Genomic DNA, 125632 nt, shown 5'->3' on the forward strand with positions numbered 1-125632 from the left:
GGTCTGTGTGTCACACAGTCTGTGTGTGGATAGTAAGCTACCCCACTTCTACTTTTCTAACCATCAGGCAAAGAGATAAAGCTCAAAGGTGTCTCGTCCTGGGACGTATTCATGTGGAGAAGATGGAAAACCCACCCTAGTAGGCAGTGGTTAAGACCACACAACTGTGTAAGAAAATCCTTAGATGAAAAGGCTTAGGACTCCTGAAGTAGCTCAGTGGCTAGAGGTACCTACCCCTGCCAAGCTAGACAATGTGAATTCCATCCCTAGGACCCACACAATAGGAGAAGAGAACTGACTTCTGAACGTTGTACACACAAACACACACACACACACACACACACACACAGAATAGGCTGTATTCATAATACAAAATACATCTTCGTCAATGGAGATCAAAATACTGAGTCAGTGTGGTTGAACCTCTACCAACAAGACAGAGCCAGCTGATGATGCACAAGGATGCATGAGGAATATGTTGACCATTAAAATACTGTCATCAGGCAACGCTAGATCATCTTTATAGAGCATGATTTTATAAAGCACGTTATTTTTCCCCTCCCATTTGCTCCTCATAACAGTCCTGTGAGGCACGCAAATGGGATGCCAGTCTTAGACTAAGGAACCAAGGCTCACGGCATCTCTTCTGTTTGCCTAAGCCTCATAGACAGTTAATGAGTGGTTTCTCCCAGAGAAGCGCTCTGGTCCATATGATAATTCGTTTCAACCTTGGCCTCATTATCCAAAAACTCTTGCCAGCTACTCACCTGATGCCGAGATAAATATTGTTAATTCACCTTTCAAAGGCCTTTTGTCTTCTAATAGATTAAGTTCCAGTTAGCCTTCCCTGCACCCCCCTCTACTGCGCCTGCTTTCTCTCATCATGTAACTCCCTCGAAGGTGTAAATGCCTTTGCCTCTGGCAAGGACGCCTTTTCTCCAGCTCCCCACATTGAGCAAGCTCGCCACAGTTTTGAATTGGGAACCATGCTTTTCTGCTGTCTGCGTGGGGATAATTTGCAAAGTCACTCAGAGAGTCCTGGGAGGGTTTTTTGAGCAGGAAAGGGATAAGAGGGTGCATGGGGCAGATGAAGCAGAAAGAATCTAAAGTTAAAAAAGAAGGGCTGGTGAGAGGGCGCAGTGGATTAGAGGCGCTTGCTGTGCAAGTTTGGTCTCCAGAGTTTAATCCCCAAAATCCTCCTAAAGGTTGAAGGAAAGAACTGACTTCCTCACAGTCTTCCTTTGACTGCCACATGTGCACCTTCCTCACCCCCCCCCCACACACACATAACGATAAAAAAAAAGTTGTAAAAATTAAGGTTAAAAACAATAAACAACACAGCAATGGTCAGCACGGTATCTGCTCTTCTTGTAGCTCAGCGCACACTGATTGTAGCCATGACTTCGCTTTCAAATCACCACCCCTTTATTTCTGCGTAGCATCTATCACTCGGGTGTCTTTATTTACCTGTCCCCACCCTGAATGTCCGCTCTATAAATGCACAAACCCTGTCTGTCTCGTTTACTTTTCTGCCCACAGCCATTAAGCCCTCCCCTGGGCAGCCTCCCTCCCCTTCCCCTCCCTCTCCCCGCCTCCTTGCACTAAACACTCATAAATATCAGTTTCATGAATGAGTGTTTTACTCTGTGTTGGGGACTAAGCCAAGTACTTAACAAAGCTTAGGGTTGTGTTGCCGAATTCAACCCCTAGATTGAGTTTTACACTGTGCATTTTATCCGTTCCCACAATCCTGTGTGAGGTACTGAATTAAAACCTTATCAACAAAAGGCTAAAATGTCAGATTCCAAAGAAATCCTGGACAAGTCTAACTCAGTACCTGTGGCTCCTCCCAGCACTTCTCAGCCCCGCCCCCTACTCTAAACCTCTGGAGCCCAGGGGCTGGGCTTCCCTTCCCCCAGCTTCTGATCCCCACATAACCTCAGTCATTTTGGCTACAGATTCTCTTGGCTCCTGGCTGGCTTGCTCTTGGCCTTTTTGCCCTCTCTCATCTTTCCTTCCTCTTGTTCTCCCGCTCTCTCCCCTCTCATGGCCTGGTCCATTCTGCTAGCCATGTTCAGTTTAGACTCTTCCAGACGTCTCTGGCTGTTCTTTCCCTCATCTCTACAATAAAAACCCTCTCCTCAACTCTTCCTAGGAGCAGTCATGGCTTCAGTTTCATCCTGTGAGGTCACTAGTAATTCCATTAGCCTGAAATTCAAAACCCTTTTCTCAGAGAAACCCTCTTTCATTCGTTCAAAGTCCAGGTCAATATTGGAGACTGTTTATCATTACCTTCTAAAGAAAGAAAAAAAAATGCATACAGGACTTGTGCTCATTGCTCTAACCAACCCCCTGATGTAAGTGAAGCAAGGTAAGGAAGACGAGTTTATTATGGCTCACAGTTCCAGGTTATATAGCCCATCATGGCTAGGAGTGGGGCCAGCGGTGGGAGAGGGCGTAAGGAAGTGACTGGTCATATAGCATCCACTCTCAGAAAGCATAGAGTGGTTAGGTGCTACTGGTGATACCATTTTCTCCTTATTCAGTCCAGAACTTTAGCCTATGGAATAGCACCACCCACAGTGGAGGTGTCTCTTCCTATGTCAATTAACCCAATGTAGGTAATTCCTCAAAAGCATGGCCAAAGATTACCCTTATCCAGATGATCCTTCACAAGTGTGCCTTGAGGCTTGCTCCTAAGTGAGTGCAGGTGCTGTAAATTTATCATCAGTATTAACTATCACAGCCTTCATTTCATTTTTCAATAAAAGCTTGTTGAGCGCCAATTATGCGTCAGGTTGATGGCAGAGTGTACACAGTCAGGCAGAACCTGAGGAGTTCAATATACCAGGGCTATTTTTCTCATCAATTCTTTCCAGCCTCCTCTATTGGCTTGCCACAATTTTCCTTCACTCCCCCAAATGGAAGTGTTCTTCAGGTCCTGATGTAGTATCTCTGTTGATTTCCACCTGGAAGGCTTCATATGCCTTCTTAGACATGAGACATGTCTCACATGAGGATGTCTTGTTAACCCACATGGCTGATGCTGACCTTTTCCCAAGTGTCCAACCTGTATCTCTTTCCACCAGAGCACGCTATCTCAAGTCAGCATGAGGATGCTTGCCAGTCAACTCAAGTGTCTGGTCATGGCAATGGGGTTCCCTTTGTGTCAGGAAAGGAAAACTTAATTTACTGAGCAGTGCCATTAATTTTTTTTTAAGTGGCAGGGAGCTGGGGAAACAGCTCAGTGAGTTAGGCACTTGACATACAAGCATGAGGACCCAGGTTCAAATCCCCAAAACTCACACAAATCAGAGCACGGCTACATAGATAATCTCAGTGCTCTTACAGCAATACAGGTGTTGGAGAGAGCAAGAAGGGATCATCAGGAATTCAAGAGCCACTAGCCCACTAGAAGTAACTGCAAATAACTAAGTGACCCTATCTAGGTAGAAAATGGAGACTGATAACCTGAAAGTATGACAGGTTTATGTAAAACATCTCTGCTATCCCCAGGTGCCTTTCAATTCTTAAATACTATCTACCAACCAGAGACAGTAACATCTCCAATTGTTGTTGTTTGTGTGTGTGTGTGTGTGTGTGTGTGTGTCTGTGTGTATCTGTGTGTCTATGTCTGTATGTGTGTGTGCTATGAAAAACTATGACTTAATTTAGAACAAAACCAATTCTGTCTGGATGGAGTTAAGGAGCTGCTGCTTCGATGCTGTGTTGCTGAGGTTGGAGGTGGTCTGAGGTGATTGGCTGCCGAGGGATACCAGAATGCATCCCTTATCAACATGGTACATTTATACAGAAATAAATGTGCACTATTCTATTGTATAAAGATCAAATCAAAATGAAGTGAACTTCCAGTAGAAAGATGTCAGTGTTCACCAGGAGTAGGGGTGTATGACTGCACTCCTAGCACTTAGAAGGCTGAGTCAGGAGGATTGCTAGAAGTTCAAGGCCAATCTCGTCTACATAGTTAAGATCCCGTCTCAAAACAAAAGTTCTCTCTCAGATTCCTCAAGGGGAGCAGCATAAGTCCTTTTAAGATCCAGAATTCTTTATAGAAATTGACATGTTAGTGTTGCACTGTATACAGAATTGGATACATAACATTGCTTTAAAAAGAAAACAAACAAACAAACAAGCAAACAAACAAATCAGAACCAAGGTTGGGAATGTGGCTCAGAGTAAAGCACTTGCCAGGCAGGCACAAGGTCCTGGGTCCAATCCCTAGAACTACCAAAAAAGGGGGGGGGGTATTTTTTTAAAAAACAATTTAAGGGGATTCACATTGCTATTATCCAGTAGTTATTATAAAGCTATTATCAACAAGAGAATACTATGGGTGAAGGCCGCCATTATCAATAAAGGAACAAAGTAGGAGGTGCCAGAGCCAAATTCACATACACACTCAGTCTCTTAAAATGAAGCTTCTGAGGCAGATGAGGGGGGGTGGGGGGTGAGGATTATCTTTCCCACAAATGGTAGAGATAAAACGTCATCCTAGGTTTATACCATATTTAAAACAAAAACAAAAGAACAAAAACTCGCTGGACGTGGTGGCACACGCCTTTAATTCAGGCACTCGGGAGGCAGAGGCAGGCAGATTTCTGAGTTCGAGGCCAACCTAATCTACAAAGTGAGTTCCAGGACAGCCAGGGCTATACAGAGAATCCTTGTCTCAAAAACCAAAACAAACAAACAAGCAAAAAGAACAAAAACTCAAAATTAAACCCAGTGAGGTAGAACTGTGATCCCAGCACTCGAGACAAGGAGGCCTGTCTGTAAACAAACAAACAAACAAACAAACAAGCAAACAGAGAAAGAGGAAACTTATTCTCTATAAAAAAACTAGCCAAGCAGTGGTGGCACATGCCTTTAATCCCAGCACTCAGGAAGCAGAAACAAGCAGATCTCTGTGACTTCGAGCCCAGCCTGGTCTACAGAGCTAGTTCCAGGACAACCCTGACTCCCCAGAGAAACACTGTCTCAAATAAAAGAAAAAGAAATAAAACTAAACCTAATTTTAAAATATGCCAAATAGGGATGGAAAGCTGGCTTAGTCAATAACATGAGACCCATCCCAGCATCCATGAAATAGATAGGCATAATAATACAGGCTGATCCTAGTGCTGGGGAGGCAAAAATGAGGGAACACCTGAAGTTATTGCTAGCTCCGAGCTTAGCGGGAAGCCTTATTTCAAACAGATAGGGAGATAGATAGGTAGGTAGGTAGGTAGGTAGATACATACATACATACATACATACATACATACATACATATACATGGATATAGATACATTGATAGATACATAGATACATAGATTAAATGGTTAAATAAAAAGTCATACTTGTACTCACACACACTCGTATACCACACACAAAATATAATAGTTTTTAAAAATGAAAACATTTCATTTTTTAAAAGATGACAGCAAATAAGCACACAAAAATGTTCTTCAAAGTCACAAAAGAAGAGTAATCAGACCATTCAAAACAGGCCCTCAGAACAGCCAGGGTGGCAATGCCAAGTGCCAGTGAGCACGCTTAGCACCTGAAACACGAGTATCACGTCCGAGGACGTGCAAATGGTAATGGCTGGCAAACTTTGTAAAAAGTCAAAGACACATCTGTCATACAATTAGCCATTCCTCTCTTAATACCCCAACAGTGAAAGCTTACATTCACACAAACACTTGTATACAGTGTTTACAGTCGCTCTCCTTGGACTATCTCAGCACTGGAAATAATCCCATTTGCTGTCAACAGGTAGTCAAACTGGAAACCCATCTAATGGACAACCACTCAGTAATGAGAAGAAACCACTGCCCATGCATACGACACGAATGAGTCTGGAAATAAGTACAATGAAGAAAAGAAGCCACCTGGGGCTGCGTGGTTCTGTTTATATGAAACTTTCTATTCTCTTTGACTTTACAAGTTCATCTCCTGGGTAACTTCTAGGTAAATATTAACAAGCGTTTTCACATGGCTACAGCTTTCCCTTTAACTTGGTTTATAATGTTTGTGTGGTTTTAATTGCTTTTTATGATATCATCCCATTTTGTAATAAAAAAATTAATGTATATTATTACAATGTAAGGCCTTAGAGGTAATGTCAATCTCTGAACATAAGGGTTCCTTATATGTGCCTTATGCCTGCAATCACAGCACTCAGGAGGCAGGAGGAAGAAAAGAAAAGAAAAGAAAAGAAAAGAAAAGAAAAGGAAAGGAAAGGAAAGGAAAGGAAAGGAAAGGAAAGGAAAGGAAAGGAAAGGAAAGATGAGGAAGGAAGGAAGGAAGGAAGGAAGGACAGAAGGACCGGAGATTCAAGTCATCCTTGACTGTATAATGAGTTGGAAGCCAGCCTGGGGGATATGTGACAACTTGTCTCAAAAATAATTCTTTAAAAGGCAAATATAAAAGGAGGGCAGCATTGAGTAAGCAATAGGAACAACAGTAATCCATAAAGCACACCCAAACAAAACAATGAATGCAAGAAACTGTCTAGGGGAAAGTAACATAGGAAATTAAAAAAAAAAAAAAAAAGTTTGCAGAGGCTATGGAGGATAAAGGTCAGCACATGTAGCAGGCCCAGCACCAGCACACAGACGTTCATACTAAAGAAAACATATTGAAATAGGGGCTGGAAACATGGCTCAGCAGTTAAGATCACTGACTGTTCTTCTAGAGGTCCTGAGTTCAATTCCCAACAACCACATGGTGGCTCACAACCATCTGTAATAGGATCCAATGCACACTCTTCTGGTATGTCTGAAGACAGCTACAGTGTACTCATAGAAATAAAAATAAGTAATATTTTGTAAAAAGATTTCCTATAAAAATAAAATAAGTAAAAAATTTTAAAATTAAAAAATTGAGATGGGATCAGTCTATGTATCCCAGGCTAGCCTAGAACTCAGGCTTCTCATGTATCAACCTCCACAGTGCTAAGACTTGGAGCACGCATCAACACACTAGGCCCTGACATGTCATCTTTAAGGTATTTGTCTTGCTATTGGATCCTAGGCCAGAGGCCCGACTCTGTGGGTTCAACAGTAGATCAGGCTCGGTTAGTCACCACCACTCAGCTGACCAAATAATAACCCGCCCCAGTGAAGCAAGCAAAGACTGTGTTCAGGGCAGTCACACTTGGGAGGAACAGAGAGTTCCCTGCTGCAGTCTTCTGCGAGCTGATAAGAAGCCAGGCTTCTGAACAGAGGAACAGCTTCTGTACAGAGGTCAGGTAAGCATGCACACAGTCAAGCAGTCTTTCAAACTGTGGGCTGGTCCATCCTTATCTCAGCATGCGGCTACTGCCTGGGGACAGTTTCCTCCGTGTCACAAGATGTGTACTGATGAGACCTGTTTTTCCTGGAATCCAAGAGAACTACAGGGAAGAATGACTCAGAGAAGGGACAAGTCAGACCAGCAAGACCAGCAAGAAGTCAGACCGGCAAGATGGAGTCAGTTAGGCCTTCAGATTAAGGTAATTTATTCTTCAGATTAAGGTAATTTAAGACTGGCAACTTCTAGGTACCATTCAGGTAATCTGGAAAAAGGCTTAAACACTAAAGGTTGATAATTTACTGAGTCAGCCTTCGGGTGGATTTGGGGGGAGAGGCATTGCCACTTTTACATCAAACACACCCTAGTGAAGTGTCAAGAAGGACTCTAACCCAAAGTTCAAGTCAGCCAAGGGCACAGATGCAAAATAAAGACAGAATAGCCTAGATTTTAGTTACCCATTAGACACCTACGGGACTAAATAAAGAGTCAGCACTTTTTGGCAAAAGCAGCCTAAGTCCCTGTTTCAGTCCAATTAAACTGTTTGCAGAGTGGAGTGTAATAGATTGTTGGGAATATTCCCTTTGTTATTATTATTTGTTTGTTTCTGGTTTACTAGGACAGGGCTTCTCTGTGTAGCCCTGGCTGTCCTGGACCATGCTCTGTAGCTCAGGCTGACTTTGAACTCAGAGATGGACCTGCCTCTGTCTCCTAAGTGCTAGGATTAAAGGTGGGCATCACCACTGGCCCAGCTGCAAGCTTCCTTCTTGAACTTTCCCCTAAGCATGCTCCACTTCTCTAAACAGACAGAAAACAAATATGAAGGACTGTGGATGGAAAGGGTCATCACACCACCACGCTGCTTTGAACAGCCAATTATTAATCTTCACCAGCACTCACCGGCCACAACCAGCCCAAACTCTACCCTTCCTTCCAACCTCCTATCTGATTACAAAGCCTTTCAGCCTCCCACTCTGCCCATGGTCACTTGGTTCTGTTTGTTCCTGGACAGCCCCTGGGGATATGCCACCTGTTATCAGCAAGCATCTCTTTATGGAGGTACAATGTGCTTCTGACAATCACAGGATGGAGTTTTTTTCCTTATTACTGTGCCAGCCCCTGGCTACCATAGCCACTACCCAGAAATATCTGCTAACCAACTGGCAAGGTGAGGACCTTGTGTTAAGTTCTGGGCCTGACTTTTTGTGGAGATCTTGGAGGAGCAGAGTGTCTCCGATGCCTAGCTGGCTCGGTCCTTCATCATTTGTGGAAGGACAGTGCTTGCATAGACATCATCCTGAGTTGCCTTGCCTGGTTTTGGTTTGTGACTAAGTCTCACTTCATCTTCTTATACTTTAAGTAGTTCTACTTCCTCTTGTGCCCAAGGCCAATAATGCTCATTGGTAAGTACCATGAGGACTGACTGAGGGACATAGTTGAATTGGAAAGTACACGAGGACTTGAATAGCCAAGAGTGGGGCAAAATCACAAGCATGAAGTGGTTAATAATATGAGATCACTGGTGCATGCAAATTTTTATCTAGAAGAACCATTAAGAAACATGGGGGTGGGGGGGAATTTGCACACACTTCATCCCAGTAGACTGCCTGAGCCTGTAGAGTCCATCCAGCTGAATTTATACTTATAAAAATTGTTTGCTGTTTCCTTAGTTAAATTCTATTTTAACTAGACAGTCTCTATTTGTATTTGCTAAATTGGCAACCTCACCCCTAAGGGACATGTGACAATATCTGGGCAGATATTTCACTATTGAAAATACTAACTGGTATCTAGTAAATAAAGGCCAGGGACACACAGGGCAGAGTCAGCCCACAGTAATCTGGCCCCAAATATTAATAATGCCACCATCAAGGGAGCCTGATCTAAGTGAGAGATTAGTACTGATGTATCTAACCCAAGCATTCAGGAAAGTAGGGCAGGGAGTGGGGCAAGGACATAGTTCAGTGCTAAGGTACTTGGTTTACATGTGTGAGGTCCTGGGTTCTAACCTCAGCAGTGCAAACACACAATACCCCAATTAGATCATAAAATAAACTCATTATATTGAAGGTGGGTGTGGTGGTAACACATGCCTGTACTCTCAACACTTGTGTGGCTGGAAAGAAGAGCCTAGAGTCTGAAACATTAAAATGAACATCCAAAGAAGATGTTCAGAGTGAAGGAAGTCTTTCCCCACCCTGGGGATCGCAGGAGAAACAAAGCATGCTCCAGACCACTATGCTGGAAGACTGGAAACCCTTCCAAACCTGGACTTCTTCCCATGAAGAAAGCGTGCTGGAGAAAAGCATAGAAATGCCGTGTAATCGGCTCTGCACCTCGCCCTGCTGTGGCTTGTTCTCTCCACTCACAAGCCCACTTCTGTTCTGGGCAGTGGTTTCCCTTCCTTAATAAACTATATTTCTGTCTCTAACCACGTGTCCTCGGCCCAATCATTCTGGTGCCCTAGACCACAAGAGCCCGAAATAAGATGGCCTCTAAACTTGGATCTGCAGCCCTGCGCCAAGTGTGTTTCTTCTTTTATCTCTGTCGATGCTGGCCAAAAGCCTGGGTGAGCTTGCTTGCCCTCGAGCTCGGTGCAAGACTACTTCTCTGAAGCCCCCACCCCACCCCCCCATCTACCATGCAGTTTTATACAGCCCTCCCTCCATCGCTGATCACCCAGCTGTCTCGGACCCTAACTCAAAAAGGTATGACTTTCTCTGCTCCCCTCTCTCTCCTTCCTCTCAGTAGCTGCTTGACATTTACCCTTGACTACTCAGCCACTTTTCTCCGGATCTCTAACTGTCCTCTAACTCCCTTCTGAGTCTGTTTTTAAATCTTTGTATGAGTGAGACTGAGAACTTGAAAGGAACCCAAATTCCCTTCACATTGGGGGGGCGGGGGGGGTGGAGGAAGGAAGATCAGCAACTGCGGGTCATCCTTGACTACAGAGCAAGCTGAGGCCAGCCTGTGCTACATTAGATCTCGCTTCAAAAATAAATAAATAAATAAAAGGAGAGGGGGGAGGGTAAAAGCTGAAGTTGGGGAGAAAGAACAGCAGTGAGGGTGCAGAAAGGTTTGAAGAGAGCCTGGGCTATATAGCAAAACACTGTGTCCTAGAAAGACAATGTCACTCACTGCAAAGTATCCAGTATCCAGTTAGGTGTGTAAGGTAGCAATAGGACACTTGTCCCAACCCCTACTGACAAAAACGCAGTGCCATTAAAATACCACAGTAGGATAGCATCCCCTTAAACACCTATAAGTCTCTTAACCACTCCACTCCCATCTCCTTTGAAAAGGTGTTTGTGAAGTTTATTGTGAATCTCTAAGCTACTAAAAACTAGAACTTTTCGGGGGAGGGAGAATTTGGGGGAGGGCATTCTTTTGTACTTGTTATTTGTTTTTGCAGTGTGGGGGTGGAACACGGGGGGGGGGGGGGGGAGGGCTTGCCCATGCAGCACTAAACTGCCCCATTGCCCTCTTTGAAATGGGTATTTTATCGTGGAGAAACACACAAAATCCTCACTGCATTTGGTAGAGGGAACTCAAATATTACTGGATATTCCAGGCTCTCACTGAGCCCTACAAGGAATGAAAACAACTGCTAAACGAAACCAGTGCACTTCCAGCAAAGCCACCTTCCCCTTTCCAACTCTCTGAAGAGGTCCATTGCAAAGGGTGTGTTTCTGCGTGTGTGTGTGTGTGTGTGTGTGTGTGTGTCTCTGTCTGTCTGTCTGTCTGTGACTGTGTGTCTGTGTCTGTGTGTGTTTTCCAGAGAAGATCAAAAGTTTTCACAGCTGATTAGCATCCAGAAAGCAACAGCCTGCTTTAACCTTGAGATGCAAATAGTCAAAGATTGTCAAGGGATCTAAAGGGCTGGCAAATTTGATGGAAGATCAAATTCCCGACATTTCTAGGGCAATTAATTTCACATGCAAAGTCACCAGAATGGGCTGCCCACTCTCCACCTGCAGTAAAGCCCTGATAAGACTGGGGAGGTTTACAGACTTTGGACTAATTGGCCTGCACCCACCCAGACGAGTTCATTATCCTTATCCCCAGTTCTTAGAACAGAGAACGTGAACGGGGATTTTTTTTTTTTTTTTTTTTTGCTCTACCTCTAAAGGACCCTCCTCTTAAATATCTCTCCACTTCAGATCACTATACTTAGACTCCAGGTACCACGGGTAGGTATTGTGCTGCTAACTATTCACAGGACTGGAAAGAAAAGGTCTACACTGAAGTCAAGTCTTTTTGCAGGCTTCTCTTAACAGTCTACCTGAAACGGGAATCTTAGCCTCAGAAAGGCTTAATGGCTCAGCACTATTATTTGACCGTTACAGAAACCAGGGAGGAAGTGGCTGTCAGTTCCAGCCCAGGACTTTGGAGCATGAAGTAAATGGATTTTGAAAGCTCTGATTGCTAAGCTTCTTTCCTCGTGCCTATACTGACTTCTTCCGACGTGCAATGCTGACTTCTCCAGATGTGCAATGCTACCTGTGATGGACAAGTTCCAGCCACGTGGCCAAGGGCATGGGGTGACTCAAAAGTAGTTCATTGTCAGGATACATTTTTCTACTCAGCTATCTGGTTCTATGTGCCACTACCATGGCTCTCTAAAGGACCGCCCATCAGCAGCCTCTGGGGCCCTTGGATGACTAGAGGTCTTCTGTAGGGAGGTTCTGCATGCCTGACAGGTATACAATCACCCTGGATGCTACTCTCAGGGGCATTTCCACTCTCTTACACTGATGAGACTGTACCATATTAGAGATGGCAGCCTGCTCTCTCAGATTAGCCAGAGGACACTTGTGAAGACCTCGCCTAAGGGAATATGGCCAATAGGAGATGCTTGTGGCTGGTGGGATCACAGCCCAACAGCACAGATTGCTACTGGCACCTCTACCGTTTTGGGGTTCTTCTCATGTTTCGTGAGGAAAGTGATGTCTCGGGAGATGGAGACTAGAGAGGTGGACAATGAAATTCACAACTAAAAAAGCCATCTGGCTAAAAGCCTGCAAACCCTTCCCTACCTGGGCTACATGCTTGGGACAAAAGGAAAAAAAAAAAAAAAGCTTGTAATGTGAAATGTGGCACAGAGGAGCAGATTCTATGTAAATGACCTATGGGAAGGGTCATGAGTGTCCCTGGGCCAGTGATTTGGGGCCTGTTAGCTCACTACAATTCTCAGGAATGCTTTCGTCTTGTTAATACACCATCTCTATGTCTGTTTCTAGCTTGGTATCCCAGGGTGTCTACCTGGGATTCTTTTTCAAGACACAGAAAAGTCTGGATGTCCTCCAAACTCCCAGCTCTGTCCTCAGTAACAACAGGACAGATCAGGTTCTGTAAGGGGTGCGCGGTGCCCGATAAGCTTCCTGGAGTGCAACATTCAGGTGTGGCCATTAAGAACAAGGCTCTTATCTCTGTCACTGTGCTAACTTGGTGACCTTCTAGAAAGTTATTTTTTAACTGTAGTTTCCTCGTGGATCTGTGTGAGATAATATGTTTTGAGCTGGAGTGGGCAATAAATGAACCACTAATGTGTGGTGCGCCCCAAGTCAGTGCGAGCTTGAGGAGAGCCGGTAGCAGTGTGAGCCAGACTTCTCCTTTGCTTCCACTCCACGACATTCACAAACATGAGCAGCAGAACAACAAAGCCCCATGATGTCTCACTCTCTTGCTGGCCCTTTTTTTCTATTTCTAAAACCATAACCTTGGCCTACTGCCTCCTGTCCCACTTTCATTTTTGATTGTTATTAAATTTCTTATTTTGGGCGTATGGATGTTTTTGTCTGTGCACCATCAGTGTGCCATGCCGCAGAGGCCGCAAGAGGGTGGGTAGATCCTCTTGAATTGGAGTTACAATAGGCAGCTGCCTTGTGGGTGCTGGGAACTGAACCTGGGTCCTCTTCTGCAAGAACAGCTGGTGCTTTAAAATGCTGGGCCACCTCTCTGGTCCTATTTCTTAATTTTTGCTCTTGGACAGTTTGGTACATATAATGAATTTCAGTCATTGCCACCCCATTATCCTTTCCCATGTCCGCCTTGCTTCTCCTGCTCCCAAATCTCCTTCTTACATTCACGATTTTTCTTTGGGGTTGAGCTAAGATGCTCACATGAACACAGCGGGGGTTTTTTACTAGGCCAAGGGTAACTTACACGAGTAGCTTCAGCCTGAATAAGTGACAGCCCTTTCCCGGCCACCATGAACTCTCAATGTCCCACAGGGAAGGCTGGTTTCTTTTGGGCCCTCTCCCTTTCAGAGATGAAGTGTTGATGGGCCCAATCTTGAGCAAGCTTGTGCAGTTGACCACAGCTCTGGTGAGTTAATAGCGCAATGGCCAATGTCCTGTCCAGATGGCTTTTCGCTACACACCCTCTGTTCTCCAGCTCTTTTCCGTTTTTTCCATTCCTTCTCGACTTTACTTTGCTCTCTGAGCCTTTTAATTTTTTTAAACAATCAAAAAAGTTTGTTTTGTTTTGTTTTGTTTTAAATCAGGATCTTGTATAATTCCTGCTGGCTTGACCTTGCTTTGTAGTCAAGCATGACCTTAAACTTCTAACACTCCTGATACATCTACCTCCCAATCCTGTTTCTTTATCAGAAAGCCACCCCACCCTCGCCAACCTTTAGCTCTCCTGCCTGTTCTGTTAGCATCCCACCTCCACTGCAAAAGGAATCCTCACTGGGTTTGGTTACTCTGCTGTCTTCTCAATGACAGCATCCACGGTGGACCAGCCCTGGGCACTGCGGATCACAGGAGGATGGCGTCCAAGGCCCTCGCTGCCCTGCTCTGCTGCAGAGCCTTTCTTTTGTCCTCATCAGTCCAAACCCTCCAGTTTAAGCAACACTGTCCCTCCACAGGCTGTTTGAAAGGTGGCCATTTATGACAGGGCAGAAAAGAAAATTCCCATCCCGTCCTTTTCTAAAAACTTGAGTAAAGCTGCCAGCGAGCAAAACACATCAGCACACTAAAGTAGGGAGAGCTGCCGGGCGGTGGTGGCACATGCCTTTAATACCAGCGCTTGGGAAGCAGAGGCAGGTGGATTTCTGAGTTCGAGGCCAGCCTCGTCTACAAAGTGAGTTCCAGGACAGCCAGGGCTATACAGAGAAACCCCTGTCTCAAAAACAAAAAACAAACAAACAAAAAAAGTAGGGAGAACTCAGGACCTTCCAGTGGGAAACTGTGTTTCTTCCGAGACAGGGTCCTATGTGTCCCCAAACTACATATACCAGGCTAGCCCCAAACTCACAGAGAACCTGCCAGTGACTGAACTTGCCTTCTCTTGCCTCTACATCCCAAACGTTGAGATTATAAAGTTCTGGGGATGGAACCCAAGGCCTCATGCATACCAGGCAAGCACTGTTCTTGAGCGACATCTGGGATAGAAACATTTTGATGAGACCATAGGGAGGAAACATGTCACTACGTGAAAAGCCAGCACCTCTGAGAGCCGTAGGTCCCTGGGAACAACTGAGGGCTCAACATCTAGGAACCGAGAAGGTAAACCAGCCAGGGGTATGGGTCAGACACAGATCGGTCAGCTTCTCCCACCTGTCACCACGCAGCCTGGGACCTGCCTCCCTGAAGCAGCCAGTGGCAGCTGTTTGCCTGGATATGCATATTCATGACCTGCTCTGCTGCTGCTGACAGAGGCGTGAAAATTTTAAATCAGCGTTTTCTGTACCTGTCATGAGCTGGAAAACTTTGGCAATCAAATTGTAGATGGCAGCATGTCTGAGGTGAGAACACTCACATTCTTCAACTTAAAGAAGAAACTTTTCCTTCTGCAGGGACTGCCAAGTAACCGAAATCAGTGACAAAGGGATGAGGCATTCGGAGCTTTTATTCTCCCCTGGGGTGGGTCACTTTCGGTGGGAGAAGAACACACAGGCAACAAGTGAGCAATAATAAATGCACGCAAAAACACCACAGGCACATTCAACCGGTGGTTCCGGGAGATACCTTCCTCCTTGGCCATGGCCAAGTTCATTCGCAACTTCATGGAGAAGGCCCTGATGCTGATGACCGCTGCCGCGACTTACCCGAAGCCTCGATTGGCCACATTTTGGCTATGCCAAGGTTGAGCTAGTTCTCCCCGAGCCCTGCTGAAATCCCTATAGCTATTCAGAGCATGAAAAAAAATATCAAAGTGCTAAAACTGGTAGCTTCAAACACCTTTCGGTTAAGGAAGCTGTGCTGGACAGTTTGGTGGCCACTGAGGTGTGGATGTGGTTTTATATCTGAGAGATCATAGGCAAACACGGCATTGTTGGCTATGAGGTTTGAAGACCAATCTTTAACTTCTGATTTGAGTTTTTATTTGAATGTTCTTGGACCATGTATAATGAGACTGCTGTCTGAATAAAACACTAGCTGCTGGGGGGTGGGGGTGGGGGAACACCACCGGATTCTACAGTCGTGACTCTGTTACCTAAAACACTGGAAATATCTAAATGTAATTTTCCATGTGGGTAGTAGCTGGGGTGGGTGTGTTGCACACATACATGCACACTTGGGTGCATGGGAAGGCCATGACAACTTCTGTCATCTTCTCTCTTTTGAGATGAGTCTCTCAGGGGCCTTGGACATAGCTCAGTGGTTGAAGGAACTACCACACAAGCCCGACAACCAGTGGAGGTCGGTCCCTGGAGCACTCACAAGCAACTGAATGAGGTAACACGCATCTATAATCTCAGCTCTCCTCTAGTAAGATAGGAGATGAGACAGGAAAAGCATCTGGAGACTCATGGGCTCCTGGACCAGCAGCAGAAACAAGAGAATTTACCGCGTAGGTAAAAGGCAAGATTCCCAGTAAATAAGGGGCTGGCGAGGTGGCTGAGAGGCCCACAGTACTGACTGCTCTTGCATATGACCAGCACTCACATAGGAAGAGATGACTCACAATTCTCTGGAACTCAGGTTCTCGGAGAATCCATTACCCACTTCTGGCTTCAGAAGCACAAATCCACACAGACAAAATATAGATGATTAGAAGTAAACATAAAATCTTAAAGTATTTTCTTTAAAGCAAGAGTGTCTCTCGTTGGTCTAAGGATTTATCTAGTTGGCGGAATTTCTGACCAGCAAGCCCCAGGATTACACCTGCCTCAGTCTCCCCAAATACCACCAGAGTGACTTATTTACCAATGCATCGGCTTTTTTTCTTTCTCTCTTTTTTTGACATGAACTCGGGAGCTAGAAGAATCTGAGGATCCTTCAGTTTGAAAGATAAACACCATGCTGACTGTACTGGCTAGTTTTGTGTCAACTTGACACAGCTGGAGTTATAGAGAAAGGGGCTTCAGTTGAGGAAATGCCTCCATGAGATCCAGCTGTAAGGCATTTTCTCAATTAGTGATCAAGGGGGAAAGGCCCCTTGTGGGTGGGAACATCTCTGGGCTGGTAGTCTTGGTTCTATAAGAGAGCAGGCTGAGCAAGCCAGGTGAGGCAAGCCAGTAAAGAACATCCCTCCATGGCCTCTGCATCAGCTCCTGCTTCCTGACCTGCTTGAGTTCCAGTCCTGACTTCCTTGGTGATGAACAGCAGTATGGAAGTGTAAGCTGAATAAACCCTTTCCTCCCCAACTTGCTTTGGTCATGATGTATGTGCAGGAATAGAAACCCTGACTAAGACACTGATTGAACCATTTCACCACCTCCTTAGATGTGTAATTTGTATTGGTATCCATAGACACCATTCATTACCAATGCTTCCATGGAGGAGGAAGAGGATAAAGAGGAAGAAGATGAAGAGGAAGAGGAATAAAAGGAAGAGAGTAAGTCAGGAAAATATTTCTGGATAACCCTTCCAGAAAAATCTCAGTGGCTTCAGAGGAAAAAAAGAAAAAAGGCGTTTTCTTCATTGCTGGTCAAATCCACTGTGGGTATTGTTTCTCAGGTGCCAGGATCCATCCTGTGCATCCTCTGTGTGGAACCCATCATGGGACGGGAAGGATTTGCACAGAGGGCTCTGCTGCTCCTAGCCAGAGGGGATTCTTTCACTTCTGCTTACATTGCTGAGTCGGAGTGAACTGGTCTTTGGCACAAATTCAATGGTCTGGGTCTGGAAAACAACAGTCCAGCTCTCGAGCATGCCCACGGGGGAGGAGAGACGGATTCGTAAGCACCTGGTCTCTACTACAGCAAGCACCATTAACGCTGGCGCCTAGTCAGCTCCACATTTGGTTTTGCCCTTCATTGGCACAACGTGCAATGCAGACATGGCTGGGTTGAGCAAGATTGATTGATAGCCACAGGAGGCAGAGCAATCATCTTTCCCTAGATTGGTCCATTTCTGGCAGGTCGGCTGTCATCTCCCATTTCCTGATCATGGCAAACATCGCTAATTAATCATGACATTCCTTCCCTGTAACTCCAGTCACAACCAGGCAGTCTTCATCAGAAAAGAACTGCAAACACTCAGGGCCAGTGGATTGTTGGAGTTGGCACACAAAACAACACTTATCTGCATCCCAGAAACCTGTCCATCCCACATATTCTAGATGCAGGAAAGATGAAACCCGGAGAAAGAATAATTTTGTCCACCCATGGACCCTTCCACTGACAAAGGTGCATTGTGTTCTTACTATTCTCTAACTACTCTGGTAGGCTCAGACTATGAGTGTTACCTACGACAAAAATCCAGGCCTGCCTTCAAAGCCTCGTGGAGGAATAGAAGGTGAACAGAATAAACCAGTGATTACTACTCAGTGGAACAACTGTCTAGCAAAGATGGGTTGTTAAGAAGAATACGACTGTGAAGAAGAAAAAGTAATTAAGTCATAGATAGATGCTTCCCACCTGCAATCCTGACACTTGAGAGGAGGCAGGAGGATCGTGAGTTCAAGGTCAATGTCTTAGCTATGTGGCAAGTCAAGGCCAGCCAAGGCTACATAAGACCCTGCCAAAGAAGAGAAAAGAGGGACTGGGAGATGACTCCGTGGTTAAAAGCACTTGTTACTCTTGGCAGAGGTTCTGGGTTTGGTTCCAGTGACCCACATGGTGGCTCACAACCATCCGTAACACCGATTCCAGGGGATCTGATGCTCTCTTCTGACCTCCGTGGGCACCAGGCAGGCACATAAAGCACACAGGAAAAAGAAATCATACACATGAAATAAAACAAGTAAACCTAATCCTTTCCATTAAAAGGGAGGGGGAGAGAAGGAAAGGGAGCAAAGGGAAAAGAGAGAAGGAAGGAGGAAGAAAGGGATTTATTCTGCCAGTTGCTACTGCACAGGCTTTTGCAATAGGTAAGAGAGATTGGGCACAGCTCCAAATACAATAGGGAAGACTGGAGGTTTAGAGCAGAGAGACAGGGTGCAGGTCCCAGGAGATGGATGACTAAGCATTCAGAAGACGTCTAGCTGAGCTCACTTACCTGGATTCTTGCTAAAAGCAGAAGAGGGTGACCTCCAAGTTGGGAATTCTTTCTAACCTCACTTAACCATATTCTTATTAAATTTGGGAGGTGCAGATCTAACTAGAACACATGCTGAAGGTCCAGGCCTAGGGCACTTAGAAGCATTTGGTCAGAGTAAGGTCAAGAAGTTTTTGTCAATAGTGACAGCAAATCTAGCCTGTGAGGGTTAAAGAGATGAAAGCCATTTATACCAAGACTTAAAATATGAATATTCTTAAGACAGGAGCCTGTCAGGCAGAGGAACTAATCTGAGCTCATATTTATGTAAAACAAAAGTTGAGAATTAAGATGACATGTAACAGCAACGTATGGATGTATTAACTAGCTATTGCTGTGTAACAAGCTGCACCAAGTCCTTATGACTTAAAGTCATAAAAGCAGTAGCTGGGGAGATGAAAAGTGCTTGCTGTCTGAGCTGAGGACCTGAGTGTGGGTCCTTAACACACATGTAAAAAGCCATGTGTGGCAGCACACATCTGTAATCTGTAAAGTGATTGGAGGCAGAGGATCTGTGGAGCTCACTGGCTGGCTAGTGTATCTGAATTGGTGTGCTGAGAATTTAATGAAGGGCCCTGTCTCAAAAAACAAGCTTGAAGAGCCTCAAAAGAGGCTCAGCCAATAAAAGGGCCTGCTGGAAAACCTGGTCACTTGAGCTTGATTCCCAGGACATTCACAGCAGAAGGAAAGGACAACTCCCAAAAGTTATCTCCACACATTCACCATGGCCTGCATGCATGAATGCATACACACACACACACACACACACACACACACACACACACACAAAACTAAAAAGGACAAAAAGGGCAAGAGCAATTGAGGAAGGCACCCCCAAATCCACACACCTGGACACACTCATGAATACATATGCATACACATATACACATACATACACACACACACATAATATACTAGGCACACACTGTCTTAACAGCATTATTTTGCTCATGAGTCCAGGATCAAATGAACTGTTCTGATCTGAGCTAAGCTCATCTAAGCACTGACAGTCAGCAGACATTACACAGACAGCTCTCTCTCTCTTGCAGGTCTGGGCATTAGCTAGACGGAGATTGGCCTAAGGCAGCCTTGGATGTAATAACCAATCTGTCTTCCAAATAGGTCTCTGTCATCTGGCAGGTTAGCCTGGCCCTGTATACACAGCAGTGTCAGGTTCCAAGAGCCGGCAGACATACTCCATTTCTCTAAGTCTAGGTTCCAAATCAATACAATACCATGTCAAGTACTCTTAATGAATGAAACAAGTCATAAGGCCATCCCATAGTCAAGGGTCAAGAAACAGAACAACCCCCTCGTGGCAGAGGCTACATAATCTTTTTGTAAGTCATACAAACACACAAAGAGAAGCTTGTGTTTTCTCTTGCTGGCTCACTCCCATCCCTTGCTCTTGGCACCTGTATTCTTGCCATTGGGCAGACAAGCAGACAAACAAGGAGGAAGACTGGAGAGAAGTTAAAAGTTCAGTCATGAAGTTTTGTTTGTAATATGCTCAGAAGCCCAAACGTGCTATAGCAGGATGGCGGCTGGAGGGATGGCTCAGTGGCTGCGAGCTCTCACTACTCCATCAGAGGACCCGTGTTCAGATCCCAGCATCAACACTGAGCAGCTCACAAACACCTGTAACTCCATTCAAAGGGACCTGACATCTCTCCGGCATCTGTGGGTACACGTGTACACACACACACACACACACACACACACACACACACACACCAATGGCATGTCATTAAAAAGGAGAAGTGACATGATCAAAATGAACATTAGAAGAACTGTATCTTTACCCTAATTGACAGTTGATAAGGCCAATCTACGAGCAGGATGGATGGAGCACAGTGGTTTGATTCAAGCAGCTCCTCCCTATGGCGGGGGAGAAGTGTGAGAGGGCCCCTTGCTGGAATGGGGAAAGCCAGGCTGATTCCAATGTGATGCCGCTCTTGCTTTACACGTAACGAGCTCTGAGATTGTTTTTCCTTCCTATCCTGCTGTTACTGAGTCATTAGAGTCAGAGGCCTAACAAAGTAAGAACCTTGTGAAAGCTAGGCTCAGCAGCCCATCCCTAAAACGCCAGCTGAATGAATACAGAACAGTGAAGAAGGGCATTTATCCAATGTGGCCACATCAGAAAGAACAAAGAGGTCTAGTGAGCACCCCTCCACTATCCACCCACGTCTGTCTTCCAGGGACTGACACAAGATTTGGGTTTAAGTAGAAGGCAATAGGTATATGTGAGTAAGCAGACCTGGATCAAGGTGTGGTACCACCCATCACTGGCCTATCAATGTCTAGGGCCCAGTTGGTCCTGCCATGTTGTCTGGCAAGTTACCGGAACTACATAAAGCCTTTTCCTAGAAGACAAGTTCCTCCCTGCCTGGCTCCAGGCTTCAGCCTTTCCTTTCTTCCAGCAGGAGATCCCAGTATCTTGGGGACCATTGTTTTAGTAATCTGATGGGCAAACAGAGGGGCTCAGGTGTCTCTTTAGAATACTTTCTTCCAGCCAGCATAGCTAACTACCAGCCATGATGCTTCCTTGGCTGTATTTCTGAAGCCATCCACAGGAAACAAGAACACCCAGGTCATTCCGAAAGGTAAACCTCCTGGAAAGGTAAAGTCTGGCGCATCCCACACATACACACTGTCAGAGAACTAAATAACACCTTTAGAGACTGGGAAATAGCCACAGACACTCCTGGCTAATATGTCTACTTGGTGCCGTCTGGAGAATCGTTAACCATTGTTAGATAAATGAGCCATGGCTGTTGCCAGTGCAGATGGCAAGAAGCTTAGCGGTGTGGCGGCCTCTGCCATTGGGAAGTCCATCCCTTTGGCTTTCTTTGTGCTTTTTATAGACACTTGAGCTCCTCTGTTTGCCTCTCAGATTATTGCCACGATGGTCCCCAAGCTACTGGGCTCTCAAACTGGGAGAAGGGAAACCTGGTCCCCAATAGGGAAGAACTTGTCTCCTAGGAAGAGGTTTTATGTAGTGTATGTATGTTATATGTGTGTGGGTGCTTATTCCAGCTAGTTCTATGTCAACCTAACACAAACCATAGTCATTATGGGAGATGGAACCTTAGTTGAGAAGATTGCCCCCACTAGATTGGCTCATAGGCAAGCCTGTGGTATGTTTTATCAGCTGATTAGTGATATGGTAGTGCCATCCCTGGGCTGGTTGGTCCTGGATCCTATAAGAAAGCAGGCTGAGTAAACCATGATAGGCAAGCTAGTAAGCATCACCCCTCTATGGCCTCTGCATCAGCTCCTGCCTCCAGGTCCCTGCCTTGAGTCCCTGATCACCATCATTGACAGACTGCAATTTGGAACTGTAAACTACAGTAAACCCTTTTCTCCCCAAGTTGCTTTTGGTCACGTTGTTCTATCGAAGCAATAGGTTAACTAAGGCAGTGCCCAAAGAAGCCAGCAGAATGTGTTAGATCCTCTGAAGCTGGAGTTACAGGTGTTGTTAGCCACCCAACATGGGTGCTGGGAACCAAGCTGGGGTTCTATACAAGAGCAACCAGTGCTCTTAACTACTGAGCCATCTGTCTCTAGCCCTGTGTTTATGAATTTTAAGAAAGATCTAAAAGAATAGCAAGTATTCTTAAGTACCAGGCCATGTCTCTAGCTCCTCTTGCCACCCCACATGCCTTTTAAATCTGTGTGTGTGTGTGTGTGTGTGTGTGTCCCACATGTGCTGTGTGGAGGGAGGAGGTCAACCTTTAATGCCAGTCTTCTGCTTCCTCCTTGTTTGAGACAGTCTCTGTTCCTTTGCTGCTGCATATGTAGAGCTAGCTGGCCTGTGAGCTTCTGGGGATGCTCTGGTCTCCATCTTCCATTCATCCAAGAAGCACTGAGATTTCAGCAGGCACTACTGTGTCCAGCTCTCCATAGGTTCTAGGAACTGGGACTCAGGTCCTCGCGCTTGCCCAACCAGCACTTTCCCCACTGACCCATGAATCCAGAACCTTTCAGCTAGGAGTTCACAACTGAAACCAGTTTGTTTTCTCCATCCTTTGGCACACCCTCCCAGTCAGCAGTCAATGGGCCACTGTTGATAGTAAATGACTTCCCTCAAGCTTTCCTCAGTGAGTCACAAGCACACCAAAGATTTTGTCTGTGCTGTTTGACCGTTGCAACCACACCCTCTGACCATGATGAAATGGACGTAGTTCATTTTGCCTGCCATGCTGGCCCACAGAAACCTGTGCTGTTCGTAGTGAAGAAGCCACACCTCTGTGTTGTCCATGCACCGCAAGGCTCAGACCATTTTGTGTCATCTAATACTATTCCTTTTAGCTGGGTGTAGAGGCACATGCCTATAACACTCAGGCTGAAGCAGGAGAATAGAAAGTTCACAGTCAGGCTGCGTGACACAGTGGAGTCCTGTCACTCTATCAATACAAACATGCGCACGCACCGGGGATGTTAGATTCCCAGTACCTTACAAACCAAATGAGACAGTACATGGCTGTAATCTTAGAACTTGGGAGGTAGAAGAAATGTAAATGTAAACAGTAATTCAATAGCAAGTTCAAGGCCAACCTAGGCTCAAAAAAAAAACATTAAGACAAAATATATATTATTGTTTGAAACTGGGGACAGGCCATTTCTCATTACTCCCCTTGATTCATGTCTCCTACTTGATTCATGTCTCCTACTGAAGGGATAACCTCAGTAGATGTGGCCAGCCTTTGTACACACATAGATGGGCGCTACTTCCCCAACTCTGGAATCTGGTTTTGTCTTAGCAATTGCTTAAAGCAACACAATAGGGAGGAAGCCATCCAGGATAACTCAATAACTGGACTTCCCATCATGGCTTTCCTTGAGCTACCACCATGTTAATTAGTGAGAGCCTGCCAGACACCAAGGGCCATTTGTCCCAGCCAGCCTGCTGAGAGGTTAAACTTTCTCTCTCTCTCTCTCTCTCTCTCTCTCTCTCTCTCTCTCTCTCTCTCTCTCTCCCTCTCCCTCTCTCTCTCTTCTCTCTCTCTCTCTCTTTCTGTGTGTGTGTGTGTGTGTGTGTGTTATACAGTTGGTTGATGTTGCTTTCTTCCTAATGTTGCTTTCTTATCTCCATTCTACCACAATTGGCTCCTGACTGGAGAGGGCTAAATTTAATGAATAATGTTTGTATACTTTTAAGAGCAAGAGGGTAAGTTTTTCCTTTTCCTCCCTCAGAAATGGACTTAGAAGCGGCTGGGATGACGGTCAGTTCAAGTGCACCAAATCTGCTTGTCATCTAAAGGAAGGCAGCAAGGTTCTTCAAAAAGCCCTGCCCCTTACTGGGAGAAAGGGTTCACTCTCAAGCAGGGAGAACAGAGAGCGCTTTGAGCTCTGAATACTAAGTATAGTTCAAAACCTCAACTCATTGGAAAGGAGAAAGGAAAATCACAGGTTTTACAACAAAGTCACTTTTCAGGTTCCCAGAATCACTTGAAAAGACCTATTTTACTGTTTGCCTGGCAAACTTGAAGGATTTTTTTTTTGGTCCTGTCTGCTAACCACGCAGGCCACTGTGGGTCATCACTCCTGAAGGGAGTGGGCTGTCTCGGCAGGACAAACCAGTCAAACTAGTGAAGGGCAGTGCAGGTGGCAACCCTGTCCCGACCATGGAGACTTTTATGAAGAGACTAGGGTGTGGGTGGGTGGGAGTGGTGGAGAGGACAGAAAGATAGTTTCTTGCCTAGACTCTGGGTGTGAAGGAAGCAGTGGGGAAACTCAACCCAAAGCAGAAGACAGGAGGCCCACGGAAACATCCTGACCATCGTAAGAAATACAGCCACAGGGCGCTGGCAGCCTTTCAGGGGAGGCCATTCAGGACTCAGAGGCATGCTCTTCCGTGCTTGGAGACTGTGCCAATGAACAAGGGACCTTAGGGACTGACAGAAGAGAAGGAAGGGTGTTGGAAAGTCAACAGTGACTACAACCAGGCAGTTCCAGGCTAGGGTGGTTTGCAGCGGAGATGGTTCTCGGTGGCACACTTCCAAATCAGCTTGTGATTTGGAGCCTGACGTCTGTACTGAAGTTGGGTTCTTGAGAGAAATTGTGACTTGGTACTCCAGACTTAAGTCATTTCCCAAGCTTTCCAAGTCCACCTTCCAGCTGCATACACTGAGGTCGGTGAGAGGCCCCACCACTGCCATTATGGTGTCTCCTGCTCTCAGGATGTGAATTCTGATACAGTCGTGGGAAAATGGAAGCAAGGCTTGTGCCAGGCAGCCCACCACAGTATCACTGTTCCAGGGTTCCTTCTGTTCCTCTGCTCCATCCACGACAGGCAGTGGGTGAGAGCTAGCCCTTCAAATGTTGGTGCTGGCTGTGGTCTCCCATTCCTAAGGTCCCTGGGCTATAAGAAGCCGTTCATTCTTCCTAAGAGTGCTCAGCAACAAAACCACTCCCTGGGTAAGGACCTGACATCTTTAAAGTGCATTGTACAAGAAGCATCGAGACTTGAGGCACTCTATACAGGTCAATTATTCTATCCCTTTCTTATCTCAACAATGAAGACAGATCTGATGGTGCCTATTGATTGTCAATATGACCGGACGAGTGTCGTCATCAAAGAGACTAGCCCCTCTGACTACTCAGGACAGATTTCCAACATTACAGGAGAAGACTCAACCTAAATGTAAGAAGTCCCGTTCCATAGGTTGGGGTGGTACACTGTATCTAAAGAGGAAGTGAGGTGAGCATCAGTGCTCATCTTTCTCTGTTTCCTGATACATGAGCAGGGGACTCGAGCTCCTGCCACCATGACATCTCCACCACAAGAGAAAGTACCACCAAACTGAATTAAAATAAGCCTTTCTTTCCTTTGTGGCATCTGTCCGGTGTTTGATTGCAGTGCCAAGGAAAGCAAACTGATACAGCAGATGCTGATGTGTCTTTAGGTCAGAAGAATCCACAGCTCCAGAGAGCTTGACTTCCCTGGCTTCTGAATGGGAAAGCTGTCTGCTCATTCTTGGGCCCTGTGATGGTTTGTATAGACTTGGCCTAGGGATTGGCATTATTTGGAGGTGTGGCCTTGCTGGTTGGTGTAGGTGTAGCTTGCCAGAGTAGGCTTTAAGACCCTTGCCCTAGCTGCCTGGAAGCCAGTCTTCTCCTGTTTACCTTTGGATCAAGATATAGAACTCTTAGCTCCTCCTGCACCATACCTGCCTGGGTGTTGCCATGCTCCTTGCCTTGATAATGGACTGAACCTCTGAACCTGCAAGTCAGCCCCCAATTAAGTGTTGTCCTTTATAAGAGTTGCCTTGGTCATGGTGTCTGTTCACAGCAGTGAAACCCTTACTAAGATCCACTTCTACCATAACAGAGGGAGCAAAGCACAAGCTGCTGGATACAGAGCAGGGGCTGTTTCTCCCTTCTCAACTTTGGTAAGCATTTCAGCACAGGCACAGAACCGAAAAGTTGTGGAGGTACGTTTTCCCAAGTCCACACAGACAGTAAATTCCCCGGGAGTTGTCACCCTGTGCTTACTTTGCCACCCACATTATACACTGTGAGGTTACCTCTGATGGTGATTTCCCCCATCTGCATTATCATATGCTGTTATTTATTGGAAGTTTCTTTTGTGGTCAATGTAGGGGCCACCCTTCATGAAGGGTCAACACAGCCAATTCAAAGGACGGGTCAGCGAGGAAAATGCAAAGAGTATTTGGCTTCAGCTCGTCATGACACAGGAATCTTGAGACTGAAGACTCTAAGAGCCAGAGGGAGTTATCTGATTTATGTTTAGGTTTCATGAAACGAGAACAGCCTTGTTAGAAATGTGATTTGGACGAAACAGGAAGATCTAAAGGAGATAGACAGAGGGGGAAAACCCAGCCAGGGCTATATCTGTTCACCTGTCTCAAATCCTCGCTTACAGCATTCCTTCGCAGATGGGTCATACAACCTAGTACCACACAAAGTCAGTAGAAGGTCTTCCTTGGTTATTTGTTTGTTTGTTTGTTTGTTTGCCTTTCTTTGGAGACAGGTCACTATAGCCCAGCCTGGTCTTGTACTCACTTTATAGCCAAGGGTGCCCCTGAACTCTTGATCCTTCTGCCTTTACTCCCCGACTGCTAGGATTACAAGTGTGCACCATCATGCCTGGTGTTTGCAGTACTGGGTTTTTATCTGTGTTAAGCTAACATTTGACCAACTGAGCTGCATCTCTGGCCCAATATGTAAGTTCATGGTGATAGTTTCTTTTTTTAAAAAAAAATTTCTTTTAAGATTTATTTATTATAAGTACACTGTAGCTGTCTTCAGACACACCAGAAGAGGGCATCCAATCTCATTACAGATGGATGTGAGCCACCATGTGGCTGCTGGGAATTGAACTCAGGACCTCTGGAAGAGCAGTCAGTGCTTTTAACCACTGAGCCATCTCTCTAGCCCCCCTTTTAAAACTTTTCATTGGTTCTTTGTGAATTTCACAACATGTACCCCAATCCCCCTTATCTTTCTCCTCCCCTCATACCCACTCTCCACCCTTTCAACTTCTCCACAACACACACACACACACAGAGAGAGAGAGAGAGAGAGAGAGAGAGAGAGAGAGAGAGAGAGAGAGAGAAAGTCTCATCATGGAATCTGTAGTGTGTCACAGTATGCCCTTACAGTACACCCTTTTGTCCACACTTCTTTGCTTGCAAATGTCCATTGCAATGACTCCTCGGTCTGGTACGAGGCCTCTGGCTTCTGCTACACTATCAGTACTGGAACCTCACTGAGACTCTTCTCAGATACCTTGTTCTTGTCCTGCGTCATGGAGACCCTGTAGTTTTGGATCTGTAGGACCGGCCACTTCATGCACTCCAGCAGTTCATCAGTGGGGTAGATGTTGGGGTAGATCAATTCAAAGCCCTGGACCTGGGCCTGAGAGATATCTGAGCTGGTCAACCTGATGGATCTCCTGCTTTCCAGATCTCAGGGCAGCTCATCTGCAACCCCCATCCCCTCATCGCTCCATCTCCCCATCCCCCCATTCCCCCACCCACCCCCACAACCAGAGCCAACTCTACTCTGTTGCCCAGCTGAGGTGCAGGGCCCACTGTTCCACTCTCCAGAATGTTGCAGCCAGTGAAGGACATGGCCAGTTCTCCCCCCTCACAACCTCAGGGCCAGCTCTCCAGCCTGCCGTAGATCACAAGGGACGAGGGAGGGGAGGAATGCACCTCTCCCTGTCCACAGGAAGGCAAGACAGAGGTCAGAATAGCAATTGAGTTAGAGAAGAGGAGTTTTCTGATTTCTGTGAACTGTCTCGGGGAAGAGGAATTCCAGTATCAATGGCTTCCCATGAGGGACGACGGTGGAGGATGAGACAGGACAGAAGCACAGAAAGACACCCTAAGAGGAGTACTCTCTCCTGAGCCTCAACTTAAGCACTGTGTCAAGAGCTATGTACGCATCCATAACCTCACTTGGGTCTCACAACAGCCTACTGCAGTCACTATTATCATCCCCAATTCAATCACACCCACAGAGATTAAATTGCCCAAGATCACTGACTAATACTAATACGTGAAAGAACAATGTCCAAGGACACGGTGACCCCACAGCTGAAGCTTTGACCTTCTAGGATATAATCTTCCCCGCACATACAGCTTCTATCCAAATGGGCCTTTCTAGCACATCCTAGGTCCAGCCCGCACGCCTCGCAAGATTTCTTCAGTGAGCCAATCCGAAACATAAACCTCCTAGAGACACCCTACTCCCATAGGTCTGAGTCTCCTTAGCAGAATCACTCCCTCTCTGCCCTACGCAAATCATTCACTTCACACAAAAGCAATGAACCCTGAGCACTCTTGGGAAACAGTCTCCTGTCGTTTCTGCAGACTGGGTTTGTCTCCTCACTGTTATCCCTGAGTACCTCAGGCATTCTGTGATCACTGTCATAGTGTAGGACTGTATTTTCTGCTCATTTGTGAGAGCAAATAGGTAAACTGCCCAAGAGTCCCTTTGGTCTATAATCTCCTCGACATAAACTTTTTTCACTGTCTCTAGCTCCAAACACACTGCCTGGCCCGAGGCAGGTAGCCCATGAATGTTTGCGGGAGGAAGAAAGGGATGGAAGGAGGAAGGTCTCACAACAGGAATGGATTTAAAGCTGGGCATGCTGACCCTCTGTCTTTCCTATGATTTATGATGGTGGCACTAGGTGCTGTCAGTTACTGGGTGTCATGGGGTAACCCTTTGTCAACAGCAGCTAACTTTGGAGAGCTACAGACTCTCAATACAATTCTTCTGTAATGTCTATTTCAAAAGAGTTGCAAGAGGCTGAGTATCATGGCACATGCCATTAATCCCAGCACAAGAGAGACAGAGTCATGTTGGATCTCTATGGGTTCAAGGCCAGCCTGTTGGCATAGCAAGTTCTAGAACAGCCAAAGCTACATGGAAAGACCCTGCCCACCCCACCCCCAAAAAAGGAAAGAAAAAAAAAGGTTACAAGAGGATTTCAAATGTATTCATGATAAGGAAATGATAAATAGTGGATGGCAATTGATATGTTAATCATGTTGATTTGATTATTCTACAAAGCACATGTTTAACTGCATGTTTTTAAAATGATCACATGGCCAGCAAATAATAAAAATAAAAGCTTGAGTCACAGGCTCCAGTTAAGAGTCAGAAAGGTTAATCGTACACTACCTAGTGACACTCTAGTTCAAAAAATAAATCACCCATAACAGATAAGAATTAATTTTTATGCCGGGCATAGTGGCACACACCTTTTAATCCCAGCACTCGGGAGGCAGAGGCAGAGGCAGGCAGATTTCTGAATTCGAGGCCAGTCTGGTCTACAGAGTGAGTTCCAGGACAGCCAGGGCTATACAGAGAAACCCTGTCTTGAAAAACAAAAACAAAAAATAGAATTAATTTTTACAGAGAATTTCATATTTTCTTCCAAGTAGTCAACATGCACATATACTTGTATATAAGTATATAAGTATATAAGTATATATACAAGCATAAAAGATTAGTCAACACATTGAAATTTATTTACATGTAAATAATTTTCTTACTGTTTTACATTTTAAACATTTAAAATGTATTTATATTTTTGGTATTGAAAGGAAATAAAACTTGAGACATGTGATTTATGTAATTTATGTCAAATAGCCCAAAAAGTTGTTTGTGAGCTTTAAAACCTGGGGCTGAGAACATAGTAGAACAGGCCGGGACATGCCCGGGCAGGCCCATCGTTACTTGTCCTGACTGGCCTGGTACCTCCCTATCTCCCGCCCTTCTGACAGTCTGTTGATGTTTAAATGGACCAATCATGTAAAACCGCGCCAATTCCTCCCCCAGCCCCACCCCTTTTCTATAAAAACCCCTAGCTTCCAAGCGTTGGGGTCGAAACCACTGTCTCCTGTTTGAGATATGTTTCAAACCGGAGCTCTGCCATTATGGCTCCACCATGTGGTCTACACCTCTGTCTCCTGCGAGAGATATGTGTCGGCCTGGAGCTCCGTCATTAAACTACCTCATGCTTTTACATCAAGATGGTCGTCTGTTCGTGATTCTTGGATGCGAGCCGAACGGAAATTGAGTGGGGGTTTCCCCACTAGGTTCTTTCAGTATCTTTTGTTTCTCTAAGACGCGCTGTAGCCCAGGCTGCCCTGGAACTCACTGTGAGGCCCAGGGGCCTTCAAACTCATGGCATCTCTCATTCCTCAGACTCCTGGGTGATAGCTTTACAGGCTTAATACACTACATCTTGCCCCATTTATGTTTTTTTTAAATTGGATCATATACTGCTAAAACCTAATTCTTTTATATCAGTATTTTCAACCTTCTTAATGCTGAGACCCTTTAATACAGTTACTTATGTTGTGGTGACCTCCAGCCATAAAATTATTCTCATTGCTACTTCGCAAGTGTAATTTTTCTATAGTTATGAATCATAATGCAAACATTTGTTTTCCAATGTTCTTCAGGGACCCCTGTGACAGGATAGTTCAACCCCAAAGGTGCCAAGACCCACAGGCTGAAAAATCACTGTTTTATATATAATAATAGAGTATAAACAGAGTCTAATATGAAAATTCTAGAGAGCAGCGCCTTGGAGGTCCCGTGGATCTGTGTCTTGCTTCAACAGTGTTTGAACGGAACAGACCCGGGGATTCCCACTGTACTCGCTTCCAGCCGCCTTTACAAGTCTCTCCAGTCGCAGCCTCCGGGACCATCTCCTCGCTGCCTTCGGCTCCTAGGACCAGTCTGCACCGTCTCTTCGCGGTTAGCTCCTACTCCGGATCAGCCATGACCTCTCAGATTCATCAGAATTATTCCACCGAGGTGGAAGCTGCCCTGAACCGCCTGGTCAACTTGCACCTTCGGGCCTCCTACACCTACCTCTCTCTGGGCTTCTTTTTTGATCGGGATGACGTGGCTCTGGAGGGCATAGGCCACTTCTTCTGCGAATTGGCCGAGGAGAAGCGCCAGGGCCTGGAAACTCCTGGAGTTTCAGAACGATCGCGGGGGGCCGTGCACTCTTCCAGGATGTGCAGAAGCCATCTCAAGATGAATGGGGGTAAAACCCAGGAGGCATGGAAGCTGCCTTGGCCCTGGAGAAGAACCTGAATCAGGCCCTCTTGGATCTGCATGCCCTGGGTTCTGCCCGCGCGGACCCTCATCTCTGTGACTTCCTGGAAAGCCACTTCCTGGATAAGGAGGTGAAACTCATCAAGAAGATGGGCAACCATCTGACCAACCTCCGCAGGGTGGCAGGGCCACAACCAGCGCAGACTGGCGCGCCCCAGGGATCTCTGGGCGAGTATCTCTTTGAGCGCCTCACTCTCAAGCATGACTAGGAGGCCTCTGTGCCTTCCAAGGGGCTCCCCCCTCTGCTCTGCACCAGCCCGCCCTGGGACCTCCACCTGAATGAACCTCTCAAGCCACTAGGCAGCTTTGTAACCGCCCTGGAGCCTCTGTCAAGTCTTGGACCAAGTAAAAATAAAGCTTTTTGAGACAGCAAAAAAAAAAAAAAATTCTAAAATTATTTTAGTGGCTATACTAAAATTATTCTAAATTTCATTATCTAATCAATTCTTTTCTGTTGTCCAACTAGACCACATTCAATGATTTTAGCTGTACTCATTGTCCCTGAACTTGAACAGATATGCTTATTTTCTGCTTTTAATCTCCACACTTACTTTTCTTTATGAGAGAGATGCTCTCACATAGCTCAGACTGGCCCTGAATTCTCTGTATGATCAGGGTTGACAACTGACTCCTGACTCACTGGCCTGCATCCAAGAACTGAGCTTACAGGCTTGCACCACCACACCCAGCCTCTAATTGTTCCTTGCCATGAGTCCACATAATGAAAAGTAGCCCTCCAGCAGTACCTGCAGCCTATAAAAGGTCTCCCTCTCATACTTTAAGATGGGAAAACCAAATTATACCATGCTGCCCAGTTTCCACTCTACCTGATGATTGCATGGGCCACTTAAAAGCTCTCTAAGTAATAATTTTATTAGCTTTAAATTAAGAAAACCACTGGTATCAGGTCACGAGTGACTCAGATGCAGGGCTGGAAAGATGGAGAAGGAGCCCTAGATTGAAATATCTATAGGAAAAAAAAAAAAAAAAAAGCTCTCCCTGAATGTAGATTTATCCTGGGTCCAGATGTTAGACATTACACAGACAACAAGTGAAAGTCTTTCTAGATTCTAGACATTATACAGGTTCAAGGAAGCGAATGAATTTCAAGATCCAGTGAACAGCTAGCTGTGTAAGAAACTAGACAGGAAAGGGGGGGCGGGACTCCTAGGGAAAACAAAAAAGCTTCCCTGAAAAAGGCCATTCACGGCACTATGGTAAACTGCTTGAATAGGGTTCTCACACCAATTATAGAGTAAGAAATACAAACAGCCAGGACTGCACATCATCACCACAATACTGGAGCAGCCACGATTCTGGAGCAGCCTTCTTGGGCTTTTGGCATGTCTGGAATGGACCTGGATGTCTCCCAAATACATCTTCAAGGAACTTGGGGGAAACCAAAATATGTAAGCTACACTAGAGGGGCCTATCGTATGTGCTATAAGCTAAAAATAACAGGGACTGCATGTCTGCACTTCACTGCAGTGGAAAGGGGGGTGTGACTTGGCAAATCCAGATCAACTCGGAGTCCTTTCTGAGCCAAGTGTTTTAGGGAGGAGATAGATGTTTATAGACAACTCCTTTTCCCCCCCCCCCCCCGTTGAGGGGCGAGGAGGGCAATTTAGAGGATGTTTCATGCAACGGTTTCTAAAGTCAAAGTGTATAAGCAGCACATGAGGCCTTCCATCCTGAGTAAATAAACATTAAGTAGGCAACTAGGGAGTAAAATTGTTAAAATAGATGTACAGCACCAGCAGGCCCTATTGGTGTCTGAATGCGAGGAGACCTTTTCCGTCATAATTATTGCATTTCTGTTCTTGCCAACGCAGGATTTTGGAAGGTGGAGACAGGTTATACCGGCGTAGCTGATCTTTGGGATCTTGTAATGAAACTCTCCGGCATGCCAACTGTTGAGTCAAACACCTGACGATCCTGAAATGGGGCAAGTGGAAAGCCTTACTCAGCAACAAATCCCAGTGTAGTGTTTCACAGAAGAGGAAATGAAAACCCAAGAAGACGATACGCCTTTTTGAGAGTGGCAAAGCGGCCCTCTGGCAGAGCCAGGGTGTGAACCCAGCCTGGCCTTGGCGTTCACGTTCACCCGGTGAGATCGTCCATCCAGTTAACCCTGTTTTCTCGCATGGCCCTGCCATGTCTATGACCTCATCTGTAGTAAGATCTTCTCAGCAAGGACAGCATCAAGAATATGTTCCTTTACTGACTCTGTTTGTTTGGTGTGAGTGTGTGAACATGCTTGAGTCATGGCTTGTAAGTGGCATGGTGAGAGTTGGCTCTCTACTTCCTTGTGGGTCACAGAATCAAGACTGTCAGCCTTGGCAGTGAGTGACTTACCCACTGAGCTATTGTATACATTCTTTTAATCAGTGCTGCTTACGGCCCGTCCAGGCCTTTGCCAAGCATGCACTTGTAAATGTGTTCTGCATGTCCATGTCTATTTCTAAATACAGGTAAACAGATGCTTCATAGAGAATAGGCAAGCTGGTAAAGACACCCAAAGGGATCCCACAGCAAGTGCCACTGAAGGCAACATTACTGTAATAGGAGAAGGGTGTCTGGGTATGGGGGACGAGGCTCAGGAGCAGAGCATTCATCTACTATATAGGAAGCTCCAGTCCACAGCTAGAACAATTTCAATCACGGAAGAAAATAAGTACAAAATCCCCAAGCCAATGATTCCATGTCTAGACTCTCTTCTGTCTCCTCATTGGCAGCATCTATAAAACCTGGCTAGAAAAGATGGAGGTTGTACATTTAAACAGTAGAAGGCTAATTAGAGAAGATTATAGTCAGAGGTGCCACCAAGCCAGGACCCTGGATGACTAGCAAGCATCAGAAGGGAGGAGCCAAGAAGGCACAGATCCAGCTGTATAGGAAGATACCTATCTGACCATCACATGAAAAGAGCTAAGTAGAGAAAAGCAGGTCAACTATATTTTTTAAAAAGTGCATGGGAACGTACAATGGGCAACTTTAAAAGAAATGCAAATGACTTCTAAACACACTGTATGTCAATCTTAAAGCACAGGTTGTGACACACATCTGTAATCTCCGCACAGAAGAAGATAATGAATTCAAGGCCAGCTTGGATTACCCAAAGAATCTGAGGACAGCCTGAATTTCATGAGATATGGGGGTCGGGGGCAAAGAGAAAATGAGAATTATTAACAAAACAGTCAAAGAACTAACATATTTCATAAGACTGTGCAGAAATAGATCCTTCTCCTTTAATCCCAGCACTTGGGAGGCAGAGGCAGGCGGATTTCTGAGTTCGAGTCCAGCCTGGTCTACAGAGTGAGTTCCAGGACAGCCAGGGCTACACAGAGAAACCCTGTCTTGAAAAAAAGAAAGGAAGAGAGAAAGGAAGAAAGAAGGAAAGAAAGAGAGAGAGAGAGAGAGAGAGAGAGAGAGAAGAGAAGAGAAGAGAAGAGAAGAGAAGAGAAGAGAAGAGAAGAGAAGAGAAGAAAAGAAAAGAAGAGAAAAGAAAAAGAAAGAAATAGATCCTTGTACTCGTCAATGGTGAGAAGGCAAATAATACACCAGAGAGAAGAACCGGGCCCTGATACAGAATTTTTTTTTTTTTTAAGATTTATTTATTTATTTTCTGTCTGTGAGTACACTGTTGCTGTCTTCAGATGCACCAGAAGAGTGCATTGGATCCCATTACAGATGGTTGTAAGCCCATCATGTGGTTGCTAGGATTCAACTCAGGGCCTCTGGAAGAGCAGTCGGTGCTCTTAACTGCTGAACCATCTCCCCAGCCTCCTGAGACATCTCTCCAGCACCCAGAGGTCTTATTGATATTTTTTCCTTGACCCCAAAATCTCACTCCAAATACCTATTCCAAACCCGCACACACAAGAACAGGAAAGCTTGTCAGTGCTGTGCCGAGTGTTCCAGGGCTGTTCTGAAACACTAACCAAAAGCCTCATGGGGAGAAAGGCGTTTATTCCACTCAGGCAGAAACTCAAGCAGGAACCTAGAAGCAGGCACTGAGCAGGGAGAAGGGCTACTGACCAGCTTGCTGACTGGCCTGCTCAGCCTGCTTTCTTATAAACTCAGGACCAACTGCCCTAGGGGTAGCGCCACCCACCATGGCTTGGGCCCTCACACACCTGTCACTAATCAACAAAAGGCCTCACAGACTTGCCTCCAGGCCAATCTGATAGAAGCACTTTCTCAACTGAGGTTCCCTCTTCCCAGATGACCCTGGCTTGTGTCTCCTTGATAAAAGCAAAGAGAGTGGCAAACCAGGGCACTAGGAATAGTATAAGAATAGAAACAATCAAAATGTTTATTAGTAGGGAGCTGGCATAACTAATGTATGTATACATGAAGAGTCCTTGGGATGCTATGAGTACTCAAGTCACAACAGGAAAGCAAGACAGAGAAAGGTGGTTTCATTCAGCTGGTTCAAACATATTTGCACTTCCATGTACAGTACATTCATGAATGCATGTTGTCTGGCTACATATAGTGTGATTATGAATACCTAAAAATAGAATGCTGTTTGTTAGAAGGGAGGGACCAGGGTAGAAGGGATAAGATCTAGAGTTGTGACTATAACTTGAGATTTACCTTTCAGACACACAAACATTTTGCTGTTGTCTTTTGTCTTTCTGTGTGTGTGTGTGTGTGTGTGTGTGTGTGTGTCTGTGTGTGTGTTTCCAGGCTACCCTGGAATTCATCATGATCCTCCTGCCTCAGCCTCCGACATGAGATTGCAAGCATGAACCACCACACCCAGTTTTGTTTTGTTTTGTTTTGTTTTGTTTTGTTTTCTCAAGGACAGTGTTTCTCTATGTAGCCCTGGCTGCCCTGAAACTCCGTAGACCAGGCTGACCTCCAACTCAAGATATCTGCCTGCCTTTGCCTCCTGAGTGATGCGATTAAAGGAATGCCCACCACCACTCAGCCCAGTTTAATTTTTTTAAAGATAAAATAATGGCATTTTGGTACCTTTGTAGATCACTTATTTTTGAGATGCATATGGACAATATTTACAGGCACACAATGTGACTTAGGATTCATTTAAAGTCACTTAGTTAGGAGATGGTAGTATCTTAGCTAGGAGATGGTAGTATCTCTGAAACAAGAGCGGGAGTTCACTAAGCTTTATTATGTTTGAAAGTTTCCACAAATGAAAGCTTGTATGGGGCTGTTAGGTGACTCAGTGGAGAAAGGCGCTTGCTGCTAAGCCTAACAACCTAAATTTGAATCTTGGAAAACACATGGTAAATTTCTACAAGTTAGCCTCTGACCCCCATACATGTCTCAATTCTCTCTCTCTCTCTCTCTCTCTCTCTCTCTCTAATGAATGTAACTTAAAAAAAAACTAAGTTTATGAATACTTGAATGAATGAAAGAATGAATGAATGATTAAGCCATGCATCCCAGGGAGCTAGATTAGCAGATAGAGAAGAGTAACATACTGAAGGATCACAGTGAGAACTAGATTGTTAGAGAATGCTGGCAGCCCTGTATCGAGTGCCAGGCAGCTCTTAGGACAGGCACCTGGCAACATTATCCATCTCTCTTTACAGTCACTGAATGAAAATAAAGAAATAAAAAAGAGGACATGGCTGCTCCTAGATATGGTGGAGATAGTTAGTTTAGTGGAGATATGAGGGAGAGCATAGCCAGATGTGGAGACATCCGGGAAAGTGCAGACTGGACATGACCAGCAGTCTGAGCCAGGCCATGTGAGGAGAGTGGGAAGGGGATAGCCAGGAGACCAGGAGAACAAAAAGATAAAAGAGGGTAAAAAGGACCAGTGTGCCCCCAAACGACTGGATTATGTAGTGAATAGCAAGCAGTTAAAGGAAGGACAGCTCAGTTTCTGGGCTGGAGAGTTCAAGGTAGAGGGCTGGGGTATACTAGCCATACATTTTAGCAGAGAGGGACTGAGGGATACTGGCAGGACCTGGTGGCCAGAGTCTGCTTTGATATGTTAATAGGACCTCAGCTCTTTGTTCCTGGTTTGAGACCTAACAGTAACTAAATATCTATTGCCAGTTCACCTTTATTCAGTCAGGAGGCAGGGAGGAAATTAAGACTGCCACATTTACAACAAAGGAATCTAATAGTTGCCAAAACCCACAAGCAGGAAAAGAACTGAGGCAGACCTTGTATGCCCTTTACCTTACCCCAGGCTGACTGTTAAAAGGCAGGAACTGATAAAGGAGAGTAAATTGAAGGCAGACCTTTGAATCAAGGGAGAAGGGCCTCACTGGCTAACTAAGGTCAGCTTAGAGGAAGAGTGGTGGCCTGATGTGCCTAAATCCTTAGGTTGATCCTCAGCCTCACAGAAAGGGGGAGGGTGAAGACAGAGGCAAGGAAAGGGGAGGGGCTGGTGAATGAGATGTTCCGGGTAGCCCAGACTAAGCTCTAACAAATGTTGCTAAGGGTAACCTGAAATTCTTGGTCGTCCTATGTCTGCTGCTCAAGTGCTAGGATTACACGGGCGGCACCTGCTTCAGTTCAGCAAAACTGTTTGTTTTTAAGACAAAAAGCACTTAACAAGGCCCTCCTCCAATGGTGTGCTTGTGGTCACATTTGTTCTGAGCACTCTCTCTTCATCACTGAGATGTGCTATAACGATGGCAGGAAACTAAAAGAAATAATAAGTGTATGAGAAGTGTGTGTGTGCATGTGTGTATGCTGTGTGTGCTTGTGTGTATACTGTATATGTTGTGTTGTGTACGTGTGTATATGTTGTATGCATGTATATATACCATGTGTGTATATGTGTATGCATGTATGCTATTTATGCATGTGTGTATGCCATTTGTTCGTGTGTGTATGCATGTATGCTATGTTTGCACGTGTGTATGCTGTAGTGCATGTGTGTACGCATGTATGCTATGTGCACATGCATGGATGCTGTGTGTGCATGTGCATGTGGAGATCAGAAGACAACCTTGGGTGCCTATCCTCAAACGTATTTAAGGCCGGATCTCTTGCATGTGTCACTCAAGCTGGTCTTCGAGCTTCTAGAGAAAAGCTCTTACCCACTTAATATAGGAGTCAGGAATTGCAGATTTGTCACCACTCTGCTTTCCAAAGGGCTCCAGGGATTCTATCTTGGGTCCTGTGCTTGCCATGGCAGGCCATCTCCCCAGCCCATGCTCTTGTCTTCAGTTCTAAGATCCAAGGTTCTCTTCTACAGCAAAAGGACACTTCTCAGGCAGGACTCCAATGCACTGTGCATCTCAAGGTAACACAGGGCTTCTTTGTCTGTAGAGCATGTTTTAGTGCTGCTATAGTTTTCACTGATGTTTTTCATAACATAGGGAAGTACACTCCATATCAGGATTCCATCATGACACATAAAAGTTTCAGCTCATGGGGCTGAAGCCCTTGGCCCCTGTGACACTCTCCAGGTACTCATTAAGCAAGCTACTGGAATGTCACTTCTCGGGCTAGATTTTACCTCCCTCTCCAACATACGGGAAAGAGCTTGTCCCTTCCAGAAACATCTTGATTTTGCTTCTTTGAGCTGTTTATTCTCTGGCAACAGATCGCTCTGAAGATCTGGAGAGGGAGGAAGGTGAAGAGAGGGGTCTGACAAGAGAAACAGTTCTTCCTTCTTTCTTTCCTTCCTTCCTTCCTTCCTTCCTTCCTTCCTTCCTTCCTTCCTTCCTTCCCAGAGTCCATATAGTTAACCCTCACCACAACCCTAGGTGGTAAAATTATCTCCATTTCACGGGTAAGGAAGCTACAGCTGATAAGAAGCTGTATGTGTGCATAGTTGTGTTGTTTTCAACAGTCAGGGAAGGGCTGGATATGTAGCCCTGACTGACTTGGCTCTTGATATGTGGAACCTACTGGCCTCAGCTTGCTGAGTGCTGAGACAACCGGCACATGCCACCCCATCAGGCTATGTTTACACTTTGCTGAAGGGAGATGCTAAAGGCAGTTTCAGAATCTGGGATAAATCAGGTCAAAGTCTATACCAAGTGTGACTCTTTGTGGTTAAAGGGGAAAGCACCTAAGAAGAAAATGTTCCCAAAGGACGTTCCTGTTTGGAACTCTCCAGATCCTAACCTTGTTACTCTAGCACGGTTCTCATGGCGTTCTGCCTTCTTTATCACTTTCTGGAAAGATCCCATCCTCTGTGCAGTGATTATGCTTGCCCACAGTCATCTCTCTTCTTATACCAGGCAAAATATCTGTGGATTAAAAAAAAAATTCTCAAAGCTTGAATTACACAAATTAAAATAACACCCAGACATGGCAGAGGGGTTAGTATTCCAGCTGCTTGGCCTCTTTGGTGCTACTGTAACACATTTAGCAACAATTAATGAGGTTTTTTTTTTCCCATTAGATCATATTTGTATCTCCCAGAGATGAACATTTTCAGAGTCCAGTGAATCTAAAACGACCTGTCCAGGTGGGGAGAAACATCGCGAAAAGCCGCATGATGTAAGTCTTTGTCAATGAGGCAGCGAGTTCTTAGGGCTGCAACTATTTTTCAGCTCAGTGCTTCTTCCCTACAAATCAAGTTCCCTGGGGCAGACCATTTTTCCTCCCCTTAACTCCACAAGGTGGTAAATGGAGCTGATAAACGCTTAGGTCCTAAGCTTGTCACAATGTAAATTAAGGTTTTCCAGATCTTTGCTTGTTTGAGATAGGGTCTCTTGAGTTAGGGCTCACCTCAAACTCCTCACTATGAAGCCAAGAATGACCTTGGACTTCTGATCCTGCTGTGTCCACTTCCAAGTGCTAAGACTACAGGCATGCCCCACCAGGTCAAGTTTATGTGATGTCGGGGATCAAACCCAGGGCTTTATGAATGTCAGGTTAGCACTCTATCAGTTAAGCTCTTTATCCTGCCCCAGGACTCTTCCTTTTTTGTAAAGCACACTCCCTACACAGTCTAAGCAATCAATAAAGGCTGTGGGTGAGGTGCTCCGTAGTTACATTCTAATCCAGACACCAAAAGCATTTATTGAGGGTTGCCCAAGGGCCTGGTTGCTATTAAACAATGTATAACTACCTTCTTTGAGTCAAATACCAGGCCTTGGCCTTTGCCCAGATAAGTGGTAAGAAACCTCATGTTAATGTTTTATTGGGGTAAACATTGCTTGTGGTTGGTCCCCAACAGGGATAAATCACTTACTGTAAACGAGTCAAAGACCATTTTTTTTTCCTTGAATGAAAGTAACTCGTAAATTGTTCAGAGTGGCTGGAACAACAAGTGTTCTGATGCACACTTACACACACTCACTCCCCAGTTACATTCTAATAATTCTGAATAGTGATTAGAGTTGGCGTTGTTACCTGCATTTAGCAGACCAGGAAATTGAGAAGCTATGTGAGAGCCAGGTGACTGGGCAAGATCATTCAGCCAGTTAACCAAAGAGCAACACTTGCTTTCTGGCATCCTAGTCCAAATCTTGCCAGAGCATTAAGTTTGCTTTCTTTATGTTGTAAAATATTTTACAATTGTCCCCCTTTTAAACCCTACTCCATCCTCATAAACACACTATGTGTAAGTACTCTTATTTCCCTACCCAACAGATAAGGGAAATTTGAAGTTATTTACCCACATGCCCTATAGAAGCTTACCCTTCTGGTGTTTCAGTGTGTTTGGTACAGTATTACTCAAGATTACAAGTCCCAGAACCACTTCTGAAACAAATGGCCTTAGAGTAGGAAAGGACAACGGTTTTTGAGATAACCTACAAGCTGGCAATCACTCATGTTATTATCATTGATACTGGGAATCGTTTCTGAGCAGGATCGATTCATTTTCAGCAAGGCACCAAAACAGATCATCCAAGGAAAGAATAATCTATTCAGTAAATGGTGCTGGGACACCTGGCTATCTCCCAGCAAAAAGAATACAAGTTTGGAGCCCCCTCTTCTACTGAAATCTAGTAAGTAGCAGTGCATGCTTATAAACCTCATACTCTAGAGGCAGAGGCAGGCGAATTGCAAGTTTGAGACCGATCTAGACTATATAGCAAGATATTTTCCAAAGAAAAAAGAAGAGGAAAAGGAGAAGGAAAAATAGAAAAGTCACTGAAATGGATCATCTGAATGTAAGAACTAAATCTATGAAACTCTGGAAAGAAAATGTAGGCCTTAGATAAGACAACAGATTTTTACATATGTCATCAAGAACATAAATACCTGGGGGATCAACATGGCTCGATGGTGCAGCGTGTGCCTAGGAAGCACAACACCCTGGCTTTGATTCCTAACACTGCATCAAATAAGCATGGTGCCACATGCCTATCTATAATCCCAGCATTCCTAGCATTCAGAAGGTAGAAGCAGGAAGATAAGACATTCAAGCCATCCTTGAGAATTGGAGCTAGCTTAGGCTAACGACTTAGACGAGACAGACGAGAATCAGTTCTATCCTTCTGTCCTTCTGTCATGGGAATCTTAAAGATCAGACGTAGACTGGTGATAGGCACCTTTACCTGCTAAGCCATCTTGCCAGCCCGGTGTTAGTTTTTAGAACAAGAAACTTACACGGCATGATCTCAGACCAACTTATGTGCAGACATGTTTTTTACACCTGTGCAGACAGCATAAAGGGTGGGAAAATCCAATGAGTTTTAAACAAAATTGCTAAAGAAGGAGAAAAGATGAACTTCTCTTTTATGAGGTTTTTGGATCATTCTGATTTTTAAAGTGACTGCACGGGTACTTTTCCTTTTAATTCTCCTATTCCCACAATTCTTTCTACCTCACTTCAGGAAACCACAGTTTTTTCACCTCATCTTTTCCTGTTCTAGCATTTCAAAAGAATAGAATCATGTTTAGTGCACAAGGGCTTTTGCTCACTGTTAGCCCAGGATGTTGCCCATCTTAGTAATTATTCATTTCTCTTGCTGAGTCAGAATTCACGCAAATGATGTAAGCCAGGCAGTTCATTGAAACCCTGTTGCTGCACATTTCGGGTTTCTGCTATTATGAGTAAAGCTGCTAAGAACATTTTTTTCCACAATATTTTTATGTATCTTTTTGATCTTTTGGCTAAATACTAAGAGTTGAATCTCTGAGTTAAAGGATAGATGGAGGACACATGAGTTTGTTATAGTTACTATTAAGATAATGAATAGACTCTTTTATAGAGGGAAAAGGGCTAAGGCCTCAGGTTGTAGTTTAGTTTGTTAAGTGCTCATCCAGCATGCAGGAAACCCTGGGTTCCATTCACAACAGAGCAGAAACTGACTGTCATAGCACCTGCCTATAAGCATAGCACTCAGGTGACAGGCAGGGATATTAAAAGTTCAAGGTCCTCAGCTCCATAGAGAGTTCTAGGCCAGCCTGGGCTACATGCTACCCTGTCTCAAAAACCAATTTTTGTGAAGGGAAAGAGTCTGCATTAAGGCTGTCGACTATTGTAATGTGTAATAAAATAATCCATCCGTTTCTCCATTTGGTTTTCTCCCATTAGGTATTTGGTTCTCTCAGATCTTCACTTTCCTGGCCAAGTCCATGTCTCAACAGTCTCTGGGGTGAATCATGGAAAAAGGACATTCCCACTGGTAATCTTGCCTGAGAGAAATTAAGTTTCACTAAAAGATTCAACTCATGGTTGGAAACACTGCCAGCACACCAGAAAAGCAGCTTCACTGCAGAGACCAAGGCAAGTTGAACAATGCACAAATGCTTAAATTCTATAATCATGGGGTGTCGCCAGAACGCATACTTAGCATTAACAAGAAAGAACAAAGGAATAGGTTCTGGGACCAGTGAAATCAACGCATTAAGAAGCAGCCTCACCTCTGGGAGGGTCTGTATATACAGTGTGAACCAAGCCTTGGCAGCTCTCCCCATCCAAAGAGCTACAAAAATCCAGCTGACGGCATGAAGACACATTCTAAAGAAGTACTGAGTTAGGAAATTAAAAAAGAAAAAAAAAAAAGAAAGAAAGAAAAAAGAAGGACTGCGACTGCATGAAGATAAATGTGATGTAAGTGAAAGCAAAAAAGAAAATGGATACCACAGACAATGGGGGAAAGGATGTGGATGGTGACAGGCTACAGTGGTGCCTGTTGAGTGGGTGACCCACACCATCACCGCTTGTCCCAGTAGCTGGCCTTGAGTCCTGACCCGGAGCAAAACCACAGAAGCATTCGTCCATCCAGAGGTGGGGACTAGGAAGGAACACCTGAAGGGTTAAGGTTGGACTCTGTCATGGAAAACAACTTTAGGTTTTCTGCTGCTAGTAACATGACCCCGTTTACAACCCAGGAAAGGTTATGGGTGCCCAGACCAAGAGGCGCTTGCAAATCCTTCAAAAACTCTAGAGAGATGACTCTGGTTAATATCTGCATCAGAGAAGAAAAGCCAGACATCTCTCCCTACCCACATCTAGAAGCAGGAGAGGAATACAAGTTTTCCAAGGAGCCTGAAATATGTGAGGTAGGGGGTGGGGCAGAGGGGACTCTTAGAACTGTAGATCCATGAAAGCTATGAGAAGCCTTCTGAAAGGGAATGTAGGCTCCACGGCAGTTCAAGAAGTAATGACAGAGAGAGGTGTTAAAAGAAACAGGAGACTCAGTTGGTAGAATGCTTGCCTAGTATGCATGATACCCTGGGTTTGAACCCCAGCCCTTCACAACAGGGCAGATTGATGCATATCTATAATCCCAATACTTGGGTGGTAGAGTTGGAGGGTTCACAAGTTCAAAGGCATCTTTGGCTACATACCTATAATCCTAGCATTCGGGAGTCTGTGGCAGGAGGATTTGGGTCTTAGGGCCAGCTGGGACTACAAAAAAAAAAATTATTAAAAACAGCAAGTCCTTAATTTGACATGCAAAGCCCTCCATGCCAGGATAAAGGCAACAAGGCTCACTGGGCGAAATGTGTGCTTGTCAAGGCTGACAATCTGTGTTAAATTCCTGGAACCCATGCGAAGGTTGAAGTAGAGAGCCCACCCCACAGAGTTATCCTCTGACTTCTACATGTATGGCAGGGCATTGCATGGCATGCACCCACTCATACACATACAAAAAAGTTTTTAAATGCCCTTTTAAAAAGTCTCCAGGACTGGAGATATGGATTAGCAGTTAAGAGTGTGTACTGTTGTTCTTCCAATGGACCCAGGTTTAAATCCTAGCACCCACATCAGGCAACTTACAACTATCTGTGACTTCAGCTCATCTGGCCTCTGTGGGTACCACACTAGTGGGCACATACAACTTAACAAACAAAAGAAAGACTTTTCAAAAATATACCAAGTTGTGATTCTTATATTCAGAGTATGAGAAGAGTTTGGAAGCATGGCTAAAACCCTAAGAAGAGGCAACTCACAGTAAGGTGGGCAGAGTGAGTGTGGTGGTTTGAATATGCTTGGCCCATAGGGAGTAGCACTATTTGGAGGTGTGGCCTTGTTGGAGAAGTGTGTCACTGTGGGGGTGGGCTTTGAAAAGCCTTCCTCCTAGCTGCCTGGAAATCAGTCTTTCTGGTTGTCTTGGGAACAGGATGAGGAACTTTCAGCTCCTTCTTCTCCAGTACCATCTCTGCAGGACACTGCCTTGACTCCTGCCTTGGTGACAGTGGAGTGAAGCTCTGAACCTGTTAGCCAGGCCCAGTGAAAGGTCGTCCTTTATAAGAGTTGCTTTAGTCATGGTGTCTCTTCACGGCAAGGGAAACCCAACATTTAGAAACTTAGAAACTAAGATGACAGTGAGAAAACCCAACATTTAGAAAAGCAGGCATAGTTCCCATCAGAGTAAAAACATTGTCCCCCAAAGCCTAAAGACTCAGGGAGAGCTAGAACCATAAGGAGCGCCACCTGTCATAATATTCCCAAAGCAGTGACAGTGTCAAACCACTCCCTCCCTTTCCCAATCTTCTGCTCTCCCTCCCCAAAATGGCAGAACCTTTGTAAGTCAGAAGCCATAATACTGTGGGCCATGAAGTCCACATAAGTCAGATGGACTCGAAACACAACCAAGGATGAGTTGAGCAAGCTAAGACCTCTCAGGTTCCCTCTCACCTCCCAAGCTCGTCTATGCCCTTCTCTCTCTCTCTTTCCACCCCTTCTCTCAGGCCCCAGCACAAACTAAGTGCCGTCCTGCCTGAGGCCTTGACATAGACTGATCTCTCCACCTAGACAGCTCTTTCTTTCTCTCCCCTTAAAATTATCTTTCCATTCCTATTTGAAGTGTCACCCTGCCAAAAGGCCTTTTCTGGGCCTCGCCCATAGCCAATCTAAATGAAGTGCCACACAGCATTCTCACTCTGTCCTGTCCTTCATGGTCTTCACCAGAGCTTGGTGAGACAAATTGATTATGGCATTGGTTATTTAGTATGTAAATTCTCCCTGAGACTGAAAACTCCCTGAGAACAGGAAGTGGGCCTGGTTTTTACAGTACATTTCTTTTTTCAATGAGGTACCCAAATAAATATTTATTGCAAGAGTTAATGAGCCTCCTCCACTACTCACTCTCCCACATCAACTGAGATATCTGTCTGGATATAAACAGTAATAGACCTTGTATTTAAGTGATGCCAAGTGCTTTGGTAGAATTTTTTTAAAAGATTTTTAGGGGTCTCTGTGTATGCATGTGTGAGTATAGATTCCTAGGAAGGCCAAAAGAGGGCATAGACAATTGTGAGCTTCCTAAATGGAGTTGGAAGCTAGGAACCCAACTTGAGATCTCTGGACTATTCAACCATCTTTTCATCCCCTATGGTAGAAATTTAATATATTTCAACCCATCAACTACTCACAACAACCCAGTAAGACTGAGACTCAATTTGACAATGAGGGTGCTTAGACCTGAGGGGTCTCAGATGAATTCACACAGTTCTGTGGTAGAGACCAGGTTTGACACAGGCTCATGCAGATACCACAGCTGATACTTCTGATCTTGGCACACAGCCCTGGATCATCTATCTCTCTTCAGCTTTTGTTTCTACATCTGTCACCCATATTAGACAATGTGGAGGCCCAGCAGTACCCCAAAGTTAGCTAACTAATTAAGCTAAAGACATTTGAGATTCGGTGACATTTGAGTACAGAGAGAAGCCTTCTGGAAGTCCCCCTTACCTGACTTCATTTCAGAAGACTCTGAGGAGGACGACCATAAATTCCCTTTTCAGAAAGCACAGAGACCAAGAGTACATTGACCATGAAGGTCCTTCCCTAGCTGGGGTTTTATGACCCTGGAGACAACACTAAGATCAGTCACAACTGTATAGAAAAGTATCGTCATAGACGTCCCTTCCTTAGCTCTTCTAAAAGTCCACTTATCCTGCCCACGGGTGGCTTTTCTCCCTGCTCTCTTCCCCTACTGAGTTAGAAATATGAGCCCAGATTTCTAACTGCCTCCCCCCATGTTTCTCATTGCCAGCACTCCTGTGTGTATGTGCTTGGCACATATGAACTCTTCCTGGCCAGTCTGTCCTCTCTCGGTCTCATTCACATGTCCCTGTGTAGAAAGTTGACAGTGTACAGGACAAGGGTTCCCTCCTGGACACCAAGTTTTTCAGGTGACATCTAGTACTTAATTCTACTGTGTATTACAGATGACCCACAAGTGATAGACATTGGCTATCCCAGAAAGACAACACACCTGGTGCCGATTATTTCTACCACATTCAATAGAGATGCAATCTTTGGTCACATTCATTGTTCACTAAAGGCAAGCAGTCCATCCTTTAGTCATCCTTCCATCAGACACTGCTCCACAGTGCTGAGCTCTTACCCCAGAGCATCATTCTCAAGAGGACTTGAGAGAATTCAGAAACTGGTGAAACCTCAGTTGGTTTTCTCAAGATACTTGGCCTTTTTCAGAAATCCCCTTCTTTAAAAATGAATTAGCTGGGGCTAGAGAGTTGGCTCCATGGTCAGAGGACATGGGTTCAATTCCCAATACCCACATGGCAACTCCCAACTGTCTGTAACTCTAGTCTCAGGGGATCCAACACCCTCTTCTATCTCCATAGGCATCAGACACACACACAGTACGCACATATATTCATGCAGATAAAACATTCAAACACATAAAAATGCTAATGTAAATAGATCTAGAAAAGAAAAAGAGGGCTGGAGAGATGGCTCAGTGGTTAAGAGCACTGACTGTTCTTCCAAAGGTCATGAGTTCAAATCCTAGCAACCACATGGTGGCTCACAACCATCCTTAATAAGATCTGACGCCCTTTTCTGGTGTGTCTGAAGACAGCTACAGTGTACTTAGATATAATAATAAATAAATCTTTAAAAGAAAAGAAAGAAAAAGAAACGAGCTAGCCCATGGTTTCTGATAACCACCCAAAGTCTGAGTTTGATTTGGCTGTGTAGAACAAGTTCCCATAGTCATGCTGATGCCATCCTGGCCTTCTAGAAATAAAGTTTTTGAGAAGGTAGCTTGTCCACCCTGGACTCTTCTGTTTAAGGAGGAAAAAGACATGGGGCAGCAGGAGGGAGGCACACAGGCAGCAGGCACACTGCCTCATCTATACTCCTATTCAGGCCTGCCTTCTCCCTGCAGCATACCATCTTGCTTTCTAAGGAGACCCATCTGAGCCCCACTGAGCGCCTGAGTGCACCAAAGGGGATTGAGTTTCAGCCAGGAAGAGCTCATATCAGCAGAACAGGCAGTTAGCGAGAGCAAGTCTGAGTAGTCAATTTGCCTGCTGTCTACATGGCAACGGGCAGTGGGCACAGGCATTCACATCTTTCTTGAAGTCTCTTACTATTATTCCTCCTGCCTTTCTTTTTATTTTTGCTCTTCCTGCCCTGGCTGTCTTTAGAAGTCACACAGCTAGGAAGAATGAAACAGTAAAACCTAGTCTAGGGCATTCCCAGCTCTGGCAAAAACAAACAAACAAAGAAAAGAAAATTACTTAGGTTTTGTTTTGCTTGGTCTGAAAAAGCAGAGTCCCTAACTTCAACTTCAGTGGCTGCCTTTGTCAGCATCAGAGTTCCCCAGTGGTATGGCTCTATTAGAGTTGCCCCCTCCTTAAATTCAGCTGTGAGAAGGAGGGAAGTATGCGAGCCACACCAAAACCATCAGTTATCCCTGGAGGTGATTAGCCTTGATGGATACATGGTCCAAACTGGGCTGGTCAGAATCATCATCCCTAAAGTTGCCCTCCTGGATGAGACAAAGTTACCTGCTTCCACCAAGTGTGATTAATGGGAAACAAATGCTAACTACCCCTCACAAGGAGCTAAGCCATCTTCTTCTCAACTATGAGATGCCTATTTGCATCCAGGTAAAATGAAAATCAGAATGAGAAAATTTTGACAATACTTATTACGTGTCCAAAGCTTGTGTCTCAGTTCCTAATGATTTTTGTTTGTTTGTTTGTTTTTTGGTTTTTGGAGACAGGGTTTCTCTGTGTAGCCCTGGCTGTCCTGGAACTCACTCTGTAGACCAGGGTGGCCTGGAACTCAGGAATCTGCCTGCCTCTGCCTCCCAAGTGCTGGGATCAAAGGTGTGCGCCACCATGCCCGGTACGATTCTAATTTTAAATCCAGCCAACCTGACTCCAAGTCTCAGAATTTCAGTCAATAACTATTTTATTTTATTTTTTAAATTATTTTGAGACAGAAACTCTCTATGCAGCCCTGGCAGAGATCCACCCAGTTCAACCTCCCAAGAGCTGGGTCTGAAGGTGCATACCACAATACCCAGCTATTTAGTTCACAACTCTTCTGCCACACTTTTAACCAAATTCTTCCTAGTTGATTATATAGCCACTCATGATAGTCTATATAAATGGTGCCCCAGGGGTTGCACAATCTGTAATCCACCTGGCTTCTTGTGGCAGCCCACACAGCACATTTAGAAAGAAAGTATTCTTCCTTCTAAAGAGGACGACAACTCAGCTGTCATCGAAATCAAGAGTCAGGACCCAAATACAGAAAGCCGAGATGTGCAATTTTACTTTCTGGGTCAGTCTGGGAACTATAAACAAGAAGCTAAGAGGGAACTAGTGATGTAGACGTTTATGAGGTGGGTAGGAAAGAAAATAAGAATTCAGAGTAGGAACAGGTGGCTAGAGTTTCAAGCCCCAAGGCAGTCCTGCCAGCTGTGAAGGAAGAGAAGGAAGCGAGTGGGCACGTGAACAGGCATTGCAACCAAGCTCGGATTGCCCGGGAGTGGGGGAAGTGGGTGGGACACTGGGCGAAACCACTTTCTGCACACTTTGAACATGAACATAGTTGGTCCTAGAAGAGAGGCCATTAGAAGGTGTCAGTAGTGACAATTTTGGAATTTTGGTTTCTTTTACAGAAATGTTATAAAAATGGGCTTTCGTGTTACTCCCAGGTGTGGGGATGAGGGGCTGCTTCGGACTGTCTGCAGCAGCTGGCCGATTTGCCTCATCAAAGTCAGAGGCATGACTCCGCCAGCTGCATATAGTTTTTGTTATTGTGTGACGTTTTACATTCTGGGAACTTTTCAGATGATATATAAATGCTAGGCTCCCAAGAGGTGGGGTTGTTGGTTGTTGGCCGGTCATGGGGTGTGTGTGTGGTTGGGTTGGGGATTAGTTGTGGTTCATTAGTAGTTTGTGCTCAAAGAAGAAACAAAGGAAAGAAGTTAGATTCAGGGATTCGCTCTCACTCTCGATCTGTGTGTGTGTGTGTGTGTGTGTGTGTGTGTGTGTGTGTGTGCGCGTGTGCGCGCGCGCGTGTGTGTGTGTGTGTCCCCTATGTCTTTGTTTCTCTTCCATCTAATGATAGGCAGTGAAACCAGGGGTGATAAAGAGTAGGAAATAGAAGAACCCACAGTCTAGCAAAGGCCGACTAGAAGTGTCAGCTGACCACACACCTTGCAATTGGTCCTTTTTTTTTTTTTTTTTTTTTTTTGCGTGGTTTGTTGTTGTTTGCTTTTTGGTCTGTTTATTTGCTTGCTTTGTTTACTTTTTGTTTTCATTTCGAATTACCATACCATCCGTTTCTCTTTCTTTTCTGAGTGTTCTGCCCAAATGTATATTTATGCACCACTTGTGTGCATAGCGCCCAGGGGAGCCAGAAAACAGCATTAGAACCCAATGAACTGAAGTTATAGAGTGTTGTAAGCTAGCCTGGTCCTCTGGAAGAGCAGCCAGTGCTCTTAGCTGCTGAAAACCCTCCTTTTTTTTTTTTTTTGAGGCAGCATGTCTTTCTGTAGCTCAGGTTGTCCTGAAACACAGTATATAGTGGTCCTCCTGATTGAGTCCCCAGATGTAGCATTACAAGTGTGAGCCACCATGCTCCACCCACCCGGTCCTCTTGGAAGTCTGGATAGTGCTGAAGCAGGCAAGCATGCAAGAGTCTAGGAACCTGGGAGTCTTCTAAATTTGAGTTATGCACACACCGCTCTTCAAATAATTCACTTGGCTGCCTATCTCCCTTACCTGCATGTACCACAAACACAAACCCCTCTCTGAACAATGCACCTAGAAACCTTAAGATCCCACCTACATCTAACCACTCATATCCTCCCCGGAACAATGGAGTGAATTTCTCTTCACTTAACAACAATTGAACCCAGACAATTTTCTGTCCAACTATAATCCCAATGTGTAAAAACCAGAAATGCTAATCCAGCCTGAAGTGTGTTTGGGTGTGTGAACAATAAGGCAAAATTATGTCTTCAAATGACCTTTGGGGGACAGTCACCTATTTATCATCTTATGCCTATGCATAATTGGGAAGGAACATGTGCAGCATAACGATGATCCTAAGACTTCATCTATTAATCAGAACAGGCCACTGCTCCCATTACTTTCTTTAGCCACCAAACCCCGCCTCCTAAACTCCCTGAGAGGGAGTGTCAAGCATGAATCAGAGTCCTGAAGTCCTTCACTCTCATAGCCCGCTGCTGCCTAGCAGTGTATTCTAATCTTTTCTATCACTTTGCTTTAAATGAAGTTTTCTTGATGCTTTGAAAATCAGTGTAAGCCCTTATTTTACTTATTTGAATAAGAAGCTAGGAACCTGGGAATCCGAGATCCCAACTGTGATCTTTGGTAAAAGTGTTGTCCCATGGCTGCCATATTGGGCTCCGTGAATAGAACCTCTCCTAGGAACCATTTGAGAGCCAACCACCTGGACTAGGCAGTAGGTGTCCATTGTCTGTGACTGCTCATGGCATGCAACAGAGCTGAGTATGTTGGCTTTCAAAGCACATAATAGTTTAGTCTTACTTCAAAGCGTTGGTTCAGTTAGTGAAAAATATATTTTCCTGAGGAGGGATGGGCAAGGCACCTTCTCATTTATTTTTCTATCCTGGACATTTAAGTCGCTATAAAGAAGTTACTGTGGAAACTGCTCCCAAACTTGCATGATAAAAAGGTAAAAATGGAGCACTCAGCTGATATGCAAATGATTAATCTCAGGAGACCACCTTTTAAACAAACTCCCTTTGGGGAGCTCTCTCGAGTGACAGCTGGGCAGGAAGGGTTCTAGATGGCCCCAGTGGGCTGTAAACATGCCACAGGTGACACCTCAGATGAAGTCTGATTGAGAGTATCAGATGCTCACATTGTGCTTGGTGGTTAAATGTTGAGGCCAGCTGTGCACTGCCCAGGGTATGGACACTGCTTGTTTTGTGCCGAGTTCATTCTGCAGGTGTCCTCATGACTGGCCTGTCTGAAAGTTAACTTGTTGAGCTCTTATTGATGCAAAGCAGTTTCTCTTATCTGCCCTGGCCGCATTCCTGCCTTTGAACCTTGGGCTGGACAATACTTTCAAGAGGAAAATTACACTTTTTTTTTTTTTTTTGAAAGCTCTGGTTCTCCAATTACCTCTGCACCCCTTTGCCTCCTTTCCCAACCTATGGCTCCAACTGACTTAGCTTGATCTCTAGAGCCCCTATCTTAAGGAATATGTGAGTCAGCTTTGTTTTGGTTTCTGCACTCTGAGGTTCTCAGTTTTGTTTGCTTCTTTTTCGGGACCATACTGGAGTGCTTTCAAAGCTGCTTCCAATAACCAAGTAAATGCAAACTGACGTCTTGACTAAAGGATCTGGAATAAGAGGGCCTGGGTCTTGGCTATTTACAGCCACTGTTTGCCCTTCGTTGTGAATCTTACTTGTCTTGTGTTCCCTCCCCCAATCATTCTTTTCTTGATCTTCTTAGGGCCAGTTCCTTTGTATTGTTCCAGTTTTAGCATACATTCAATCTCCTCAAAGAGCCCTGAATATTCTGCTGTTTTTCCTCTGACATTGTTGTCTGTAACATTATGTTCTTGGTTTTGACAAGCACTTATTCTCTCTAATTAAATATTTTCTTGATTGTTATGTCCCTCCTCCAGTGACCTTTAAGCTCCCAGGGAACTTGAGCCCCAGCTGTAGTCCTCGCTTGTAACACCCTGAAGATGCTCAGTAAATAGTGGCAGAATTATTTTTTAATTAAAAAAATGTATATGTATAAATACATATATATTTACATATATAACTTTATTTTAACATTTAAGTAATTTTTATTTTATTTCTTTACAAATAAATAACATTTAATTAAAGGTTTTAATTATAACTTAAAAATTAAGGTCTTATTGTGTAACCCTGGCTGACCTGGAACTTCTGATGTAAACTAGACTGTCCTCAAACGCATTGAGATTCGCCTGCCTCTGCCTTCTGAGTGCTAGGATTAAAGCAGTCTGCAACCAGGGCAGGTAAAACTTATAAAAATTAAGGAATTGCCTAAAACAAAATGTAGTATTACTTCAAGTTTTATCACAAGTTTTGACTGACATATTAAGTGAAAAACCTGATCAGTGGAAATTACTTTAGCAGATCTCAAAAATTATGTATGCTTTTAGAAACCAAAGCCACAGAGTTCTTGGGTATATCACATAAAACACATATAGGTATGCTGTGTATGAGTACTGGTGGCTTTCTGGTTTCCCAACTAATGTGAACTAAGTTTCTGAGGCTTGTTACAAACTATCTTAACGAGGGTACTAGGTAGCTGTCTACAGATAAAATCATTGTATCATAAAACTAGAGTGGGGAAGGATTTAGAATAAAATTCTACACTGGTCAGGGCTGGAATCCCAGGTTCAGTGATGTATAGACGCCTATATGTTTGGAAGCAAATGCAGAAACACGTGCGTAGATGAAGAACACGCACGCCAATCACACTCTGTAATCGTGCTTAGCATCAATGTGTACATCTGAAGAAGGTGAGCGCGAGTAAGTCTTGCAACTGTTGTGATGGCAATCACGCGGAGGCTGTGTCAGAGGTCCCCAAACCGCAGCGATCTCAGCCCTCTCACGCTCCGGGGGCGCAGGGCGCGGACTACAATTCCCGGCGTGCGGCGCGCGGCGCGGGCGGAAAGCCGGCCACTTCCGCCCCACGCAGCGCCGGTGCGGCCGCGTCTCGACGTGTCACTGGCGGCGCCGTGGCTGTGGCCGGGAGAAGGAGCTCCGGCTAGGGAGAGTTCGCGGCGGTGGGTGGCGGCGGCGACCCGGACCTGGACCAGCCCCGGCGCGGAGGCGTCCCGGGGTCCGTGGAGAGTGGCGGCGGGCGGCGGCGGGCCGGGCCGCGCGGGGCGCGATGCTGAACATGTGGAAGGTGCGGGAGCTGGTGGACAAAGCGTGAGTATCGGGGGGCAGTTGCGGCCGGCCCCGCGGCGGGGGCGGGGAGCGTGCGCACGGTGGTCCAGCGCGCGGGGACACGCGGCACGCCCCCCCGCCCTGCGGCCTGGTGAAGGCGGCGGCCGCGGCGGGCCTGGGCCTCGGTCTCCGAGCCTCTGGCGGCTCAAAACCCCCCTCCCTGCTCCGGTCTCTGCTCCCCGGGACGTCCTCACCGCGCCCCTACCCCGCGCCGGGCAGACAGATGCTTTGATCGTCGTACCCAGCTTGGAGTTTGGCCTCCTGGACACCAGGCCCGGCTTGGGGGCGAGGGGACGCGTGCTCCCGTCCCCGGTAACCCCCGTGGTGTAATTCGGAGACACCTTAGGCCTGGCCTGGTATGCCCTTTACCTTGGTAGACACCTTTGAATTTCTAGTGAACCTGCAGTGGAGTGAGTGGGAGGTGTAACAAGTGGTCACTGTGGACAGGCTGGAGTTGCTCAAGAGGAGACTCGCCCTTCGGGTTTGTCACACTAAGTGAAAGCAGATGACCAGACAACTTTCCGTGACTGTTTTCCTCTAACTTTACCACTACACTTCCTTTTGGGGTGGGCAATCATGTAAATAAAAATTACTCTAAAGGGTGAAGGAAAAGAAAAAAAGCCCAGTTTATATCCTGTTGACCTGTTTTTAACTCCTTTCAGAGTAAAATAACTCAGTGCTTTTAGTATACTCAGAAACCCTTAGCACTTTAAGTTGAGCATATCGAAAATAACAGTAGGTCTTTTAGGTCACCAGGAAATAAGACTTTAAATATTTAACCAGCCCTCTTCCTTTTTGGGTTTTTGTGATTATGCAATAAGTGTGGTAAAGAAACAGTTCTTTTGAACCACCCACCTAACCTGAAACCAGGAAGTATAGAAGCTCTTTTTGACCCCAGAAAACAACATTCTTTAAAGCAACTTGTCTGACGCTTCTGATGGTGCTTTGCTACCAAGGAAGTGCTTAAGGAGTACCGTTTTCAGAACCGAAAGAGCTAAGTTCTTAACTTTGTAGAATTCCCGTCTTCTCCAGTTCAGGATGAAGATCATTGCGGCCCTCTTAGTCCATGAGGGTGAAGAGCCAGGGGCTTCCGTTTCCTTAGGATGATTTGTGATACAACACGTTCCTGTCTGTGCTTCTGAAGAGAACAATTTTCCCACTGACTTTGGAGGAAGAGAAACCTCACTGAGAAGCTGCGAGTCTGAAAAGATTTTGCTTTGGTGGTTTTAGTATTCAGTTTTCCCATTAAGTGTGCAGACATTTAGCTGGGACCATTTCATTACTTGTAAGCTCTGTTTTTTTGCCAAAGAGAAAAGTCATTTCTTTTACAGATCCATGGCTGTTTTCAGTGTATCATATGAGGAAGAGAATACCAGCTTAGTGTAAAAGTTGAAAGAGGTCTTAACAAAACTGCCACACCTCTGATTCCAAGACTGAATAGCTGAAGAAAATTACTAAGAAACCCACCCCCAGCTCACCCCCTACCAAGTGTGCGATACTGCAGTCTGAAGGGACAGTGAAACCAGCCTGCTGTCTTTTCTTGGTTTTGCTCAATGTGGATTATAGCCTTGAGCCAATTTACTCAAGGATGTGTAAGACTGTTGCCACCAAGAACTTTCCCAAAGCTCTTTTTGTGTACCTGACACACCGAAGTTGAAACAGGAGGCAATTTTACTGAGGAGTACTCAACAGTTGATTTTCCTCTTTAACTGGCAGGAAGGAAATTTTTTTTTTTAACTAGATATTTTCTTTATATAAATTCTTTAAAATTCTTTACAATGTAGTCATTGTACAGAACCACATACTGTTGTTACACTGTATGCTTAGAAAATCATAAGGGGGTGGAACACACTCAGAGAGTGGCTGATTGGTTTCTTAGAGGGACACAGTTATGAGGTAACTGGCAGAGGAAGAAACAGTCAAGAGATTAGCATGGGTGCCCTGGTAGATTACAAGAAAATGGTAGGAGTTCAGGTTCTGGTACTGCCTCTAACCAGCTCTGTGTGTAATTTGAGGCCGAAGAACTCCAAACTTCAGGTTTCTTATTTGTAAAATGATGGGTGTGGGCTACATACACCTTCAGATTCCTTGGGTATTTGACGGAATAAATTTCTATCAAGGAAACAACTACAAGTATATCACATTAGCAGGCACATTTTGGAAAATCATGGTCTTCCAGGGACACTTTAGTTTGAAGAGAGTGTGGTTTTGTTACAGTTGTTTATTTGCTTTTACATGATAATCAAAGAGACCTTGAGAGATAGCTTTTCTGCTAAGAGTATGTATTGCCCTTCTGGAGGACCAGGACATAATTCCCAGTGCCAGCTCACGGTCACCTCAAACTCCAGCTCCAAGTAACCCGAGGCTTCTGGCCAACATGACTACCCTCCTACCCTCTGCCACGTGTGCGGACACATCGAGCCAGCAGTGAAATGACAAACAAACAAACCTTTCTTTTTAGATGGTGATGACAGCTAAGGCTAACTCAGTGATGGAGCACTTGCTTGTGTGGCATCTAGGAGGCCCCGGGTCAATCCTAGTGCTTGTGTGGCATCTAGGAGGCCCCGGGTCAGTCCTAGTGCTTGTGTGGCATGTAGGAGGCCCGGGTCAGTCCTAGTGCTTGTGTGGCATGTAGGAGGCCCGGGTCAGTCCTAGTGCTTGTGTGGCATGTAGGAGGCCCCGGGTCAATCCTAGTGCTTGTGTGGCATGTAGGAGGCCCCGGGTCAGTCCTAGTGCTTGTGTGGCATGTAGGAGGCCCGGGTCAGTCCTAGTGCTGGAGCAGCACGCTAATTTCCTTAAAAGCTGTGCATGGTGGCACATACCTGTGATACCGGCTTTGGGAGGCAGAAGCAAGAAGAGTTCAGGGCCATTCTCTGCTCCAGAGACCCTTTGAAGCCAGCTAGGCTAAGGGGGACCCTTTCTTGTGGGGTAAAAATAAAGAACGAGGGATATAGCGCAATAGGAGAATGCTTTCCTGGTATGTGGAAGTCCTGGGTACAGCAAAGTATAAACAAAAAGATGCCAAGGAATGTTATATTTAAATGTTTAAGTAATCAATAAGTACAGCTCATGACTCAGGAAAACTAAGACAAGGTATATCCACTAGCAAATATGACTTATTTCAAAAAGGTAAATGTCCTCTTTCCAAATGTTTCTGTTCCCCAGAGCAACACTTGGGCTCTGTGTGGTGCTGTGCTCAAAAGTAAGGAGAGATTGCAAATGCTGGCCCTTGGTTGTCAGAAGCCTTCTGTGAAGTAGGGGATAGTGTCCCTTTGTGGTTGTACCTCCTGGTGGTATAAAATGGTCTAGAAAGGAACATTATGAAACAGCAGGACAGCAGATAAGGAAGACCACAGGCTCCAGAGCTTGGGCACCCATTTCCTCCCATCTTGCTAGCTGCTCACAAGGCAACTGTGTCAGGAAAGGATAAGTGAAGAAACTTGTAGCTGTAGCTAGCTAGGTGTTATCTATGACCCGAGTTCAAAACTGTAAGAAACTGGATACGTTTATAATCTGTAATCCCACACAAGGAATGACTTGAAAGTCCTGTAGCCCTAGCATTTTTCTCTGGGAGTCTGAGGGACCTGGCAAAAGTGACATGTATGGTTCTGGTACCCAGGAGCTGCTGCTGGTTCTGCAAGCCAGCTCAGCCTCTCTGTCCTCCCAGGGAGTCATGGATTTCACCAGCAGACCTGTCGTGGCACAGTTGTTTAAACAGTGCTGCCTGTGTAAGGTCAAGGCGTCTGCAGTCCATAGTCCATTTTCAGTTATTCTCTCGGTTAGCGTCCCCTCCCACCCTGAGCTGGTCGGCACCAGACATTTTCCTTCCTAGATATTTAGCTAATGTGGTAGAGCTGTGTGTACTGCTCTTGCAGGCTGACTGGCTCCATGGGAAACATGTTCTTCAGAGAACAGCATCTTCAGTTGTTGGAACAGATCGCACATTTGCTGAGACTTAGATTCCTTCTGTGGACCTCGCACAGTGAGGCCCACACTTGGCAGAGCACTTTGCTCCATCCACTGCAATGTGAACGAACACTCTTGGTTTTGCTTCCTTTCATCCCCGACTCTTGTTCTGCCTCATCTTGACCGGAAGTCTTTACTCACTTCTTGGAACTTGAAATCAAGGATAAGAAGGGGGTTGTCAGCTCTTATCTTCTGAGAACAACTGCTGCGAACCAGTTGCTGAGAAAGAATTGTGGCTGCTCAGACAATGAATTAATTATTCCCCTTTTCTTCTGCTAACAGGACACAAGCAGGTATTAAGAATTTAATTTCAGAGAAAGATGAGTTAGTTTCCCTTTTGCTAGCATTTCATCAAGTAATGTTCAGACGCTTAGGTTAGTGTTTAGCACTGCTGTCGGGTTCGCCTTAAAAGCCCTTACCTGCCTGTACCTTACCTGCCTGTACCTTACCTGCCTGTACCTTACCTGCCTGTAGCTTACCTGCCTGTAGCTTACAGTACGCATTTTACTTTCAGTTCACAAGCACTTGTGTGTGTTCACTAATGTGTCCACTGAAGCTACTTAGCTATTTTTATTTTAAGCATTGCTTACTAGTCATGCTCTTAGTTTTTACAATGTGACTCCACAGTTGTGTGTGTGTGTGTGTGTGTGCGCGCGCATGAGTACATGTGTTCCTATATTATTTTTCATACTCCTTTATGATATTTAATAATTCCTTTAAGAAGAAAAAAATGGTTAAAAAATGATAAGTTAGTTGCTAAAATGCTTAGTATTTAGGAAGCCATATTTGAAATTTTGTGTAATAAAAGCTGAAAATAAGTGCCAGTACCAAGGATCTAGCTGTGAAAAATACAATAATAAAGCCTCTGGAAGGTTTTAGAAGTTCACTGTGCTGCCTGTATTGATGTGTACTGCTTTCTTTTAGGGGTGGGAATGGGTAGGACAGTCTCCTATAGTCTAGGATGCATTTTAAAGCAAATTTCAGATACAGTATCGTGTTATCTGTTCTGTAAATGAATTTGTTCTAAAAGGAGCATGGACACAACACAAAAGAAGTTATCTTATTATTTGTGTGCCTGGTTTTTAAATTTTATGTGTGTGGGTAGGGCTTGTGTGTGTTAGTATAGCATGAAGACCAGAAGAGGATGTTGGATCCCAGGAGCTGGAATTACAGTCAGTTGTGAGCCTTTCTATGTAGGTGCTGGAGATAGAATCCTGGTCCTCTGCAAGAGCAGCAGGCACCTTTAACCACTGAACCCCACTTCTCCAGCCCTATATAATTTGTTTCTAATGTTTTGATTAGTAGATAATTTCTTCTCCAGATATGCCACTCTTCCCTTAAAAAAAATTCTCTTTCTGCTTGTTTGTTATTGAAGGGCCTAGGTTATTTGAATTTCTCTCAGTCTGAATTCTACTGCCATCATGGTATGTGAATGTCCTTGTCCCCTGTATCACCTAAAAAATGACAACTGTGTCTAGTCAACTGATAGATTCAAGCTCCAGTTTGAGGAAGCAAAACTGCTTCCTAGATTGGAAGTATATTCTTAAGACTTCTGGTATTTCTTATATACAGAGTTAACACCTTTAAGTCCCAGCTATACATTACTTTCAGGACTACATACTCTTGTCATATCCTGTGAGCTTTCTTATGCTACTTCTGTATGCTCATTGTTCTTTGCTAGCCAAAGGTATCTCTAGGTAGCACTTTCTGAATCTGGAAGCCACTGATGGATCAAAGATTAGACGTGGGCTGAAATCTTAAGACTACTACTGAGAAACAGTCCTTGTGGTGTTAGAGCAGTTCCTCTGATTCCCCATCTGTTAAATAAGACATGGTTATTTGTTTTAAAGGTTCATGGATGTTAAGCAGAAAGCCTTTTTTTTTAAAGTGATACCTACCTGCTACCTTCTTAAGTAATCTGTTGTTACTGTTTTGTTACAGTAATCACTAACACTTAGGACACTGAGTATAGTAAGAGAATAAAGATACAATAGATGATTTACTAGTCTGTAAAACCCGTGTCCTAATAATGAGCCCACTGTTCACAATGGGCTTTTTAAAAATAGGTATTTGTGTTTATACGATGTCTTTAAATGTTTGCATATATGTGTGTTCTCTGCTCTTATTCAGTTCTTGTGGAGGCCAGAAGAAAGAGGTGGGTTCTCTAGAACTGGAGTTAGAGACTATTGTGAAGTGTCACTTGTGTGCTGGGAACCAAATCTGGGTCCTCTGCAAGAGCAGCAAGTGCTCTTAATCACTAGCCATCTCCAGCCCCACCGTGGGCACTCTTTGTCTAGAACTTTTTACTTTGTCTTGTTGTTTATTTTTTATTTTCCTTATTTTATTCTTGAGAAGGTCTCCCCAGGCTAGAACTTGCTGTGTAATACCGGGTGGCCCTAACCCAGTCCTTTCACCAGTTTCCCTCTACCCTGAGTGCTGGCATTATAGGTATGTTCCACCATGCTCAGCCTTTTGTCCTAAACACTGCTGTGCATACATTGGGTTATTTTTACCAAATCATGGATGCTTTTACATGAATATTGTGAAGCATAATGCAAGAGTATTCTTTCAAAAGACATATTGAAGACTGAAGTGTTTGGAAAGACATATTGCAGTTTCCACCTGCCAGTTCCACTGTGCCATTCAGCTTGTTTTGTATTTCCGTAAGATTTAAAAAATATTGCTTATGTAAAACATTTGCTCTAAAACAAGATTTTATGAATGACAGTTGGAGCCGGCATTTCTTCCTTAAACTGGGCAGTACAATACCTCTTAAGTGTGTGGTAACAAATACACAGTTTCTCTCTCTTGAGGATTTAGTTACTGTGTATTTATCTGAATGTGTGTGCCTGCGTGAATGTGTAATTAGAGGTCAGGGGGCGTTGGGTTCCTGGAAATGAATTACAGGTGGCTGTGACCTGATGGGGTGCTGGGAGCCAGCTCTGGTTCTTTGCAAGAGCCTTAAGTGATTTTGAACTCTCTCTCCATCCCCAAAACATGATCATGTGACCTGAATGCATAGCATATGTGAAGAAAGGGCTTTCTAGGTCTGCTGTGAAATCCTTTTAAACTCAATCCTTCAATCTCAAAGTTGAATACAGGTAAAGGAATGTGACACGTTCCCATGTTGAAGCCAAAATATAGCTACATCTGAGTAGATTAAACTATTGCTTTGTTAAATACACATGATTCTGTTAGTATGCAACATAACAGTAGGTTTTGTATTTAACTTCAAAGTCTGGCAACTGATTATTTTAGAATGTCTTTTGACATTAATTTTTTGTTAATTTCTTAGTTTAGGCGAGTACTTAAGTGCGGTGTATAATTTTTTTTTTGTAATCTTTTTTTTTTTTTTTTTTTTCTTTTCTTTAAAACAAAAAAAACAGAAAGTTACTATATGACCCTGCCTGGCCTGGAACTCTGTGTAGATGAACTTGCAGAGATCAACTCCCCTTTGTCTCTCAAGTGCTTACAGGCATGAACCACCACACCCAATTATGTTTTCTTTACAACAGTCTCATGTATCCCACACTGACCCTGAACTCTCTTGAACTTAAGATCATCCTGCTTCTACCTCCCAAATACTAGGGTGACAAGGGAATGCCATCATGCTTGAATTATGCAGGGCTGGGGATTGAACCCAGGGCCCTGTGCTTGCAAGACAAGCTGTGCGTTTAGACACCCAGCCCCGTGTTTCTTGACATACACACTCTTACAGTCATTGGTCATTTTTGCAAATGCTTTTTTCGTATTTTACTTAGTTCTCATCTAGACAACTTTGTATTTTGTAGTGGAAATGACATACTTTGTAAATTCAGGTTTTTGTTGTTGCTTTGTTTAGACAGGGTCTGCATAGCTCTGGCAGTACTGGAACTTACTATGTAGCTCAGGCTGACCTTGAATTCACAGAGATCTGCCTGCCTCTGCCTCACAAGTGCTGGGATTAAAGTCATATGCTGCCACACCCAGCTAAGTTCAGTTTTATTTTATTTTTCTTGACATTTCATGCATTTTTAGCAAATCTGAAAAATAATGCATCAGATTTGCTGCTGTTTTCTGTAATTTTTCTCTAGTTTATTATTATCTTCGCTTGGTTTTGAACCAGGGCCTCATTATATATCCAGGCTGGCTGATTATGATCCTCCTGCCTCAGCCTTAGGTACTGGAATTACAGGTGTGTGCCCCGTCCGTATTTGTCTCTTTCCAGGTGGATAAAGCCAAGTGTTATTTGTATTTTACCCACCTAAATATTCTTACTTTGCCATGTATGGGCCATGTTTATGTGTGCTGTTGAATGGACTTTTGGCATGTAGTTCATTTATCACAAAGCTAAATAAAAGTTTGTAACGGGACTGGGGTGATGGGTCAGTGATTCAGTGAGTAAGGACACCTGCTGTACTGGTCTGGAGCCTGGAGTTTGACCTGTGGTACCCAGGTGGATCAGTCAAGGTTCTCTATAGTCACAGAACTTATGTATGTATGTATGTATGTATGTATGTATGTATGTAGCGGGAACTTAGTGGAATGTCTTACAGCCGCAGTCCAGCTAATCCATCAGTGGCTAGCTGTAAATGCAAAGTCCAACAATCTAGTAAGTAATTGCTCAGTCCCACAGGACTGTCTCGGCTGGCCTTCTGTAAGTGCTGGAATCCTGCAGAAGTAAGCTCCAGCCCCAGTGGAAGGGTAGATGTGCTAGCAAGGAGAAGGCAAGCAGCCAAAGAATAAAAAGCTGCCTTCTGTGTTCTTATGTAGACTTCCAGTGGAAGGTATGGCCCATATTAAAGGTATGCCTTCCCACCTCAGCATCTGAATTAAATACAACCCTGCGTCTTCCAGCCTTAAGATTTGGATCAAAGGTGTGTGTCTTCTACATCAAAGTGGGTTCACTCACTTCAAACCAAGCAGAAAACATCTCATTTCTGGATTGTAGGTCATTCCAGATATAGTCAAGATGACAAGCAAGGATGGCCATCACACCATGTAAAGGTGGAAAGCGAGAACTGACCCCACAGAATCTGCACATACACACAGGAATGTTCTCTCCCCCCTTCTCTCTCTCTCTTTCAACCTGGCATATGCACACACATCCTGCACACATACAGTAGTAGGGATGAGTCTATAAGACACTCCCTAGAGCAGCGGAGCAGTTCCTTAAAATATCCAGGCAGCTCTGCATGTGCTCGCTCACTCCTGTAACCTGGTGCTAAAGAGCCTAAGGCTGGAGAGTCATAGGTTCCAGGCTCCCTGGACTACACGGCATAGACATGTCTGCTAAAAGCAAAATACCAGTCAGTTCTGCTCAGAATCCTTCAGTGGCGTCTCGTCTCACCTCTGTGATCCGACTCTCCCTCTGACCTTATCTTCCCCCACTGCCCTGGGCTGCTGCTGTCGTTTATAACCCGAGAGCTCTCACACCAGCCCTGCCTTGCCTTCCTCTGTTTACTTGTAGTTGTCTGTTACAGTTCCTGCTCTTTTTAATTGCTAAGTGCCTGAATATCATGAGGTACAGTGGGTATTTAATAAATATTTTTAAATGAGTTTGTTAAACTTGCTAACTTGGTACCTGTGAGATTGTCCTCTGCATGAGGATACGTGTGGTAATAAAGGCAGCAGTGACTGACCATTTTTTATGTACCAAGTATAAATGCCAATTAGTGTCCGTCCATCCATCCTTCCGTCCTTCCTTTTTTCTTTTCTCTCTCTCTCTCTCTCTCTCTCTCTCTCTCTCTCTCCTTTCTCTTTCCTTTTTAAAGAATATTTTTTGGGAGGCCTAGTGAAATGGCTCAGCAGTTAAGAGCATTTGCTCTTGTAGAAGACCTGGGTTCAGTTCCAACACCCACAAGGTGGTTCACAACCATCAATAACTCCAGTTCCAAGGGATCTAAAGTACTCTTTTGACCAGGCATACATGTGGTGCACATACATACTTGCAGGCCAAACAGTCACATATAAAAAAAATCTTTCTTTAAAAATGAATATTTTTAAATTTGAGGCTAGGGAGAGGACTCAGTGTTTAAGAGCCTTTCTTGCTCCCACAAAAGACCCAAGTTCAGTTTCCAGCATCCACATAATTGTTTAACCATCTGCCACTGCAGCTCTAAGGAAGCAGATATACTTTCTCCTGGCCTCTGTGAGCATCAGAACCACATTTTTAAATTTAATCTTTAAAAGTAATAAAATCTTCTTGAAGTACCTTTTATTGTTTGGCAACTTATACATGTCTACCATGTATCTTGAGCATGTGCGCCCCGTAGTCCATGTCCCACAGGTTTAATAACCTAGTGAGGAAATTGGCTACAGAAGTCCTGGAGCATCCTGAGCTAACAAACCTGCAAAGTAGGCTAGGCTAAAATCACAGCCACCTGTTTTCAGGATGTGATCTACAGTCTTTGCTGCCCTTCCAGAGCATCACCCAACAGGCTTGGCTTGGTTATTATCCTAAAAGGGAGTTAATGGTGTAAACCTTTTGCAAATTAACACTCATCTGGAAAAAGTATTTACAAGTTTTAGAACCAGACGTGACAGTTGCCCTTTCTTCCGTGCACCTTCCACAGGAAAGAGATCTGCTGTTCTCTTGCAGTAGCCCCCACTGCCAACACATGCACACATAGCACCTGTTATGTTAGCTGACTCAAAATGGAGGGAAAACATATATTTTCATATGTGAGAGAGGAAGTCTTCACTGTGTCATGAAAGCAGTCTCTGGCATCAGTCTCAAAGACTGACGTCCCATTTGCAGGAGTTATTGCACTGCAGAGTCAGTGGTGAATTGGTGTGAATAACTCCCACAGCTCTTTAGTCTCATGTCCTTTGGATTGTGTACAACGGTCACTTTGATACGCCCATCGTGGTTTGACTGCTATCTACCTTTCCTAATGTTTCTTATGTTTAAAATGGACCACATAGAAATAGCACCTTAGATTTGTATGTACCTGACTAGGTACTGTGCTTTTCTAATAGGTTCCAAACGTTTAAATGTTACATAGTAACTGAGATAAGCTGTAGAGAGCTTACTTGTATTCAGCATACTTTAATAAGTCTTACTCAGTTTCTACTCAGAGCTCTGCAGACTACTGGACAACATGAAGCCAGACCTTAGGGTTTTTGTGGACCCTCTGGCTCTGTGAAGTTGCACATTAAAAACAAACAACGCTGTACTGAGTACTCTTCAGTTTGGATACGTCAAGTGTGACACACAGCCCAACTAGGAAGAGCCAGGCGGAACCAACGCCTGGTGAAGGTCCTAGTGTTCAATGCCATTCCTGACAGAAATTCAAGTGAGGTCCCAAACTCAGGGTCAACAGTCAGGTTATACCCCTCACTGTGATAAGCTGCTCCCAGATGGTCCAAGTCTCTGTTGATAGCAGTGAGCACTGGGTGGGAAGGACAGGATGTCTCCTTCTGCCTTCAACAATAGTCCAAAGTCAATAATTTGAAGTAGTTATTTTGTTATTTTACCTTGTTAGCTACTATGCCAAAAAAAAAAAAAGTCTTGAAGATTTGCTAATATATGAGTTTAATCACAGGTAAAAGTAAGAGAAGAAGCTAAGTACAGTGACACACACTTGTAATTCTAACACTTGGGAGGTGGATCAGGAATTCAAGGTCAGCCTTGGCTGACTAACAAGTTTGTGGCTAACCTGATCTACACAAGACCTGTTTGTGACATGACAGAAGTGAAGTCATGGACAGTTGCCCTGTTAAAGTACAGATTTCCTATTGTCTTTATGTTGAGAGTGTTTTAGAATTGTAGACAGCCAATTTAGTGTTGATATTTGGTACTGTATCTGAAATTAATTTGTGACAACAATTTATAAGATAGAATCAAACTACTGTGTGGAGCATTGCTGTCGCCAAAGAGAATCTCTTGCCTCCCGTCTGCAGGACGTTTGATGTTCATTCCGCTACATGGCTTTCCTTGGAAGGCTCAATTGTCCAAGTTGTTTTAGGTTTTTATCTATCCTTACGGTGAGATAATACATTTGGTAAAACTACTTGAGCATAATCTTTTAAGTAAGGTACCACCTTAAAAAGAATGACTGTGCCGAAGCTGACCAGATTTATCTAGGCTTCAGTTTTATTTTTTCATGAGATGTGGTTAGAATCATAGGAAAGGGGGACAGCTACTTCTGTGTGAAGTGGGTGTAGCTCACCAGTGGATCTGTTAGAGGATTAAATGACCTGGTGTACTGGGGAAAGATTTACCATGGTGCTCTCAGTAGATTTTTGTTCTTCAGTTTTCTGAGCTGTCATTTTGAAGTAGCTTTAAAAATTATAACCCATGGTCATTAGGGTAGTTCAGAGGTCCTTGTCACCAAGCCTGATAATCTAGTTCAGTTCCCAGAACCTGCACTGGAGCAGAAGAGAACCAACTCCCTCAGATTTTGTCCCCTGGCTTCTACATATCAACACTTACCCCACGGGTTAATCAGTTCTTTAAAACTATGACCCGAAGGTTTTAAAGTTACGTAATGACAGTGTTTTTGTTTTTGTTTTCAGGTTAGTTTTAATTCAAAGGAATTTAAAATTTATTTGCCCAGGCATGGAGGCACAAACCTTTAATGCCAGCACTTGGGAGGCATAGTCTCTGAATTTGAGGCCAGCCTATTATACATCAGCTAGAGCTACATAGTGAAACCGTATACATACATACATAATACATTATAAACAATATGCTACTTTTATAACATTTCCACCTTTTTTAAATGCAGCAATTTTACTATTAAATATACCATAGTGGCTGCTTTATTATGCTTGAAAAAACTAGAATTGAAATCTATCATGCAAATAAAGTTCTCAAACTATATTCACTTTTTAAAAGTGCCTTGGATATTTGATCTGTTTGTCAAACAGTTTAAAATGATACCCCTTGTAGAGAATAATAGTTCAAAGGTCCTTTTTTTTTTTTTTGAATCAGTCTAATGAAAAGCAGCTAATTGTGCATTCAGCATTATTGAGATTGGTCATATAACATAAACTGATCATTTTAAACTGTTCAGTAGAACCTAGCACACTGCCAGATGGGCAATCCTGGCACTTTCTCACATAGCCCAGGCTATCCTAAAAGGTAATGTCTCACCAAGGATCTTGAACTTGTGATGATCCACCTCCGCACTGCTAGCACTCCTGGTTTGATGTGGTGCTGTAGGTAGAACCCAGGGCCTCATGCATGCTAGGTTAGCACTCTGCCAACTAGGCTATATCCCTTGCTCCTGATTTGATTTGATTTTTAACTTTAATTTTTAAATGGGGTGTGTGTGACCACACACACACACACACACACACACACACACACACACACACAGGTTTATTGTACTCCTGGGGACTAGTAGAGGGTGTCAGAGCCCTCAGAACTAGAGTTGCAGATGGTTGTGAGCTACCACATAGTGCTGGGAACTGAACCCAGGTCCTCTGCAAGAGCAAGATGTGCTCTTGCCCTCCACATCAAATCTCCAGCCTCCATTTTATTTAAAAACAAGAATTTCATATATGAGTGCTTTACTTACCTCATTTCTACCCTTTCCTCTCTCCCATCCATCTCCTTTATCCTTCTGAATACATGATCTTTTCTATAACTATTATTTTTACATATACAGACACACACACATATATAGATATATAGATAGATATATATAGATAGATATATATATGTGTGTGTGTGTCTGCATATGTATTTGTATATATGTAAAAATAACCTGAATCTCTTTAGTGTTGCTCATATGTGTATATATTTAAGGCTGACCACTTGGGGTTAGAAAATCTCCCAGGAGACCTTTTGTCCTTGGAGAAAACTTACTCCCCCTCGCTCAGCATATTGATTGCCTATATTTCTTCATCTAACGTAGGGCCTTGTGAAATTTCTCTGGTCCACATTGGTGTGTCAACAGGTGTTGTAACTGCAGATGTCTAGTTTCAGCAACCATACTGTTAAGATTTCATGGGTGCAGCCTCTGTGTCATGTCTAGAAGACACTGTCTAGCAGCCAATGTCCCTATTTTTTTTTTCAAAAAAACTTTGTATTTTGAAATGAAAGTTCTAAGAATTGTGACAGGAACATTTCTGGACCCCTTCCCTTGTCCATACCGGCCAGCATCCACATGCTTTTCTGTGAACCATCTTGCCATGTGTCTATAGACACATATTCTGTTTGGAATGAAAGGATGCTATTTAAATTGTGCCCCCCCCCCCTTTTTTTGACGTGCTCATGCCCTGCAAGCACTCTGCCGATTAAACATCCTTAGCCTGCCTTTTTCCTTTTACATTGCTGAGGCTCAGAGGATAAGAGCACATTTGTGTATCTGTTTCCTCCTTTTTCTCCCACAGCAACATGATTTGCGTTCCTTAAATCAATTAGGTATGAACAGACAACAATCAAAGCATATTTATCCTGATGATGTCAATATAGCGCTCTCGGAGAAGCTGCTGCTGCTAGTAGCACTTGCTGGCCGGGCTCACACCTGTGCTGAGCACTCCTGTAGCACTGCGACCTCCTTAGCTTTAACTGATGACTCAGTAAGAGTCTCAATTATGGCAGCAGTGCTCTAATTAGAATGCTCTGTGTTGGCACTTCATTTAGCAACTACAAGTGTGAAGTAGCTGTTCCTGAAGTTTGTGTAAGGAAGAATTGACAGTGTATCTGTAGATAGTCTAAGGTTACATATTGCACTTCCCTTCCAAACTAAACATAGAGCTCATTTGGAATGTGAAATCATTTTGAGTAAAGTTGGAGAGGAACTGGTTATATGTTGGAATAGCATTTTCCCAGCAACTAAAAAATATCAGTGTGCCAGTACTCAGGAGGCTGAAACTGGAGCATTATGAATTCTTATTTTGTAGCCCAGGCTTGCCTTGAACTGGCAATGTCTGTCCCAGCCTCCCTAGCCCCAGTTTCTTCATTTTCACATAAATGTTAAGATTAGAAGAGCTGGGCCAAGAAGATGGCCCAGAGGATAAGGGAGCTTGTGATGCAAGCCTTCCAACCTAAGTTTAATCTCAGAATCTGTAAAGGTGGAAGGAGAGTGCCAACTCTAGGAAGCTGTCCTCTGACCTGCGTCTGCGCACTGTGCGATGTTAGATTAACAAATAAAACAAAACCTTAAATAAGAGAGCTTGAACTACAGATGTTGCTCATTTGGTAGATAATCATGAAATGATGAGTGGATATAAAGTGTGCACACATATATGTATATATGTACACTGTACTTAGGAATCAAATCCAGGACTTTGCATATTCTAGACAAAAATTCTGTATGGAACCTGTCCCTGAAAAGTTTGTCTTTTGTTGATTTGGTTGTTTTGTTGTTGTTGTTGGTGGTGGTGGTGGTGGTTGTGGAGGAGGAGGAGGAGGAGGAGGAGGAGGAGGAGGAGGATGTGTGTACCTGCTTGTGAGACTTAGTTCTCTCCTTCTACCATCTGATTAAACTTGGGCTGTCAGGCTCAGCAGCAAATACCTTTACCCTCTGAGCCATCTCACCTGTCCTTTATCTTTGTTCTTGATACTTACATAATCTGTGATGAGTAACTCAGACAAAAGGGCATGTATCTCCTGTCAGATGCCCACATCCCAAGGAACAAAATGTAACGAGGAATACAGGAAACTGTAGGAAAGTTTATCGAATGAATAATTATCTTTTACCTAGATCTCTTTTGGATACTTGAGTTGTAAAAATATTTAGGTAGAGGCACAAATGAAAACAGTAGGTGGGTCTGGACCTGGCTCAGAGTTTAAGAGCACTTGCTGTTGTAGAGGACCTGGGCTCAGTTCCCACACCCTCATCAGCTGGCTCAACACCACCTGTAACTCCTCTTGTAGGGGAGTCTAACTCCATCTTTCAGCCACTGTGGGCACTGCAGATGTGATAGACAGAGAAGCAGGCATTTATAATTTATATGGCATATACATAGAAATGAAACTACATCTGAAGGCACACTAGACAATCAGGAAGAGTTGGGAAGGGGCTGAAGTAGTGAAATAGGTGGGGCTTTCCCTTCTGAGGGCATGGTGCTTCCAGTGTGACTGAGAAAGGAGGAGAGGACAACCACTGGGGAGTGATCCAGGGGTGAACAGGGAAGACGAGTGCTTATAGGGACTTGGGTGGGATTTGAATTTGTCCTGAGGACTGTAAGATACTTGTGGGGCTAGAGGGGTAGCTCAGCGGTTAAGAGCACTGACTGTTCTTCCAAAGGTTCTGAGTTCAAATCCCAGCAACCACATGGTGGCTCACAACCATCTGTAACGGGATCCACTGCCCTCTTCTGGTGTATCTGAAGCCAGCTACAGTGTACTCTTCATATATATAAAATAAAATCTTTTTAAAAAAAAAAAAAATTAAAAAAAAAAAGGCACTTGAGGGGTTTTGAAAAGCAAGAGAGGGTCCTGGAGAGATGTCTCAGCGGTTGAATACTGACTGCTTTTCGAGGGGTCCTGAGTTTAATTCCCAGCAACCACATGGTGCCTCACAACCATCTGTAATGGGATCAGATGTCCTCTTCTGGTGTGACTGAAGATAACTACAGTGTATTTATATACATAGAATAAATAAGCCTTTAAAAAGAATAGAAAGAAAGAAAGAAAAGAAAAGAAAAAGAGTGAAACATGTCCATTAGTCCTAGTGCTGACTTGCATATTGACTGGGGAGGGTTGTTGAAATCATGTCTGTGACATAATACTGAACAACAATGTCTTTAGAGCCATACTAGAGCTTGGGTCCTCCGCACACTGATTAATGGTTGTGTGATGAGTGAGGGACTTTCACCTCCTTATACTTCGGTTTACTTTGTGTAAAATAGAGATAATGATAGTACCTACCTTCAGGGATTAAACTGTCCTCCTCTCTAGTATAGAGCTCTGTGTATTAAAGATTTATACTTTTTATTTGTATGTAAACACACACACAGGAAACACAATACCCATCTGTGTTTTATTGCTGTAAAAAGACACCATGACCAAGGCAACTCTTACAAAAGAAAGCATTTGCTTAATCCTTGAGAGACTTGAGGCCCCAGGGAAGAGAGAGGCCTGGGAGGAGCACCCTCTCAGAGGCAAGGGGGAGGAGGAATGGGATGAGGAGCTGTGGGAGGAAGGAGGTGGGGGACATGACTAGACTATAAATAAATAAAAAAATAATGTTTAAAAATTTACTCTGTGTGTGTGTGTGTGTGTGTGTGTGTGTGTGTGTAATAGCATTTAATAGGGGTCTGGCTTACAGATTGAGAGGTTTAGGCCACTAACATCATGATGGAAATACACAGCATGCAGGCATGGAGCGAGAGAAGTGGCTGAGAGTTTTACATCTTGATCCATAGGCAGCAGGGAAAGAGACTGGGTCTGGCTTGAGCTTTTGAAACCTCAGAGTCCTCACCCAGTGACACACTTCCTCCAACAAGACCATACTTCTTAGTCCTTCACAAGTAGTGCCACTCCCTGGTGACTAGATATTCATATGTATGAGCCTCTGGGAGCCATTCTTCCTTACACCACCTCAACACCTGCATATAGATGTCCAAAGTGGCCAGAAGAGGGGATGGATCTTGTGGAGCTTCAAGCAATTGTGAGCCACCTGATGTAGGTGCTGGGAACTGAACTTGAGTCCCTGGAAGAACAGCAAGCACTCTTTTTTCTTTTCTTTTCTTTTTTAACTTTTTACTGGTTCTCTGTGAACATGCACCCCACTCTACTCCCACTCATCTCCCCGTCTCTTTATGTCCTCCTTTGGCCTGCAGCAAGCACTCTTAACCACCATATTTATATATTTTAAAAACAACCAACAGTAAACAACAAGCAGAGCCATGTTACAGGGGAGAAAGTGAAGCCAGAGATGCTGTGCTTTACTGTTGGTTTGCTGTGCTCTGGAGGGAACCCAAGAATATTTTATTTCTGCTATACAGGCAGTGGCAGCTTTGTGCCGTTCTTCCATTGGAACAGATTGTGCAGAGAACACAGTTCCAGTGTAGAAGTGTTTCAGTAAACAAGCTTCCATGTGAAGAACGAGACGTGAGAGAGTCTCTCTGTGTGTGAAACCACATCCATGATGGGTCCTGGCTCTTCACCTAACACTGAGCAGGAGGAAGGAGGAGGCTTAATGAATGTTCAGGTCTCCCTTTAAGTTGTAGAATTCCAACTTCATTCTTCAGGGTTTCTGTGAGAAACGCAGCTCCTGTCACTGAGGTAATTCAGATAAGACAGCAGACTCCATCTAAGCACCAACAACCCCAGATCGTCTTTAAGACAGCATCAGCAGCCCCACCCCACCCTCTGTGTGCTTGGGCTAGGGGTGTTCTCCTCTCTTACCTTCCAGTCCACCTCTGTCTAAGACAACATAACTTCATCTTATGTTTACACTTCTCAAGTCAGTCTGTAAGTGGCCATTTATATGTTTTTGGTGCTAGTAATTGAACTTAAGCCACAGTAAAGGATACATTGTTAGGTGCTGAGAGAGACCCAAGTGCATAAGATATAGCAGTCAGTCCTTTAACGTTAGGTCTTGTAAAGTTGTCATCAACAGAATTAGAAGAACCAAGTCCTTACTCCTAGGTAAAAAGATAGAGTTAGGTTTTTGGAGCCTGTACTCCATTTGCTCCATTTGATCTCTAACCTCTTATAAATATGTTCTTGATGTAAGACATTTTATATGTAGTATTTATCTGAATATTGGCTCATTGTCATTGAGTCACAGTCCACAGTGTTGTAACTCACATACCTTAGCGAGGCACTGTACAACCCTCTTGAACTTAGAGCATTACTGGACAGCACTTTTGCAGTGCCTTTGTGGGCTGTTTAAACAGAATCATGGAAATGTGATACTGAATAGACAACAGGAAGAGCTGTACGGAGTGAAGGAGGGGAGGGTATGTATGGTGTCATCTTTGACCTCAGCTGAGAAACAGTGTGGTGGACACTGCCTTGCACAGACATGTCAGGACAGCACGTGAATGTTGGTTTTAGGGTTGCAGGTACATGTTAGTGTCTTGGTCACTTTGCAAGTGTGGAGTTCACAAAGAATTGGGGTGAATCCCCCCATCCCACATCTACTACCTCATAATTAACAGCAACCTTAAAGCTCAACCAGAAAGTGTCAGATTTCTGCTGGCTCCTGGGTGTACTTGGGAGACTAGCTCCATTATGAGCCAAGATCATTTGATTGCACTTAGGGACACAGGACCAAGGAGGGTCAGAAATGGACAGCAGTAGAGATCAGATTTTGTCAAGAACTTTTCATCAGAAGACCTAGAGCAATATCTCTCAACCTGTGGGCCATGAGAGGTCAAATGATCCTTTCTCAGGTATCCTTCGCATCAGATTTTGACTCATATCAGTAGGAAAATTAAGAATTATAAAGTGGCAACAAGAACAATTTTATGGTTGGAGGTCACCACAACATAAATTGTATTAAAGAGTCGCAGCATTAGGAAGAGTTGAAAACCACAGGATTAGAGCTCTGTTTTTTTCCCTATCGTCTGTGGTTCTGGTTGCAGCTGAACTTGACACGCTAGTGACTTTGCCCTCTTTCACCTTATTAGCATCTTCACAAATTGGGGAGACATTCGAACCAAATCTTTGTGTATTTCCTTGAACCTCTCTAACTAGTGTAGGCTTGGTATCAGATGACTGAACTTTCGTTGAAACCAAAGAAATTCCGAACCAACTGCCTAATCGGCAGCTTTCTTTGTAGGCCGTTGGGTTCACTGGCATGTTCAGTGCTTCTTTGCATTCTATCAGTCTGTGCTATTGCAGATGGAAGCTACCTTTGTTACCTCTACTTCAGCACTTTGTTCCTAAGAGACAGTTCAGTCAGCTTTTTACTCCTCTGCCCCATCTCCTGGTCTGTCCTTTTCATTCATAGCCTCATTTTTTTTGTTTGTTCGTTCATTGTTTTGAGGTTGGTTGTCCAGTAAAGATTTGGTATTTGCCGTCACTGAGCCGGTTCCAGTACGTAAGCACAATACTGTGTCATAGTCCAAGGCAGGGGAAAGACAGGCCCATAAAAAACAATCAAACAAACAGGCCTGCCACAGGACACTTGCTTTTGTTTCAATTCAGTTGTAAACGGCAGGAGTAGGTAGATGATCTCCGTTTGGGGCTACAGGAAGACTTTTTGGAGGAAGTGGCATTTATAAATGCTAGATGACGATATAGTTGACTGTGGAGCAAAGGACTTAAAAACAAAGACTTAGAAAACCTGAGCAGCCGGATGGTTATTGAGTAATGAGGCTGGAGAAGTAAATTGGTATCTCCAGCGAGAGTCATGCTTCGTGTCAAGGAACTTGGGTTTTAAGGTGAAAGCAGGAAGGGGACCTTTGCTAGCTAAGTGGGGCTGTGTGTGACCAAGAGTTCCCTTTGGCTCTAGCCTGGAGAGAAGTTGTTCATAGAAGCAGGGAAACTAGTTGGGAGGCTTTCAGGCAAAGAAAGAAGGTGCTAGACTAAGGAGTGCTGGTGTGGGAGGGAAGAAGCAGAGAGACCATGTTAGAGGTACTTAGGACCTGAAAGTATGTGGACTGTCGATGGAGAAAGTGAGGAACGTGACCAGGGATGCTCAGGTTCGTTCTTCCCCTGGACAGGATTGTCCTTGGATGCAAGAGGACAACAGTGTGTGAGGGAGGATGCTAACATGGCCACCACTACATGTTAAAAGGAAGTAGCTTGTTCCTTGGTCAGAGAGGAAAGCTGGTATTCTTATTAATACAGAGTACATGAGTAGGCTGTACGCATTCTAGCTATTGCATGTAGCCTGCCCAGGCTTCCTACAGTCCCTGAGCTATGCTGCTGTGTGTCAAATAACACAGAGAAAAATATCATTTTATAATCATTTTCACTCTTGGGACTTGATGAAGTTGATTCTTTTGCAAACATCACATAGATATTTAATTGGCATCTGTGAACAACATTATACCTCTTCATGGGGGGGCAGAGCCCACAGAAGCACTGCTGTCCAGAGTCAAGCCATGTGGAGGGCCCGTCCACCCATCCATTCCATTTCTGAGTAGTTCCTTGTCTGTCTATTCAGCTGTGCCATATAAAATTAGAATAAAATGAAGGGGAGGGTGTTTGGCATAAAATGATTAAGTGAAGGCTAGAAGTTAAAAATACAAAGCTAAATTATAAGAGTTTTGAAGGGATTGGAGTAAAGGTTAAATGTTTTTGCTGTTTTGTTTTGTTATTTTTACACCCAGTGTAAAATAAGGAGAGGGGACTGTTTACAGAAAAATAAGCAGATGAGTTTAAAGAAAGCCCAGTTGCAACAGCAGGGAAAAAGAAAGCTGAGGGTAGGGTAGAGAGGATCCTGTGCACACGTTGGGGAGGTGGTGCTCTTTGGCTGCTGTGAAGTGAGCTAGCACCACCATTAGAGAATAGCAGATGAAAAGCAGAAGCTAGGCATAGATGGTTTGGAAAAATGTCTTGCCGGGCGTGGTGGCACACGCCTTTAATCCCAGCACTCAGGAGGCAGAGACAGGCAGATTTCTGAGTTTGAGGACAGCCAGGGCTACACAGAGAAACCCTGTCTCAGGAAAAAAAAAAATCTCAGTGGCTAATCAGTGAGCTCTACACAGGGGACCAGGGTTCAATTTCTACCACCTGTATAACTTCAGATTCAGGGGATCTGACACCCTCTTTAGGTCTCCTTGGGAACTAGGTGTGCACATGGTGCACATGCATACATATGGGAGAAACACCCATGCACATCAGACTCACTAGCGCCACTTACAGGTGGAGAGATAAATAGCACATATGTTTATTGAAGCATTCATAGCATGAGATCAACTGTGTCTTGCAGTAACTACATGAAGACAATGCATATATCCACCATGGGATACTCTGCAGACCTGAAAAAGAAGGTTTTTGACTTATACAGTAGCATAGGTGAAACTGGAGGACATGGTGAGGGAGATTAGACACAAAGACTCCTGGTGCCTCTCTGCTGTTGCATAGTGAGAAGCTGGCTACAAAAGTGGAGAGTAGAGAGAACAGAGAGTACCAGAGGCTGGGAAAACAGGAATAAAAGGGGGGATGGGTTTGTTGTTACAGAAATACACTTCTGTATTCCTAGTCTTCAGCTGGTGGTCCAGCCTGGGCTAAGTAGCAAGTTCCAGGTAAGCCTAAGCTATACAAGGAGACTGTCTCAGAAGAAGAGGTGCTGGTAGTGTAGCTCAGTATTAAGAGCACTTGCTCAGCATGTAGAAGGTCTTAGGTTTGATCCTCAACACAATTATCATTACAGGAAAGAAAGCGAAAGAAGTTCTGCTGAATGCTTGCACAGCAGCATCACTGACTAGCAGGTGCTTTGGAGTGGTCAGAACAGGGCTTTTGAGGGTCTCACCACAAGGATGGTTGTGCCAAGTCTTACCCGGTGTGTAACTGCAACAAAGCACGCGGCTGTATATGTGCACAGTTATATGTCAGTACAAAGTAAGGTAAGTACACGAAGTCAGCAAGCAGGCAAGGTTTTCAAAATACACCAAAAATAGACGAGACTTGAAGCAACTTAAAAGGCTGAAATCTTAGCCAAGAGTTAAATAGAACTTATTTTACCTTAACTTTTGTATATATGTGCACAGGTGTATGCATGCACGTAAGCACGCCATGCACGGCACACACTTGGATGTCAGGGACAGCGTGAAGAGCGTTGTTCTTCCATCGTGTGTGTTCAGGGTTGAACTAAAAATAGTGGAATGAAAGCGTATTTTGTATTTGATGGCTTGAAGAAGGCACTTGTGTTTGCAACAGTCTACTAAAGTGAGTTTGAAGACACTTAAAGAATGTTCCAGCCAGGCAGTGGTGGCACATGCTTTTAATCCCAGCACCTGGGAGGCAGAGGCAGGTGGATTTCTGAGTTCGAGGCCAGCCTGATCTACAGAGTGAGTTCCAGGACAGCCAGGGCTACAAGAGAGACCCTGTCTCTAAAAACCAAAAAAAAAAAAAAAAACACCAAACAAACAAAAAAAAAAAAACCCCACAAAGATTGTTCCAGGAAAGAAATATCTCAGAAGTTTGAGGAATGTACACTGCTGTTCCTTTTGGGGCCCAAGGATGAGCCATTAGACCAGGCAAGTCGCTGGGAAGCGGGACAGTTGGGAAGTTTCTCTGTAGCCAGCGATGCCCAGCTCCCCAGGGAGCACTCTTCTCAGGGAGCACCTGTAGTCAGTCCCCAGTGACAGTTTTCGCAGAACTGTGTAGACCACTGCTTCAGAGAAAATAAAATGACTGAAGATTTTTAAAGTTGCTGAGAAAAGTAAGAGTTTTAAAGGTGGAAAACAGAAATGGCTCGGAGTTGTGACTGTCATCTCTAGGGACTAGTGTTCTTCTGGTCATGGCCAGATGTTCTGGCCAAAGGATGAGAACAGTGGACGCAGTCTTCCATCTGCAGACAAGGAGCTGGGCTGGTTCCCAGCACAACTGTGTCTGTCCAGCCATCAAACATTTGCATAGAAAATGAGACAAGTTGTAATACTAGTTTTTTTTTTTTTCTTAAAAAAAAAAAGTCCATTTTTTTTCATTGTCTAGATAATACTAAACAGAACAGCCTTCACCCATCGCCCTACTCTACTTACTGGCATTTTGTTTTGTTTGGAGCTTTGATGTGGTTTTGGTTCTTTGAGTCTTTTTCCTTTGTATGTTAGTTGTTAAACTTCATATAATTTTTCTTTGTGAGAACTCTTTCTCGGGTAGGGATTTCTTTTTGGTTTTCCGAGACAGGGTTTCTCTGTATAGTCCTGGCTGTCCTAGAATTCGCTTTGTAGACCAGGTTGGCCTCGAACTCAGAAATCCGCCTGCCTCTGCCTCCCAAGTGCTGGGATTAAAGGTGTGTGCCACCACGCCCGGCACGAGTAGGGATTTCTTAAGAGTTAAAATTTTTTCCACATGGGAGTTACTTTTTACTCTGGGTTTTTTTGTGTGTGTGTGTGTGTGTGTAATATATTTGGTTTTGCTAGGCATGAGGAGCTTGACCTCCCAGTCTTTACTGGCAAGGTGCCTCTCTGGAAACCGGTAACTGCCATGTCCTGATGCTAGCCTGTGTGGCAATGGCTGGTCTTTAAGCTTGCTTAAGTCATAAAAGCAGCACTCCTTCTAGGGAGTGAACAGAGTTCCAAACAAACCAGTAAGAACCAGTGACTCCAGATACTTCCTGCTATAGTTGATGTCTTTGGAAAGGAGCCAGGTTTTGTGGCACGTATACACTCACAGCCACACACTACATGGAGTGATAACATGGACATTGGTTTGGATGTTTTAAAAGCTCAGAATTCTGCTATTCTGGGTGTTGGTTAGTTTTGGTGGTGGGGATTGAACCCAGGACCTTGTTCTGTACCACCAAACCACACTTCCAGCCTCTGCTAATTATTGTTTTTTTTTTATTTGAGTTTAACTTTTGATTATGTGTATGCATATCTGTGTATGGTTATGGGTGAGTGCAGTTGCCTACTCTGTCCAGAAGAGGATGTCAGTACGAGGAGTTACAAGTAGTTGTGAGTTGCCTGAAGAGGGTGATGGAGAACCCTATTCAAGAAAAGGATGTATTCTACCAGAGAGCCATCTCTCCTACACTCTGCCAATGATTTGTTTGTGAGACAGATGGATTAGCACATGTTTATGGTCCCTCCTTATGAGGGGTACCATTGTCAGGTTCTCTGTCTTTGTGACCATTTATCCGACAGACAACCTAGACAGCTTTTGGCTCATGGTCTCAGTAGTGCCAGCCTATTGTGGCAAGGAGGAGAGGGAGCACAGAGGTACATGGTATGGCAGCTAGTAGAGACAGAGGACAATTCAGGCACAAGGACCTTCCCTGGTGACTAATTCCTTCCAGAGAGGACTTATCTCCTGTAATTTCTAGAGCCTCCTAAAATACTGCCACCATCAGGGTCCAGGCTTTCGACACATGAGCCAATAGAGTGTTTAATATTCAATCCATAAATCCTATCTAGAATGAAAAACAGTGGTATTAATTCTGCTAACTAACTGCCTTGCACAGGTTCTTAGTCACCTTGCTAGTGATATGAGGGACCGTCTGAATGAGGAAACTGAGACATACCAGTGATTGGTTTGTTTAGAGACCCTAACAGTAGGTACATACCAGAGACAAGCATTGACACCTTCGTAACTTCTGAGTCACTGATGGGGCAAGTCTATGTATGGCTTTGCTCTGTCTTGTACAGAGTAGCTGTGAAAACAAAGTAGCACAGTGAGAACACAGGAGTGCACACTATCCGCTGTTAATGCATCCTGGAGTAGTTCCTGGAGCCTAGCAAGACCTGAGCATGGGCTGCGGGTGGGCCAGCGGGCCGGCAGGTCGGCGGCTTGTCTTGTTTAGTGCTGCTCACCCCTGAAGGGTAAGGAAAGGGAACTGTGTCTCCCCACAGGTGCTGACACTGGGATGGTTTCCTTGGCTTGTCCCTTTCATATCATGTCTTTGCACATCTGTTTCATAAATTACTCAAAGATTTCTCTGAAAACTTGCCAGATTAAATCACCATTGGCAGCAATCAGAAAGTTGGTGGCTTGTGGGAACAGGACTTATATTTTAGGACAACTTTAGACAAAGAGAAACACATTGGTTTTTATGAATCTCAGAAATTAATACATGAGCTTGGTTAGTGTTGCTTCCTTTACACTGATACAAAATAGTGGGAATTTTCCTAGAGTGTTAGGTATGTGATCTTATAAACAGGGGAACAAATTTCTTGAATGTACATGTTGAAATCTAGGGTTTTGAAATGCCTGCCCTCGGGCTGGTGAGATGGCTCAGTGGGTGGGAGCACCCGACTGCTCTTCCAAAGGTCCAGAGTTCAAGTCCCAGCAACCACATGGTGGCTCACAACCATCCGTAACGAGATCTGACTCCCTCTTCTGGAGTGTCTGAAGACAGCTACAGTGTACTTACATATAATAAATAAATAAATCTTTAAAAAAAAAAAAAAAAAAAAGAAATGCCTGCCCTCCCTCCTTCCCTTCTTCCCTTGCTCCTTCCTTCCTTCCTTCCTTCCTTCCTTCCTTCCTTCCTTCCTTCTTTCCTTCCTTCCTTCCTTCCTTCTAGACAGCATCTTCCTGTTCATCATCCAGGCTGACTTGTGGGTGCTGGAATAATAGGCATAGGTTAACCTAGCCAGCTTACTTTTCACTCTTGGAATTTGTAGAGAGTGACAGGCTAGAACTAGTAGATGGTGCCATCGTCTCCTGTCAGTGGCTGATTGTCCTTCTGTAGAGAACAGATTATGCTGGGACATTGCAGTTACCTCTGTCATGAGTCCTAAAGCACAGTGCTTTCTTATTAGACTTTCTGTTCAAAGTTTCAAATTTTAATAAACAACTGGGAAATTTATAACAAAAACATAGTTTATAGTTCTGTCATGACCCAGTTCTGCTCTCTGCGGTTGGGCTCAAGTCTCTTAGCCCAGCCTCTTATGGTTTGATTTTACAGATCAAGATGATCTCCAAGCTGCGGGCCTTGGGAAAACTGACTCAAAGTCACCTCTGGGGCCAGAGAGATGGCTTAGCTGTTAAGAGCACTTGTACCTGTAGAGAACGTGAGTTAATTCCAGGGATCCAATGCCCTCTTCTGGCCTCAGTCGGTGTCCTTAACCATACATACACATAGTTTCTGTGAACTCTGTAGACGCAATGAGTTGAAGTGTACTGCCCACAAAAATGTCTCATCTTGACAAAATAAGAATGCAGTTGGTTGTAAATATTGGCTACCCCATAGTGAGAAAATAACAGACTGCTCCCACTGTCAGGAGTCTTTAAAGACATTTCAGTGTTCAAACCATAAAGGTAGACAGTTTTCATCTACCAAGCATGTTAGGGTTTTGTTCAGGAAGTCTAGTTTTTCTCACTTGCAGCGTATTGTTAGAGATCCCCCTGGTGAAAAGAGGGGCCTGCTTCTGCAACTTGTTCTCTTGCCTCTCTCTGTATGTGACGACTGACAGAGAAAATACGATGTCTAAGAGAGGAGAAAATTTACTTTTATCTCTTTTTAAGAAAAGATTTATTGGAACTAGAAAATATTCTGGGTGAGGTAACCCAGTCACAAAAGAATACGCATGGTATGCACTCACTGATAAGTGGATATTAGCCTAAAAGCTTGGAATACCCAAGATACAATTCACAGACCACATGAAGTTCAAGAAGAAGGAAGACCAAAGTGTGGATGCTTCAGTCTTTCTTTGAACCGGGAACAAAGTACTCACAGTAGGAAATACAGACACAAAGTGTGGAGCAGAGACTGAAGGAAAGGTGATCCAGAGACTGCCCCACCTTGGGGGTTCATTCCTTATACAGACACCAAACTCGGACACTATTGTGAATGCCAAGAAGTTCTTGCTGACAGGAACCTGATATAGCTGTCTCCTGAGAGGCTCTGCCAGAACCTGACAAATACCGAAGTGGATGCTCACAGCCGGCCATTGGACTGAGCATGGGGTCCCCAAGGGAGGAGTTAGAGAAAGGACTGGAGGAGCTGAAGGGGTTTGCAATCCCATAGGAAGAACAACAATATCAACCAACCAGACCCCTCAGAGCTCCCAGAGACTAAACCACTAACCAAAGAGTACACATGGCTCCAGCTGCATATGTAGCAGAGGATGGCCTTGTCGGGCATCAATGGGAGGAGAGGCCCTTGGTCCTGGGACGGCTCTATGCCCCAGTGTAGGGGAATGCAAAGGCAGGGAGGTGGTAGTGGGTGGGTGGGTGGAGGAACACCCTCATAGAAGCGTGGGGGGGGGGGATGGGATGGAGGGTGTTCTGGAGGAGAAATCGGGAAAAAGGATAACAATTGAAATGTAAATAAAATATCCAATAAAAAAAAGAAAGAAAAGATTTACTATTTATTTATATGTGTGCCTTGGTGCCAGAAAAGGTCAGAAAAAGGTATCAGGCTCCCTGTAACTGGAGTTCCAGGAGCTTGTGCATGGACTGCACAACATGAGCATTGGGAACTGAGCCGTCCTCAGTAAGAGCAGAAAGTGCTGTTAACATCTGAGCCATCTTTCTAGCTTCCACTTTTTTCTTCTTCATCAGACACTTTGTATTTAATATATGCTAAAAACCAAACCAAAAATAAAAGTCAGTGACTGAGACAAGATTTCAACAGAAGTTCCCTTGGGCAGAACAATGCCTGTTGCCCTTGATGTCCTGTATTCACTAGAGTGCTGCAGCATTTAGAGAGATTGTGGCCTGAGACAGGGGCTTGTCACATAGTGCAGGCTGCCCTCAACCTCTTGATCCTGATAACTCTGTCTCACAAGTGTTCCAGGAGTGTGACTATGCCAGTATGAAGATTGGTATTTATCAGGGAGCGAAACTGTTTCAAAACTGGATTTTCAGCTGTCCTTTAGAAGTTCTTGAGGAGTCCAATGCTTTAAGAGGTGACATTTCCTCCTCAGGACTGGTTTTAGTGTTGTTCCAGTTGTGGGCATTTGCATTTGTCCCGTGGCTTATTCCCACAGCACTGGGTGCAAACTTCAGTTACTATGCTGCAGCACTTAACTATCCAAACCAAAGACCATCACAAGTGTAAGGAGTGTCCTGTGTCCTAACCTGTAGGACAGTTACAGCGGAGGCAACTGGCACACAGAATTTGTTGTGCACTTTAGTAGGATTGTATTGTTTCCCGTGGCTAGAGTGTAAGAATGCTCATCAGGGTGGACTGGGGAAATTGAGGGAGTATAAAGGAAATAGTATGGTTTGAAATTGGTGCTTGGAACTAAGTTATTGGGTCTGTTTCTGTCTGTCTTCCTGTGAAATGTGTACACCTGCATATAACAGAACATTGAATTGTAAGCTTAGACTAGAAGGGTGGTGCTCTGTGAAGATACAAACCCGTTTGACCCCATTTGGAAAAAAGACAGAGTGGGAACAATACTTGCTACCGCAGTGCTCCTCCGTTCACAGCTGGACCTGAGTTGTGCCCACACTTCTTCCCTTCTGCTCTGTGGATATTTTCTAGTAAAGCATGCTTTTATGCTACGAGCATAAAAACTACTTGATTGGCAGTTGCCCAAGTGCTGGGAAGCCTGCTTTCCTGCTCTTCAGCAAAGCCAAGTTCAGACATTTCTTTGGAGTTTGTGTGTCCAAAAATTGATTACAGGGCCCCCTCTAGTGACTGAAATCAACAAGGACACAAATCTCTCCCAGACCTGGGAAGATTTAGAATTAAGCTACAGGGAAGTAAATTTTTTTAATTGTTTTTAATTTTTATTTTTAAAGGGAATTTTTTTTCATTTTTAGAAGGTTATTGATGTCAAGAATAGGTCCAAGATTGAGGCTATCCAAACAACAGCGGGTCAAAAGCTCTATTTACCTTTTTAGAAATCGGTGCTTTAAAATGGAAATGGAATAAGGCTGTGCTACACAGGGTTCTTTGTTGTTTGTTACGGTTGTTTCTGGCTTAATGAAGCTTTAAAAAGTTTTTTTTTTTTTTAATCTAGAGTTCTTTATGATATCAACTTCATTTTTTGATCATTTTTGAAAGCAGCAGTTTTATTGAAGAAGGAAAAAAAAAGCTTTAAAACAGCATTCTCATGAAAGTATTAGGTTTTTGCTGTCCTGGTAACAGCATATGATCCTTCTGTGGATGTCCTTTATACCCAACGGTATGTTTTAATGGCTCCTTTTGTTTCTCAGTTAAGGAAATGAGGAAATTCTTAAACTTCTGGATCTCTGCCATCTCTCCTAAACACTCACCGCCCCAACACACAGGCCTTCAGCTACGAGCCTTTAAAGGGCTCTCATTTGACCCTCGGGCCTTTGTAGCTTGAACAAGGAAAGCAGTGTTCCAAGAGCCCTAGCATTGCTGAATGCTCTGGTGAAAATATTTCATGGACATGGAGTACAGGCGCCTTCATCTTATAGTGGAGATCTCTGTGACAAAATGCAAGGGTGGATTATAACCCTGTTTGGTGTGGTTCATCTTCCCAGCTACGTTTGAATGCTTTTAGCTGCCCACAACCATGCAGTCTTTAGCCACCAGAATAAACAAAAGTGTCAGATCCATCATTTTGTATTATCTTAAATTGTAGATCTGGTTTTGGCTGGCTTGCCTTCATTTTGTTTCCATTGTTGATAAAAATTAAGGAGAAGAGCAACACCATTATTTATATATAAATTGTTGTCAACAGAATCATCTCTGGAATATTAGGAAAATTCATTAAAAGTCTTCAAGAGCCCCAAAAGTTGTGGGTTCCTAAGGAAATAACTTTTAGTTATATTATCGCATTAGTTGTGCAGTTGGAGGGGGTGTCCCTGGCATTCAGGGGACACTTTTCTTGGTAGAGTCCTGTTGTGGGTGTCGGTGTAGGAGCTGCACTGTTTGTTCTGTGACCTGACCAACTGTCTATATGTGACTGTCTCAGTGCTGATGTGGATCTGTTTGTCAGTGACTTAACTAAGCTAAACTCCTTGAAGGAACGAATGGCAGCAGACAAGGTCTAAAAGCGCTGAGCCTTGATCCTTCCGTATTTAGAAAACAACTTTTGATGACTTTTAAAAAGCCACATAGCAAAAGAAGGGAGGATATATGAGTAGTAGCTATCTAAATCTGATTTTATTCACTCATTTATTAGTTTTGATTTTGTGTTGCTGTGTTCATCTGTTAGAACACACATTCAGTAGTAATGGGAACTATATACATCAGATGAACTCACATTTTTATGGCTTTTCTTCCTTCAGATCCCATACACATGGCTGTTTAAAAAAAAAAAATCAAGTGTTTTGCTGTCTTGTGTCTTACCCTTTGAAAGCGTTCTTTCTTGCTATAGGATGGCTCTCAGTTATTAACTGAGCATCACCTGTCTGTCAGGCAGGAGAGCAGCACCAGTTTCTATGCTGTCTTTTGAGGTGTACAGAGCCTCTTCCCAGTCTACAGTTGAAACCAAGGTTAAAACAAAACTGCTTCATGAAATGGGGTTGGAATCAGGTTTTCTGTCTCCCATGTTCTTGTCAAAAAACTAGAAGTCTCAAGGAAAAGTTAAATATCATTTCCCAGTAAAATATTATGTAGCCAGTGAAGGTGTGAGGTTTACAATAACTAATAATTAAGTTTTTGTTAGAGAAAAACACTGATACAGAAGGAAATGTTGGTAATAGTTTTAAACAGTTGTAGAATATTCTCTTTGTGTTATGTCTTTTTTAAATGTCACACAGAATTGTCCACTGTAATTTAGTGTAAGAGAACAGAATTCCTATAAACACAAACCCGACCTCTTGTAAAGCACGGGCAGAGAGAAGGTGAACATCCTGGCTCTGTGATAGACTTGAGCGTGTCCGTTTGTCTTTGAGATCAGACCATGTCTCCTGGACTTGGGCCAGGGCTGATGACATTCCTCTGCATTCTTGAAAGCTAAATTCTTAAGATAACTTAAGTGTGTAATGTCGTGTCTTTGGAGTAGCCTGTGAGCAGAGCTGCCCCCCACTCCATAGATGTGGCTCATTAAGACATACGTTAGTATCATTTAGTTTTCATGTGTTGCTCAGTTTTGATGCTAATCTTTATGTATCTATATGTGTGTGTGTGCACATGCACATGTGCATTTTCCCTCTGCAGCACCAATGTGGTTATGAATTACTCAGAGATTGAGTCTAAGGTTCGAGAAGCAACGAATGATGATCCCTGGGGACCTTCTGGGCAGCTCATGGGAGAGATTGCCAAGTAAGTGGTAATTTGACTCAACAGTACAGAAAGAATCAAAGTGTCTTTACACAGAAAGTGAAGTTTGCTTTCAGTTTTAACCTGTTTAACTATCAGCCATATGTTCTGCATAATCCATTTTGATTAGTGTGGAGAGTTTTATATAGGTTCCATTCCCATTAAAAATTAGCTTTTAATGATGCGTCAGCCAAGACTTAATAGCTTTCCTTGCAAATTTTGAAGAACACGTATAAAATATTTGAAGTAAAAAAAAATCACACACTTTTTTCTTGGTGACAATGTGGGGCACTGAGGCCATGAAGAAAAAGCTTGCAGGATGGCACCGTGATTCCTCATGATGTGCTGTGTGTTGTGAAGAATAAGAGGAAGTGTGTTTTAGGAGGAGTGTCATTAAAATTTGATTTCGGCTTATTTTTTTTCTAAGCTGTTTGGGTAGTCCAAAGAACCTAGAGCAAGGCTGCCATCTATTGTCAGATTTATGCTACTACAGATGCTTAAGGAAACTCCTCTCTTTCAGGGCTACCTTTATGTATGAGCAGTTCCCAGAACTCATGAACATGCTTTGGTCCCGGATGCTAAAAGACAACAAAAAGAACTGGAGAAGAGTTTATAAGGTATGGTGGAAGCCTACAAGAGCGAGTGTTGACATGACTGTAGTCCACTAAGTTTCTAGACTTTTCCGAGACACACACTGTTTTCCAGTCATAAACAGCCCTTCATAGTACAGAGTGTGTTCAGACTTATGTTCTTCTAAATATTGAAGATTTTTATTGTTTCTTAAATTTTTTCCTACTAAATCTGTTGAGGTGTTTTGAGTATTTAATCTCTACTCATATGCAAGTTTGCTACTTGACTGTTTAAAATTAAAAACCAGTCTCATGTTTGTCACCTCTGTAAACAGCTTTGTTTAATTTGTGGTTGGGTGATAGCACCATTCCGCTCAGCGAAGTCTATAAGCTGGGACTGGCACTGAGAGTGAGGTGTGCAGACTTCTGGCTTCACCTGTGTGTGGACTTTTCCTCGGATTCATCTCATTTTGATTCTGTATTTCTAAAGCAAGGTGATGGTCTTCCTAGTTAATCATGTTTTCCTGCTTCTCAAAACATGCTGTACGCCAAAAGGATTCACTCTCACACGTAGCAGACCACAGCAGTGTTCACATTTGCAACGTGACATTTTGACTCTCAGAATTAAAAACCTGTTTTAACTAGAATTTTGTTGTTACTGTTACTGTTGTTGAGTGTCTGAGTGTAATGTGCCACTGTATGTGTGTTTGGAAGTATAGGGAGGCCAGAGCTTTGCTCCTGTGTCTTCCTCAGGCATTCCATTTTATGAGCAGAGTCTCACTGAACTCAGAGCTTTCTGATCCAGCTAGCTTGCTTGGGATCCCTGTCTCCTCAGAGTAGAATTACAGGTGGCAGCCAGGCCTGCCCAGCTTTTTATGTGGGTGATGGGGATCCAAGCTTCTATACCAGTGTTTGCATGGTAAGTACTTTATCCACTAAGCCGTCTCTTCAGCCCTCCCCCCTGTTCTAATTTGGTGAGGGTGCTGGGGAGAACAAAGTCTCTCTTTGTAGCCCTGGCTAGCCCAACTAAGTATATAGACTATGTCTTAAACTACTAGAAATCTGTCTGCCTCTGTCCCCCAACTATTAGGATTAAAGGCATGTGGCACCATGTCCAGCAAATTTTGTGATTTTTATGATGTTTGTTTCCTAAAATATTCTCTGAGATTTCTATAAATTGTATAATTTTTCTAAAATGGGGGCTTTTAAAGATTATTGTACTTTTTCAAAAGATTAGGAAATCTGAGTAAAATGGCTACAGGGCAACACTCTCAACATTTAGGTGGCTGAGGCTGGAGGATTACCGTGAGCTAGAGGCCATCCAGAGAGGCATGATGAAACCCTGTTTCGAAACCAACCCCCCCAGATTACTTACTATTAAGTGTGAGTTTGTGCCCTCAGGGTCACCACCCTGCACAGACCTGAAATCATAGTGAAATGAAGTTTTAGGTGAAAAAGCAGAGGAGTGTTTCCTGCTGCGTCACCAGCTTGTGAAGAGCCCTGCTGCCTAATGCCAGCCCGGCCATCATTGCTAGGTGCCTCTGACTCAGCATCTAGCATGCCCACTTAGTTAGCATCCCTTGGCTTAACAATTTTGCAAAGTTTTCCTTCTGTTGAAATCTTTTGAAACCTCATTAGCATCAGAATTGGGTTTTCTCACAGGACACTGCTACAGGGTCCTACAGGGTCTTGTAAAGACAAAAGGATCCTCCCATGTCCCTAGTACTTAGGGGAGTGGCTCCAGAAGGCCAACAGCGAGAGCCAGGCCACTCCTGGAAATCCCATGATTTGTTTGACTAGTGTTAGACTTCAGAATTACTAGTTACTTTAAATCTTAAAGTAGCCATTGCCTAGGTAGTTTGTAATTATTTTCTGTACTAGGAACGTGAGGATGAAGTTCGGACTGTCTTTCGGTCAAACAGAAAGGAGAGGGCACACTCCTCACCACCAGCATCGAGTAATGTTGGAGTTTGTGTTTGTGTGTAACTGTGTACCACTGCTCTTCCAGAGCTTATTCCATTCAGTCATTTGGTGCTTTATATTTCCACAGTCGTTGCTGCTCCTAGCTTACCTCATAAGAAATGGATCGGAGCGAGTTGTTACAAGTGCCAGAGAACACATTTATGATTTGCGATCCCTGGAAAATTACCACTTTGTAGGTGAGCAATAGAAAACCCTCATAAGCAAATTAAAACAGTAGTTGGAGTTGTCAGTCACCTGAACCAGCTTGGAAGCTTCTCTGCTCTAATTAGCATGTGACTCTTGCTGGTTGTGTGACGAGTGCAGAATCCAAGGCGTGGGGCCCTAGAGTATTAATTAGTGAAGACAGGAGCTTGCAGAAAGGACTGGCTAATAACAACAGAACCAACACAACATGAGTGTTGGGGTTTATATTAAAATATGCACTGGAGACTGGTCCCCTGTGGTGTCCATAAAGGAATAGCTTTAATCATGTGGGAAGAGAAGGTTAGAGCTCCAAAACACACACATCTGTTTGAAGCCAGGCCCCCTCCCAGCAGATAGTCTGTACTGCGCGAGGCCAGAGTGTGTTCTGAATGTGAAGGCAGCACAGGGCAGGGAGCGTTTCCTTTGGAGCCTGTCTTCCTTGTGACTACTATAAAATAGCAGGCTTTAGTTGCACTAAGTCCTAGTGATTAGTGTTCCCAGTCTTGGGGAAACAAGATATTTGGGGTGCTTTTGGGCCATCAGAGTGTTAAAAGTGAGTGGTCATTCTTTATTTGTTAAAATATGATAGAAACCACTTTGAGCTGTGTGCATTCCGTATGTCATCATGTGTAATCCTTTCAGTAGGTCATCAATTGATCTTGTCTAGTTCTGCTGTCTAGGGTCATAAGTCAAATTAGAATTTAATGCCATAATCTGCCTCCTGAAAAAGTTTAAAATTTGACATTATTTTTGTAAGTAGTTTCGTTTCTATTCTTTTTTGAGTTTGGTGCACACTAAGGGAGTTCTTACAGTTCGTTTTCTCCTTAATTGTCCTTAAGATGAGCATGGCAAGGATCAAGGTATAAACATTCGACAGAAAGTAAAGGAACTGGTTGAGTTTGCACAGGATGATGACAGGCTTCGAGAAGAGCGAAAGAAAGCAAAGAAGAACAAAGACAAGTATGTCGGGGTCTCTTCAGACAGCGTTGGTGGATTCCGATACAGTGAGTATCAGGGCCAGGCCACTGCCACCGCTGTCCCAGCTTACTTGGCTTTGTCTGTATCGTGAGAGTCAGTGAAATACCAAAAACCAAAATCCGGGGGTGGGAGGGGTGGGGGGCGGGGTTCTAGTAATACACAGAATTCTAAAATATATGTGGTATCATTTTGACTCCTGTTTTCCCAGATCTTCTAAATCTTTCTGTTTTTATTGTGGATCCAAAATACAGGGTGTTAGGTAGATACTGGCTAGTTAGATAATTTAGAGAGTAAAGAGGATGCATACCCTCTTTAGGATTAGTCTTTTTACAGAAGAAAACTCTTCACAGCTCCAACCAGTCAGTTTGGTCTTTCTAACTCAAAACTAGGTTAGCTATGGTTCCAAACAGTAAGTCCACAAAGCCTCAGTTCCCTTCTCTTAATTTAAGCAACATATAGCCCAGTCAGAAAAGATGGCTGACCGTATTGTCAGCTCTCTTGTGTGTCTGTGGTGCTTTCTTTGCTGTTAATGACACAGTGAAGAGCAGTTCAAAGCCAGATATGGTATGCACACCTGTAATCCTAGCACTTGAGAGGCTGGAGCAAGAAGTAAATTTGAGACTCGTCCTGGCTGCACAGCTAGACCCAGTTTCTCTCTCTCATTTTACCCACAAGGTAGCTTGAACTTGAGATGTTTCTAATATTTATTGTTAGTGTGAAAATCATACATTAGATGATGATTTGAAACACAGGAGATAAAAATTATCATTATCATTAGATGATTTAAAACACAGGAGATAAAAATTCTTTTTGAGAGTGTGTCTCTTGGGCCTGTCCCATCTCGTGTGAGCTGTGACAGTGCCTGGCCAGTGTGTGTATGTGCGGGCCAGTGCAGCCTTAGTGCCACTCAGGGAGGCTCCCCCCCCCTCCAGCATCTGCATCTGCTTTGTGGACGTTTGGATTCTTTGAGGTTGTACATTTTTTCAGTGGATAGCAGCTCAATTGCTGCTTGCACCTTACTTCCTCCCTCCAAGGGCTTGGGTCCCATTCTGTTATAACACTACATGAAACTGGACCCAGAGAATTCAGAAAGTTGAGCGAGCTTGCCAACCAGGTCACAGTGGGTTGGCTCAGCTTCTGTGTGGGGGTGGAGTTGAATGGTGTGTTATCCGTCTTTGTTAGTTTTTGATGGTTTTTGGACTTTCGGTAGCTTTAACTGACTAGTTTACTTCTGGCATCAAATGATGACCTTCATCCACTCGATAGTTTACTCATTCTACAGCAGTTAGGTGTGAGCACTGGCTTCACGCTGTTGTGAAATATAATGCTGCAAGGGGGTACCTGGTGGGCCCGTGCCAAGGTGTGCCCCTGAGAAATTACGCCATAAAGTAGACCTGGTGTAAAGGGAAGTTACTGGGGAAAGGAGAAGAATGTGGGCCTGGAGAAGCGGTAGAGGCAGACAAGTGGACATACAGACAGGCAGACAGATGAGGGCAGAAAAGAACAGAAAGAGAACTCAGAGAGAGAGAGAGTTGTGGACAGTTCATGCACCCACAGCTGGTGCGCCTGGCATAAGCCATTGCTAGGTCCCTCGGGTGAGCCTTGTGGAGGTGCTCATAAGCTAACACACATGACCTGGCCCGTTCCTCTGAGCTGTGTTCCTAGTTCCTACTACACATTTTAAAATCGGTAAACTTTTCCTGCAACATTTAACCTCCAGGTTCTGGCAGATAGTTCAGCAATGTACATTTAAGAACTTTCCCTAAGGGCACCTGTGCCATCGTACTCTGTCAGCAAGGGCTCAGTGTTCCCTTTAGCTGCCCTTCTTGGTCGCTTCCCAAGCTGCCCGCATTCTCATCTCAAACCTCATGTGAGTTCTCTCCATCCCAGTTTGGCTTTTTAAGTTAAGTTTGGAGATGGAGATAGGCAATTTCTTTGTGTCCATAATTCCATCTCCACCGAGCTCCAGACAAGCACCAGTGCAGATCATGGTGTTTGGGTTTTACATCGTTGCAGTCTTCACCTTACTCCAGACTCATTCAGAGGCTCCTCAGATGCACCAGTACTCGGGCGCTCCTGCTACTCAGAGCAGCTTGGAGCTGCTGGGCATAGTTGTAGTTCTAAAGGCTGCAGATTTGGAGAGTTAGAATTCTTTTTATAAAGTTACAGGGTTCTTCCCACGTCTCAGTCCACTGAGTTGCAGTCTTTGTAGTTTAATACTAAAGAATGGGGTCTTTTCAGCTAATTGGATCATGAATCTCAGACCGGAGTACTTTTAGGGAAACAGTGCTTAAGTGGTTAGTCAGTTGCTTAGTCGTCAGTTTCCTTCCCTCCTCCTCCTCTGCATTCATACGTCTGTCTGCTCTTCCTTCTCTTTACCTGTTCTGAGCTGGTGACCTCACTGTTGTGTTGCACTGGACGGCTTTGGACTCCTGCTCAGATGGTCACTGAGCTTCACTCTGGAGCAGTCTAGAGCACAGCCTCCTGCCGCCGGGTCTGCCTAGCTTGCTTTGAATGTGTGCTCACCCCTCTACCTCATTCTCATCTCCATCTCCCTCTCCCTTCTCTCTGCCCCGCCCCCACCACACCCCCTTCTTACCTTGCTTTGTGGTTTGGGTTTTGGGAGCACATCCTGTTGTGCTGGAGCCTGGGCTGTCCTAGAGCTTGCACTCTCTCCTCCATCTCCTGAGCATGGGCATTACAGCATAGACCACAATACCTTGCTTTACTTCCTATTTAAGATATTGTTGTTGGCTTATACTTCTCTAAAATGAAGAACCATTAAGATAAGAATAAAATAGTCATTGAACTCATTGGATGACTTTAGAAAACTGGAAAGTTTTTCATTAGTCTTGTGTCTGTGGAGTGTCTTTTGTATTACTCCTGTAGCAGTGTTCAGGGGCTGTGACATCATCATGAAGAAAAGCTGTTGAATCTGCATTCTTGACAGTGACTGCCATGGACTGCACCATGCTGCACTTGTGTGGCCCTGTGGGAGATGTGTTTTCCCTTAAGGAGACCGTCCGTATTAGAAGGAAGGGCACTGGAGCCTTCCGAATGGAATGTCCTCACTTGTTTGTCTTTGTTGTTGACACAGATGAGCGGTACGATCCTGAGCCCAAGTCCAAATGGGACGAAGAGTGGGATAAGAACAAGAGCGCGTTTCCGTTCAGTGACAAGCTGGGCGAGCTGAGCGACAAGATCGGGAGCACGATCGACGACACCATCAGCAAGTTCCGGAGGAAAGACCGGGAGGACTCTCCGGAAAGGTGCAGGTGGGCCGCCTCTCCACCGCTTGCCTGAGGGCTGCGGCCTTTACACAGCTGTGTGCTTTGGTTTAAATTTTAGGTATTGCTGTTATCTGAAGTTTAGACTTTTTAAAAAAAAAAACACATTTTGTTAGAGGAATCTAAATGACACAGAAAATCTGATCATAAAGTACAGAAGGCGCTACACACCTTTTCCCTTTCTCACGGTTTCAAGATAATTGTGTTATTTTGATAACATTTCTTAACTGAAAAACCAGTATTGATACTCTGTTATCTACAGTTTATGCTGGAGGTTACCATGTCAAAGGCTCTGTGCAGTTTAGTGAACATGCAGTATTCTCCACTAACAAATGCCACCTCCTTGACAATGCCTTGTGTAAAAAAAGAAAAAAAGTGGAATCATTTATGAAGTTGCCAGTCACCTGGTTTCATGGTACTCGGTCAGCTCTAGGTGCTGTCAGTGGTGACTCTTCTTCCAACCTGTCTGCACCGTCTGTCTGTCCGTCTGTCTCTCTCTCTCTCTCTCTCGTCCTCTGCATTGTTCTTCAGGCCTCTCAGTCTTGGCCTCAAGTTTTCTACCCCCTCGAAAATGTGTAATTGTCACCTAACATTTGGACATCAGATGTTCCGTGGTCTAAAGTAATGGCTACGGGTAATGAAGCCTAAGTTTGAGAGAAAGTCAAGGGCTGAAATTTCACTACCTGAGACATTGTATTACCATCCTGTGCCCACATGACCAGAAGAACCCTGTGCAGTTGGCACCTAGAGGTAGTACAGGCCTGTGTTGATAGCTTCATTTTCTGATATAGGGCAATTATATTTACCTTACATCAAACAAAAGAAGTAAAACCTGAGGCCCACTCAGACTGCATGAACCTGTGGAAAATGAGTTTGTTATTTGTTTGGGGTTTTTTGTTGGTGGTGGTGGTATTGCTGTATGTTTGTTTTTTGTTTTGTTTTGTTTTTAACTAATTAGCATCTTTTTCCTACCCATAAATGTATAGTAGTTCAGATTAGTGTGTCATGGCAGTGAAGTTCAAATAAAACCATTACCAGATTTTAAAATAGGTTTCAAAATACCCACGTTTAGTGTATTTTCAGCGTCGCTCCAGAATCGTTAAATCTCTAGAATGCCCTTTTCAAGACTTGTAAGGACATGATCTTTGAAGGGTCAGTAATATCAGGAATACATAATAGAAATACATCTGCTTTCTACCAAAGGCCTGCAGATGTAACACTGAACCCTGAGAAACGGTGTCTAAGTGCTGTCTTCCCTTATTAATTTTATACACAAGTTTTGACCTGACTTGGAAAATACAGCAGCTGTATATTTCATTTTTATTTCTGAAGTGGGGATGAGGTAGGGTCTTAGTGATACAGCAGTGTAAAGTCCTACACTGGTTTTACCTCCCTCATTCTTTCCTTAGGGCTTCTCTTTTCTTCCTTGGACTCTGCTTTTCTTTTCTCCTCCCCTGTTTGCTTGGGTGGTGCTAATGATGGTCAGTCAGTTAGTGGTCACTCTTCCTTACACTGCTACTGAGGCAGGATGGCTGGGTAAGAGTTCCCACACCTCTGATCCAGAGAATTCAGATGAAAGGTCTGGACTGTATTCCAAATCCCAGTTAGTGGTGTGTGCGAGTTGCAGCTTAAGGATCAGTGAGGAAACGGTATGTTGTAGACAGAGTTGCATGGGACTCGGGGCTCTGTCTGCAGCCTTCTTGCCAGCCCAGGTCCTGCGCTTTCTGATCCTTTACTTAGACAAGTCCCAAATTGACTTGTGTTTGAGATTGCTTTAGATTAGAGTCATAGTTCATCAGCAATGTCATAGTTTAGGGGAGAATGCAATCATTTTGCTTTAGGATGTTTATAATTTAAACTGTCTCTTCTACAATTAAGTAATATAGATAATGGAGCATACTTCAGGTTCTTGTCCCTTGCTCTCTCTTCCTCCCTTTCTGTCACTCCCCACTTTCTCCTTCCTCTCCCTCCTGCCTGCTCACACACAGACAAAAACTCAGTGACTTTATATTAGAGAATAGTCTCTTTTCATTCCTAGCATATGGAAATCCTGGATTCCTGCTTCCTAGTGGTTTGCTTTTGTGGGGGTTTTGATTGGTTGACTTGCAGTGTTAACATGAGTAAAATAATTGTTTCAGAAATATTTAAAATACACTTAAGTTTCTACAATTGACAGTTACGTAATGTTTGATGTGACAGTAATAAAATGAAGCACAATTGTAAAAATTATTGCTTCATATTTGGGCTCATTTTCAAGTGACAGTTGACACAGCACACTGTTTTAAGCTGACCATTGAAGTTTCACTGTTTTGCTTCTTTCCTCTGAGGCAGTCTCTGATAGCGCAGGCTGACTTTGACCCCATTATGGAACTAAGGCTGACCGTAAGCTCCTGACCTCCTCCCAAGTGTTAGGACTACAGGGGTGCATCCTGTGCCTCATCTTTGTCACCCTTTGTTATGTTCCTCAGATTAGACCATGAGAATCCATAACAGTTCTAAAAATGGAGCTGTAAACGCGGGGTATAGCATCACAGCCTCTAACCCAGCATTTGGGAGGCAGCAACAGGAAGATCAAGGAGTTCAAGGCCATCTCTGGCTATATAGTGAGATAGGGACCAACTAAGATTACATGGCACTCTGTCTTTTAAGAAACTCAGTATTGTTAGAGAGAGAAAGAGAATGGACTGTTAGAGATTTGCACCTTATATTTAGAGGCTGTGGATGTGTGTTGCCCGAGTTCTGAGAGCATGCTGCTGTTTTATCTGCTAGATAAGTTTTAAGTCTGAAACAAGCACTGAGGTATTTTAGGCATTTTTTTGCATATCACCCTCCCCTTAGGTATATTTTAGACTTAACTGGGGAATTTTGAACATCTCTCTTCCCTCCCTCACACATGTGCATCGTTATTCAGCCACCTAAATAATACTGCGTCGATCCTGTCAACAACATGTAGAGTTTTGGAGTTAGCACATTTGAATTCCTTCACTCAAATCGTTAAGGGCTCCTTCTTACAGTAATCCCAAGCCTCATTACGTTGTTTCATTTTTAATATCTTTTAGCGACAGTGATGAGGAAAAGAAAGCAAGAAGAGGTAGATCTCCCAAAGGTGAATTCAAAGATGAAGAGGAAACGGTGACGACGAAGCATATCCACATCACACAGGCCACAGAGACCACCACAACCCGGCACAAGCGCACAGCAAACCCTTCCAAAACCATTGATCTTGGAGCAGCAGCACATTACACGGGGGACAAAGCCAGCCCAGATCAGAATGCTTCAACCCACACGCCTCAGTCGTCAGCCAAGGTGCAGACAACATAGGTCTATACAGCGTGTTTGTCGTATTCTCTAAACTGTCTTCCTGAATTCCTGCTTTAGTAAACTGGGGCCTTTTCATCCGTCAATCAATTATAGATCATCTGGCATGCCCTGCTCAGTCATGACTAGCAGCTCTCTTTAGATAAGAAACCTGTTGCGGCGCTGAGACTGTCTATGTACTTTGTAGAACGTACTTAGTACTTTTTGTGTCTATGTAGAAATGACACTGCTGTGCACGTGGGGAGGTTGTGAATCCCAGGGTAGGCCATCTGCCTCCATCTCATGGCTGATCTCAGCTGCAATCTCTAGGGGAAGCATGGTTGAAGAAAGGATAAAGAGCAGCTAGCTAGCACTGTAACTTGGTTAGTGTGAAGTGCACGGTTTTCCAGATTGAAATGCACTATGAGGAGAAGTGAGTTAGAGAAAAAATCAAATGTTAGAACCTGGTTTGGTCATGCATGCCTATAATTCCAGCACTTGGGATCTAAGGCAGTGAGATTGGGTTCCAGGCCACCCTGGGCAGACCGTGTTTTTCGAAGGGTTGGGAAATGGTGCACTGTTGTCTCTGGCCCACATCAGATAGCTCACAACCACATGTGATGTACATACTCCGGCTCCTGGGGATCTGATGCCTTCTTTTGAACCCCAAGTGACCTACACACGTGTGCACACATACACACATATATGTTTCCTTAATAAAATATTTTAAGACTGATGGAAAAAAAGCACATTTGGGGGGAAAAAGACATCCCTATTAGAATTTCACGGTGCTTATTGTATAGAGTGCTCCTTCTCTATAAGGACTCAAGGCCAATTACTTTTTTTAGAAATCCAAATCTCACCTTGTTTAGATGATTACAGGATTTCTGTCAAAATTGGGGGTTGACACTGGAGGTCTTTTAACCTTGCTCACTGTTTCCGCTGTTTCAGCCATCGGTGCCGAGCAGCAAGTCCTCGGGGGACCTCGTTGACCTGTTTGATGGCAGTAGCCAGTCAGCAGGTAAGCTCAGCGGGCTCGCCTTTCCAGCAACCGTGCTTCTGCTTTTCTCTCTTTAGTGTGTGTGAAAGATGGAATTAAAAAAGAAAAATGTTGTAGTGGGGTGTGGTGGCGCACACCTTTAATCCCAGCACTTGGGAAGCAGAGGCAGGCGGATCTCTGAGAGGTCAAGGCCAGCTTGGTCTTACACAGTGGGTACCAAGAGAGCCAGGGCTATGTAGGGAGAGACATGATTTACCAGGTATGGTTATGCAGTCCTGTAATCATTGACGATGGCCACAAATTTAAGGTTAGTGTGAACAAAGAGGCCTTGTCTCAAAATAAAACTTAGAAAGGGAACTGGGGATATAGTTTCTTAGTAGAGCATTTGCCAAGCATTTGTGTGACTCTGGACTCTACAGTCCTGCAGAAATACTTCCTGGATTTACTAATGTGAAATTAATGAGCATTCTCTGCTATTTGGAGAGAATTATTTGACTGCCTAACAGGAAGAAGGTGAGAATTTGGTAACCCCTTACCCTAATTTCTTTGGTGCCTATGAGTGACTATGTGGGTTACCTTTGCTTTCTCGGCCTTACAGTCAGACACCCATTTCTCAAAGCTTTAGAAAGATCTCACCTAGTTTTAAACCTTCTGACCTTTAGGCCTTGAGAGGAAAAACTGTTGGTTGTAGTCCACAAGTCTCAGTGACTGGTAAATGTGACCTCAGATCACTGTGACATGTCTCAGTTCACAGGGCTTCCTCTCCTCTCCATACTGCTTCCTCCTTCAGAGTCTAATATGTTGATGACATTTTTCACAAAGAGTTTGGAGGCTTTGTTGTTTGCATGTTTAAGCTGTTAAGATGTGAAAATTTACATTAACATTCACCTTTTAAATTTTCCTTTATAAAAATATGTGTTACTCTGTATGCTTTTGTTACATGCCCTAAACTTCATTATGGTTGTCAAAGCAGATATATGCTCATTACTACTTTTTCATCTGTCAGCGAGTGTGTGCTGACCCAGACACTGGAATTCTTGGGCTCTTGGAAAAGTCAAATAAAGGAAGTAATCGTCAGTCAAAGGGCAATAATTGACTGTAATTACCTAGTTATAAGCATGCTGGGTGCTTTGCAGGGAAGGGGGCACTATATGAATATATATAACTGACTTCCTATTAAGCTTATTGGAAGAGGGCTGTGGCCAGGGTGGAGTGCACATGCCTGTGCCTACAGCTCTTGGCAAGCAGAGTTGAGAGGGTCTCCAGGCAACCTGGGCAAAATACCCAGATCTGTCAGAGAGAAGGGGGAGAACATCACATTGAACAGTGGATGACGCCTGTCTCAGTGGTGAGACTAAGGATTTCTTCTTGTGATCTCCAGTGTGTGCTAACTTTGAGTAATTCCTAACAACTTGGATACCATAGGATTGCACTTGATGATTACAGTCTTAATAAACTACTGTATTCCAATAAAAAATAGCTCAAGGTAAGAGCTTTTTAAGGATAGTTTTTCTAAGGCTCTTTAAAGTTGATTACATTCAAATATAGATGAGCAGGATGCAGGTTGAACTAATGTCCAAAGGGCAGCTGTTTTCAAGTTGTGTAAATAATTCCCAAAAGCAAAGCTTTTGGACTTGCTTTTTGCTTTAAGCACAAGTCCGTGATATAAATTGCTTTTCATAAATAGATTAGTGATTGTAAAACCACCAGTTCTTTTCTTTCTCTCATGCTGTCATGAACTACTGGCCTAGGAATAAACTTGCAAGGCATCTGGTTTGACCTGGTTCTGAGACCCTTCTGTCACTGTTCTACAATGACTGTGACCTAGAGAGGCTGCCACACTCACAGCAGCAGAACGCTGCCCTGGGTGTCTGAACAGCCGCTGGGTGCTGTCTCTGTATATTTAAGATTGGAGCTACAGTGCGAACTGGTAGTTAGCATACAGCCATCTAATGTGTCACAGAATAGCAGTTATTTTGGACTTCCTGGCACGAACTATGAAAAGGCCCTGTTTAAGTCAAAGAATTAAGTAACTGGGAAGATCATCTGTATGCCATGACTTTCCTCCTCTGTGACCCAAGATTTCTTTGAACAAAAAATTGCTTTGAGCAGAAAGAACCCTTTGAGTGTTTTTTCTTCTCTGGTGTAAATGGTAGACTGACTTATATACATATAACAATTAATATAGTAACTGAGGCAGAATTTAAATGAAATCTGCAAGGTTTTTTGCCCTTAAAATTTAGCTTAATATTATCTCAAAAGCAACTGAACATGGTTTGACATCAGAATTACTTTTTAATAACTTCATTTGAAATATATATTTAGCCGTGGATCTTAAATGAAGTTCTGCTACAGAAGGAAGTTAAATTTAAAAACTAGCACTTGCACATGAGACTGTGTAAGGACCTGCCAGATGTCCTGTATGTATAATAAGACTCCCATGCAAGTGATAGGGCCACAGACCACCAGTGAGGTAAGCAAGCATCTGCTCATGGCCCCCTCAGCAGATGAGCATCTCCATAGCCGTGTGTGTGTGTGTGTGTGTGTGTGTGTGTGTGTGTTTACATCATCATTGCTAGCATTTTACAGAATATCTGCTAAAATGTGCTAAAATACTTGATTAAAATCTGTAGACTATCTGACCAAATTTATAACTGCATATGTGAAACCTAGGCTGTGTGTCATCTTGTTCTTGAGTTTGTTTTGATACATGCTCCATCATAATCTTCCATTACAGTTAGTCTTCTAGAGATGATGTTTCAGTGCCTGCTACAGAAAGTTTTCCTAAGTCAGTGCTAGAAAATAGGTATTAAAATTAGAAACTAAGCCAACTAAAAATAGAATGCTAAAAACATTCCATTTCTCTTTTAGTGTGAGTCAACCTTGTAGGCTTTGTCCCTTTGTGAATAAGGAATTTAGGTCTTAACTTACTGCTCCACAAGCTGTATGTCTCTTGAGTGAGAGTGGAGAGAAACGTGTCACCAGTACAACTAGAAAAACTGTGTTAATAGGGCTTAGTACAAAACAGGGGTTCTTTGTGTAGCCCTGGCTGTCCTGGATCTCACTCTGTAGACCAGGCTGGCCTCGAACTCAGATCTGCTTGCCTCTGCCTCCCGAGTGCTTGGATTAAAGGCGTGCACTGCCATCACGTTTCCCAGGCTTAAAAACATTTTTTAAGGACTGAAAATGTATCAAGTCCAAATTATTCCTTATCATTTGAACCTACCTGCATTTTACATGGATTGGAAGCACAGTGGGGCGGCCTCAGTCAATCCTCTTGCATTTGGGTGCAAGCTGTCTTTAAGCTCTGTTTACTAGAAGTTGGTAGTGGTTTTTTTCACTGATGATGACGATGAATTTTTAAATGTGGAAAACATTTTGCCCCAAATTAAATACACAAAGGTTAACTATAAAAATGTTTAGTGAATATTATTTGTAAATTTTTTAAGATGAGACTTTGCCACGTAGCCCAGACTGGCCGCACCTCTGCTCCTGCTACATTGGCTTCCCAGCTAGCTGCTCAGGTGAGCTCTGCACACTGCCTCCTAGATGGAGTGTGTGCGGATTCAGTGAGACAGACTTCAGCATTTGTTGTGTGGCAAAGCTTTGTGGCTTCTGGCTGAGGACAGCTTTCCTTCTGATCTCCCTTCTGCTTGTCTCCAGAAGCACTCGCTGTGAGCTACACATCGTCTATAAAGTCATTAACCAAGAGACCCTCATTTCTTCTGCACTTCAGTGTTTTAGCTTGAGGTTTTTCCTAAATTCTTTTGTGTTCCAAACCGAGGTAGTCCTGCCTCTCAGAGTCTTTGATGAGGAGAGAATCACATCACGTTTTTGAGTGCTGTGTCTGAACATGTATTCTATAGGCCAGTTGTGACTTTGCCTGTTGATGGTCTGGGCTCTTTTTTTTTTTTTCTCTAGTGGAGATATTTGTTCTTACTGATTATTTAGAAATTAGTCACTTACTTTATATATATTAGGACTCTTCAGTTTTTAATGCATTGGAATAAACTCTGTACACGGTTTTTTTCATTTGTATTTCAAGCACTGTCTGACCATATTTTTCTTGTTCCCAGTATTGCTCTGGGAAATTCATAGTCCCAGCTGGTAAGGGGATAAACAACCTCCTTGCTGGCCTGGAGAGGCAGGTGGGTTTGGTTTGTTTGTAATGACAGCGCTCGTGTGGGAAGCTGCAGGAAAGGCAGCAGCGGCCTTCTGCATGCAGCACGCTTTGATGGTCTTCTGGACTTCGGTAGAGGTGATGTGGGAGGAGCTGGAACATGGACACATGCTTGTCCCTCCTAGGAGAACCTTGCCCCTTTAGAAATGGGTTTTTAATTTCTGAAAGGCTTCTGACAGTTGAAGGTAGTTTTGTGGTGCTTCAGAAAATGTCAAATCCGTGCCAGAGAGCATGTGTGCCCAGTCTCACTGCTCCTTCCTGAAGTCACGTGAGTGGGGTAGGAGCTGCTGTTGACTTTTGATGAGGATAGTATTCATGTGAGTCGGAGAAGGGGGATCAGGTACACCTGGAATACCTTGTCAGGAAAGCTTCTTAAAATCGTTCCTTGCTGCTTTGATCTCCAACATAGATTCTTCTTTGTGACTTAGACTAGTTCAGATTTGAAGGTCTGTACTTGGCTGAGCATGGAATTTTCTCCATATTGTTTATTCACTGCTTGGATGGAGCAAATTAATATAATCTGGTTTTGTATCCTTTACTGTTAATAGAAATTAGCATTTTATTAGCAGTATACTTTATCAAAATGTTTAACATAAAGGAACAGAAAACAAACATATGTTAAGCACCTACTCTCTGCAGCATTCATTTCCCTGTATTTATGAACATGTTCCTGTCTGCGATATACACATTTTGCTCGCTGCTCTTTGTGCTCATAGCATTTTATCATGTTCAGTATACCTGTAAGAAAGAAAACAAAAGAGACAAATCACTTTGATACTGTCCTTTGGATGAATTGTAAAATAGCAACATGAGCTGTTGTCGGTAGGAATGCAGAGCCTGTGGTTGGCACTACCTGGCTGCTGTGAGGTTGTATCAGTAAGTGTGGTGATGGAGTATGGGAACGGAAGAAGTTATTAGTTATGCCTGCTGATAGTTGATTGCGTAAGTGTACATTAAAAAGAAGGAGCAACAGACATGTATTGGAAACGGATTCTTCCCTTTATTGAGCCGGCCATCTAAGAAGGAGTGGGCGGGGTTACACTTTAATTAACCCAGCTGAGTGGAGCAGCTGCCATAGAATGTCTCGCAGCGATAAAACAATCAGAAATGGCACCAGATGTTGGAGGCTGTCCCTGGTGGTGTTTGAGTGCTGCCCAGATGTTGCAGTCCCACCTGGCAAGTTTCTGAGCACTGCAGGCTAAGCAGCTGTGTTCCTATAACAGTAAAGTGCTCTGATGGATTTGCTGCTCTAGGCTTCGCAGGCTCTGGCTCACAGGTGAAACTTTAAGGACAAAAAACAAAGCCAGCAGCTTAAAGTTTTAGATCTGTGGTTTGTTAATCATTTACGTAGAAGAACACAGTACGAACACTTAAAGCACAGTAGTACACACTGTTGATAAAAGTAAGTCTCTCACTGTGCTGTTTATAATACAAACTGTGCATAGGAGATTGACCTGGTGGCTGTGATTTTGCCATTTTAAAAATAGCTGTTCTGCAATAGTAACAAGGGCTGACAGGGTGACGGCTCACATTGCACGAGCCTGATGACCTGAGACCTGTGACTTCTGTGTGTATGTCATAGCATTTTCATAGAATCTGGGTCGTCTACAGTGTGAGAGACCAATATAAAAAGAGCTATAAGAATCAGAAGCATGAGGCAGGGGCTGGGCAGAATATTATGTAATTGAGTTAGAGTTACTCTTCAGTTCATATAGACTCTACTGCTGTTCAAATAATCCTGATTGAATTTATCTAATATGGGAGTTAGGGAGGAAAATTATAACTTTGAGTGTGGTTTGTATTATTTTGACAATCTCCTTCTATAAAATCTACTTATGTACACTAATAATAAGTAAATAAATACCAAAAGCTGAATTTTTTTCCTTTGTGTGTTACAGTGTTAATCCTATGTAGAGTGAGCACGTGGGAAACTACCCTCTCAGCCTCGCCCAGAGGCCTCTCCCACTCTCTGTTCACAGTGATTTTAATGCAAACCAACTTTAAGTTTTTCCCCAAATTTTTGTTTTTCAAACATTGGCATATGGGGGCAGGAGAGATGACTCAGTGGTTAAGAACACATACTGCTCTTGCAGAGGACCCAAGTCCAGTACCCACATCATAGTATCCTACAACTCCAGTTCCAAGGAGACCCAATACTTTCTTCTGATCTCCTTGGGCACCTGCATACATGTGGCATGTACTCACACAGCACACACATACACATACATAAAAGTAAACATGTTTTTAATTTTGAAATGTACAGACTCCCCACCCCTAGTGTGTGTGTGACTGTCTGGTTCTTTGTTTTATGTTAATGGTTTTTCTGGTGTTAACTCTGACATGGAATTTTCTCTTTCTTTAAAAATCTAAAATGCGCCGGGTTTGATGGCGCACTCCTTTAATCCCAGCACTTGGGAGGCAGAGGCAGGCAGATTTGTGAGTTCCAGGACAGCCAGGGCTATACAGAGCAACCCTGTCTCAAAAAAAAAAAAAAAAAAAAAAAAAAAATCTAAAATGCAATGTGAAGATCCGCAGGTTGAGAATGGCTATTCTAACTGTATAGAATTCCATTGGCATGTACAGATTTTGAGTCTACTTAATTTCAATGTGTGATTTCATTCATATATAAAGGTAATATATGTAATATATGTGTATGTACACATATATAATAACATATGTAATATATAATGTGTGTGTAAAATAAGGTTTTAAAAACTGGAAGAGGAAATGATAAAAAGTCTGAGTATCCAAGAAAGATGGCAGAGAACCACAGGAGAGCAGGTCAGCCCATGTGTAACAGCCAATAGACCTCTCCTGTTGCATATTTTTGTGTGTTGCTTAAAAAGGATTCCTGTTTAAAATTGTTTGTAATTATCCCACAACTCGAGCTGTTTTAAACATCCTCCCCATCTTGCCTTCTAGGTGGATCAGCTGATTTATTTGGGGGATTTGCTGACTTTGGCTCAGCTGCTGCATCAGGCAATTTCCCTTCCCAAGGTATGAGATGCTGTGTGAAAAGTTATCAGAAAAGTTGACACACACAGAGCCATTAATTGGCTTTTTTAATCCTTGTAGAATTTATCATTTCATATTTCCCAATCGGTTTATCCACAAGACATTTATTGGGCCAGTGTCTTTGGTATGCCAGGTGAATTAACTTAGTTATGTGCTAACCTATGCCACAAAGCCACCGGTACTCATGATATTCTTGTTCAGTCTTGCAGGGGTGAGTGTAAGGACACAGGATCTTACTTTAGAGCAAAAATGTAGTAATTCGTGTTTACAGTAGTTGACCTGATTTTCCAGGAATGAAAATGGGCAGCTGTCTCAACTAAGAATGACCACCACCTGCCATGCTTCCTCAGATAGAGAGGCATATCTGTAGACGTATGGAAAGTACAGACTAAGGTCCTTACGTCTTTTTCCTGAAGGTTATGAAAGAATGGTGATTTTTTTTTTTTTCATAGAATCTGGGTCATCTACAGTGTGAGAGACCAATATAAAAAGAGCTATAAGAATCAGAAGCATGAGGCAGGGGCTGGGCAAAATATTATGTAGTTGAGTTAGAGTTACTCTTCAGTTCATATAGACTCTAGTGCTGTTCAAATAATCTGGATTGAATTTATCTAATGTGGGAGTTAGGGAGGAAAATTATAGCTTTCAGTGTGGTTTGTATTATTTTGACAATATCCTTCTATAAAATCTGAGTATTTCCCCCAAGCTAGAGTTGTTAGGCTTCATTCAGGGACTGCAGGGCCATGGTAAGGCTGGTACCTTACTGTGGGCACATCAAAGTGGAAGGTAAACATGCCCTAGTATTACAGGCTCCCTGGGTAATCCTTGATGAGTTTTTGTATATGAAGTTGTCTAGTATGCAAATAACTTGAATATGTTAGTGCAGCCTTCCCATACATCTCTATCAGTGTGTATGTGTGATTAATGCAGTCTCATCACCACCGCACAGGTGCCGAGCCACAACAATGATTAATCATTTCTGAACAGTGGCTGCCCATTAGAAAGCACATCCTAGCGTGATCAGTCATCTTCGGACTGAGTTTTCAGATGGGGCAGCACGTTTTGCCCTGGTTCCACCCATAACTCTGCGTAGTGGATCCTAAAAATGGAAGGAAAATCAGGAGAAAGTTTATGTTGATTCAGAGCTAATTTAGAATGGTTACTAGAGTGTCTTGTAAAGAGTAAAGCAGGTTCTAGTAAGAGCCCGAGTAAAGAGTAGTAGCCCCTCTTACATGAACCTGTGTACAGAGCCTGCGGTTCCTCTCCCAAGCATGCTGCATTCTACTCTAGTAATAGAGGAGCGTGATCTGCAACATGACTGAGCTCTTCTGATACTTAGCATCGTGAGCCAGTGTTACTGTGGTGCTTACCTTTTAGGCTGGACACGCATCTCCAAACTGTAAAGATCGTTGTGAGGACTGTGTGTTTAACACTTCCAGATGACCACCCTTAAATGGCCATTTCTTCACTCTCTATCTTCTCAACTGCCACAGACTCATAGGCATGCTTTTGTCCCTTCCTAAAGGAAAGATTGATTTACTTGGAGTCATGTGTAGCCTAGACAAAGTAATGTTTAAAGATGACTTGCTTATCTAATGAGCACAGTTCAAATAGCGTGCTGTATGCAGCTTTCCCAGAGGATGGACTCAACAGTCTGGGTGGTGAACTCACTTGGACTGCCCAAGTTAATCCAGTGTAATAGTATCAAACCTCAGATGATGACACATGTCGTTACTCCATCTTTACAATATAGATTTAAGAGTTGGGCCTAGGGCTGGAGAGATGGCTCAGCGGTTAAGAGCACTGATTGTGCTTCCAGAGGTCCTGAGTTCAATTCCCAGCAACCACATGGTGGCTCACAACCATCTGTAATGGGATCTTATGTTCTCTTCTTTTTTTTTTTTTTTTTTTTTTTTGAGCTTCTAATGCTTTTTTTTTTTTTTTCCATTTTTTATTAGGTATTTAGCTCATTTACATTTCCAATGCTATACCAAAAGTCCCCCATACCCACCCACCCCCAATCCCCTACCCACCCACTCCCCCTTTTTGGCCCTGGCGTTCCCCTGTACTGGGGCATATAAAGTTTGCGTGTCCAATGGGCCTCTCTTTCCAGTGATGGCCGACTAGGCCTTCTTTTGATACATATGCAGCTAGAGTCAAGAGCTCCGGGGTACTGGTTAGTTCAGAATGTTGTTCCACCTATAGGGTTGCAGATCCCTTTAGCTCCTTGGGTACTTTCTCTAGCTCCTCCATTGGGAGCCCTGTGATCCATCCATTAGCTGACTGTGAGCATCCACTTCTGTGTTTGCTAGGCCCCGGCATAGTCTCACAAGAGACAGCTACATCTGGGTCCTTTCGATAAAATCTTGCTAGTGTATGCAATGGAGTCAGCGTTTGGATGCTGATTATGGGGTGAATCCCTGGATATGGAAGTCTCTACATGGACCATCCTTTCATCTCAGCTCCAAACTTTGTCTCTGTAACTCCTTCCAAGGGTGTTTTGTTCCCACTTCTAAGGAGGGGCATAGTGTCCACACTTCAGTCTTCATTTTTCTTGAGTTTCATGTGTTTAGGAAATTGTATCTTATACCTTGGGTATCCTAGGTTTTGGGCTAATATCCACTTATCAGTGAGTACATATTGTGTGAGTTCCTTTGTGAATGTGTTACCTCACTCAGGATGATGCCCTCCAGGTCCATCCATTTGGCTAGGAATTTCATAAATTCATTCTTTTTAATAGCTGAGTAGTACTCCATTGTGTAGATGTACCACATTTTCTGTATCCATTCCTCTGTTGAGGGGCATTTGGGTTCTTTCCAGCTTCTGGCTATTATAAATAAGGCTGCTATGAACATAGTGGAGCATGTGTCCTTCTTACCAGTTGGGGCATCTTCTGGATATATGCCCAGGAGAGGTATTGCTGGATCCTCCGGAGACACCTACAATGTATTTATATAAATTAAGTAAATAGGCTTGTGGGCCTGGATTAGAAAGGCTACTGTCTTTAGAGTAGAAGCGGAGAGGCTGCCAGGCAGAGCCAAATATGCCCTTCAAAGGCACACCCTTCCTCCAGCCTGGCACTACCTCCTAATGGCTTACCATGTATGAACTCATCTAGACTGGCTCACTGACGCGCTTAGCACAGCTAAGTTGCTTCTCTGTGCTGCAGATTGCAGACCAAGTCTTTAATACCTACCCCTTCAGCTTGCATTTCAAATTCAAACTAACAAGAGTTCTCCTTGCTTTTTATTGAAATATAATGAGCAGTCAGCATACTGGAGATTGTTCTTAGTAGTAGCCCATGTGTAGTCAGTGGGAAAAAACCAGAGTGAGACCTCCTAACACAAATGTATTAAATGTTCACATGTTATTTTTCTAGCTTCTTATTCTCCATGGTTTATTTTGTTCTTATTAAATTATAGATCATGAACATGAGGCTTTGCAAATTACGTAGGTATAAATTGCAGGCTGATTTCTTTTTGAACCTTCTAAATGAGCAAAGATGGGACTCTTAATTGTGGAGTACCTCTCCACTCCCACAGGAAGTTAACCGGTTTAGAATCTCCTCCTTTTTCTGAGTCCCATGTGCTTAGGTGATGCAGACTTCGTTGTGTGATTTCATGGTGCTTTTTGTGTATCATGCACAGGTCTCCCAAGAGGTGGGTTTACTTTGAGAGTTCTAACTTTTCTTTGCCACCTTGGAACACTCTTGTAATATTCATCAGGAAGGATTCTGTCCAGATGGTGCTGGGGCCTGTAGATGCTAACCTGCATGGGCTCCCATCAGCTTCAGTTAGTTGCAGTTCATATAGCTTACATTTGCTCTGGGCACTTCAGAATGCCTCTCACCCTTGCCTTCTTTCTGTCTTGGTAACAGCAACAAGTGGGAATGGTGACTTTGGTGACTGGAGTGCCTTCAACCAAGCCCCATCAGGCCCTGTGGCTTCTGGTGGTGAGCTCTTCGGCAGTGCCCCACAGTCGGCTGTGGAGCTTATCAGTGCTTCACAGCCAGCTTTAGGCCCACCGCCTGCTGCCTCAAACTCGGCAGACCTGTTTGATCTTATGGGCTCATCCCAGGCAACCATGACGTCTTCCCAGAGCATGAATTTCTCTCTCATGAGCACTAACACCGTGGGACTTGGTTTGCCCATGTCCAGATCACAGGTAAGTTGTCTGTTTCCCTTGGGAATTGGTGCTTACACTAGTACTAGAAGGTCTAATAGCATGATGAGTTAGTGTAAGACAACACGGACTGACTCCTCCCCCACCCCATAGTCCAGTGTGGGCTAAACACTGTTAGGTGACACAGGACTGCACGTGACATGCTGTAGGTTGCACTTTTCACCCATTGGGTCTTTTATGTGTTCTAGAAGGCAGGGTAGTCTTACCTATTTACAGTCCCTGGCACAGAGAGATGTGCTGAAGTCTTGTGGGTTACCACAATTAGTATTTAGTTGTGTTTAAACATTGATTTGGGGGAATAGATTTGCTGTGTGACTCATGGAAACTAGTTAATAAACTCTGCTTTGTCGGGATGGTTTTGTGTCGCTGTGCGTTGATGTTCAAGTAGAAAATCCAGTGATGGATGAAACCTGTTCCCGGCTTGTTGGCAACCTTCATTTTAACACAGGGAAACTTGTGAGAGGTTTCTAATTCACACTTTAAATAAGAGTTAAGATTTTTGCATAACAGTATCTTAGACTTGAACATAGTTGGAAAATGAGTTGTACTTGGGGGTTTGCTAGCTATGGCTGAGTCACTGATAGGTTTCTATGCTAATCCCTTGTTTTAATGTATAGATCCTCGTCTTTGGGGTATTGGGACGAAGGAAGGGAAGAAAGAAGCAGAGCGGTGACTGAGAGGCCAGCGGCCTTCTTTCAGCCACTGTGTCCTCCAGCACTTCGCCTTGGTAGACTTCTCATTTCTTGTCACCCATTCCTTTTTTCTGTCCCTTTAAAAGTCATTTTTAGCAGCCACCATGCACCTCTGCTTCTTTCTCCTGAATTCCTTCTATCAGTCCACATGTGTTTCCTGAGCCACTGATGGTGCCCACTCGAGGCAGTGGAGGTGCACAGAGCCAGGAAATGCCAGTCAGGCCCTGGGACGGCCATTTGCCGCTTGATGACTTGGGCTTTATGCCATGAGCAGACAGAGTTGCATTCCGCCTGTCCTCCGGCTTCAGTTGTGTTCACCCAGCTGGTGGGTCTCTGCTCCCTGTCCAGGCACTGCCCTTTGCTTTCTGCTCAGTAACTCTGTTTTCCTGAGGTGGGTAGCCATAGTAACCTGAAGTTGGTCATTGTCCAGGGCATTTGTCAGAGATGGTGGCTTCTACAGGACTGAGCATTAGATTATGGGATCATACCCAAGTCTTCAGAAGGCCTTGTTTAAGACCAGAGGTGGGTCAGTGAGTGGGATGGAAATAAAGTATCTTGGCATTGAAGTCTTAGTATAAGGCACCCGTGGTTATCTGATGAAGTTGTCGTCTGATACCTGAGCAGCTGCTACTTCATTTCCGGAGCATCCTTTTCTCTTCCAGCCTCTGCAGAATGTTAGTGCAGTGCTGCAGAAGCCTAACCCTCTCTATCATCAGAATACAGATATGGTCCAGAAGTCGGCCAGCAAAACCCTGCCCTCTACTTGGTCTGACCCCAGTGTCAACATCAGCCTAGACAACTTACTACCTGGTATGCAGCCTTCCAAGCCCCAGCAGCCATCGCTTAATACAATGATTCAACAACAGAGTAAGTCACCTCAAATGCCCCCGCCTGGGCTTCATAGATTTTTACCCTGACTACAGGACTTCTTTAAGTATTAAAGTAATAATAGATGAACACACTGGGGATAGGTAGGGATGTATGTGAAGGTAACCGTATTCACCTAAGATCTTTCTGCTTCGTGTTGACACCCTTCCCACTGGCACGCTGACTCTGTACTGTGCTTCTGGTTGTGATATGACCTGTGAGTTCAAGGACAGCGAGATGTAACTCAAGGACTAGCTCTTGCCTAGCATCCCTACAGCAGCAGACTCTCCACCGTGCTCCAAAACAAAAAGTGGTTTTTCCCAGAATCACCATACAGCGATGTTTGCAAACCATGTGAACTCCCTAGCACAGGGCCCCTGCCTCATGGCTGTTCTTTTATCTCGAGATGCTGAGGGGTGGATGGATGTCTGTGCTGTGATCTTTCTTGCTCTTCCCACTTAATGATATAAATATAAGGGATTCTTTTCCTGTGTCAGAGAAAAATGACTTTTAGATTATCCCCTCATACCAGTGTACAGCTTCCCTTGTTGGTCATTTAAATTATTTTCAGCTTTTTAAACTACAAATAGATTTAAATTTGTATACATTCTGTACGTTTACTTTTCCTTCTTACAACTCTCTGAGTCAAAGAATATAAACTTTTTAAGGCATTTGGTAGACCCTGACTGTGGACCATTTATTGGGTCAGCAATGGATTTTGTAGGAATGTTTTTGGGTCATGTTTCTCCCACTCTTGCTGTTTCTACATCTCTAGGTGACCAGGCCAACATCCACTGAATATTTGTTGAGTGTAATCAGGGCAGATTAATTGACTTATTGGATATTGACAAGTCAGAAAAACCTGAAGTCAGTTTTTTTCTCCTTTCTTCTTGTAGATATGCAACAGCCTCTGAATGTGATGACACAAAGCTTTGGAGCTGTGAACCTCAGTTCTCCATCAAACATGCTTCCTGTCCGGCCTCAAACTAACCCTCTCCTGGGGGGACCCATGCCTATGAACATGCCCGGTGTAATGACGGGCACCATGGGAATGGCCCCTCTGGGGAACAGCGCAGGGATGAGCCAGGGCATGGTGGGCATGAACATGAACATGGGGATGTCGGCCTCGGGGATGGGCTTGTCGGGCACCATGGGAATGGGCATGCCCAGCATGGCCATGCCTTCTGGAACTGTGCAACCCAAGCAAGATGCCTTTGCAAACTTTGCCAACTTTAGCAAATAAAAGGTTGTAACGGAGCGAGTGGAAGAAGACTCTGTAACTGCAATAGGTGATGTTGGGATGGAAGATGCTAAGCAGTTCCCTTTTCTTTTATCAGTTAATTAAATAACCCACATAAAGAACCAAAAAGGCTGGTGTTTCAGAAGCGATGCAAGAGCACTTCAGATGAGGCAGTCAGGATCGGTTTCCCCAGTGAAGATACGCTCCAAATGGGGTGAGGGTCACGAGAGCCTCTCTGGGTCAGAGAGCCCATGTCACAGCGTAGTCTGTGGGAGGACTGGCACGGATGGGGCTGAGTGTGTGTGCTTCACTCTCTAACTTTATACTTCTTTCTCCCTGAGGAACTTGATTTTTCTGTCCCTCAATCGCCTTGTCATGATTGGGTCTGTTCCTTTACTACCACTCTCAAGTCCATAGATGAAATCATTAAAGTTGGATGATCAGTTTTTTATAAAAATATATATTTTTGTCCAAAAAAAAGGCATACATATGTGATTATGGCTAAATCAGAGGTAACTGGATGTGTGTGCTTTTGCCAAGACTCCAGCAGTGCTGCTAACTACCATCTGAGTTTCCATGGATTTGACCCCTCTTCCGCAGGCAGCTGGCAGTAGCTGTGAGACTTCGCCCGTGTCTCCTGCAGTTACCCTGTGCAGAACTGGGAAGCCTTTCTTGGGACTGCTCGGCGGTTTCCTTTAACAGTCGGAGAAGGAAGACTCGTGTGTTGTCTGTCTGTAGCGGTTGTTCACTGCCTTTGCAGTGACTGACTTGGCAAAGCTGTTTCCTGTGCGTAGCCTTGTAGCCATCATTCAAGTCAGAAACAGTCAAAAGAGAAAAATATTTATTTTTATCTTTTTTGGTGTCTTTTCAAAAAATTGAAAGGTAAAACTACATTAAAACCTTAAGTTAAATGTACATGTTAGGACTCAGCAATTTCACATTTAGATTTTATACTGTATTCATTTTGTTTGCGTTTTGAGTGTGTAATACCGCATTAGCAATATGGTTCCAATAGAAGTTCGATATATATTATTAAAGGAGACCTGTAGCAGTCAGAGATTTTATTGATTTAATGACAAATAAAGGAAATTAATTAATTTTTTTTCCTGCTGTGATACTGCATTAAGCTCACATGAAAATCATGATGCTAGAGTTTGGAATGCAAAATTAAATGTTTCAACCTCAAGCTGGGAATATTTTTTAAAATAAATACTATAAGTATCAAATTATTACCTCCCCTACTTTATGTTGAAATTTTTTTTATTGAATTGATACAACTTTGTTTCCATTGTATTCATGATGTTCTGTTCTATATAACATTAAAACATTCATTAAAACCAACGTGGGCCCGCCTCTTTTCTCATCCACTAGACACGAGGCCATTGGGGGAAAAATAATTATAATTTGGGCAAAGTAATTTTTATAAATAATTTAAAATTATTTAATGACTTCTCTATTCTCTCCTATCAGGCTCTACTGTCAGGAATTAAACATGAAGCAGCAGAGACACCCTGCTCTGCTCTGCGCTCGCTAATGTCCCATCTACAACATTTCTAATTAGGCAGAAATCCATGTACTTCAGCTAAGTGGGAAGGAAAAGTGATTCATTTGCTGAATAAGAGATGAGAGAGGGTGTAATTAGCTGACTGCGGTTTTTAATCTTTCAACAATTCTGTGTGTTTAAATTAGTTTCAAAGAATGGGAGCTTTCAACTGTTGTTACTTCATAGCGGTCCAGCCAACCTCTGCTGGCAGTGGGGTAGGCTGTCTGCATTTACGAGTGAACCCTATAATCTTCACTTATTCTTAATTAAGAAATAGGTCTTCACTTTCTCAAATATATATAGTTCTTAAAGGAAGTAAATATTTCATACCTGAGCCTGTTTTGCTGTGTTGTTGGGTTAGATTTTTCTAGTAGTGTTTACCTCAACACATTTTCCAGCCCTGGCTTCCCTTTGCCATGTCTCTGTGGACATGAAGGACCCCTTCCCCTTTCTCCTTGGACTAAATACCAGTTTGCCATATCCAAAGTGGTTTTTGCCAAGTGCTTCCTCAGTGAGGACCTGTCCAGTTCATTTGGCCTTTTGAGATGTCTCCCTGCATAGCAAGGCCCACCTCAAAACTTCTTAGCCTCCCCATGTTGGGATTACAGGTATGTGGCACCAAACCACCAAGGAGGCTTGTGTGCTCTAAAGATACTTGTCTGTTTGGATCTCTCTATTGTGTAAATTATGTAATGGGAAGTTACCCAGCAGTGGGTTCTCATATACTGTAGTTCTATTTTTGTGTCTTTTTCTAGATTAGTTTTCCTTTCTCTAATGGCTTTAAGAACCATAAAAATCGCCACATGAGTAGGCTCAGTGAGTTGGGGCCTTTGCACGCTGACCAGAGTTCAGGACCCACACAGTGGGTGGAAAGAACCACATCCCACAAGCTGTCCTCACACCTCCACAGACACCTATATCCGTTCACAGATACGTGCAAAATAAGTTAGGATGTGTGTGTGCATGCATATGAATAAGACCAGTGAGATGCCTCAAGCAATCAAGTGCTTGCCACTGCAGCCTGATGTGAGTCCCGTCCCCAGAACTCATTAAAGGTACACGGTGAGACCGGACTGCAGTTTTCCTCTGATCATGTGTGTGGTAGCGTGCACACACAGTCATGGAGTAAAGACATTACGTGGTCCTCTTTGCTGCACTTCATTCAGCTTCCCTTTGTTGAAACCTCTGAGTCAGGGCTGGAATGATGGCTCAGCAGTTCCAACTGTGAGGACTGGAAGTGGGTTCCCAGTCCTCTGCAGCTCACAGCTACCTGTCACTCCAGTTCCAAGGCATCTGCACCCTCTTCTGACCTCCACAGGCACCTACACATGTGCACACACACCCACTAACAGTAAAACATGTCATCACCTTGGTGATACTAGCCTGGAGGGAATCACAAGAACTGGGCCCTTCAGTTAACTTAAGAGTTGGATGTTCGGGTCGGCACTTTGCTTCTTCCTCAAGTACTCGTGGAGTGGTAGATTGCGTTGGTGGCTTTCCATGCATTCTAGTCTTTCCACTGTCTACGGTGATCAGTCATTACGATACAGTTTTATAGCTAGGAAGTGAAGTTTGTATTGAACATGTTAAATGGATTTCAGAAATAAACTGGCTTTTGTTTCAGCTCGCCTTGGTGGCAATGTGGTGATGGAGGAAGACCTATTTGCTGGGAGCTGGGTCTAATAGTCCAAACATACAATACCAGATTGCAGGAGAGTCCAAGTTCAAAGCCTGGCTGGCAACTTGGACTATGACAAAAAGTTTTGTTTTTAAAGGTAGTAGAGAATGTGAGGCTCTGGATAGGATCCCTCAGTGACATGCACACGTGTGCACACACACACACACACACACACACACATACACACGTTTGAAAGCAAATATATGAGAACCCCCTTTTCGAGCTCAATCAGTATTTAGCGTCTCTGTGCCCTGATTAATTTTTCTAAAGTGAAGTCCACAGTCTTGCCTCTTGGTGATTAAATAAAACAGCAGGGACCCACCCACCCACCCACCCTTTTGCATATAACCCTTCACTTATGCAAATATGCTCCCGATACCAACTCCCTTTGCTTCGGTTTCTCTTCACTTCCTGTGATGTCACTTAATTGACACAGCAAGATTCCAAAGTTCTTAAAAGCAAGTCCTTCAGAAAGGCCCAGTGACTGTCTTGGGCCACTAATAATAACTTAATAATTGGCAGTTATGCTGCCTTCATGAATTTAACACCACTGTTTATATTTTTTAACTGTCAGGGGAATTGTTATGACTCCATACGTATTTACCATGGAAATGGAGATGTCTAGGAGACCGAGACACTCAACTTTTGGTCTGAGATCTGCAGAATATTTCCTGCTAGTTTACTTACTTTTGAGACAGAGCCTGGTGTAGCCTAGGCTGCCCTCCAACTCATTATGTAGCCCAGGATGACCTGGAGCTAGTGCTCAGCCGCCTCCTTGTTGGCATTGCAGGTGTGCTCCACCACACCAGCCCTTGCTTTTATTAGCTGTAGAGATCTCAGGTGTGTTAATTGAATTCTAGAAATCTTGTTTACTAAGATCTTAACTCTTGATATCCAGGTAAGTGATTATGTACAAGTAGCAAAAAGAGAAAAATCCATGGAAGAGTTTTTACTTACCTCTGACTCACTACGGCTATAATTCCTGTCTTCCTTTAAAGTGGTGGGTGGGGGATCAAATGCGAGTTCTAAAGTTTAGCTTCCCACAAATTTGGGAGAGATCTACATCTTGGGAATAAAGTCGTTAAATACCCGAGCACATGTGTTTCCTAGTTTATAATGAGATTGGGTGATGAATGAAGCTCTGTGGTTTCAGGACCCCTTTACAATAAACCATAAGAAAGAAGAAAGACCTCAAAAAGTGTTCACCTGTGGCTGCTGCAGTCGCTCAGCGGCACTAACATCTGAGCTCCGGGCTGAGCCCCTGGTCCACTTAGTTCCCTTCATCCTCAACGCTAGTGGAATACTATCTCCTTGCCATGAAGAATAGGCAAGGCAGACATTTTTAAATAGTTCCTGAGGAGTTGAGTATTCCAAGCAAAGACTGCTAATGTACAGTCACCCAGGTGCCCAGTCAGGCCAGGAGTTTGCTGTGGGAAGACAACACCACTTGGAAGTCTAGAGAGTGCTATCTGGAAATCCTCATCTAAGTGCTTCATTTGGAAACTACTTTGTAGTGTAGATGTAGAGTTTATTTTGGGTGAATAGAACATTAAAAATGTGATGTTCTATATCTGTCATCTTCAACCTTCCTAAATTCATGACCATTTAATACAGTTCCTTATGTTGTGGTGATCTCCAACCGCAAAATTATTTTGTTGCTATTTTTTGCTTACTGTTATGAATTGTAAATATCTGAAATGGGACCCCGAAAAGGGTTGCAACCCACAGGTTGAGAACCACTGTTCTAGAGTATATCCTATACGTTTTATTAAATGTTCTTTTTCTTCACTAAGTGAAGTCACTTTGTAGCTGAGGCAGGCCTTGAGCCTGCAGTCCTGCCTCACCCTCAAAAGCAACAGGGATTATAAGCCTGGGTTGTTGTTTTATGACTGGGTGTCTTGCTATATTGCCCAGGTTGGCCTGAAAGTCATCGTTCTTTTGTTAGACCTCTTCATAGCTGGGGTTACAGACACCACACTCAGCAGGTGGTTTGTTTTTGTTTGGTTTGGGGGTTCTGGTTGCTTGCCAGCTTGGTTTGGTTTGGTTTGGTTTGGTTTGGTTTGGTTTGGTTTGGTTTGGTTTGGTGAGAAAGGGCGCAGGTGTAGACCAACTTGGAGACTTTCCTCCAGAATGCCAGGATTAAAGGTATTAAAGATGATAAGATTAAATAAAAGAAATATTAAAGAACTTTGATCTTAATTTACTTGGTTTGCCAGTTTTGTCCTTTAGACTTAATCTCTGTAATGAACCAATAAAGGATTTTGTAACAGAAAAATACTTAACAAACTTTCATAGCTGGACGGTGGTGGCACAGCCCCAGCCCAGGAGAAAGGCAGACAGACCTCTGAGTTTAGGCCAGCCTGGTCTACAGAAAGTGTTCCAGGACAGCCAAGGCTACGCAGAGAACCCCTGTCTTAAAAAAAGCAAAACCAAACATAAACAAAAATAGGGGGGGGGGTTGTTGTTTTTTTGGTTTTTTTGGTTTTTTTTTTTTTTTTTTTTTTTTTGGTTTTTCAAGACAGGGTTTCTCTGTATAGCCCTGGCTGTCCTGGAACTCACTTTGTAGACCAGGCTGGCCTCAGAACTCAGAAATCCATCTGCCTCTGCCTCCCGAGTGCTGGGATTAAAGGCGTGCGCTACCACTGCCGGGCTCACAAAAATAGTTAAGAACTTATCATATAGCAACCAGCAAGAAGACTCACTCAGTAGGTAAAGATGCCTGCTGCCTAGTCTGAGGTCCCGAGTTCGATCCGTAGGACCTGCATGGTGGAAAGAGAAAGTCATTCTCTGACCTCCACACACTCCTGGGGAATGGATGCACATACAGATAAATAAAATGTAATACTTTTAAGAAATTCACGTACCCTCAGTTCCTCTAACGTGGAGCTCTGAGTACAGCACCTATCTGTGTGTGTAATAAATGTGACCTCCTAGACACTGTCTTCACCCATTTTTTAGCATTCCCAAGAGCTCTTGGATTTGAATGATAAAAGGACGCCATAAGGTACTTATTTAGTAATTAACCAGTTCTTTAATAAAACCTCGATTACTTTACTTTCCCGATAAGGAAGGGGGAAAAAATGTTCCAAGACCGAGTTACATTCGACATCTGGGAACCTCCTAACAGCTGGCTACCTAATGAATATTCATCAACCTAAGAGGCTCCAGACCATTAATAAACCAATAGATGTAAAGCAGAAACAATCTTTGTCAGCGTCAAAGGAGATCGGATGCAATGTGCTGCAAGTGTCGCTGCCACACTGAATTGAGTTGGGGAGGTTAACAATGAGTCCATATTGCCTCTGTCTTCTCAGTTCTAAAACCTTTCCCAGACTGCTGGCCAAGTTCCCCTTGTATAACTTTGTTCCTTTCTGAGTCCCTAACTGGAAGCTTACAATGTCTGTGTTTAAAAAACAAACAAACAAACAAAAAACAGCACTTGGGAGGCAGAGACAGGCGGATTTCTGAGTTCGAGGCCAGCCTGGTCTACAGAGTGAGTTCCAGGACAGCCAGGGCTACACAGAGAAACCCTGTCTCGAAAAAAAAAAAAAAAGTCTTCCATTTGGCTCTCCTACATTACATGTTCACTAAGGCTCTAAAAGCCTCAACTCTACTAGAGAAAGGTAGGCGCATGTCTACATAGGGTTGGTTCTCTGCCTCTCCTTGTGAGCTAAGAAAATGCTTAGGGTGACGCCTAGGGACGAGACACTTGGAGCCATTGTTTATTGGATCCTTTTGAGGGACTCCCTTACACCCCACCCGCCCCAGCCCACCCTGCCCTATGCAGACAATTAATGACCTGGGTGTTGACTGGGGTCAGGCTACCATTCCTGGGTCAGGTCTGGGCGCGTGTTTCTGGAAGCCCTGTCCCAGGTGAGAAATGGGGCCTAGAGGACTCTGCACTTCCATAATGCAACACGAGCCCTTCCTTGGCTCCGTTCTCATCGTGGCTCTGTTCTCATCGGAGTATTGAGAGGGATTTTGAGAGAATATTGGGGTAAAGGGCAGTGCTAACTCTTGGAGGTTCTTTCAATCCACTCTGTATTTCACTTGACTGTTTTGTTTTGTAAAGACATGGTCTCATGCGGTCTAGGCTGACCTCAAACTTACCACGCAGCTAAGGATGACCTTAAAGTGATCTTCCTGCCTCCCCTTCCTGAAGGCTAGATTACATGTGTGTACCACCACACCTTGTTCATGTGGTGCTAGGTATCAAACCTAGGGCATACAAGCTAATCGGCCACGCTAGTGTCTGACCTACCTCTGCAGCATCCCCCACGCCCTTTAATGTATGGTAAGATAGATTTTGTCTTAAACATACAACATGGTAAATATGTGAATAAATAGACAATACTTAACTAGACCGCTCAATGACGACACCCTCATAGTCACACGGCTGTCACCACCATCTACCCTCTGCGTGTTTTGTCTCCCTCTGTTCTGAACCTGGAAAACTCTATCTTCTCACCTGTGTCTCCACTGCCCTGAGCACCTGGTGGCCCATCCCACGTTCTGTCTCTCTGAGCGTGCTCTAAGTAGATCATGTAAATTTGGTCATAATGTATCTGTCCTGTGTGACTGGTTCATCTCGCTTAGCAGAACATCCTCAGAATCCACTCATGTTGTGTCATGCCTCAGGATTTCACCCCCTTTTTAAGACTGACTCATGTTTTGTTGTTTGTATCTGTCAAGCTTTGTTTATCTGTTCCTGGATGGGTGGGTGCTTCAGTTGTTTCCATGCTGGCTATTGTGAAGAAGGGCACATTGAAGGAGCTGTAAAAACATCTGTTCGACTGCCTGCTTTCAGTTAAGGGCATACCTAGATGTGGAATTACAGTATCATATGTAATTCCGTTTTGTTGCTGTTCTAGATGGGAGACTCTTTGTGTTATCTGGACTAGTCTTGAACTCAGAGGCAATAGTGCTGCTGCTTTGGCACCTCCCAAATAGCTGGCACGCTTCCTCTGTGAAGAGCTATCATTGGGCTTTCCTGTCATTAACTATCATTGGGCTTTGATGTGCGACCTTTAGCTCGATTCTGCTCTCTTTTTGGCCTTTTTGAGGGGAAAGCCCAGTATGGCAGACTTTATATCTTTCTAAACTTTACTCACTTCCCAGCTTGAAAATCCACTTTAGAGAGTAAGCAAAGGGGAGGAAGGCGAAGACTGAGCTCAATGGGAGAACTCTTGCTCAGTTCACACAGGGCCTAAGACAATGCTTAGCTCCATAGAGGGGAAAGGTACGGAGATAAGACCCACTCACTATGCCACACAAGGACAGCACTTTACAGTCAGTGTGGCATTCTGTCATAAGCTGAGGACTGTGACTGTCTCGGGGGGGGGGGGGTGGAAACATGGCATCAAATACAAACATGAAATGACCAGGTGTGTGCCAGCCCCTTTGTTAAAGAAAAACAAACAAACAACAAAAACAAAACAAACAAACAAAACATTGCCTTGAGTTTATACTCAGACTTAAGTACACCACTCAAGGAGATGTACGGTCCATTTCCCTGCCAGGAACATCACCGCTTCTAAAGTGTCCAAGAAGGAAGGCCAAATCGCAGAAACAGAATGTAATGAGTGCCTCAGTGACAGAGGAAGGGAGCTCAGTGTGCCGTTCATGGGAATGGGACAATATTCTGAACAATAGTAGTGTTGGAAAGCCTGTAATTGAGTGTGGGCTGAGAGTTAGTCACATGACAGAATTCCAGTCATGTGACCATATCCTAACATGGTGCTTAGTCAGGTGCTGGAGACTATGTCATCTGCAAAAGGTAAATGTCATGAAAAATTAAATGTGCACATGCCTTCAATCCCAGCACTCGGGAGGCAGAGCAGGCACATCTCTGTGAGTTCGAGACCAGCCTGGTCTACAAAGTGAGTTCCAGAACATCCAGGGCTACGCAGAGAAACCGGCTAGGAATAAAAGATAATAATATTTATCCATTCTTTATATTTTCAAGATAGCCCTCTTCTTCCTCCTCCCCCTCTCCTTTCCCCTTCCTCCTCTTCCTCCCCCTCCTCCCCACTCCTCTCACTCACTCCCCTTCCCATTACCTCCTGTTTCCCACTGCCTCCCTCCTCTCCTCTCCTCCTCTTTCTCTTCCTTCTTACATGCAGCAGTAGGGACAGAATCCAAGGCCTGGGCATGATGGGCAAATTATTGAGCTACATCCCCAGACCTTTTTATTAATATAGTATATGTTATCTCTTTGTTTCTTTTTTCTTTTTCTTTCTTTGTTGCTTTGTTTCTGTCTTACTTTTGGAGATAGATGAGATGTTTGGTTGGTTTCAGTTGAGGGTGAAGAAAAGATGATTTAATTTTCTCTGTTGAGTTATAGTAAATACATATTATGTAATATAGACTAATGATATTATACACACACACATATATATGAGCTCGGAAGGGATCTGTCTTAGTGGCTTCTTGGATTAAATTCCTGTCTCTAGTCTCTCCTTCACTCACAAGGTCATACATATCTCCCTCTGACTCAAAAATTATTAATGGCTCTCATGCCCCAGTGAGCTCAGCTGCTCCGTGACGTCTAACCACAGCCAACCCTTCCAGAGTCTTATCCTCCAATTGCCTTCTCGGAGTCAAGCAAAGGAGACTGCTTCCCACTCACAGATACCTCCTTTTGTTCCTCTCAGCCAATCCTGGAGAGAACACACCAGCAGCCTTCCCCAGACACAGGTCCTGTTGGTGGAAAGACCCAGCCTTCTCCATGTAACCACGGGGGAAGGGAGACCTTTTCCCTTGGGTAGTTGCATTAATAACCACGTGGTTGGTATCACACAGAGCTCAGGGTTCTTGCTTTGGATGGAAAGCAGTAACAGATCTATTAAAATCACGGTTAAGCCGGGCGTGGTGGCGCACGCCTTTAATCCCAGCACTTGGGAGGCAGAGGCAGGCGGATTTCTGAGTTCGAGGCCAGCCTGGTCTACAAAGTGAGTTCCAGGACAGCCAGGGCTACACAGAGAAACCCTGTCTCGAAAAAATAAATAAATAAATAAATAAATGGCAGACTCTGAATTGGTCAGTCTAAATTCTTAAAAAAAAAAAAAAATCACGGTTAAACCTTGCCAGTTCCGTGCCAGGCGTGGTGTTGAGAGCACCACCATTGCTAGTTACCCCACTGGATGCTCATGCTAACCCTTAAGCTAGCATTTCCGCTAAGTGACAACTTCCTGGGGCTTGGTGGCAGAAGCTGGAATATGGTACGCAGAATTACCAAAAAATCCTCTCGTTTGTGTGTGGGTCCATGGGGGTGTGTGCGCGCACAGAACACCCAGGTTTACTTCTCAGCACCAAGGTGGTTCACAACCAACCACCCAGATTCCAAGGGATCTGACACCTTCTTCTGGCCACTATAAGCTCTTGCATAAATGTGGTACAAATGCATACACCTAGGCCTATATATACATATAAAAATAATAAAATTCATCGTTTAATTAAAGCCCCAAAGCCACACCAGCACAGTACAGTTTTATATAAAAACTCTCTCTTTTTTTTTTTTTTTTTTTTTGGTTTTTTAGACAGGGTTTCTCTGTATAGCCCTGGCTGTCCCAGAACTCACTTTGTAGACCAGGCTGGCCTCAAACTCAGAAATCCGCCTGCCTCTGCCTCCCAAGTGCTGGGATTCAAGGCGTGGGCCACCACACCCGGCCAAAAACTGTCTATAAACGAAGTTGAATTTTATGCCACTGACTTTGTAGAACTCAGGCCAGACGCACAGATCCTCCTCTAAGAGACAATGAGACTCTTCCGGGTAAATGTGCATGGCTTGGTGTCTGCAGAAGAGCTCTCCCTAATCCATTTGCTGGTGTGATTGCACGAGTACCCCCAGTGAAGCTCTCGCTGACTAACCAGGAATCGATTGTAGCCAGAAAGTATTGAAAAGCACAACCCAGGGATAGGGAGTTACTGCAGCAGGTAAAAACTGCTTGCCTCGAAACCCGGGTGAACTGAGTCCTGCTCCTGGAAAGCCACATACAAAGCCAGATGTGGTGGCTTACATCTGTAATCCCCAGGTGACGGGAGGCACACATCTATACAAGTTCACTGCAAACAAGTGTCTAGACTTGGTAATGATCTTGACTTTACAGAAGCCCAGCTTTTTCTTACCTGACTGTCTCACCCTGCCTCCCCGACTCTCTTAGCTCATCCCCATTCCACTGAGAAAAAGAGTGAGAAGCAGTGTTCAGAACTGAGGGAAGAACAGTTCTCCAGACCACTTTGCACAAGACAGTTTCTTCAGAGACCGTCTTTGGTGACTTAATTACAAACTCACCCTCTAACAAATTCTGCACTCTCTCTCTCTATATGTGTGTGTGTGTGTGTGTGTGTGTGTGTGTGTGTGTGTGTGTGTGTGTGTGTATTACACTTGTACTGCCTGCCCCCGTGTGTGTACGTGTGCATCATCAGAGAACAGTTTGTAGGAATTACTTCTCCCCTTGGGTCTTGAACCCAGGTCCTTGGACTTTGCCTGCAGTGCCATCGCCACAGCCCTGCTCTTTAAATTCTATCTGCACAATGCTTTGCATTAGCTAGCATTCTTATTCATGGTCTTTCCCCTTGCAGATTGTCCATCCTTCCCAAGACAGTATAAGCCACGTGAAAACAAGAGTTTCTGATGCCCACGCAGGACCTGGCCCTTGTGCTTAGTAAAAATCACCTCGTTTAGGTACAGAACACATAGCCTAAACTTCAGCCCACAAAGTGGGCGTGTGGAGATGGCTGAACTGCAGTTTATCCAGAAGGAACCTTAGGGAGACATGTCAGGTGTATTCTGAGATTCATGAAGATAGCACGGAGCTAATGCAGCAGATGAGCCGGAGCCTGGTAGGCAGTAAGCACTCAGTAAAGGAAGCCGTTAGGTTTTTATTATCGTGAGTTGTTATCCAGGAAGATGACCCAGCCCCTAGGATTTGACAGTGTCCTTTCACAGTGAAAGCATTTGCTTCTTCAAGGCTCACTCTGACCCCAGAAAACAATTCTCCCTAGGGCCCAGGGTTGGGGGGCGGGCCTCTACCGACCAGCGCCTGCCTGCTTTAGCAGCCCCACCCCCCACCCTGCAACTTCTAAAATCCTGGGCCAGAACTCCCCACAGGATCGGCCTCTGCTTTCTTTGTTCACTTTGTTTGCTTTGAAGCCCTTTGTAGGCACGGAGAAATCAATAAGCCGGGTCGCTGCTGCCCCTGAGTGTGGCTCTTTCCCATGCTCCTCTGGGAGGCTGGGCTCACTTCAGCCCACTGGTACATAGAGGGGAGCCCAGGTCTGTCTGCAAACGAAGGACCTTGTAATCAAGGAGCCCTGGTTTAGCTGACTGGGGATTCCCTACCCAGGCTGTCATAAGATGAAATGGAAGCACACGGTTCAGGTTTGCGTGATGAATAAGCCTCAAGTTAGGCTTGCTTCGATAGGGTTATCAGTCACTGAACAAGTTAATTATTTAGGAGAGTGCTTTTTATGGTGGGGTTTCATTTAAATTTTTGCCCCTTGATGTCCGTATATAAAAATGACTAATCTGTCGGACAGTGCCATTGTGCACCAGCATCTATCACTATCCAGCCTCTTTTTCATAATTGGTTTATTAATTATAGCATCTTAATGATCTGTTTAAAATAAATAAACCATTTGCACCATTTCAAAGGTATTTTGTGAGGCTCAGCTGATATTAAAATAGCACCAGTCTTATATGCCTCTTCAGCAAGTGACCTAATTAGTTAATAAAGTAATTGAATATTAAAAAGGATGTTGCAAGTGATTAAAATTTAAGAGCCTTCAGAATGTTATTAAAGCTATAAATCATACATCAGGGTTTTAATTTGCATAGCTCCGGAATTACTAATGGTCCCCCGTGCACAGGGGGGCTTGGCAGTCAGTCCTTCAACAAAATGTTGGTGATGTTCACGCACCAAATTCTTTCAGCCTCTTTTCGTAGCCACATAGAAAGCTTCTCTTGCTGAATTCAATGTCTAGCTGCTGACACTGCTTCCTGCTCCCTCTGTCCCTCTGGCAGGTATGTCCATACACACACACACACACACACACACACACACACACACAATGATGAAAATCTTCTGTGTCCAACTTCTGTGCCACATGTTGGGCCTTCTGAGAAGCAAAAGGGATCCAGCCCTCCACTTGGAGGTTGAAAGCTGAACAGTCATGTTGTCCCCTCCTTGAGAACTGAACGGTACTGAGGAGCCAGGTCTCGTCTGCTACATAGGGAGGGAACACCCAACTCCAATATCCAACAGTCATAGCTACAGGAATCCCAACTGTGTTTGGCTATACCACTAATACAGTGCTCAAAGAGCACAGAGCCAGGCGTGGGGACAGCCTGTCACTGTACTTCCTCTCCACTCTGCCTATGGTTGGTTTAAGGTAGCTGTGTTTTGAGGAATTCTAGGAAGCTTTTAGAAGCCTTTCCCCCCCCCCCCCCCTTTTTGGTGTGTGAGGGAGGAAACCTGGCTCTTTTCTGTGTCTTTGGATGACATCACAAGTAGAGGTGGTATTTTTGAACCAGGGCAGCCACACTGAGACCACAAGGTAGAAGGCAAAACAAACAAACAAAAAGATCAATTAGACACACTGTCCCAAGTCAAGCCCGGCTATTGCTTCGTTTTCGAACTAGTTATGGAAACTGGACCTCTTAACGGGTGAAATGGCTATCATTTGACTGCTCTGCTACTTGAGGCTTCTAGCATCCAAACAGGGCCATATGGGTCAACCATAAAGCTAGAAACCCTTGAGGGACAAATGAAAGGGCTAACTGAATTGTCCGGGTGAGAGCAGGGGTTCTTCTTCCTCTTCTTCTTCTTCTTCTTCTTCTTCTTCTTCTTCTTCTTCTTCTTCTTCTTCTTCTTCTTCTTCTTCTTCTTCTTCTTCTTCCTCCTCCTCCTCCTCCTCCTCCTTCTTCTTCTTCTTCTAATTCTTCTTCTAATTCTTCTAATTCTTCTTCTTCTTCTAATTCTTCTTCTTCTTCTTCTTCTTCTTCTTCTTCTTCTTCTTCTTCTTCTTCTTCTTCTTCTTCTTCTTCTTCTTCTCTCCTTCTTCTTCTTCCTTCTCCTCCTTCCTTCTCCTTCCTTCTTCTTTTTACTCCTCTTCCTCCTTCTTTTTTAAAGATTTATTTATTTATTTATTTATTTATTTATTTATTTAATGTAAGTACACTGTCACTCCCTTTAGACACTCAGAAGAGGGCATCAGATCCCATTACAGATGGTTGTGAGCCACCATGTGGTTGCTAGGAATTGAACTCAGAACCTCTGGAAGAGCAGTCAGTGCTCTTAATGGATATGTTTCTGAACCATGGCCTTGTAAAAGGAAAGGAAGAGACAAGAGGGTGAAGGCAAACCTGAGGTCTTATAGTCAGAGAGTCCACAGGACATGCCGGTTGGTCGGTCAGTCAGTCATTTGGTCCTCCGCCGGTTTGTTAA

At 43.9% G+C, this 125632-nt stretch overlaps 1 protein-coding gene, 1 long non-coding RNA gene and 2 pseudogenes across 5 annotated transcripts; all 4 read left to right on the forward strand.

Moving 5' to 3' along the window:
* Window positions 1–9762: 9762 nt before the first annotated feature.
* F630206G17Rik (RIKEN cDNA F630206G17 gene) lies at window positions 9763–44560 on the forward strand. The gene is made up of 4 exons (NR_045876.1): window positions 9763–10004; window positions 33173–33447; window positions 39688–39785; window positions 42778–44560. It is a non-coding gene; the product is annotated as an RIKEN cDNA F630206G17 gene (long non-coding RNA).
* On the forward strand, window positions 14955–15593 carry Gm12163 (annotated as a pseudogene).
* On the forward strand, window positions 30791–31726 carry Gm12164 (predicted gene 12164; annotated as a pseudogene).
* Window positions 44561–53623: 9063 nt separating the features above from the next.
* Window positions 53624–112305, forward strand: Clint1 (clathrin interactor 1). 4 transcript variants are annotated; one of them, NM_001346760.2, is made up of 12 exons: window positions 53649–53872; window positions 85390–85494; window positions 86012–86108; window positions 88111–88219; window positions 89066–89230; window positions 92302–92479; window positions 95551–95797; window positions 96740–96809; window positions 103891–103965; window positions 107861–108147; window positions 109520–109724; window positions 110621–112305. In NM_001346760.2, the coding sequence occupies exons 1-12, from the start codon at window positions 53832–53834 to the stop codon at window positions 110965–110967; spliced, it is 1926 nt and encodes a 641-aa protein (NP_001333689.1). In that variant the 5' UTR covers window positions 53649–53831; the 3' UTR covers window positions 110968–112305. The 4 variants fall into 4 exon arrangements, with proteins under 4 accessions (XP_006532902.1, NP_001333689.1, NP_001038985.2 ...); NM_001045520.4 differs by having other exon boundaries at window positions 109574–109724; XM_006532839.4 differs by lacking the exon at window positions 103891–103965 and having other exon boundaries at window positions 53624–53872.
* Window positions 112306–125632: the final 13327 nt, after the last annotated feature.

The sequence above is a fragment of the Mus musculus genome, chromosome 11 (assembly GCF_000001635.26).
Source record: "Mus musculus strain C57BL/6J chromosome 11, GRCm38.p6 C57BL/6J".
Classification (NCBI taxonomy): Eukaryota; Metazoa; Chordata; class Mammalia; order Rodentia; family Muridae; genus Mus; species Mus musculus.

Excerpts from the sequence above, each read along its gene's own strand:
- Clint1 (NM_001346760.2), top strand. The coding sequence starts at position 53,832 with ATGCTGAACATGTGGAAGGTGCGGGAGCTGGTGGACAAAGC. Across the intron at positions 89,231-92,301 it reads CGTTGGTGGATTCCGATACA|ATGAGCGGTACGATCCTGAG; the intron begins GTGAGTATCAGG and ends TTGTTGACACAG. Across the intron at positions 108,148-109,519 it reads TGCCCATGTCCAGATCACAG|CCTCTGCAGAATGTTAGTGC; the intron begins GTAAGTTGTCTG and ends TTTCTCTTCCAG.